Below are 144,179 nucleotides of genomic sequence, written 5' to 3' on the forward strand. Positions count from 1 at the left end.
TACTTATATGACTTTCAGACTGAGAGGACATGCTAAATAATTTTCCCCTGAAACACATAGGGAGTATTCTACCTTTATGGAGGGACAGACTAGTTGGGCTCCCAGACTAGGTGTCAGCTTTAGCTTCAGCCGTGGGTGTTGGGTTCCTTTTGAGCATATGGACCATTATCTCTGGTCTCCTTCAGGGCGCTTAGGGGGACGACTGACAGAGTGAACCTGATTTCATAACCCTGACATAACCAGGAGAGTGTGCACTAAACACTCCGGTATATGCATGAGCTACTCATGACAAGCTGAATGGGAGCGGTGCGGGCTTGTATTCCAGTGTGAAATCAGATCTACAACAAAAACACTCTGGTATATGCATGAGCTACTCATATGACTATCTTAATGGGAGCGGTGCATGCTTGCATTTGTGTGCATTTAGATCTCTAATAACACTCTGGTATATGCATGAGATATTCATATGACTATCCTAATGGCAGCGGTGCATGCCGGTACTTTGGTGTGAATTCAGATATGCCTAATATATTTTTCCTCCGATCTTTCTGCAGGATAGACAAGGGATCAGAGGCACCTGGGCTGGGACATTCTGTTGCAGGTGTTTCCTATGATCCTTCCCTTCCTCCCTCCACGTATTGTATATATATTATCCCCAGATTTAACATACGGGCTATAGTAGGTCTGTCTTGCTTTGTGATCTGTTGGTCCCTGAATCGTCAGATTGCACTACTTCTAAAAGTGACATTAAATCAAAGGGATAATTTCATCTGAGATCGCATATTGACTGTAAACTTTTATTACTGTCTGGTAGGTGGGGGTTCTGTTTGGCACTCAGGCTCTGCCAGACTTACCAACATTACCATAGAGTGTCCAGTTCTGCCCCCAAAAAGCCACAAAGGCCTCTCTACAACATAAGAAGATACCAGTTATAAGATAACACAAGACAAGTGGGGGGCCCCCATTACATATTTTGCATTGGGGGTCTACAAGTGAAATTTGGGCTAGGGTTAGCCAATATTTAATGCAGAGATACACAGCAGATTCGAAACAATGGAGGGGAATAGGCCAGTGCACGGTCAACGTACCCCCATAATTGGTCTCTTTAAGTATTGATTTGCTTAGTTATACCATGACCTTATATTTCTGAGACTCTGTACAACTATCACCTCTCAGCTTAGAGTCCAGACTTCTTGTCTCTCATAAGAGTAAGCAGTGTAAGGAAGTTTATATAGCCATGTGCCAGCTCTATTAAAAGCCTTGAATATTTACAAGTGTCTTGTAAAATTTTCATAATTTACCTAGACTAGTTTACATAGTCAGCTCACGTCGCTAAATGCGGGCTTGACGGTTCACATCGCCCTTGCATTAACTACCACATTGCAAATTCAATAAGGGAACTTTCCACAAGACGCACTTACATCTCAGCCACCATATACCAGAACTTCCATAAATAGATCCATCAAGTCGTGGATAAAAACAGCTCAGAAGATCTCGGGTGAGGAGCTCCAGTCACATGAACCGTCTACTGGAAAATACACGTACTCAATAGTTCCAGGGTCATGCTAAAGAATAACAGGACATGACTGTGGTTTACTAAAGTATGAAACACCATTTGTGGAAGAAGGATGCATTATAAAGAATCAATAACGCCTGGTCACCTTCATGCAGCCATATACCTAATGGCATCCGAGGCGCAGTAATGTGCATATTAAATATGGGTAGAGCCGATCTGTAACAAGAAATATGTTTTAATATCTGTATGAATAAAACATTAGAAATTCAGTCCACCTGACTTATCTGGAAGAGGTAGCTATAAAAGCCATGTTTATGATGAATGCAGGCACAGAAAACTGTGGGCCCCTTTAGTCTGGGATATCTGAAAAATAACATCCTTTCATGGGGACGTTTTACCACCTCCGTCGACTCCAGTCTTGCTCCAGTGATTTTGGTGCTGGTGGAATTTTTTCTCTAGCCCCCATGGTTACCGAACAACAAGCGCTGTTAGTTTTGGTGCCTAATATTAGGCTCTGTACTATCAAGTGGGCAGTGTCTACAGATGGGTGAATCTCATGAGCTTCTACCAATCTCATGAGGTTCACAAATATTCAAATATTAGTAAGGTTCGGTCCTTTGGGCCAAACTTGAAGTGCCATAATAAGTAGAGGCCTTACCTCACGTCTCCAGGGTATCCATGTGGTGTCCTATGGCCACCACATATCCTTTTCTAGTCTCTAGCTAATGTCATACACCTCGAAGTCACCATTGGGGCCTCAGTTGTTACATGGGACACACCAACATCATGACGCTTTGGGATATGTGGTGATCCCAGGACATATGATGTCAATCAAAGGCGAGAATTGGTGTGGGGGAATACTGAAGACTACCAGAATGCCCAGGAGAGGGGAGTATAAATGTTTGTTAGGTTTAGTCACCACCTCTGGGCCTCCACTTATACATATACTCTGGAGTCTGAAGAGATCCCAGGATATCATAGTGTTTTGTGGGTGATGAACCACAAAATTTACAGGTTTGACTCCCTACCTACCTGGGAGTCTCTTGGACATTTTTGCTGGACCATTATGGGTTTAGATCCTGGGGGATCCTCTGGTAGTCCGGTCTAACACTGCATCGGGATCATACATAGTACATATTGGATCTTTTCAGCAACCACACCTAGAAGATTACAGACCATTTAAGACTATTATATGAAATGCGAATCTTGCTAAAGGGCTAGGGCCCTTTACACGGATTCCTGTACACAGACCCTGAGGCCAGAACCCCTGTATTTAGATCTTTAGCTGATCTCAGACCTGACATAAACCACTCACCTCTCCCTGTTCCTGCTCTCCCCTACAGTCATGGGCACCACTGTAGATCGTGACACTATGTTGGCTGCCGCAGAGCCTGGGGTAGATAGAAGTGCAGTAAAGGACAAAAATAGGGCACCTGGGATATTTGCCAGCTCTTCTCGAGTCTTCTGGACTTTCTGGGTAAGTTGGCATACACGATTTAGTGCAGGGCATAGGGCGCGGCGCCTTCTTTTGGTTCTTTAAATTCTTGAGTCGTGCCCCCTTACTGCATTAGACACAACATACTCTACATATTCTCCAGAGTGTTACTTGGAAAGCGAAAAGTACATGATAATTCTAATTTGTGCCTTTTACTACATTTTTGCAGGGGGAATAGATTTTGGCATTTGTTTCATAAATTCTTGCCAGATCCAAAACATGTCTTGAATCTCTGTACATGTCCCGACAACAAGTTTATTGACCGAAACCAGATAAAAGTCTTTACAAAGCGAGATGAAAGGGAATCCGCTAGATACAATCGGCCCCTTTAATGTGTGAGAACACATGCTTTATGCCAGTGCCTGTAAACACTCATTTTGGCCACGTGATACAGGATCGGGTGCATCTCGAAAACTCAGCTTGCAGATGGGAAACTTGTCTTCTGGTCACTCCAGGCTCTGATCCAGCTGCACCGAGATGGTTTTTCAGATCATCATGAAAGTCTTTAGTCTAAGGTCACTTTGGGTCTGGAGCCCTTTGTTTGTGCACAGGATATAGTCACTGTGTTGTGTTCATAGTGGGCCATTGGTCTGATAAATGTCCCAGTAATTCATTTTCAAGATGTTCATCTGTTCTTTGCATTAAGACATGCATCCTCCCACTTCCCATTCTCTAAGACCATGTGTACTGACTACAGTTTAGGAGGAAATCTGAGATCATCTGAGACATTTTTGCTAAGATGAGGTTTCTATTGTAGTGATTCATTAGATTCTCAAGAATATTGTCTTTAATCATTGGGTTTGCTGAGCGTCAACAAAATATACACGGTCCTTTGTCTGGCAAAGGATGTCTACCCTGCATCTCTATATTCTGGTGAAGACCACCGCCGTCATCAAGTATCTACAGGAATTAAGAAGTAAGACCTATTAGACATTGACTTCATGCCATACTGGAGTCAGGACATATAGTGTAATGATTCTCAGGAATACTATACATAGATTTATTATTCTTTCCCATGTTTTACAGGAGACTAATGCATTGTGGTCATCAGAAAGCATTGTAAACCTAAAGGAATGTGCATGAGGGTAGAAACAACGATGACTGTCGGAGCTTCCCCTCATCTCTAACTTACTTTGGCTGTTACTATGGTTCTGTTTGGAGCCCTCCAAAACATGTTGCACACGTTATGTTATGGTCATGTGGACAAACAGACATTGTTCCTCTCTTAACGCTATGTTACTAATGTAATGCCATGTGATGGGTTGTGGTAGTGCATCGTGCAATAGATAAAGAATGGCTCACACAAACTGGCATGCCACCCCGGGGAAAGTTGCACACCAACCATATATCAGACACACTACTAGTAGCCATGAAGCATCAGAGACTGGGAAGAAGAAAAAGTCCAACTGCATGACTATGAGAAGTGTCAAAGAAGGAGACTATGTTGTGCAACAGGTGAACCATGCCCACATTGTAACCTGAAGTATATGATGAACAGTCAGCCTGCCATTATAGAGACACTTCTGAGAGCGATGAACGCCATAACCATGAGTGGATGCTGTACTGAAACTGAAATACTGGATACTGGGTTAAGGCTACCAGACTTGGAATGGCTAGATACTACACTGTCTACCAATAAGTATTTGGACACCTGTGGTAGGATAGAAAAACATTTATTCCTATCCAATAGTTGGTAGCCCCCAGCAGATGCTTCCTTACGGATGGTATTGAGCGACACAATACTCTGGGATGCCTGGTGACTCTCCTGGTTTATGTCAGCCATCGGTTGGGTGGGGTTTCACTGGCCAGCACTACTTGGTCTCTATCTCCCAGTTTCGGGGGTCTGCCGACTCGGGGCACATTCCGACAGTCACCGTTCACCTTCCACTTCGTAATCACATAGGCCACTGTCAATTTTGGGTAATTCAGTTTGCTTGCTATGTCCCTTAAGGATCGACCATTTCTGCGGTCGACCTGTGTCGTACAGGGTTTTCCCCTTGTGAATCACTACATCAACACCCTCATTGCTCCAAAGAGCTCATTTGCATATTGACAAAAAAAGGGCAATGTCTGAGACACTCATTCACAAAGGGGAAGCACTGATTGATTCACATCAACCTAACCTATCTGCAGGTCTGGGTTGATATTCTGGGTTATGGGGACAGACTCCCTTTAGGCCTGGTTTACATCTGCGTTCGGGAAGTCTGCTTGGGGACCCCTGAATGGAAACCTATCCGCATAAAAAAGTTACCTTAGGAAACCGGCAGACCCCATAGACTATAATGGGGTCCGTGTGGCTTCTGCACGAAAAATGTGGAGAGGACAGTGCTGCTTGCAGGACTTTTCTCTCTGCATATTTCATGCGAAGAGGGGAACAGAATGGCCCGAACTTAGATGGCCCTAAGAAATTACATTCATTGTGAAGTTACCCTGCAAAACCACACATCATTCCTACTGCGTTCGGGTGTACGTATACAAAACTAGTGCACTGAAATTGTGGTCCTGAAGTCAGGAATAGCAGCGCTTCCCTAAAGAGTCAAAATCAGCACAAGCATGAGTGATCAAGAAATATCAGAAGACTTCTCATTTTTCAAAAAGGTTATGGATAAAGGTTACGGAACGCAATGTCCAAACTCTGCAGGTGGAAGAGAACCAGGTAAGAGATCTTGAGGGATCTGTAAAAGGAACTTTCTGTAAGCTTAGTTTGTAAGGCTCTGCATCTGTAACTACTGCAAAATAAGAACAAAAACTGCCCCCAAATCCAAAAGACATGATTAAAGCTCCAATTCCTGCAGTGAGAAATGTTGCAGGTCACGTCTAAACGCATCTGTAATAAGAAGACTCTGCACCGCCAATCCCAAAATGCTGACATCCTTCTAAGAGATCATTTTCACGTGACCTCACAACCATTACCTCATCGTGTTCATTTTTTACTGGCGTGCGCGTACAACTTCAGATCAATGATTCCATAACCCGAAAGAGCTTACTCCAGTAACCGTAGAATCCCCGGGGGGATAATCACGCTACTGATGTAAGGCAGACACTAGTAATGAATCACAGACGTGTTATGTATTGAAGGCCGAATACATCCAAAGCAAAACAGCGATCGGCATTACAAGTCACCACAAGAAAATGGCTGAAGGGTAACAATATACCGACTGTCTTCTGCTGGGGCCAACACCAAAACATATGTCTTCAGAGTATATTTAATCCAATTGGACCTATAACAGATGTTAGGATAGACCTTTATTTGTTTATACCTAGGCAAGGGGGCAACCTCTATGGCTTGACCAGTGGTTCTTAACCTTGTTTGTGGTACCAAACCCACCAGTTTCATGTGCACATTCACCGAACCCTTCTTTTTTTTTTTCCAAATTCAAGACATAGGTATATGTTTTTTTACTGGTACACAAAATGAACCGCGCATATGGCCTAGGGTTCGATCAAACCCTGGTTAAGAACCACTGGGCTAGAGGAATGAAGATTTCGCCACCATCGTATCTGAGGATTCAGTAAGAGCGCTGAGACTCTGGAACTCTCTGCCGCAGAATGTTGAGTCGTTACATCATGTTTTCCCTCTGCAGACTTTCTGCTTCCATTATATATATCAAGAAACCGCCGGCATTTCCGTAGGCGCAATTGGCATGCTGCGATTTCCAAAACCGCAACGGTATTGGAACTCAGTGTGTCCAGTATTTTTCTGAAATGTTAATGGGATTTACCACATGAAGACCCAGCCTTAAAGGAGTTTACTGACCGCATTTTTCTACGGATAGGTGATCAGTATGTGATCTGTCAGGGTCCGAATCCTGAACCCCCACACAGATCAGCTGCCTCTGGGTGCTGCTAGTGGACAGGTGGCGCACGCAGCATTGTGTAGGAGTAATAGGAGTGGCAACTTCCGGCACGCTGAATTTGCTAGAACAACTTATCTGTACAGGGTCCAGATGTCTGTCCAAGACAGATGACATACCGATGACCTATCCCACGAGTCCTTAGTTTAAGGCCCCATGTTGCAGAAAAGTTCCTTTTTTGTTGCAGATTTTGATGCGCATTTTTGAGTCAAAGCAAAGAATAGCTACAAAAGGAATGGGAAAGATATAGGAAGTTCTTATACGTCTACCTTCTGCTCAATCCACTCCTGACTTTCAATCAAAAAAACTACTGCGAAATCTGCAACAGAAAAAACTGCTTTTCACAACGTGGGGCCTTAGCCCTATCAATATTACCAGTGCTAGGTTTCTGGATTTTGATTCAGTATTTTATTCTTACTTTAGGAGTCAAAAAGTTATTGTCCCCTGATCAGGAGTATTTGCTATATGTTTTTTGGGAAAAGAAAGATTGGACATACTGAATATCAACATGCCTAATCTATGTTCTCAAAGGATATAAATTGTCGGACAGGATTTCCCTTTTCCAATGGGAACACATGCATGCCTGGTCAAGTGGACATGGGTATGGGTGTAGGATATCCGGACATCAATGAGAATATCCGGACATCCCTCTATGAGTGGGTGACAACTGAATACCTTCAACCTACAACACAAGCTTTCCAAACCTATATAAATTGATAGACGACAGAAGACATTTTCATACATTTCTGGATATCTCCAGGTTTTATTATGCTCACAAACAAATAACCCATAAAGTATGGGAATAAGTCTTTGTATTGGCTTTAATACACTTATCTTTTTGAGCTTGAGCTCACTCCCTATCGTCTACCTTATTACGTCATTATAGTGGCATTTAAACTTTTCTCCTTTAATGCAAACTAAAAATTGCACCAGGTAACAATACGTGCACGTGTATAGGATCAAGTAACGTGTGTTGTCAATGTATTCCAATACGTCCAAAGACACCCAATAAAATAAAGGCAATCTAAGGCAGGATTATAAATTGGACCTCATGGACTTAACTAGGTATCTACATCTTGGTTCCCACTCGGGTGTCTACTTCCAACAGGATCTCCTCCTAGCCCCAGTCTTTGATACAATAATGAGCACCAAAGCTGATTGACAACCTTAGACCTTATTGATAATACATCGCGTGTTTACAGCTTAAATGTCCCCCAACCTAAAAAAATAAGGATCGGGCAGATTTCAACCTGTGCAATACTCGAATTCCCTGGATAATGTTACCTGAAGTGCCCGGCAGCTGGTTAGACCCCCTTTATATAGCAGTAAATATGCTCAACCAAGCTGAGTCTGCAGGTTCTGGGGTATCTAGCTATCAGATATCATGCAGTGTTCTCTTTAAAGCTGATCTCCATATACAATGTCTCACCCAAGGCTACATTTTAGTAGACACATAACTTAAATAGTCAGGTTGTCTCTTCTTTCACCTGAGGATACCAAAGTATTTCTTTATTTCCTGCAGTCAGTATATTATAGAGAAGACATATTCTTCTGTGACCTTGTCTACTCATATGGTGGTCACCAAACAAGTCCGATAATTTCTAAGCAACTTGATTTAACATACACATCTGAATGTATTGAGCGAGATTTGGAAAAGGCAGCCCGTAATCTGGTCCAATGTTCTAGGTGCCATGTTTGGGAAGCTACATGTGTTTGCATTAAAAAAAATAACATCCTGGTCGTAAGTCTATGTAAGTCTCCTTTACCCATGACCGGTGTTGTATTCAGTGTATTATCTGTAATTATGGATGGTATACTGACCCATTCTTTTCTATGACTCCATATACATATCCCTGGTTTTTAAGGATCAATGACTGGAACGTGTAAATTATCAAAATATGAAGCAGGTTGTATTCCTGTCTAAACCTGGGGCCTAAGAATTTGGTTGAAAGGGGGAAGCTGCAAGTGACATCAGGAAGTAAGATCACAGCTTCTTACTGTATTGTCTTGCCCAATACAACCTCCAATAACCCCATTGGGGGAGTAAAGAACGGTTTATTCACGTTATCAATCACACCCCGCTACTCATCTTTATCCAAGTATGGCCTCTAGTGTCCTCAGAATGGGGAAACGGGGCAAAACAGGAATTTTTTCTTGTTGTTAGTGCCCCTTCCCCAATCAGGTGAGCTATGTGTAAACCTCGTAAGAGTCGTCCGCCTGTTTCTTTTTGAATTAGAAGTACTAATATTATAGTCTGGGGTCTCTGCAACCTTCTGGGCTCCCTCGCGGCATCTAGTGTTAACTTACTAGATGCCACAAGGAGAAGGAACAGTCTATCCTTTTTCATCGTCTTCTGGCCTCTTACAACCTCCTATGTGACCACATGGGCTCTGGGGAATGGGACTTAACAGTCATGTGGGGCAGGGCAATGTCAAGATATTTTGACGCAAGTATCACAACATTGGTGACTGAGGCCTAATCACAAACAATGCCCATGATATCCCCCAGGAGGCTGGAAGACATACAAAGAGGACCATGAAGGAGCCCAGAAGAGGTGAGGGAAGGTGGATATCAATGTTAAGTTTTTGCACTTCTTTGGGCCTCCACTTATTATACTCTGGGGTCTGAAGACAATCTGGATCACATAGATTTTAGTTCTAGTAACATTACATTGATATGTCCATGCACTTATAGCTATAAGTAGCAAGTATGAGCTCTACTCCAACTTTTTTGGAGGTGTTGTACAGCTTGAGATCTACTTGTGCCGGCATTTTAACCACCAACATAAGATAGGTGAAGGCACCCAAGACCATAAAGAACTTGCTTTCCCAAAGTCTATGGGTATGGGAACATATCATGATTTATTTACTTTTTGGAGACTTAATAAATTCAGGTTTAATGCTATGAAAATAGGCCTAGCAGTGAATGGGTTAAAGGTATATAAATTTAGTCATTATGATGAATTTATAGTTAAATGCCATTGTAATAACAAAAGGTAAACTAAGGAAGGAGTCGCAAAAAGTAGTATACGATCCTCGAAGTCTCTCAGCAGACAGAGGGTCCACCACCTATGGCTTGGTTGCGCTATAGCGAGCTGTAGACCCTCTGAGAACGCGGAGAAGGAACAGTCTATTGCAAATGGTATTACTTGAAGTCTGTGTTATGATTGTGCTCTAGCAATTTGCCTACCTGAGATCGAAAGCAACTACGTATGTCAAAGAGGAAGAGATAGAGAAGAAGGTGCTAGTCATAGTTTACAAAACCAGTCATTTTGCTTTGGGAAACAAAATCTCTTATCTTACACTATATACAGCAGGTAACATAAGCTTGCCACAGCATTAATGGCGCATACAAGCCTAAGCGAATGGCAGCAGTTACATGTCCGAGAAAACATTCACAAATATGGCTACGGTATTATTAACAACGACAAGTGTTAGAGAGAGAGCAAGAAAATAGGGTTGTATGGTCATTAAATAAAACTATAGGTATCCAATGGAAGCATCTTTGCTCGATACCACATCTTTGTGACAATGAGGTGACCACGACAAAATGGCTGTCCTGAGAACGGAACGTATAAAGAAGACACAATGTATGATTTCCATTATCGTTCCTGCCCAATGACATTGCTTTGGTCCATTAGGCAAGGTTAGCATTGCCCATGAGGGTGGATATGGCTCCATTATAATACATCACATGGAAATATAACTCATATTAGACATTTTAGACATCTATTCACGCGTAATGTCCTGTCATTCAGATGTTTGAGTTCAATATAAAAAGCAAGATACGTTTTATACAAGAAATGCGACAGCATTTGGGGGCAAGTTGCTTTTTTGGCAACACCAACCGCTGGAATGTCCAAAAAAAAAAAGGCATAAGTGGTACTTTATTGGCTTTTAGATTTCCGTGGCTGTGATCTCCTCAAACTGAATCTCAGCACCGTGTAAGTCAAATTCATCGAGTTCCCTTGCCTCCAGTTCTAGAGAGAGCTGTTTAATCTCTCTCTCGAGCTCCCGGTTCTGCTGGTACATTTGGATATAGTTGTGTTGTAACTGCTTTTGATATCGGATCACCTTCTCTTTTTCTTCCTGCCATATGCGACGTTCTTCCTCAAAATTCTCTAAATGTTCCTGGTTTCTTCTGCGCTCACTCACTAAAGACTCTCTTAACCTCTCCATGTATTGCTTTAAGCTCTGCAGGTTGTCTGAATTCTGACGCTGTGCTTTGGCCTCGTCGCTTTCGTAAACCAAGAATGGATCTTCCTTCTCATAGCAATGGCACAGTCCATGCCGAAGGCTGGCTACAGCTGCTTCGCGGAGGCTAGCCACCTCCTGGTCCAGCTTACTAGCCTTCTCCCGGAGAAGCTCGGCCTCGTTCTTTTTCCGCTGCAGTTCATTCTCACACACCTCCAACTCCAACGTCTTGGTATGAGCGGTGTCCTGAAGTTCTTGAACTTGCTCCTCACTAATCTGAAGGTCAGATCGAGTGTCTCTAAGTTGGGAACGAAGAAGCAATATTTCGTTGGATTTCTGAGAGAGCTCAGCCTGGGCGTCTTTCAGTTGCTGTTTCAGTAGAGAAATTTCACCAGATTTCTGACAAACCTAGAACAGAAAACATGACGTGTAAGCTGTGGAGCATTCTATTCTAGTCAGTAGACATCATTTTTGGTAGCACATTTCTCCTTCATTTGATAACATTTTAACATAATTCTAAATACTTCTTCAAGGAACTTAAAGAAGTACTTCAACATACCATACATAAATTATTTGTATGGTTCAACCCAACTGGACCATCACTGATCAGCAGAATGAAGGTCCTGTGTTCCCTGTTTCCACCATGTATGATAAGAAGTGTCAGCTTTTCTTAGACACCCATGAAGACAAGTCCTCCCCTCTCACTTTTACCCAGCCTCAGTCCAGCAATGGGGACAGAGAACCACCATTCTGCTGATCATGGATACCCCACCACTCAGATCCTCCACTGATCAGATATTTATGCTTGTGGACTATTCCTTTAGTAGCTTGCTTGTAGTTTAGACATATGACATACACTTCCACAAGGAACCAAATTTGACATAATTTGCCACCATGAAAGTTCAAAAAATGCAAAAACACAACAGCTCTGGACACCTTTTAGAGAACTTTTTAAATTACGAGAATTTGGGGCAAAAAAAAGTCAATATTTGCTCAAAGATTCTCAGTTTTGAATCATTTGGTATCTCATGCCTGCATTATTCTATACATAGCAGACTTCAGAATGCCACCTATCTAAAAATCTCCCAGGCCACTTCCTCCTCTCCTGAGCTGATCGGAGTTGAACTTTGATTTGTTCATAAACCATCTTAGAAGATCTTCAGGAAAGAAGTGAAATTGGATGGAGCCCTCTGAATGCTAATCTGAATGATATGCTAGTGGATGGCATTCTGCAGCTTGCTATGTATTAGAATACAGGAATCAAAACAGTCTACTTTATTTTTATAAAAACCTTCTTTAGGCTAAGGCCCCACAGTGCAGACGCACAGCTTCTTTTGTTGTAGATTTTGTTGCGGTTTTTTGAGACAAAGCCAAGAATGGCTATAAAAGGAATGAGAAATATATAGGAAATTCTTATACTTCTCCCTTCTGCTCAATCCACTCCTGACTTTGGCTCAAAAAACTGCAATAAAATCTGCAACAAAAGAAGCTGCGTTTCTGCAAACCTAGTTCAAAAAAATTCTTTTAGGACGATGATTTCATTAAAAAAAATTAAATTCAAGGTCCCGTAGGCTTTAAGCCAAATCCCTTACAGAAGCTTTGTATGCCCATAGACCAACCATAAAGCATACCAAAAAGCACATGGAGTATTTTTTCTAAAAACAACACAATCCACACAAGCACCATATGTTCTGTACTGATGTCTTATCATACCTCCCATTTTGTTTCTTCTAATCGTGGCCCAAGCTCTGTTTGTTCTCTCTCGAATGAGGCGCACCGTTTCTCCAGCAGTTCCCTTTCTTGGAGAAGCTGAGAGAAATCTTCCTGAAGTTTTTTCTTTTCTTGTTGTAGCTGGAATATCTGGAGTTGCAGAACCTGCTGCATTCGCTGAGCCTTCTGGGAAGCCTGCTTCATTTTGAGGGCACAGTTTTGACGGAGTTCCTCCATTTCCTGCTCACATCGTTTTTGTTTTTCTTCATAAACCTGTTAAGGAAAAAAAGGTGTAAAAAAAAATTAAATGACTGTCTGAACCATTACCTCACAATTATCCTATAAATACCATAGTGCTTGAAAAACAGGCATAATATGTATATTAACAAGTGTCATTTTTGGCACCATGGTTTAATATAAAACATCTCTTAATTTTTTTTTGTGAAAAATTAGTATGCAGACATAAAAATAAGTCTACGATGTTGTGAAGTTCATGTCAAGAAGAAGTCTATGAAGTTTTTGGCCCTGGAAAGAGGATTTGCCCCTAAATAAATTTGACTCGCAACTATATAGGCTTCAGCAAGTTGCAACACAGTGCGCAAACTTAAATGGGGTTCGACGAGATAGGGGATAAGTTGCAGATCCACAGGCTTGACCACTGGAACCCCACTAACCACAAAAACATGGAAGTTTTGCTCCCCAGACTGAATTGAACAGTGATCAGAAAGGTGCACCCCCACTCCATTCCTTTCAATGGGACCACCTAAGTTGGACTAGTAAGCAAAACCCCCATTCTTATGATTGGTGGGGATACCATCAGTCAGACCCTCTGATCTTAAACTTATCCTTTATCTCACAGATAGTGGATAAATTGTATTGGTTGGACAATCCCTTTAATATAGCCTTAGAAATGAGACTAAGGTCACCCGAACCCTCCAATTTTTTGAGGATTTGCTTATGGAGAATCAGCAATGGAGTACTATGATGTTCTATAGTTTTAGAATTGGAGGTCCACCATTATAAACGCCATTGGTGCACCATTTATTTCCCACTTAAAAGAAGATAAATTTTGTATGGAATTCAACTTTTCCTGGATTTTCAGTTTCTGTATATCTAGTGCCAAGAACAAGATCAGATTCAATACTTGGCACTATATATACAGCTCAAGATTTCAATGGCTACAATGTTCTGATGTCCAACCTGGCAAATGGCTGCCTCGTTTTCATCCAGATTCTCTTTCAGATGCTGTAGTTCCAACTCCCGGTCTTTTAACTTCTCCTCCAGCTCTCTGATAAGGATCTCTTCATTGATGATGGGTGACCGATCACATGAGCCACTATCAGACGACTGGTTTCCTCTTCCACTTAAAGACCCGGTGCTTTTACTGGAAGACGAGCGTCCACTGTCAGAGTTTGAAGGACGTGTCCGTGTTCGTGACACACGTTCTGAAAAACCATTTATGTTACTGTGATTATCTAGGTTAATGTGACCCATGGACATACTGACTGGTTCTATCTGGTGACTGCAACCCGTGCTGTAGGTGGGAAGACTAGACAGAGAGTTTCGGCCAGAGTCTGACATTGTTCCAGAGATGGAACTGTTCCTGCAGCTAAGCGAATTGTGTTTGTCATTTGTCCCCACTGAGTTTCCATTGAAGAGAAGATTTAAGCTGCCTTGGCTGTCAGATAGGCTAGGGCCTCCATTCCTTTGGACAAGATACTGCAAAGAAGAGTTCCGCTTTTTCGGCACCACTGGTTTGAAAGCTGTTGGTTTTATCAAAGTCTTCTCGATGTTCTGTAAGAAAAAGCACAATGCAATATATTTGATACATCAATGAGACATTATAATGGCAAACTCTGTCCAATTTACACAGACCATGGAGGCCAAAATGAAAACGTGCAAGGTAGATGTCCATCACTAGCCAGCAGACATGATTCCCCTAAAACAATCATGTGTTCTTACTGGGCAGAGAGGAGGACATTGTTGCCAGATACCACTGGCAGTGGCTTATCTCCCTTGAAAACAAAGAATTGGGCATTGGCCAAAATTCAGCATGTCCAATCTGTAAAACACATATGAGAGTTGGGTTCGGCCATTTACGGTACATTCGCTAATCACCTATATTGGCAATGGGAACACTATAATAATAGCACATTATAACCCTCATCAACTGAACACTGCAGTGGTAGCAAAAATACATCTGACTACTTGTCGATTGATTCTATTGATCTGGAACACACGGGTCAATGTCATGGTAAACTGTAATTGTTACAAAATGGACTCTGAACAAAATGATGCCTGAGTAATATAGAAATATCTATCTAGTCTAGACTTGGGTGAGTCAATATATAAGAGCAGCTGTAACTAGTGATTATTTATAGGCAATGACCATATCTTTAGAAATTGACAGTGGTTATGATAGGCCATCAGGAGAAGTGGGCACTCGTCTAGGAGGCCACAGTGTGAGAAGGAAGTTAAGAAGTTGAGGTCTAAAGTAACAATTCCTAAATCTGTCCTTTGTAAAGAAATTTTTACGACCTGAGTTATTGAGAATGAAAATACTGTAATATATACCGGATTTGGAAGATCTCACTTATTCTGTTTGTATGGAACCAATAGTACACGGTCTAGATCTTCGGGAGTTCTGTATTTATGGGGAGAATTATCTTAAACATTTTCGGAATGTATAAGTATATTTTTGGATAGATATAGGTCCATCCTAGATGATATTAGGGGGGTGATTTCTGCAGATTGCCAAAGCAGTCCAGCTATTCAAAGAATTGGTTGGGTTCCAGCAACAAGCCCCCGGTGACCCATCACACACCCAATCCTGCCAGATGTATTTGGCATATTTGGCAGATACTTCTTCCCCTCTCTCATTGAAATAAACAAGCATGCTAAGTCGAGCATATCTGATCATGGGAGAGTCATGACAAATAACCATTGTCCGATCATTTCATTTGTATGGGCCCTTTTTTGGCTGATAGTACCTGCAGAAGAGGATTATACTTTATTTACACCAAAATAGGATTATCAGTTTTGTTGGATTAGAGTTTTTGACCAGATTGAGAGAATCTTTAAGTAGAGATTGTAATCTCATACAGGATAATACTAAATTATCGGGGAAGGTCTACAAATACACCATTATGTCTTTGACACGGTCTTCCAGAAATAAACATTACACCACTAGGAAGATAATATCACTTAAGGAGATTAGACCTCTAGCACTTTTTCCTTATCTAGAATGTCTTAAAGCGCTCCTAACCTATATCACGAATTGCCTTGATAAAAAAAAAATTAAATAACGTTATGTTTACACCCGGTTCGAGTCTCCGTACGAGACTCCGTCCCGCATCCCTCTTTTCTCTCAAATGTTTTTGGAAGAAACTCTGTGGCAACCTGGCGGACCCCACTATGGGGTCCGTGGGTTTCCGTGTGTAACTGCTTTTTAAGCAAACAGGGTTTCCATCATTAGGGCCCTCATGCAGACCCGAAGGGCAGAAAACCAGATGTTAACGGGAACTTAACGTTATGCTAGGTCGATGCTTCCTATAGCCTCTGTTCTTCCTGCCCCATAGGTGACATGTGAACATAACATGAGACCAGTGAAGTCACTGGTGTCCACACATTGCTATAGCCAGCGATTGGTTGCAATGATCACATGTCAAGTGGGCACGCCACTGGTGAACATGTTCATAGACTGGTGGGGAAGCAAAAATATCTTGGGCTTGGACAGCCATTTAAGTATCATTCTATGCTATGAGCGACAGAAGCTATATTGTATGTCAGGTATTTTTATAAAACATTAGATTAGATAGGAACATAACAGAGTTTATTTGCGGTAAGTCACCTTGCCAGGTCTTATATATACTCTGAGACAGGTTAGTAATTCTGAAATATAAATAGCATATCCGGTAGATTAATTATTCTGTTTACCGTGGGATCCACCTCCACAGTACAGTTTTTAGACAAGCCCTGTCTTTGGAAAGACTCTCTGTGAAAAGCATAAAACACAAGGACTACACCCTTTAAGACCACAGCAACTTCCTAAAGGAGGTAACTTCTGCATATATAACTTGGCAGAGACCAATCTGGTAGGAACTAAAATAAACTGTATGTCTATGATGGACAACAAGAAACTCTCGTAAAAGTAGTATGCTGCTCTGTGGACCCACGGCCTGTCGGTTTGGAGTTGTACCAGTTTCATTAGTCCCTATGTTTTAGATTGGTCCAGAATAGAGGCTAAAAAAAGAAGGCAAGGAACCCCTATATATGGGTTATCTAAACCAAACCATTGCCAGAAATTTTACAGATTTTCTCTAACCATCTTAGTGGTGATATCTTTTGTCTCGATCGGTGGCAATGGATATGACTGAATTCAGGAAGTTCCTATGGACTGGCACTTATCAGAAACCCAACCATGACTTCCTTAATCTAGGTTCACACCTGCACTTGGGTTTCCGTTCTTTGGGTCCAGTGCTTAGGTTATCTCCTCTTGTAGAAACCCAGGAGCAGACTGGGACAATGCATCACTGGCTGGATTTCTGACAAGTGCCAGACCATAGAAAGTTCCTATATTCATGACCCTGTCGATCGGCAACCAATGAAGACAAAGATTGTCACCATTAAGATGGTTAGAGAAAATTTCTGCAAAATTCCTATTATTTTTGTAAAAATCATTGACAAATGTAAACATGGTTATGTTTATGAGAAAAGCCCTTTAATGGGCATTGAAAAATGATTACCTTCTCTAGTTTGCCAGAAACTGGAATAAGTTTTGGTGGAGGTCCTCTTATATTCCCATTGAGAGCCCGGTCTTCCCGAATATCATCCACATCACTGCAGGGGCTATTAGGAGCCCTGGCTTCATGCCACTCCTCCTTAAAGTCCTCATTGACATAGGTATAATTCCCATTACTCCCAGAAGTAGCAGCACAAGGTTTCTTAGTAGGAAGTCCATTGAAAAGTGGGTCCTGGGAGTTATAATTACTTTTTAGGAGTCCGTCCTGCTGCTTAAAAAAGTTTGGCATGCCGGCGGGTTTTCGGCACTTGTTGCTAAATTCGGAGGCCTTGCATTGCTTATCATGATAAGGTCTTCCAGAGATTAGACTGCTCACACTTCCCATAGTGTTTTCAGAGTCTGGTGACCTTGAGCTTGGCTGGTCTTGGGGAATGTTGCCCTCGGGGTTCTGGTCAATGGACAGGGGAAGAGTCTGCACTGCAGCCATTGTGTTTAGAATTGGTAGATGTAGGTCTACATAAGAAACCTGAAACGAGACAAAAACAAGGAATATTTTATATTTTTTTTCCTACTTCTGTTCTCCTAGACAAGTATTCAGTGTCTCAGAGGAGTCTCCAACAGATAACCACTAAGCTCCGTTTCACATGGCTGGACACCATCTCTCCCTACATTCCTTTGGCTCAGTGTTATTTTTCCACTTTCCAGGACACAGATCAAAGCCCTGAAATGATGTTGCTCTTATTACAGTTAAAGTAGCAAACTGAGTTAACATAGTTGGGTTTTAGAATGGACGGACGTGTCTCAATTCGTTCTAAATTTGTGTTTTGGTGGGAACGCGACTGCAATTTATCAAAAAACAAACAGTAAAAGAGAGACCATTATCTGGAAGACATATTTCCTCTGCTACGTTACCAAAGGAAATGTGAAAGTTCCAAAATTAGCAAGTGTTGGAGATGTCGAAACTGAAGCAAGATAAAGGGATGGTGTAAAATGATACTTGAGTATGGAATACGTAAACATGGTTTGAACATTCTCTAGTTGTTAAAAGTGTCCATTGACCATAGACTAAATCACAATGTTTTACCCTCGTGGTCAACTGTAATTTGTGGGGAAACCTGGCAGTGTTGCATTTCCTTGCAGCACCACCACAGGGGAAATTGGGCATTACATAATGCCTAATACATTGTTGCCCAGGTTTAATTTTTTAGGTCAAAATGCCAGTCCCGTCACCCAATCCCCCAACGACCGATCAGCTGTACCGAGCCGCTTCTGGCATCTGTCAAGTGTATATTACAGGCCTCGAAGCATAAAGCTTTGGACCCAAGGATAATCTTGTCTGAATGCCGCACCTCTTTCAAAAAGTCTTGGTTCTCAGACCCCCAACCAATCTGTATTAGGAGAACGTCATCGATATCATAATTTTGGAAACCCCCTGTATAGGATTTCGTCCATGTACCAATAGACATCTAGAAATATTTAGCAATAGCGGTGGGAAATCGGGTCTCAAATATGTTATCAATCTTCTAAAGGTTGCAATAAAAATACAGGAATGTGAACTGCGTATCAAGAGCGAGCCACTTCCATAAATCTCTTAGCCAAATAGGAAAAATTGGATTTCCAGAAATATCCCATTTACCAGACTATACAGTTGCAACGTGAGCCAAAGTAAATGGAAATAACTGAACAGAAAATTATCTGAAGAGGAAAGATTTATGAAGGGTCTAAAAATGTCCATATGAAAAGAAGCAATAATATATTACATAACTGGTGAATTTCCAGCTGTTGTGCAAGTACCCGATGGGCTAAAAGAAGATGCTGGGATTTGCAGTTCCACATCTTCATGGGAAAGTATACCATACTTAAAGGGTAGACTGTCACCAGAATCCACAATATCAACCCAGCCCTGCAGATAGATAGGTTATAGTCAGCTGAATCATACAGTGTTTGCCACCTTTTTGCCAATATACAAATGAGCTTTTTGGAGCAATGAAGGTTCTGCCAATGCTCCATAGAGGTAAGCAGTAACATCCTTGCTGTTCTAAAGAGATAAAAAGGCAATATTTTGGCATGGTAGGGACCAATACACAAGGGGAAAACACTGTTTAAATTTACACTAGGTTCATATTAGCATTGGTCTCTGTCGTTCAGATCCGCATGTGGTCCAAACAATGGAGAACCCATCCTCTAAAAAAAAGTGGTTACCCGTGGATCTCATAGATTGTAATGGGGTACGCCAGGTGTCTGTCTGGGTTTCTGATGGTGGAGAGAAAAGTCCTCCGTGCTAACCTATCTACCTGCAGGGTTGATATACTGGGTTCTGGTGAGCCTAACCTATCTATTTGCAGGGCTAGAATGATATACTGGGTTCTGGTGAGCCTAACTTATATATCTGCAGGGCTGGGTTGATATTCTGGGTTCTAGTGACAGTAACCTATCTATCTGCAGGGCTGGGTTGATATTCCGGGTTCTGGTGAGCCTAACTTATCTATCTGCAGGGCTGGGTTGATATTCTGGGTTCTGGTGACAGTAACCTATCTGTCTGCAAGGCTGGGTTGATATGCTGAGTTCTGGAAACAGTCTCCCTTTAATTGCAAGCATAGGATACCAAGGCATGTTCAATACTAGACATGACTTTACAGGGTGGAAGCCAATAAGCTAATGTCTATGAGCTGGACCCCTATAAGGACAAAGGTTTAAACTGAAGCCTGATAAGATGGTTTACAACAGCAAGGTGGTAGTTACCAAAATGTTTCCATCAGCTTGCTACATGGCCTTTTTGCCACAGGTTCCAAGAAACTAAATTCAAAGGCACACTAAACCTAAGAATAAATACTAATAGATTATCTTGACTCCTCTCCACTGTAAGTGTTCTATATGGACAGATGATTCTTCTCATTAAAAGTAATAGAGCTAAACTTATTATGGCCAGCCTATTAAGTGCAACGTGCGAAGCCTACGTAAACCTTATAGTGCACTATGTATCTGCATGGTAGAAATAACTTTTGTCCTTTTGTAAAATACTCGTTGCGGCTGCATTTGGTCTCTCATCACCTGACATCTTGGCCAAGGACAAAGCTCAATACATAAACTTACAAGTAGGAACGTGTTATTCATCCCAGGTCACAGAAGTCAAATGTGAACACACCACCATTGTTCTGAGCTCTGCTATGAACACGGGAACTGTACATGTAACATTAAACATAACCTACGGCACCTTCTATTACTTGGATGCATTTACTGACCTCTGACTCTACACAATCTCTTCATAATGGTTGTCCTGGTCACTAAAGCACTGCAAATCCAACAAGATCTGTGGGAATATGGGAAATCTATCTTCTACTTCCTGGAAAGCTGGAACATATCAGGTTGTAACGTTCTACTAAAATCCAGTTCCATCTCGTCTCTTCTTGGCTGTCAACCTTCTCCATAAACATACTGCCCCTAACTTTTCTATCCGATTCCCTGGCTAATCCCCCTCCGACTTCTCCGCTTTCATGTCTACAGATTCCACGGTTCTTCTGACCTCACCGCTGCTTTGAATAGGGATTTCTTTACCTCCTTTTCATTTGTTACTCTCTTTTTGAATGTTGCCAGGAGTTCAAGAAGCCTTGCGTGACTAGCTCGCATTTGTGGAAACACTAGACACCAGGCCTTGCCTTGTGCTAATGAAAACCTTCGCTGCCAATGACAGTGAACTAAGAAATAACACAGCACCCTTGATAGCAAACACCTGCCGAACGCTCCAAGGGCAACCCAGCCATTCTTCTCTTCTGTTCTCACCTCCATGGCAAGGTCAAATAACATAAGCGAGGCGCTGATCCTGGGGCAAAACAAACAAGAGGGCGCATAGTAGTCTTAAATATAGTCTAGGAAGGCAGACTGTCTCTCATCCTGTTACAACAATGCTCCTATTCTACTCTATAAGGTGTATAATTATAAGGAACGCTATACCAAGATGTTTATTTACAAGGAGTATATGACGAAATCCTAGAAGAGAACCTCTGAAGTCCATCTACAATTCTATCCCTTCCCACTTAATACCTCTTTATACCAGGTGATATTCACATGCCATGAAGAAAAACAGAGGGATCGGAACACAACTGGAAATATCCAAATCTTCTCGGGGTTCTACAGATTCCAGGTCCACCTTTGAGTGCCCTCTTTTCCTGTGACGTGGTTGCATAATATGATGACCACATCCCCTTTTCAGATGTGACTAGTACATAAAATGTCCAAGTGATGTATACGAGACTGCTAGGGGGATGCGGGAGTTTTCCGCCAGGCCTAAGAGTCTGCTATTTTGGGAGGCCACCCCTTTTCTTAGGATGCTCCTAGAATTTTTGGAACAGTTCAAATAACATCTCATACAATGTGTATTTATTTCACAAATGACGGTGTTACAGTATATTACTGGTGATGACTATTATATGATTATAAAGGCAGCAATCTTGCCCAGGCGGCAAGGATATGCCTTACAGCAGCCACATGGACCGTAGGAATCTGTAGTTGGCATGTTCTGTTACTTGTGCAGGAAGGGGGTGGAAGTGAGCTGTGATCATCCCATATTGTAAATAATCACAAAAATGTATCTATATACTGTGTATATATATATATATATATATATATATATATATATATATATATATATATATATATCCAATTATTGTACTCCTGCTTCTGTAGAGAAGTGATCTCTACAGAACAAGTGTGACGATGAGAAGTGATTTTTACAGAACAAGTGTGATGATAAGTGATTTTTATAGAACAAGAAGTGTCAATTTATTATTAGGCTCTATGGTTGTTTTGAAAAATTGCAAGATTTCAGGATTATTTTTGAGAAGAGCTAAGGACAGACAATGGATAAAAAGTCACCAAAAATTTACAGATTGGAAAAGACCTACAGATTTACTATATGTGATGTTGCCATTTTAATAAATGTAAATCCATGCATTTGCCTTTCACCTGTCACCATTTGGAGGCTAATCCTAAGTGACGTTATGAGGATGCCTGCGCTGCCCATATGGTGGTACCCTGCTGGCTATATTCCCATAGTACCTTCTGGGAAATATCCCCTCTGGGAGATGGAGGCTAATTTTACAATGCGTAGCTTCTGCTCTAATAACTGCATACTATTCTAATGACTACGTAATACACAGACATATACGTGTGCATTATAGCAGTACTAGTACAGTGTACTAAGTGGTTTTTATTTTCTTTTACTTTTCTCCAGGAGACTATAGACTTTGAATCTCTACTGGAAACTGATGACTATGCAAAAAAGAGGGGGAAATAAAGTATACGAAATCCCTTAATAATATATTCAGATGTCGAAGTAATTGGAGGCAGCTCTAGATCATGTCTAATTTCCATCTATTTTCCTTTCCATCTGTTGTGCAGAACAATGGGCATCATTCACACGTGTTGTTACAGGTGCGCTAAGCGGCCAGGATAACATCTGCACTCCCATTAACTGATTAGTGGCTACAAAGCCTTGGACCTGGCAGGGAAACCATCTATAAATTAATAACATGCTTTGTGATGTTCTAGGCAAAAATAGTCACCGATTCCAAGCGTCATAGGAGGGAGCACATAACTATGTGCTATGGTCACGCTCACCTTGTGCTTCCTGCTTTATCATTTCCTACCACGCTGCCATTCTCCCTGTTCTGCTCACAGTTTCCTTCCTAAACAAGAATTAGGTAACAAGAGACCATCCCCAACACCCAGCTGGATCCAACATTTCCTGTACCCTGCCATTCCTAACTCTCCCTCCTGGATAAACACATAGGAATAACAGGGAGAAATCAGGGATTTTCTTGTTCTCCTTTTTTGGGACTACTTAACCAATAGCTCCTTGTATACTGACAGTCAAACCGTGAATCCTTAAGACATAGGTAAATGGTGGTTTTACCACCTCCAGTTCTTTGTATCCTTTACTGGACGTCACTCCAATGGCCTCTACTGTCAGGTTGGAGGGCTGAGATTGGAGTGGGCAAGGGGGTGTGATTGTGAGCTCTCTGGCACTCTCCAATCAGAGAGAGGCAATGTCAGGCGTTTTTTATTGCCATGGGCATTTAATTTTCTGTTTTTGTCTGTTCGTGGAGTATGTCTTTTTTTGTTTGCTGATACATGTTTTTTTAAAAAACGAACCATTAAAAGTTAATTTTTATTGAAAAAACGAGCCGTGGACGGTGCGGATCAACTTTATTACATTGTTCAGACTGGAAGCCAGACCCCCCTGGACTTGGGATCTATGTGATCGTGCACACCTTGGGACTCGTACACATTGGCGAGTCTACAGCTTTAAATTTTTCTTGTATACAGTTGAAGAATTGCAATACCTAAAGCCGCCACTATACTTTGTCGAGTGAACACCCCTACGGATCGGCCATCAATATTAGAAAGTGGATGACGCCTTTGGGCATTCCCATCATAGCCATTTGCAGGACTCTCACATATATCCAGCACTACTGCTACAGTCACACCAGTGACTCCAGGACCCCCCACTCTCGTAATCACTGGGGTTGCCAGTATTCGGACCCACCATGATTAGACACTTATCCCCTATCTTAGACTGTTCATAGGAAAACCCTTCTGTTCCCAACTAATACAACCGTTTACCTATAAACCACATCCAACTCTTTCCTGATCACAAATGTCTAGTACTGTATGGAAATACCCATGTATGGTCTGAATAGTGATGTAAAACCATGTTTTTGTATGTGGATAAAGTAAACTGACCTTGTAAGGAACCCTTACTTGCCTTGGCAGCAGCTGCCTGGCATTGGTGTCTACATTTCACCAGGTTTTTTTTTTAGTACTTACAACCATAGCAAACCGCTTTTTCCATTTCTGTAGGTTTTTTGTGCGCAGGTCAAAGGTCTCAAAACAGTTTTTGTGGCTCATTTCCGCACAGCTGGTCAGACAAGATAACATCACATAGGTCTTTATACTGTATATAGGTCATAGCCATACAGTCTGCTATAAGGAGTGTATACGAGTTCTGCGGTATGAGGTCACTCAGACCAAATTGGAAAAACCCGTGTATCATATATAATGCCAGAGAGTATATGTGTCCCTTATGGAGCCTGCTCATTGACACCCTCACACTCCTTACCACTGTGCTGTTAACGCACATTCACACAAGGCCGTCACATAGACTTTCGGGAGGAAACAAGTAGCATTTGTGCTAATACCACCATTTGGGTGACACACACCGTAAACCCCAGGCTACTAGAAGTGCCGTAATTGTTGTAACACTTCCCTAAATAACTGTCTAGCTCCAACGTTTATTACCCTTCTCACATAACTAGTCACCAACAATGAGACAGTTTGTGTAGAGTCTTGTGGCGTCAGTACACACTTGTTAAAAATGTTGCAGATCAGCATTCTAAGACCAAACCTCAATTTTTTTCTGTTTTCCATCAATTTTTTTTTTATTTTTTTATTTTTTACCATTGCCTAGGCACTCCCTAATTCCACTGCCCCAATACTCACTGCCTAGTCTGGGGTAAGGGAGAGTCCAAGTGCATTAATGACTATCATAGATAACTCTACTTTCTATGCAGTGTATACCAATGGACGGCATGCCGTACTCTTACAGACCATAGTGCTCTTCAAATTTGGGTGTCTTTGGGCCAATATTGTGATAGAGCCTGTGCCCATCCGTTGGGCCAGTCCGACACTGGGAAGACTTTTGAAGACTGGTGTTTGATACACCAATGTTGATCTCCTTTGCACCAAAATGAGATCCCATTTCCCTCCATGCGTCAAATTAAAATCTAACCCAGATTTGAGCAAAAATTTAGCAAATTTGTAAGACCTTGACTTCTTTTCCAGACAGTGTGAAACGGTAAGAAATTTTTGTAAATTGTTTGCAAAACTGGTGGTGTGGCAATGAAATTTAACACCCCAATAGTAGTTTAACGCTACCTAATGGTTACATTAGTGCACTGCAATAACTACATTTCTTAACATGTGGCAATAGTGGAAAGACAAGAACCACTAGTGGGCGCTAGTGAGAATATAATCTAACGTGATTGTTAAGGGGTATATGGTACACACTTCTGCAAATCAAATTGCGTCTATACTCAAAATTTTCCACTACATATGGTATGATAAAAAAATAATAATAAATTCTCCGTTATATTATGATATTCTCAGCAAATTATTGCTCCAATTTGCATTATTTGTGGCTTACACGAAGCAGCTCTTCTCTAATATTCCTCTGCTTTACATATTTCATCGCACTATGAAAATCTGTACCTAAAATGGGCATGCAAATGTGGCGGTGACCCTCTGTAAAGCAAATAACACTTCTACAAACAAACCTTCTCCAGCCAATTCTCATGGAAAAGGTTCAAAATGTGATGCAAGTCTAATTCACTAAAGGATTACAATGTTATGTGCCAACGTGGAGCTTAAAAATAACAGTACGGTCCGCAGACTAGAAACGTAATATAAAATACACTCATCAAAAAACCAAGATGGGGACCGCACTATGCAAAAAATACAACCTATAACCTTTAGCCTCTGACCTTGATCATGTTTAGGTATGTCTATCCCCTTGCCACTCATTGCATAATCTATTGAGAACAAATGTAGCCATTTCTGTAACAGAATGTTACTTTCAGCCGACGTCAGAGGTGGATACCCTGCGGAAACTTTTTAGGACTTGGGGCCTAATGTACAACCCCATGGCGGGACCTCTATGCTGAACATGGAGACAATATGGATGTTGGAGCCAATATATGGATACAGCATCAGACCATAGGCTTACCTCACCAATATCAAATGGTCTGAAAATATAACTTAACTCGAAGCTTCAACGAAAATCGGTAACATAATCCCAACCCATCATGTATCATTTAGAATATTGGTATTTTCTTATGTGGCACACTCTATGCCCGTACCATCCAGTAATCTGGTAACCATAACTGGGACCAGGGACGTAGCTGTAGACAGTGCACCAAGTCCTGGACCATGAGGGGGTCCCAAAGGTCCCCCTACCACATGAAATATACCACTATTCTAAATGGCTCATGTTTGGTAGTGAATAGTATTCGAAACTGAAGTTTCGAATACCTCGCTCCATAGGAATGAATGGGAGCGGCCGGCGCCGGCTGCCAGCGCTTAACCCCTTGCTGTTCTCCCGCTCCCATTCATTCCTATGGGAGCGAGGTATTCGAAACTATGTTTCCAATGCTATTCGAATCAACTCTAGTAGGGAACCCATTACAGATTTTGCATTGGGGCCCGGAAGCATCAAGCTATACCTCTGTTTGGGTAACTTTTAATAAAAATGTTGGCGTCTACGGAATGGAAGAATAAACTAGATAGGGATACTAACTAACAAAGTGTTCACACTTTCATTGGATATTCCATTTGATAGTAAGAGTAGCATAACGTAATAAAACGATGAGCACCATAGAAGAACCCAACAAACCCCATGGATCAGGGCGTATAGGACTAATACCCCTTACTTGTTGGCTATTGTGCTTGTACAGGGCTACTGAAACAAAGGCGCAACCTCACACCCACCGGATTTAACAAGCATTCATTCTACGTAGCAACATGGCTTCAGAAGGGTCACCGCTTGCAAAAGTTTATTTCCCCATACTATGATGTAGCTACAGACATTTACGGCTGTTTTAACAATTGCGGTGAAACCAAGAGCCAGCTATTTTTTAATGTTATCATCCACCGTTATATACATGGCGCCATACTACAACAGTCATAGTAATAGGGTACGGGGCAAAGTTATGATTCAGCACTATATGGCGGCACACAACCTAGAAGAAGGATGTCAGGGCTCTTTATGCCATTGCACAGGCTTCGCGTTCATGGTGTCAAGGCTGCTGAAATTTAGCTAAATATTTCTGGACGTCAATGGCTTTAAATACCCCGGCTCTCATTTTAGGGCTTAGCAGTCAGCGGGTACTTAAAATGCTAAAGGGAATTTACAAGTCAATTGTAAATGTCAATTTTAGTCACATGAAATGATGTTTGCTGTCAGGTGCTGTAAGAGGGAAGAGCGAGGTCCGGTTGTAAAGTGTCTTTGGAAATTATTTTAAGAAGTTGGCAAGCACGCCATCATTGTGTGTGGCCCCGAATAACTAACGTGGGAGAACAAAATGACCTATGAAAAATCAACTGGATCATTGCGCTGGGTCTGCACATGGCCTATACATGTCTGCGTACATAGGACATAGAGCCACTGCGCCTAAGGCTAGGTTCACATCTGTGCCAGGCTCTCAGTAGTTCGGGTCCCCACTGGTATTTCCATTAACTATACTGGGGTCCGCCGTTGCCATACTAAAAGTGTCAGAGAGAAATGTCCTGAACGGAAGAAGATAGTGTGCATGGGTCCTTAGGCAAGGCCACACAATGCAAGTACCTTGAAGACTGTTCGCAGGGGAATTCTGCAGCATGTTCTCCTGCAAGTCACCACGACCATGCATGCTTCACCCCCATTCATCTCTAGGAGACCACCAAAGAGAAGCCAAGTATAGTTTTTGGCTGTTCTCAGCAGTCCCAATGGCATGAATAGGGTGGCAGGGTACAATCTGAACCAATGCTCTTTTCAAATGGGGTTGTATGTGATTGGTGGGAGTCACCTGCCTAAAACTTTTGCACAACACTGAATATTACAAACTATTAGCCAATGATGTATAAATGCATGTTTTTCTTACTTCTCTATGTATTTTCTGATATTTTCTGCCAGAAAACACACCCATAAGATTTCTCTCTGTCTACCAATACCCACATGACCGCAGCCAAGGATTGTGTTACACAACAAATCACACATCACTGATCACAGATCACATTTCACGGCCTCGGGACAAAGAAGCAAAACAACATCACAAACACCTAAGTGAGAGAAAGTGACCAAGTGGAACATCCTTCCTTCTAATGAGTGTCTACGCCTCTGTGCACACACGCCATTCATCACTGGAGAAACAAGCTGTTTATATGAGGCTGCTCTTCCATATACAGATGTGGGCTCTGTATACTGCTCAGGCCCTTATATAGGTGTCATCTGGTCGGGAGGAACATTGCTGTTTTGTGTGCACTAGTTTTATTGGAACTGAACATAACCAGACTTGGAGAAGTTTCTTGAGTCCCTCATGCGCTTCTAGGGGTCTTATGTAAGGAATTACTGTATTGTCACTCAAGTCTCTATTATAGGCTGAGCTTGAACCTTTCTTTCCTAATATCTCTGTTTGCAATCCGTTTATATATATATATATATATATAATATATATATATATATATGTAAACATATAATTTGCTACAATGTATCCAATCAGAGTTTATAGAATTTAGCAATTGTATCCAGATTCTAGCTATGACCATATTAGAATAAGGACCGGTTCACATCTGTGTTCGGCGTTCCCTTCGGGGAGTCCACTTGGGGACCAATGATGGCTGCCATGATCACAAGAGCCGCTTCACTTCTGGCCCAGCCAGTTTGGGCATAGAACAAAACCCGACACTAAAACAAAGCTGCACGGTTAGGCGAGTGCGGCCTCTTTTTTATTTTAGACCCCCAGCTCGCCCTGGGTTTTCCAGTTTGTTTGGAACATCCCTTTCATATTACTTTTCACCCAGTTTTCCCAACATTACAAGTTCCAGTTTTTGTTGTTGTAGCTGTTATTATTAACTCTTTAGGAATAACGTCAGTATAACCCGGTATGTACGCTAAAATGTCAGTAACACGGGTAGCCCCAGGGCCACTTTAACCATAACTCATATGGGATGGGGCCACTTACGAAAAGTTTGAACAGGGCCTCCTAATGGATTAAAACCGCCCTGGGAAGCCCACGCATCCACTATGGCTATATATCATTGTAAAGCACTGGCTAAAAATAGCATGAAGAGCGAGCTGCAGAAAACAAGCTGGAAATAAAGCCCCTGACTCCATGGCTACTCCATAATAACATTACATACACAGTATTACTTACACATCATTGTATAGTACCAGTGATTAATGGCCAGTCTACCGAAACCTAACACCACGGCCTGGATATGTATAAAGGCTGATAGACAAGCTCAGTGTGGCGAGTCGCGGGCGAATATAAACATGTTCTTATTAAATGAGTCTCTTTAGTATAGGAATATGGCTACAGCAGGAAAAGCTGGGTTTTTACAGGGGGGTTGCAAGTTCACTGAATTCCTTGGGAAACCAAATTATTCCCTTCCTTGGGGATCGCTACTGCCCCTTTGTTCTGCTATCTGGAGGAAGAGTTGGCAAACACTGGGCTCAGCCTTACACAAGGACGCTAAGTGTATAGGGATTTATCCAGCTCCAGTTGACCATAAAGAGGTATTGCCATCATTTTAGGATTCATAGGGGTCTGACCCTTGGTATTTCCACTAGTCCTGAGAATAAAGGACAGCACAAGTACAGCAAATCTGGCTCTGCAGGGAAACCCTACTGTTCCCATTCACTTGCTTGGGGTGATGCTGCCAAGCGGTTGACCAGGGTGATGCCATGCAGAGTAGGGCGCAGCGATACTACCCCATGTGATGCCCCTTCCTCCTTAATACAGGTTTGAGTCTCTAAGGTAAGACCATTCACCAATTATGATACCATACCCCCTGCCGAATGAAATCTATAGTGTGATTGACATAGATAGATAGATAGATAGATAGATAGATAGATAGATAGATAGATATAGATAGAAAGGCAGGCAGATATACAGGATAGATAGATAGATAGATAGATAGATAGATAGATATTTAACAAGACAGACAGATATATAGACAGACAGGCTGACAGACAGATATATAGATAGAAACCAGATATACAAAATTAGCAATACAGACTGATATATAGATAGAAAGACAGACAGGCCAACAGACAGACAGACAAATGTACAAGCAAATACTGCACAGGTGCTGACAAAGGGAGCGCTAACTGGGCACTACACCAAGGAAAAAGGGGCAAAAAAGGGGGAACACAGTGGCTCAATGGTTAGCACTGCAGCTTTAGCACTGGAGTCCTGGGTTCGAATTCCGCCAGGAACAACATCTGCAAGGAGTTTGTATGTTCTCGCTGTGTTTGCGTGGATTTCCTCCCATTCTACAAAGACATACTGATAGGAAAAAATGTACATTGTGTTCCCTATATGGGGCTCGCAATCTACATTAAAAAAGAAAAAAAAAGTCTGGGTACTTTATTTACCCCAAAACCACAGGGACATTTCAGCCCATATACAAGGTAAGTACCTTGTCACCAAGTTTGTTGTTATGGGAAGACAGACAGATGTAAATTTAGAAAGAAGGACCGACAGACAGAAAACAGGTAAAATGACAATATTTGATAGATATCATATCCTATCTATCTAGGCACCTACTGACACACCTACACGAAAGACCGCTATATTGTAAAGGTGTAACTTCTAGCACATTCTTAGAACATAAATGCAGATTCCAGGGCGCACTTTGGATCATGAGACACTTCATTTGTCTCTACAGAGGAGAATAACTGTGGCTGTATATAGAGAATGGATGACGTTTTCTTTCCAGCAGGGCCTGCAGTGAGTCATCCTAACCCCTGGCTCCCATCCTTTCATCCATTATTCAAGCACAGGGTTTTTTTTAAGCGCCCTCATGTTGGGTCTCGGATAGAACAAAGTGGCTACGATCACGTCACGTGGCTACTCGAATACCCCTGAATATTTGCACAACATTGAGCATAACTGCAAAGACGTCAAGTCAGGTCTGAAAAGGTGTCAGGATATGGCCAGGAGAAGAAAGAGAATGGCTTCAGGAACTGCCTGATACGAAGGGAATTCCAGCAATCCCTGAGGTTCAGCTGCAAAACAAATCTGTAGGAATATCATTGAAAAGCCAGCGGGGCTGGGGCGAGAGGAGAGAATCCAGTACATAACAGGAAATGTTCATCAAGACGCGGCAACAGACATGGCTTCGAAATTTAAACATATACAACTTTCACAACACGGTGGAATAGTACTGATGTAGCAGTGCTGAGTCTGTCATTTAGCGCAATGGGGAGGGGGGTATCAAAACCAATCCCAACCAATATGGTGCAGTGTTTGTATGAACTGGACTAAAAAAAAAAAAAACTTGTAAAACTACAACTCCCAGCATGCTCAGTTCACTTGCGCAGGAGTTCGACTTCTATATGATTCTGTTGAAAAGGGATACTATTGTGCAAACATTGAGCTGTGCAAAACTACAACTCCCAGCATGCTCCAGTACTGTCAAATACAGGCTGAAACGCGTTAGCAGAGCTGAGGCTGTCATTTTCCATACATTATTATAATATGACAGTGGGGGTGATTTAGCCAAACTAGTGCAACCAATACCAGTCATCTTGGGGCAGTGTTTGTAGAACTACAAGTCCCCCAGGCTCCATTCACTTCTATGGGAATATAGTTGAACAAGTGTGCTTGCTGGAAATGGAAAGGCAAAAGGTTTCTTAAAGGAGTGCAGAGAATCAGGGCCTATGGAGGGCACAGATTTTGTGCCAAGGACCCTTTTACGACTCTACATTGTATGGTGTCTTTTACTCAAGCTTATGACAATGCAGGAATGGTGCAAATCCCAATACATTAATCAACAAATTCAGCTCTGCTACATCTGCACATATACTCGTCTGTAGTCCGGCATTAATAACACGCATGAAAAGCGTCTCTTATTCTACTTTGACTTTCATTCAATTTCATCGGTGACCTCAATACTGCAATATAATGAATGCAGCGAAGGCTCCATCCCCCGTGGCCATCTCAGACTACAGTAGCCTAATTAAAATCATACATGACCTGAAATATGGGATTTTCGTTACAGGGCAGAGCGAGTGGATGTGAATGAGTGGTATAAAAGGAAAGGCAGGAAATCGCTTTCCCACAAACCTGGACACTGGGTCAGTGCAAAAAAAAAGGGGGTCTGGAGAACATATAAATGTGATCTATTGCTCCAAAACAGCTCCAGGACGTGCTTTGAACTGATCAGCCATTGGCTGCGGCTGGTTTCGTCTGTACGCCATCAAAAATAAAAATATGAAACAGGAGCCGCGGATTATCGATCCCATATGACATCAAATGGACTCGCTGAACAATCAACATCCCAGACTAATCCTATTTAACCAATTGCTTCCATTTTCCTATATACAAGGAGCAGTGCTATGTATTTGGACCATTGACAGGAAGTGTTAACAGAGGGTATTTACAAATATAGGATAATAAGTGGCCAAGATAATAAATACACCAGCAAAACACTCACAAATGACTGCATGCAGAGAAACTTATATACACACACATATATATATATATATATATATATATATATATATATACACACATAAAATGTACAAATGAGAAAATACATGTATATATCTATATACGTGTGTATATGTGTGTGTAGATATATATATCTACACACACGTACGTACGTACGTACGTACATACATATACTATACACACACACACAAATTTACACATTCACATACACACACATTCATACACCAATATACATACATGTACATATATATACCCAATTCTACCCAACAATCAATCATCTGTACAATCCATGGCCAAAGAGCTTACAGTCTAGTTGTACATTATATGATTGACATCTTGTGAACTGACAACTTACAATCTCCTCCGTCAAAGCGAAAAGCTCTACATAAATGATATACATCCTCATTGTGTGATACAATCTTCCACATATGTATCAGAGCCTAGACGTATACCTAGGGGGGTACCAACAAGTCAATCTTCCCTGGCCAAGGTATTTGGATACATGGCTACATTTTTGCCTGGGGTGGAGGAAACCCCGGCCATGGATTGTCAATGTCAGCTCACAAAGTGCAATCATTACTTGCCCCAGGACTGCGGTAATTCAATGGTCAATTGACACATTCAGCTCTGCTACATCTGCTAAAGCTGTGCTAGTAAGTGACACGGGAATGAGCTAAATAATCTCCTCTTCTATAGAAAGAACTGACAGCTTGAACCCTGGTCCAGACTGGAAACTGGAGACCCTAAAGTGCTTTCTTATAAGTAATCTCCATATGTGAACGAGTCACATTTTCCAAGCCCAGCTGTCTGAATGAGACTTTCTTTGTCTCACACTTTTTCTTAAAAGCCGCTAAGTTTGTGTAAAAGTCTCAGTGTCAAAGATTCCAACATAAACATCCGGAGAATCTGGGGATGGACAGGGGAGAAAGCAGAGCTGCAGGACACTACCCCCATTCAGTGCCAATGTGGATGTCTGACTACCTCGCACGGTGCATGCAATGTGCCGCTCTTACCTTTCTTCTTGTCCTCCATGGTCTCTGAGATTTTGCAAATTCTAAATTGCCTCCAGTGAAGGTGGACAGTCTGGCTCGCAGGTCCTCTGCTTCCTCCCCTATAAGCGGACACACTTTCCAGATAGCAAAGTCTTTGGCTCAGGTTCTGGATAAACTGATCAAGTTTGAAAATGTTGCTCTCCTCCCTCCCTGCTGGCTGACTCCCACCCCCATCCTCTTGTCAGGACTACCCCCTCCTCCCAGCACTGACTGTATATCCAACCCACTGCCTGGATCTGTCCCTTTAGTGGCCTCAGAGGAAAGAAAAAACAGAGCGGCTACCAGGACTAGTCAGTGACCACCAACAGTCAGGCGACTGCGGTGCACAAATGCAGCTTTTGTAACATGAAAACCGTACGGTACTGACCTAAAATAACTCCAACGCTGCAGCCGAGCATCCCCCAGAGGTCTACGCAGGGTAATGTCTGGTTGGAAATGGGTATCCAGACATCCAGTAATGTGCGTTATATAATTATACTCTTGTACGGACAGGACCCTCGCCTAAAGTCGCTACAGTTTTGTATAGGATTGCTTTAAAGGGAGTCAGTATATCATGGCAGCCCTGCAGATAGATAGGTTAGGGTCACCTGAAACAAAGTGTTTGCTGCGTCAATTACTTAGATATCACAATAGGCAAAGGAGATCTGTGGAGTGACAAGGACGCAGCCATTTCCGCAATAGAGGCCGTGATTTACAAGGGGAAAGTGGAGTTTAGTTCAGGTGAACATAACCTATCTATCTGCGGGGGCTGTGATCTAGTGAGAGACTCCCTTTAAAGAGGGCCTTATATCCTCAGAGAGGTGCGTTATTATATACCGCTAGGAAGTCAACAGTGCACTGAATAGCTGTCCACTGTCAGAAAGGCAAGGCTTTTGTCATCATGGGCCGAGGGTGCTAGGCTCTATGGTTGGCCTTTCTGACAATGGAGAGATATCAGTGCTGAAACTCTGGCAATATCTCCGGCACCGGGGTGCATACTGGGAAAGCCAAGAGTGCACTGAATTCAGTCACCCCGGTGCTGCAGATATTGGCATGGATATCTCTCCACTGTCAGAAAGGTAAGCCTTTCGTCATCATGGGCTAAGGGTGCTAGGTGCTATGGTTGGCCTTTCGTCATCATGGGCTAGGGGTGCTAGCAGCTATGGTTGGCCTTTCGTCATCATGGGCTGAGGGTGCTAGGCGCTATGGCTGGCCTTTCGTCATCATGGGCTAAGGGTGCTAGGTGCTATGGCTGGCCTTTCGTCATCATGGGCCGAGGGTGCTAGGCGCTATGGCTGGCTTTTTGTTATCAAGGCACATTATTCGGATGGATGGTGGCGCTAAATGAATATTGATGAAGATGATGATCTACTGTCAGTACTGATGCAATGATGAGTCAATGTTATCTATAGAGGTTTTATCTTCTATTGTAATCCTGTCTCTGTAAATGTGGTGACTGCTGCAAAGAATACCCTACAGAACTGGCAAGCGTCAGTCTACTTTTAGGTTTAGTAGCAAAGTGAAAACTGCAGTATCATGTACGTTTAAAAGAAATATAGATAATAATATGGAAAACATTATATATAAACATAATATAATGTTTTTAAATTTATATTTAATAAATTGGTGGCATTTTACAATACCTGCAAAGTGGATGGGATTCTGGCCAATCCCATCCACACATTGCAGAAAAATATCCGCAGCAGACAGGCTGCAATTTCAAAAACCGTCGCATCGCAGGATGTCAATTATGTGTATAGCGGTTTCGCTATAAGCAGAATTGAAGCACAAAGTCTGCAGAGGAAACAACGCGTTTCCGCCACGTTTTTTTTGGCATCACTTTATGCAGCTCGCTATCTGGGGACATGGAGAGATCACTGCGGTGAAAGTCCCCAATTTGTCTGATTTCTAAAGGTTTCCAATCTGTGCTAGGCTCTTCGTCATTCCAGTCCGTTGGGGTGACCAAACAGCAGAGAGCTGGCGTGATTTCTACAAGGTTCACGTCTGCACTGGGTTCTGAATCGTTCAAACCCGCCAAAGGAACTGAACGGTGGTGAGTTAGACCGAAAAAACAGTGGACCTCATTGACTATATTGGGTTCGCCACTTATGGCAGACTCTCTTATAGTTGATGAGGTCCACGTGTAACTCCATGCATGGCGGTTTCTGCAGCGGAGACTCCAGGGCACGTCTCAACTTAGCCTTAGAAATACATCAGAATACGACCCGTCATAAGCGGGTTAAATTGTCTTCTATGAGACTGATAAAACTGGTTTCTAGCGAAATCATATACATCACTCATGAATATTCCCACAAAAACGTCTGTCTTGAATGAACATGACAGGTAGTCTTCAAGACCACAATAGAAAGCCTTGACGTACGCATAATTCCAGACACAGACAATTCTGGATGTCCTCACTACTATACGGTAGATTCTTTCATGTACATTATGAAACCTCATGAGCGCAGCGCTGAAAAGTTAAGTGATAAAAGAAGGTACCGAATGTCTGTTGTCTTCCGAGATACCTCTCCACTTTACAAAATTATCCCTAAAACCATAAATGCAGACTAAATGGCCATCATTACGTATGGCTGTAATTACACATCATGCCAAGATGTGTTATTATCTAATCTTCGCAGTGCGCTGGAGCTGTCACTTAACCACATTGCAAAACATCCATTATTCATGTGGCCTAAAATACAGGAACATATAATATATCCCTGAATGATCTCCATGCAAGCGCACAAATATCTCCTGCAGCTAGTCTCATTTTATTACTTTCAAGTGTCCGTACCATGCTTATGGCTCTACTATTTAAAGTGGTAGCCAACAAAAATGCAACAAAATCTGCCGGAAAAAAAAAAAATCCAAACCAATTATACATTATGTATATATATAGAGACGGGCACCTATGTGTCAGTGTTTGGCTCCTCCTGGTCATTATATACTGTATTTACTGCATTTAGCAATAGTGTGTATTTAATAAAACCGCCACGTTGTGTATGGGTCTTATCAAGGAGCTCCGGCCTCTTAATGATTTTGGTGCACTAGGGCATGTCCTATACACCAGAAATGAAATCCTCACCAGTTTTTGGGGGCAAGGTACTGTAAATAAGATGGGCCAAGGTGTCCCCAATTGATCCCCACTCCCGTTTGGCCACTTTTCACAAAAGTGGGCCATCCTTGGTTCCAATATGGGCGCTGCGTCGCCACCTATATGCCAGTTTACTAGTGTAGATGAAATGGTAAAAATCCTCAAAATTACTTACTAGATTATTTTCTTAAAGGGATGTTTCTATCAAAGCAAGTTATCCCCTATCCATAGAATAGGGGATAATTTACAGATCATTGGGGGTCTGAGCAAGGCACATATGTTCTGAAGGGAGCAGAGGTCAGGCATGGGTTCATTCCAAACAGGAGACCGTCCACCAATCTCCTGATCAGTGGGGGTCTGAGCAGTCGCACCTCCACTGATCTGCAAGTTATTCCCTATCCTATAGATAGGTAATGCATAGATGGGAAAGCGCCTTTAGACAGATCGGTGGGGCAATCCAAGAAAACATTAGACATGTTTCTATGGATTACCTCTTGCAACTTTTCCACATTGGGTTGCGCAGGTCACAGCACATTGAGCGTGCTTCGAAACCTTTTACTTGGTCATGCCCCCATCTAAAGCATTACCTCTTTCGGTGTGTTATGCCCTTTTGGGGGTCGAGATGTCCCCTTTTTGTGACGAGAGCATGAATTCTATGAAGTTACCTCTTTTTCCAGGAACCTTGCAGACATGACGTTTGGCATGTATGGTTTACCTGCACAGTTGTCACATCTTTCATCTCTTTAAAAACAACATGGGGGCAAACTTTAAAACCTGGAACTCCACGACCCGAATATATAAGGGGTTAGACGTCATCTTGAATTAATTAAAGGCAGCTTAAGATGGATCCAGTACACTCTTGCACAAACATTCGGCTCCAACATCCGGGTCCTCTGAACCATCCAATACTAAACTTGTCCTTTATCTGGAATTTTGATAAAAAGCTTACTTGGCATTTAAAGTTATGTGTGGGCTGGAAGGCTGAAAGATTGTAAGGACGGGAGGAGAACAAAACACGGGATTCCTACGAGAAGTAAAAATTAATTAGCGGGACAGAAGTTCATGGACAAGGAGGAGGCGATAAGAAAAATAATGAAAAAATAAGTTTTGCATTAAAAGCAGAAACCGTGCTAAAGGTCTCCAGTACATGTCCTGCTTGTAGAGTCCTGAGGACCCCTGTGACAATGGGGTTAAAGGTCATAGGTTTTTAGGGGATGGGGGACCAAATGCTGTGACTTCAACAAACTACAGGATCTCTCACTGTATGCAATAACCCTCTCCTATGACACCACAAAGTTCATGTGCTGTGACCTCATTATGACTGTTGTCTCTTTAACATCCCCATGCTTATTTGTTGCTTATTCTACACTTAGCATTAGTCTTTTATTATGATGTTGTTTATTATACTCGTATTAAAGCATCACTGTGTGTATTATCCTGTACTGTGACATCACTGTGTGTATTATCCTGTACTGTGACATCACTGTGTGTATTATCTCTGTACTGTGACATCACTGTGTTTATTATCCTGTACTGTGACATCACTGTGTGTATTATCCCTGTACTGTGACATCACTGTGTATTATCCTGTACTGTGACATCACTGTGTGTATTATCTCTGTACTGTGACATCACTGTGTGTATTATCTCTGTACTGTGACATCACTGTGTATTATCCTGTACTGTGACATCACTGTGTATTATCCTGTACTGTGACATCACTGTGTGTATTATCCTGTACTGTGACATCACTGTGTGTATTATCCTGTACTGTGACATCACTGTGTGTATTATCCGTGTACTGTGACATCACTGTGTGTATTATCTCTGTACTGTGACATCACTGTGTATTATCCTGTACTGTGACATCACTGTGTGTATTATCCTGTACTGTGACATCACTGTGTGTATTATCTCTGTACTGTGACATCACTGTGTGTATTATCCCTGTACTGTGACATCACTGTGTGTATTATCCTGTACTGTGACATCACTGTGTGTATTATCCTGTACTGTGACATCACTGTGTATTATCCCTGTACTGTGACATCACTGTGTATATTATCCTGTACTGTGACATCACTGTGTGTATTATCCTGTACTGTGACATCACTGTGTATATTATCCTGTACTGTGACATCACTGTGTGTATTATCCTGTACTGTGACATCACTGTGTATTATCCCTGTACTGTGACATCACTGTGTGTATTATCCCTGTACTGTGACATCACTGTGTGTATTATCTCTGTACTGTGACATCACTGTGTATTATCTCTGTACTGTGACATCACTGTGTGTATTATCTCTGTACTGTGACATCACTGTGTGTATTATCCCTGTACTGTGACATCACTGTGTGTATTATCCCTGTACTGTGACATCACTGTGTATATTATCCCTATGATGGAATACTCTTGGTTACATTATGCAGCTTCTATGACATAATCTTTCAGTATTATTCTTATGCAGGGATTCCTGTGTGTATTTTCAGTCTGTTTCCTTCTGCAATGATAACCACCAAACAGCCACCAATACAACCCCCCTCAGTGCTGCCCCCTAGCTTTCTCACACTCCTGAATAGAAACTTGCTTTAGTTATGCAGCAATAAAACATATGGAAACTAAGCTCAGTTTTGCCATTACGGACTACTGACGATGAAATCTGTAGCAGTGACATTGGTTAGTACCCAGCTTTCCCAGAAACAATGAACTAATTTATATCACTTGTTCCCATGGTTGAGACTGGTGTGATGATCCAACAGACATGGACTGAAGATGGCCATTAGTCGTCTTGTTGGCCTTTCCCGTTCTTTCTCCGTGCTCCCCCATTAGACCCATGGAGCTATAAAGAGTATTTATGTAAAGCCAGTGAATTAGAAAAATGACAGTGTAGCGGACACAAGTGTGCCTGGAAACGCTTTCTCAGGGCTGCGAGCCATTGGTTTTTCTTGCAGATGCAGCAGCAGGAACGCGTTTCATTCATTGGGGAGGCGACTTCAAAGCATGGCAGGGCGGATCGTGTTGTGTTTATTGTTAGCTCCTTGGAGACAATGAAGATTTCCCAGGCTCTGCTGAGCTGAAAGGAAAGATTTCTTTTCCAACCAGCACCAAATAATCGCCGCCATTCTTCTCTCCCCATTTTCAATTTAGAGACTGCTGAGAAATAGAAAGCAGATGAAGGCAGGCAGCCTGGCAGCCGAAAAAACAGGTTTATGTGACCAATCTGGGCATTCATGCTCACAATTTTGGTTCGCACAAAAGATTTGCACACCCTTATCCCACCCCCAGACCCTCTCTGTCCTGTATAATAGACCATTTTATTGCAAGAAGTTACAGCTAATCTGTTCAGGCCACCAAATGAACCCAAACCAGATATTGTAGCATATAATCCAGGCTGCGCCAGGGCCGACAACACCTCCATGGACAAGGATCTGCCATGTTCTCTAAAAAAATAAAAAAAAACACCACTATATAAAGTTACATAGAGATGTCAACAAAACCTGGGTGTGTGAGAGAAAGTAAGTGAACCCTTCCTCTGAATTATAGTGGTGGAGAGAAATAGAATTCACAAGTCAATGGGAAAGGAGAAATCTCTGGTGGCGGTTTATTGCACCCGAGAACAAAGGATCGGTCATGTTGACATTAGCATTGCCCAATCCTTCCAGTCCTTTCTTTTGGGCAGAGTTGCACTTTAATCTAGGAAGACGTACCGAGTAACAAAGCAGCATTACACCAATTGTCAGGTTGCACATTTGAAACAATAGCAACTATGGCTGCAATAAGACAATACACTGTAATCCAAATGTATTGACCGTGGTCTGGGTACGGGCACATTAAAGGGTTATTCCCATCGTAGCCAATTGCTGCCGGTAATAACTGCTGGTAAGTCCCGACCCATAGGCAGGATTTACTCTGGGGTGAATGGAGTTACAGAAACAGTGTAGCACAGTAAGCTATCTTTAGGATTGTCCATAAATATCTATTCAGTGCGGAACCAACTTCATCTCAGCGCTCATGGACTCCAGTGGAAGCTAAACAGTAGTACTGGTCCTTGGCTACTACTGTATATAGGGGATGAAGCCACCTGATTCCAATATATGGATATACTGATTGGTCTCAGCAGTCATGTGCGGCGAGGACTTCCACAAGACCCGGGAGCAGCAGGAGGGGACCATGGTGGGAGATACCCACCGGAGTACCTTCCCCAAAAATGGTTTATCCTGGATGATTTGGACATGAATCGGGAATACATTCGAAGTGCCTCAAGAGTATAGGTTGCCGCTGACATTTCTGTAGGTATAATTGATGTGTTGCGATTTCTAAAACCATGATTATGATTTGGGGTCCCTGTAATGTACACTTACAGTTTAATGGGGATCCCAGCCAGTGAGACCCTCTTAGATTTGTCTCAGATGGACCCAAATTGGACAATCCCTTTAAATAACAACCCATGACATATGAGAAACTCTTAAAGACGACCGTTCTTGTACATGCTAAACATAAACTGATATACAGATTATTGTACAAACGTATAATGCATGAGAGATATATACCGCCTTATGGTACACTGGCACCATTACAGGAACTATACCGTATCCACCAATAAATACTGTATAGCACTTTATATACAATACAGACTCTGAAAGAAACCAGCTCCCAGGACATTGCATCAAAGCAGCCTATTTTGGCAGGCAGACAGTACACGAATGTGCGGTATATGATCCTTTTCCATGGGTTTTGGGACTGTATTAGAACCGCAGAAGTCAGTTTTGTTTTCCTGCGATTAGTGAACACTTTCATCATTCTGTATTCTGCCAAGTCTGCTTTATGGAGGCTCTTTCCACTTACAGGCCGTCATTCATCAAACATAAGTGGTACGGAGTCACTCCAGCGCCGGCTCTATTTATACACCAGCGGCCATAATGCACCATGCGCAGGACACCGGCCAGGGGGTTACTCGCTCAGGTACTTCTCACCTCAATTTCATAGGAAAACTTCCATCCTTTTCTGTCTATTTATGTTATCGGAACTATAAAAAGCGGAATCCTATACAAGTCAAGTAGACACGCTGAAAATAGAAAGTCTATGTAACAGGTAAATGGCTCATAGAGGAGAGATGAGCCGAGAGCAAGGGGCACAACGATGCGCTGAGCTCTTCTGCTCCTTCGTTTTACCCAATAGTGGGGGGATTGGGCATCCAGACCCCTACCCATAAAGATTTCTGACATTATATATATATATATATATATATATATATATATATATATATATATATATATATATATATATATATATTGTGATATGGAAAAATTAATTTAACCTAAAAACTTGCAGTATTTTTCTGGAAACACGTTCAGTGTACTGGGAATGTAGAAATGTGTTAGGCTTAGTGGCCAGAGTGAAAATTTCATGTTTTTTTTTTTTTCATTATTATTAAATAAATAAATAAATCATGGCATACTCTTAAACATATGTTTACTATAAAAACTAGTTTTTTAAAAAATAAAAATAGGTAATTTATTGGTCAATTTCATATGCCTCATCTTTAATCTTGTATTCGGGGTCAAGGTTTTTGTAACAGGTGAAGATGTTCAGAACGTTCCTGGATTTCATACAGATAAGTATTTCACCATTATACATTGTACCCGGTAGGTCAGCCCTATAACATTATGTCAAGAGAACACAGAACGCTCCAGTCTCCTTTGATCACTGAGTACGCTTCGCTGCCTCTCCATATACTTTACTGAAAACACCTAAAAGTTATCAAATAACCATGGGATGAAGAAAAAAGTCATCTAATGAGGCTTGTGTTCGTTCACAGGAACATATCAGTGAATAGCGAGAAGCAAATAATCCCATTGGCATGAACAGGATTATGGGAAGAGATTGGAGTTTAGTTGTTTACGTACAAACCTCAATGTCCATCATGTGTCCGGGGACATATATATAAAAACAGAGCAGACCTCAGAACATTTAGGAGATCGGACAAATACAACTCAGATAACACCCCAGGTTAGGAAACCAAATTTGTTCCTAAGGATTGGTCACCAATAAAAGTCAACACCAGGGACCTCTGCTGATCAGATGATTAAAGGGACCACATGTGAGCACCGTGACCCCTTCACTGTTTATATTGCAGGCTCTCATACATAGCGGCCATGCAATGTAATTATAACGTTTTCACTTTTATGGGATGACACTGTAATGATATTACATGGCCAGACAGACAAGGTGTGATATAAACAGAGAAGGGGTCACGGCACTCACACAAGCACTGATCAGCCAGGGTCCTTGGTATCAGACCCCCACTGATGTTTTAAAGATAGGATTAATAATTATGAGCTGGACAACCCGTTAAAAGGAACTGATTCAATAGAAACGTGGTTAGGAGAGTGATGATAAGCTGGCCTTATATATAAGGTGTATGTCAGTGAAGTCTGCGCATGACCACAACCTATCTGGGTTAATATTAAGACAGCACCTGAAGCAGTCTAACTTCTCTTTGCTATGGGGACTCTCGTCCTATATGTACACCACTGGCTGACCCTATTAGCCATACTCTTACATAACACAAAGAGGTGCATTGTAGGAAAAGCAAATCTTTTTCAGAACTATCAATACTTGGTGACTTATTAACCGTTCTCGTGACTTTCCACCGCCATCTTTCCCATTGGAATGCGTTGTAGTCTTTTACATCTTGTGCTTTTTGTCTCTCAAGAATATAGAATAGTATATCATATTGAAAAGTAACATATAAAAGCATACAAAATTAGTAACGAAGGTGAAAGTTTGTGCCCAAGGAACCCTACAGCTAGGGGCTGGGATCCTTATCCAGAATTTAATTATCTTTTGAGGCCTTTCATAGTCCCAACATTAACAGTCTAACAAAAGCCACAAAGACGACACAATGGCGTTCTCCTGCCAACTGATAATCTGAGGAATCTTTACGTTGACAGAGTTATATAAAATTGCAACGGGAAACAAAGAACAGGACGCCGACTATCCGGTTCTGCAGATTTCAGCCTCTGCCTTGGTGGTCCTTCCAGAAGGTTAGCTACATTATTAGTAAAAGGGGTCCCGGCAGTCATGAATTGACCAATCGAGGTGACCACGAATATGCCAAAATCGACAGATCAAGGACACTTAATGTTGGCGAAAACAAAGATCACACCAACTGAAAATCAATGCAATTCTATTTACCAGTCGTATTGAAGGATTAAGGAAAATTAACCAAAACCAAGCCATTTTTCTATAGTCCACGTGCAGTTTCTTAGGTATGACCCTGTAAATACCCGAACGAACCAATGAGAACCAATAATATAATAGACAACATTGTAACCCTGGAAGGTAAATATTAGCTTGTATATTAGGAGGTTGTCTATATGGAGTCTGGTCAGACACAGATGTTCCTACAGCAGATGACAACAGCCTAGGCTTTGTCTGATAGAACAAAGTGAGCAATGTGTAAGTTTGCTGACAAATACTTGTAGCACATACTAGTTATACTATATAGTATTCATCAATAGTTACAATGAAGCCTAAACAAACAGGCAGTAATCCCGGACACTGCAGCTCAATATGGAGCGAATTCCGAGAGTCAGCTATTTTCTGAGTTTTTAGTAATGATTTGTATTCCTCCAAAGGTCAATGGATGGACAAGTACGCGGCTTCTCAGCTTTGGCGTGACAAAGCAAGATGTCAAGTCGGCTCATTCAGCCAAGAGCCATTGTTCCCAACACCTGCAAGTTTGACTTGCCCATGTATGTGGGAATACGCTGGGACCAGACACCAACGATCAGACATTGGAATCTAAGATGGATGTGACCCCGTTCTTAAATGGGACTGAGCCGCAATCAGATCACGTGACTGATGAACGTACACTTGATTCACGGGGATCCATGGATGATCCTAGAAAACGCCTTTAGGCTAAGGCCCCGCGGGCCGTAATTTCAGCTTTTTTCCTCTGCGAACTTTCTCTTAACATTATATCTACGGGAAAGCCGCCGGCGTTTCCGTAGATATGATTGACATGCTGCGATTTGCAAAGTCACAACGGCTTTGCAAATCGCAGCGTGTCTGCCCTGTTTTTTTTCCGTAAAGTGGGCATGGGATTCGCATGAATCCCATCCCCTTTGCTTGCACTGTAAAACGCCACGATTTTTCACAGGCAAATCACAGCATTTACGTCCTGTGGGGCCTCGGCCTTATAAGGTCACTTCTAAAACATCTTCCCCTTCCTCCAATTCCACTCTGCCCCTGTTTTAAGAGACCAGCCCCCCATCGAACCCTCTCCAGCTCTCTTATATGGAGCTATAAACGGAATCCCCTATTTGACGTGGTCTTACAAGAGGGTCAATATTATATTTGGACCCTGTTACGACTTGCTAACTGTATAATATTAAAATGGTAAACCCAAGAGAGAAACTGCAGATTTTGCAGAACTTCCCTTTCCATGGTAGACGCAGCTGTCGTGGAAACTTTCCCTTATGGCAGAGTGCGGTATTTTCCTTTTAATAGGGGAAAGTGTGTGTGTGGAGCCGAGGACGTCTTTCTGTGGATTACAAGGCGCAGAGTGCAGCACAGGCTCATTACCAAGCACTATTCAGCCCAAACTGCTGGCTTGCAGAGACATAAAAGGCGGACAGGATTGATGTTTGATGCTAATAAAAGCGATTAAATGGAGCAAGATAAAAAGAAGTCGTTTATGTGTATCCATTAACATGCAACTTCTTCTGCCTCTAAAACCCAGGCATTACCAGATAATCCCTGCTGTCACTTACACAGGACTCACCGCACGTTGATATGATAATATCACCCTCACATACCGTATGTGCCGGGTTGCATTAGCACATGAATGGTGGATGGACAAAGAGTATCGGCAGAAAGGATTGTGCAGACCCCCATGATGATCACTGCTTTTAACAAGTCGGCCTATCAATTCTGCGTATCCTTGAAGATGACGTCTATCGATCCGAGTCTTGCATTTTACAAGACTATGAAATGAGTATTCATAGCAGCAGCAGAACACTTATCAATAATATCCTAAATAGGAGGAGAGGGATTTATGGGGCGCCCCAGACACTGATGGGGAGGTATGAAATGCTGACCGATATCATAAAGCTGCAGCCAAGTATTAACCCACAAAAGGCATGTAGGGGAATATTTGGATAGGACTGTATAGATATAACAAGTTCTAACATATTATAGATAAGCAAACTAGTTCCTATCGAGCCGGGTTCATCCAAATTTACCACCCACAAATCAATTCCATACTCTAGGGCAGAGGTCAACAACTGTCGGCTCTCCAGATGCCATGAAACTACAGCTCCCAACATGCTCCATTCACTTCCATGGGATATCAAAGAACAGTAGAGCAAGTATGCATGCTGGAAGTTGTAGTTTTGCAAGAGCTGGAGTGCCGAAGGTTGCCTATTAGAGATGAATCAATAGTATTCGATCGAGTAGGTATTCGATCGAATACTTCGATATTCGAAATATTTGTACTCTGTCGAATACCACGCAGTAAACGCAGTAAAAATTCACACTATAAATATACACTGTATACAGTTTTTTTTCCAATGCCTACGTTGTCCTAGTTCATGTCCCACATAGTTATTGGTGTAAAAAAAAAAAAAAAGCGCCAGGGAAGGTGGGAGGGGAATCAATTTTTTTACTACACACCTCCATGGGTCTCTAAAGAGACCCCAGATTCAGGCCAAAACTGGTAGATGAACCTCACCAACATTCACAAAACTAATCTTTCAAGGTTTGGCCATCTCTGTACATTATGAATACTCGGCAGGCCAGAGCAGGCGAACCATCGACGGCAGCAATTTGCTGAATATAGGCGGATAATCAACGCCAGCAACAAGCAGAAAAAGTCGTGGGCAGAAGCTAGTCGGTAATGGAAGAAATAAATATGGCTACTTTCTTCCTGAAATAGCACCACACCTAATTCCAAGGTTGTATCCGTTATTGCCGCTTAGCTCCACTGAAGTGAATGAAGCTGAAAGCCAATGTTGCACAAAACCTGGGGAAAGATTATTATAAGATAAGATGATATTGTTATCCTGTATATTAATATAACGTGTACAAAGATAGATCTGTGTGTCGTCTCTCCAACAGCCATAAAAACAGCATAGAGTAAAAGCAGCTCTCTCTGCCTCTCTACCAGCAGGAAGTCCCAGCACACAAGTAAATACTGCAGATTTTATGGCTCAATCCTTTTTAATATTTAATTTTTTTGTCTTTTTTTTGGCCATTAATTCTATCATTCTTTTTTTTATGTACCACGAAGTAGAAGAACGTTGCTGGCGAGTAGCACCTGAAAGTTTCAGAGCGGTTCTATTTTTGAGAACATGAAATCCAATATAGGTGAACTACATTTCTCTTTCTTAAATAAAATACAAAGAAAATCAAACAGAGCTCACCGGGTCATGCGGAAGACAAGACTGGAGGTAAGTTAAGACTATAAATCCTGAGTACAAAGTTAGAGGAAACAGAAGGGATAGGTAAATGGGGGTTTATAAATGGAAAACCTGTCAACCGTATTTGCTTTTTCTTCTTGCATGGCTGCCTTCCAATTAGCAATGGATTTAACGTTGTGTTTAGAAGAAGACACAGCGGACAAGAAAAGCCGCCCAAATGCTGAGGAGCCAGTGGAAAAGCAGCAAGCTGCCAGGGACAATAATAAAAGCCGCTCACAGACGGTGCTGTGAATAAAAGCCTGTTAAGGTCCCAGAAGGCCTTAGTTACAAAGTAAGATCCCAAAACCTGGAAAAAAGTCTTTATTAAGATAATTTTATAAGTCCACGTTTACTGGCACCGATGGTCAGTTCCTTGGTTGCAGCTGCCTACCAGCAGAGATAGATCTTGACTTTGAGGAGAAAGTCCATATTGTTCTTAAGACTTAGCGAAGTCCATCCATTTCCTTACAGTCACCGAGGCAACACTTGGCTCCCTTTTTTTTGTAGCGAACGCTGTTCACAGAGGTCTCCGATCAGGAAAGCTTTCTCCCAGAACCATGTCCTTTGTTAGGTTAAGTCAAGTAAGCGGGCCCTGGGCTCCCAATGCTCTGTCCCAGCTATTCACCCCATAATGCTACAACATCGGACAGAAAGAGACAGCTGGCCCCGCGACCTCTACGTCACTCTTCCTTTTCACATCTAGCCTCCATAGGAGATGCACTCGGCTTATATCCAGTTCTCGTCCTAACACACTTAACCACAATGCCGAGGAACTTGGTAAACACCCGGCGCTCAAGTGGATGAAGAGACTTCTTCAATAGGTCTCTTCAATTGAAAAGTTAACAGGATTAGAATGAGAAATTACTAAATTATCACAAATTATCATGGTAATGTGATCAATTACCATGAGAATCAAGTGCCTGTTATTTAGGATTGCCGCCATTGTAATGGGATTTTTTATTTTATTTGTGACCTACAATAAAACATATAAAATACTGTATATAGTCATATTTAGGTCACTTTAAGACTTGGCCAGTTGTACCCAAGTTCATTTACTCCCCTCCCTTTATATAAGGTGAACGTCCATTTATATAGTAACTTTCCATAAATGAATACGTGAACAGAAAAAAACTTTGTAATGTATTTTATTAAAAAAAAGTTTTCTTTGTCACTTATAAGGCTGCTATCCCCATCCTTCACTACCGTACTAGTATTTTGCATCATACAACTTTCAATACTCCAGCCTTTATGTAACCACAACACCCAGCATGCTCCATTGACGTCTATGGGAGTTACAATTACAGCACGGCAAGTTATACATGGGACAGCTGGAGTGCCAAAGGTTACTGACCCCTTCCCTTGATAATGGTTAGTCACTCATTTGGATGACAGCCATTCCTCCTGATCTCCCATACACACGCACATTCGGTTCAGCTGAGCGTGCTTATGTTCTCAAATTCATTGTCTGAGACAAACTGAGGCCCCACATAGTGGAAATGCAGCTTTTTTTTTTGTTGTATATTTTGCTGTGTTTTTTTGAGTCAAAGCCAAGAATGGCTACAAAAGGAATGGGAGATATAAAGGAATCGCTTATACTTCTACCCATTGCTCAATCCACTCCTGACTTTGGCTAAAAAATTTGCAGCAAAATCTGCAATAAAAAAAGCTGCTTTTCTGCAACATGGGGCCTCAATGTAAAGCCCCTTACAGATGACCGAGGCCATGTTCAGTGTGAAATCCATGTATTTCATGAATAACACGCTGACCCATTCTTTTCTATGTGCCTGTACACACGACCGCGAATTTCACAGTCCCATGTGTGGGCCAATAGTCAGGTACTATTCCTGTCCTATTTTGCGGTCCTTGTTTCTGTGGCTCCTATTCATTTAATGAAAGTAGCCACGGAAGCACGGCCTGTGCATGGGCGGCACATGGGACACGTCCTTGTGTCACCCGTGTGCCATCCATGCTTTTAATTCACTGCCAGCCAGGTTGCAGGACGGTCGCCTGCAACCAGCCTAAGAGTTTCCCAAAGCAGAGTTTGCAATAGGAAACTGTCTTTGTACTGACAAAATGTTTAGACCCAATTGAACTGAACCGAAACAGTCACTGTAGCTGACCAGGGTTTGGGCTGGTAAATCTTGCCAATACATAGACTAAGTTTCCTCCCTGAAAACTGTGTGCAACTGGTCTAACGTTACCAAGAACAAGTTTATAAACCTTTAGCAATGATGAAGCGATGGAATCAATACACCAAACCACTGACTACAACTACGACTCCTGCATAAGCGTCTGACAGCCATGGTCAGACATCAGAATTAGATCTCCTTTAATTCACAGTAAAGGCCTGCGACAGAAATCCTATGAACGTAAATGTGTAACAAACTATACATATAACTATACATCTCACATATATAAAAATGAGTTTCTGTCTGTTTCCTATGCGCGACCAAACGACTGGACCGATCTTCACCAAATTTGGCACACAGATACATCATGTGTCTGGGAAGGTTTTAGACTGGGCAATTCATACCAGGCCACTACACAAACAAAAAAATTAAAACCGGGTCCTGCAAAATATAACACAATATAATATTTTTTTTAAAGCCAGAGTCGGTAACTTTTCTCCAACGAGACTCCGACTCTGATTCCACATCTCTGGCATAATACAGACATACACTGCATTAAAAGCACTACTTAGATAACATAAGCCTATCTGGTATAACAAACATCACAATTTTTTTCCCAATTAAATAATCCATCAAAACAATCCAGATAAGTTCCGAGCAAGCTGTGGAAAGTTGCAATGATACGACCTGAAATAATATAATTTATTTATGAAAACATCCACTGCTTCCTTTGCTGGTTACATTCCAACCACAATAAAACCAAATTTATCATGTAGTAAAGAGTTTAACGCCAGACATGGGGCCCATCCGGCTCATTAAGACGTGTATACAGACTGTGCTAGAATCGATTCCAACCAGCGGATTTATAAATAGAACGTTTAGACATGTTTTCAGCCTCGTAACATCTGTATCGTTCTGCCTGTCTGCGTCGAGCGCAGCTTTACTCTCTATGTGCTGGGAAGTGACCCCATTGGGGTTCCACAAGGACTATTGTTTCTCAAAAGGCAATATGGCCATGAAGTGATTTATGAGTTCTGATATTGTTTGGCTGACAGGGGTTACTTGATCTAATTTTATACACACACACAAAAAATGTTTGCATGTTCTGCTATGACTGAAAGAGCTTTCAGCGCTGAGCCCATGTTTGTGTTGCAAACGGAAAAAAAATCTCTGTAGAGAACATAACCCGGGGCGCTGCTGGTCAAGACAGATTTATGCTAACAATACAGCCATTCCTGTAGATTTCGTCAAGTCCAGAGGATACTGCACATTAGCTTGATGGCATTTAAATAGAACAGAGTCAGTAAATGATGTTTATCGCAGTGATACTAATGTTTCAAGGCTTAGGGGGATTCCACGTGGACTCTGTTAAGGGGCCCAGTACACATTAGCCTGTCAATTTCAGCCAACCATCTAAGGTATATAGGGATGCTCCAATTCTCCATCATGGGGTACATTTTAACATGAAGATCCTTTGTTCTCACAGGACATGTGCCAGGTGTCAAGTAGTAGCTTATTCCCCAATGAGAACACATGCATATTAAGCAAGGTTAATGATTCATGTGTATGGGGCCGGCAGGAGGAACTGCTGTCTTGGTCAAAAGCTATCTAAGAAGTTTGGCCACCTTTACACTAAACAGTTGGGTTTATTCGGAGTTTAGCAAGAGGTCATTGGGCGTCTAGAATGTAACTTGGTTGCATCCAGGATGATTAGAGAAGTCTATGCACTTGAAAAAGGGCAAACCATCTTCTTCAGCCTGAGACCTGCTATTGTATAAACATGTATCTTCATCTCACAACACTGAGAAGGTCCTAGTTCAAGACAAGAACCAGTCAGCAGACTACAGACAGGATCCCAGGACAGAAAGGACTAGGCAGCAAACTAACGCTGAAAAAAACATGTTGGCACCGTAACATATACATGGCAGCAATTATATTCTAGATACTAACAAGGAATACACAAAGACTTACAGGTCCTGAGTGAACGTCTTTGGCAGTGCGATGACCCCAGGTAACGTTATTGTCATCAATGCATTGGAAATTAAATCCGACCTATGATGAAAAAAGAAAAGAAAAACATCTGTAACCAAAAGGAAACACCCAAGTGCTTAGGTGATAAATGTTTTTAGCCAAAATATTCCTTTAACCCTGGCAGATTATAGGAGGAGACTAAGTGATAGCCTTTTTTAGCAGCTGTGGACTATCCTTGATCAGGCCTCCTTCACATGGCGCAAGATAGGCGAAAAATCCAGTGTATGATCTGGAGTTCCACCTCAGTTTTGGTTGGTTATTCTGCGCTCAATCATGCCTAGAAGGAGTGATTGACAAGCTTCTTCCAACAGCCGGGCCCCCTTCAATCTCCTGAAATCCCACACATGCGCACCTCTGCATAAAGTCCTCAGGGCTTCTTGTATTTTGTGCGCATGCGCCGCCCTCACAATGCACAAAACTTATGCCAATTGTGTGCACAAAGATACGACTAGCCCCGAGGACTTTAGAAGGGGACTTGGCTGCCACAGGAAACTTGTCAATCACGCCTCGTAAGTGCAGAATAACCATCCAGGACTGTGACTAGGAGCACAGAGTTGTCACACCACTGTGAGTACCTGAGGTAGTCATTTGCATTAGCCAAGATGACTTTTTAAAAAGGTAATAATTTTGGCATCAGTTTTAGGGCTCTAGGACATGATTCTAATCTGTTGGTGTTGGTTGGGGGTCCAAAAAGGACTGTCAGGTTCCCGTTAAAGAATATAACAAGTTATTCTAGTGCAGAACCCCAGAAACTATAAAGGAGTCCTTCAGGTCTGTTGCTTTCTCCGTCACATCATGAAACGAAAAAAGTTGTGCTTGCAGGACTTTTTCATCCACAATTTTAGACAGACTCTGCCACAGGCTACAGTCATATCTGCTTTTGAGGCTCTAACTGGAGATCTGTAGAGGTAGATTCGCTTACTTAACATGCAATCCTACGTAGTCTTGCAGACTTGTCTCCAAGTGACTCAATGACCACAGGGTTCACTCTGCCTCCAAATACTTGCAGGATATATGCATAATCTTGGCAAGACTCTCCTGTCTTTCTATGGGCATATCAAAGAGCCTAATGTGCTGCCAAACTATTACTAAGCTTTGGCCTGTACATGGGTGACTGGTGCAGAAGTCATTAAGGATTTCTCAGAATGTCACAGACCAATTCCAAGGTAGAATTGCTACATTACACCGTATTCCAGCAAGCGACCTGTGCACTACATGCGCCGCTATATGGTGCTCTGTATAATACTGCATAATAGGCTACGTTCACATGAATATTACTCATGCATCTAAATACCAACCTAAAAAACAATATAGATCAAAGAATAGAAAAAACTCATTATAAACAATACAAGGAAAGGAGGAAGACTTGCAACGAAAAACACTACGAGTGCACAATACTGGATAAGAACAAGGCTAAATGACGTTGCAATGCACAAATATGATTGGTGAATTAGCCTTGTTATTATACAGTACAATTGTAGTGTAATATATTGTTGGTATTTATATGAGTATTAGGTTGATATATTACATATAGAACAATATGTAATAAACTTTTATAAAATAATGATGTATAGTTCTGCAGATCATATGAAAGCTATTTAACGATTACAATATAAACACACAGATTGTGACATCATCAAACCACACCGAAAAATCACATGTAAGAGCATTTACAAGGAAACAAGCGCCCTCTAGTGGTTCTGCAAGTTACGACACGATAACAAAAACTACCAGAAAAATAGACATGAGAATATTTTTTTTAAAAAAACTGGTAATGTAGACAATATATGCAATAAAAGTAAAATACTGTAACGTCATTTTCTAGCATAATACCATATAAATAACTATTCAGATTTTTTTTTTGCTACAAAATGAGCCTATTTTGGCAATAATGAGCAATGCTATTAACTAGCCACGATGACGTTTTACCAGTGAGGCCCCACGTTAGGAAAAGTCGCTTTTTGTTGCAGATTTTGCTGCAGTTTTCTGAGCCAAAGCCAAAAATGGCTACAAAAGGAACGGGAAATATATATTTCTCTCTTCTGCTCAATCCAATTCTGGCTTTGTCTTTTCTGCAACGTGCGGCCTTAGCCATAGATTATCCCTTCACTGTGAACTTTCCCGGACTCTCCCATATCTTGGCCTTCCAGTAAAATATAATACATAACTCTACCCATGAACTCATACGCCATTTGATATACCCCACTCCATATATCCTGAAGCATAACTAATCTTATTTTACAGCCTACACGTAGCCATGAACCCAGTCTGAACTGCACCATAACCTCTCCGCACCTGCGCTACATAAACAAGGATCCTCCAATCTGCCTGCGCCCCAAGGTAACGTTCTCAAGCATCTGTAAATTCTTAATCTCCAGCCCTTACCTCGGTACATTGCTATATAAAGGATTGCCTAGGGAATACGTATTTTATCTTGGAGCCACTGCTTGCTCTAAATTTAGAAGAAAAAAAAAAAAAATTTGTGCACAGATGTTCATATACAATCCAACAAAAAATCCAAACACCTCAGATGGCGGCCATCTCTCCTAGCTCCGATAGACACATGTACACTCACTCATTCAACTTTAAGGCTAAGGCTGGTCTTACACGGCCATAATGTAAGTCCGCAAATGGTCTGCAATTGAGGGTCTTCAATTGCGGACCATTTGCGGACACTTTATACTCAATGCGGCCTCTTACACCACCGGATATTTTATCCATGGTGTGGCCGGGCCGCAACCGTGGTCCGCAATTTATAGGTCATGTCCGTAATGGCCGTGAATTGCGGCACTGCACGAACTCGCCCATAGAACTCTATAGGCAAGTGCAGCCGGACACGGACATCTGCGGAGTCTATGTTGCAACTTGCCGACCGTACATTCAATACGGTCATGTAAGACTAGCCCAAGGCTTCTTGGCAACTTTGTAGCAATTCAGATAACAACCTCCTCGTGGTCACAACTGGACTACATTGACTTATATTGGTCAGAGTTGCAGGGCTATGCCACAATCTTTGGTTATGCAATACCATTCGCAGTCAATGTTACTATGTAGTCCTAGTCTAATATTGTGAAAAGTCAGACAAATCTGATGGTATCTCCCAAATCCAGCGGTATCTGCCACAACAAAAAGATTGGGCGTTGAAGTTCAATATGCCCCATCCTTCACTTCCTGACATCTTTTGGTGAAGAGTTGCGAGGCCCCTCATACTCAACGGATGGTCAAATTATTTGGTTTTATGTGCATAATAAAAAAAAAATCAGATCCTTATAAGGACTTAAAATGAGGTAAATACAACCTCAGGTGAACATCACAAATAAAATAACACCACTGTGCAATTTAACAAAAACTAGGCCAAAATGCAGAAGTGGGGTGTGAAAAATTAAGTAGAATTACAGATTCCTTAAAAATTTAGGGCGGAGAGTCAGGTGTTACTAATCGAATGCCCTTGATTAATTGATCATCATGCATGAGCACCTGTATGAAAGCAGAAGTTTTGGCAGTTTGCTGGTCTGCAGCATTGAAGTCTGTGCCAATGAGGAAAGATATCAGCAATGATCTTAGAGAAGCAATTTTGCTATCATTCTAGGATAGGTTATAAGGCCGCTTCCAAAGAATTTGAGGTCCTTTATTCTACAGTGAGTAAGATTATCCAGACAGCTGACAATCTTATCTTACTTATATATTTTTTTATTCAACTGTTCTCTGGATCAACCCGTGCAGCGGAGTCCGACAAGCAAGCGGTGTTTGTTGCAGGACTATACAAGCCTGTGGCCATCAATTATGATGTCAACCATATCTAGTAGCTTGGTAGGAAAACAGTTTGTTGTATGTAACCGTATTCAGACACAGACAAATGTCTTTCTAAATAGCAGCCAAAGTATCATCCATTAGACTGATGCAGTCCAGATGGTTCCTGTTACCAGGCACAGGGTTACTGATTGTATAATATAATTCTACGCCGAGATCTGAAGTCATCTGGTCGCCATAATGAAGAGGAATCAAACACTGCTCATTCTGTTTCCAGCCACTCTGAGTAACTACTCTTGGGGGAATAGGACCCTCTCCTTCAAAAGGCTTCGAGACGTTCACTAGAGATGGAGATGAACATTAAGTAAGACTCGCAAGAAACATCTGTTATTAATAAGACAGTCTAATAGTCTACAGAGACGGGATCTTCATTTATTACATGGACCCTTCAGCAGGAAAGTAAAATAATTAAATAGGAAAATAAGCAGGACACAAACACGTTCCAGGTTACGGCTGGACTGGAAAATACAGTCCCGGGATCATTCACCAGCTCATTACCACCAGGGTGTATAATATTAATTGGTTACCGATGACCATGTCAATCAGCAAAGTAGTTAAAGAATACTATGGGTTAATTTGTTTGACCCCTGAGTTTACACTGTTGCAAGTGGAATAGACCTGTCAGGGCACCATAGATGAACCACACATACATGTACCACGCAGCAAATACTACACATGGTATAGCGTGCATTGGCATTTTTCAACCTTATGGCAAAAAATCCCCAAAAAATGCCCCCAATAGTTGTCTGACAGCTGGTGTGGAAGCAGGTCAAACCTGTGTGTCTCTCTCCATACACTTCTATGGGGGTTCAAGAAATAGGCAAACAGGCATGCATGGCTGTTTTTGAAACCAATGGACATAGGTGTACGTACTGTCAACTCTCGCACCTATCGGACATTATATACAGTATATCCTGAGGATGTATATTCTCGCTGTATTTTCATGGGCTTCCTCTTGGTAATCCCATTTCCTTCCATAAGCCAAAAATATACTGATAGGTAAATTGGCTCCCTGTAAAAACACCTGACCCTGGGGGTTGGAAGTAAGCAATCTGTATGGCTTCCACTAACTTGCCTATTCCACAACACTGCTCTTGTCCCCCTGAGAAGAGAGGAGACCAGTAAGGGGAGCATTATATTGTGTGGGGAGACAGTAAGGGGAGCGTTATATTGTGTGGGGAGACCAGTAAGGGGAGCGTTATATTGTGTGGGGAGACCAGTAAGGGGAGCGTTATATTGTGTGGGGAGACCAGTAAGGGGAGCGTTATATTGTGTGGGGAGACCAGTAAGGGGAGCGTTATATTGTGTGGGGAGACCAGTAAGGGAAGCATTATACTGTGTGGGGAGACCAGTAAGGGGAGCGTTATATTGTGTGGGGAGACCAGTAAGGGGAGCATTATACTGTGTGGGGAGACCAGTAAAGGGAGCATTACATTGTGTGGGGAGACCAGTAAGGGAAGCATTATATTGTGTGGGGAGAACAGTAAGGGGAGCATTATATTGTGTGGGGAGACCAGTAAAGGGAGCATTACATTGTGTGGGGAGACCAGTAAGGGGAGCATTATATTGTGTGGGGAGAACAGTAAGGGGAGCATTATATTGTGTGGGGAGACCAGTAAGGGGAGCATTATACTGTGTGATGGCCAGTAAAGGGAGCATTATAAAAAAAAAATTGACATACAAATTGGGAGCAGCACCTGTAAACAAAAGGAGCAGCCTGAATTTTATGTAGCATGTTTTCATTCTTGAAATTTAGAAACCCCAACCACTGCAGTCCACAACCCTACGGAAACCGCCCCTATAAACCCTTTTCAAATATTGGCAACTCGCACATAGGAAACTTGGGAGATCTTTATAACAAAAAGAGATGTGCAAAGTGAAAGGATTAAAAAAGGATTAAAGAATTTATATTTAATCTGATTAATCTGATCATATTCTGAAAAATTAAAGAGAATCTTTCAACACCTCCAACTAGTCCATCTCTTTACAACATTTAGTAGGTGCTGCCCATCCAATGATTCTGGCACAGTTGGAATTTTTTTTCTAGCCCCCGCCATTTCTGAGCTATCAGTGCTGTTAGTTTTGGTGCCTGATATGCTACTTAGGCTCTGTACTGTCAGGCAGGAGCGGACAAGGGGTGAAATTCTGAGCTCAGACACTGGCTGCCACTGATTGGAGCTCTGAATCACACCCCCTGCCTGACCACGCCCTCCTGACATTACAGAGCTTAAATAGCACATCAGGCACCAAAACTAACTGCACTTGTTGCTCATGAATGATGGGGGCTAGAGAGAAAATTCCAACTGTGCTGGAATCAAAGGAGTGGCATCGATTAACAGATGCTAAGAACATGTATTGGTGGAGATAAGAGATTAGTAGTCAGTTTGTTTTACTTCCAAAAGTGATTTATACATGTTGGTTTTGTTACATTACACATTTTCAGTTTTGCCTGCAAAAGTGACAACAAGAAGTGCAACCATATTGGTCCAACTTTTAAATTTGTACGTTCTCCCCATGTTTGTGTGGGTTTCCTATGGGTACTCAAACTTCAAAGACATACCGATAGGGAATGTAGATTGTGAGCCCTATATAGGACAGTGACTCATATCTATAAAGTGCTGCAAAATAGGAGGCATTTCTACTCACTACCCAAGAAACAGAGTTTCACCTTGAGACAATCTCAATTCATGAGATCAAGTAACTAAAGAAACAGACGTATTGACCCTTCCTATAATCTCACTGAGGACTTTCAACCCGAGTAGCCGACTTGGAAGCCAGAAATAAAATCCTTCTAAACTTACTCAAAATTTCAGGAAAAAAAAAAAAAAGTGTGCCTGTTTTCAAATAGGAACCAGACTTCAGGGAGAGGCTGCGGAGGAGGGGGAAGTAATTGAACCCTCAAGTGCCCACCCTTCCTGCAAGTATCCAGATGTTTCTGCTACAATCTTCACCGAATTCTTTCCATTGAATTATTCGCGTAAACCAAGGACTCTTAATTAAATGTGGCCGAGTGTAGTAAATCTCCTTTCCATCAAAATATGACAACTACAAAGTGTTAAAAACATTCCGACAAGACAGGAGGGATCAGAAGAAGCCAAAACCAGGCATCTGGGCAGGTCAATGGAAGGTCTTCTCCAATGTCTGGGCCACAAAATCTAGACAGTTTAGGACTGTCTGAGTAAGAAGCTCTATTGAATTGCCAAGTAGTTGTAAGACTGTGTGTGTCAGGTATATCCAGGAACGGAATGGGCACACTAATGGATAGGATAGCAGGGTTCTGCCACACACAGGGGGAGAGTTATCAAGGTTGGCATTTTGCATACCAGTCTTGAACCCCTCGTACGTAAAATATTAAGGCTTATTTCACATGACCAATTTCGGGTTGTGAAACTGGGTCTGAACACTAACCAAGGAGACAAACTCCTACTATTATGGTGATCTATGATGCTCGGAGTCTCTGCCTCCCTATGAAATACTGTCCTGTAGAGTGCTTCAAAAATTGACATGGGCATGCACCATTTAAAAAAAAAAGTAGGAGAAGGCCCTTGTGGGTTCTAGGCATATTAGTACATAGCAAGACAAACTAGGCCCGGTTCACATCTGCGTATGGGCTTCTGTTTGGGCTGCCCCAATTGGAGACCTATTCCGCATATAAAAGTGGTTACCTTAGGATACCTATAGACTATAATGGGGTCCATGTGGTTTCCACATGAAAAATGTGGAGAGGAAAGTGCTGCTTCCACGGAATGGCCTGAACGCAGATGTGACCCAGGCCTTACCCATTTACTCCAAAATTCTTGAGAGGTAACTTAAAAAAATTTAGAACCAATGATAACATCTACTCATTTAGAATGGTATTGTGAAACTCCACAACAGTAGACGTTTACTTAATAAAAGCAGCTCAGCCAAGGTATATATTCAAAGAATTATCAATGGGTGAGTTATCAATATGGGGCAGAGTTACCTTTTAATTCATAAGGCTAGGGCCACACAGCACCTCTGGCCGTGACTCCCATCGTGCAACCAACAACCTCTGTCTCTTTCACTAATGTTATTGAATGGAGTCACATTGAGACTCCCCCTAGAGTGTCACGACCGCGACTTCAAGTTGAACTCTTAATTCCATTGACTAACAGAAGTGAAGGAGTCAAAAGGTGACCCATTGATCTTTGGTTGTGGACATAGTCGGCATCCAGCCTTAGCCTAAAGGTTCTTTGCATTGGACAACTCTTACTGATCAGAAGAATCCATTGACAATTAGCTGATCATGAAGTGTCTCACATTAACTGGGAAAACAAAGTAATCAGTTTCCCTACAGCACCACCACAGGGGATATTAGGTATTACAACATGTCCATAAAATGAATGTTGTTTCTGGGCAGTGCAAAACAGAAGAGATCTTCCAACGGCTCAACACGTCAAGAAATGAGGAACCTAAAGTGGAGTCCCAGCTCAGATTCCTTAATAGATTAAATTAAAATGGGTTTTCCAAACAGGTCTATCCTTTATCCTGAGATACAAAGTTCTGTACTCTATGGGAGGTCATGACCATTCCTCATTTAAAGCAGATAACAGGTTCCATATGTTCTTCCTTCACTCAGGTCTACGTGGAATCCATCTTTAATCTCAGCTTGGCCATGCACGTTTACAGCATTGGCTCGTAACTCTCTGAATAACATTCATCCCTCCCTCCTCGCCTCTTATATAATATCGCTTATGCCTAAAGCCATAACATTGTGGTCAACCAACTTCGCATGCTGTAATATTCCGTGAGCCGAGTGAGTTTAAATGAGGGTTGTAATACGTTGTATGAAAATGCCTTAGATTCAAGAAAGTATTCAATTCCTACAAGATAAGAAATGCTCCGTTTTAGCGAAGCGTCAACTAACAGTAATGGTTATAGGAATCCTACAGGTCGTATCACTGCATTGTTCTCAGGAATTGTACTGCTCATCTCAAACTGCTCATAAACAATAGATAAAGTAGAAAAAGTTATCTGTTTCCAAGGTGGGGTGCGTGAGTACACAAAGGGGAGGAGGAGGACCAGGACCTAGTACATGGGAAACCCCATCCGAGCAGTTCCGGACACAATAGTAATAGGGATTTCCCTGCATACTAACTTACTAATGTGTAAAAAACGTGCTATATAAATTCCTATGCAGCGAGTGTCCCCTAGTGGCAGCTACACGCAGACATAATTTTGGTAACACATCCCTAGAAAGATGGTGCCTGATCTGCAGTCAGTACGCTAAAGAACAGGAGATGCCGACATAATTATATGGGGAAGTATTCAGTATAACTTGTATTTTATTCCCTTAAAAGAAGAACCATTCACCACTTCCACTTAGTAGCCTTCAATAGGCACTGATTCCAGCACAGTTGTATTTTTTTTCTCTAGCCCTCACGGTTCCTGAGCAATTGGTGCTGTTCGTTAGGATAGTTAGGTTCCCTACTGTGAGATAGGTGATACTGGGCAGCAGCAGGCACCGGACAGTACAGAACCCAATATATAAAGTGGATGCTGAAATTAACAGCACCGATTGGTCAGAAGCAGTGGGGGTAAGATCCCAACTGGATTCCTCTTTCCAAAAGTTCCAAAAATTTAGAACCAGAGTCTGACTGGTGCTGCCAAGCCCAGATAATAGTGCATTTTTTACAGTGGCTTGTAAGTGGATACAAGGCATAGTTTTGCAGCGTTGGAATCCTGGGTTTGAATCCAGTCAAGGACGACATCTGCAAGGAGTTTGTATATTCTTCCTGTGCTTGTGACTTTTCTCCCAGAAAAGATTGGGTGAGCCCTAGATTGTGGGCCCTACTTGAAACTGTGTAAAGCGCTGCGGAATATGATGGTGCTATATAATTAAGATTAGATTCACATCTGTGCTTGCACTCGTTTGGGGATTCCGTCCTCCATGCCGCCTTGCAGAGAAACCGGGTGGACCCCATTATAGCTTATGGGGTCCACAGATTTCCACAGGTAACCGCTTTTTTCCAATTTTCAGGTCCCTAAGTGGACCCAAAGAACAGAGACCTGAGCGTAGTGGTGAACCTAGCTAAGCAAAATAAAAAGGACACCAATATGTTCATGTCTTGGGATATACCATCACATTCATCAAATAACAGATTTTTTCAGGGACGACTTCTATGTGTTGTATTCCCTTGCTGCCAGTATCACATCTGAAGGCGGTTTATTTGGAGCCGTGAGAAATGTCACTTGGTACAAGGCTGCGTCTGATATACTCCATGCACTCAACAAACAGATATCCAGGCTACATACACATATCACGTGGACTGGGTTCCAGCTATTTGTTTGCAAAGTGGCAGATCAGAAGAGACATAAAAGGGATTGAGAATTATATATTTAGCTACACAAGAACATTTGCAGCTGTAGATAGAACATTAGAGGATACTAATAAAGGGAAATATGTCGTATTCTACTTTACAGAAGGAAGTGGCTATGGGCAGCATGTGGCTAGGTGGTTAGCACTGTGGCCTTGCAATGCTGGATTCCCGGGATTGAATCCAAGCGAAGACAACATTTGCAAGGAGTTTCTATGTTCTCCCCATGTTTGTGTGGGTTTCCTCCCACGTTCCCAAAGACACTGATAGGGAATGTAGACATATCTTTTACTGCACAGCTCAGTAACATGTAGCATCCTATACAGGGGCATAGCTATAGGGGGTGCAGGGGTAGCCGTTACTGCCAGGCCCTGGAAACTGAGGGGCCCCAAAGGTCTCATGCCCATATAAAATATACCATAACACCAGGGACTCCATTACAGATTTTGCATCAGGGCCCAGGAGATTCAAGTTATGCTTTACCTATGGCCGTAGCAAGGACATATTCGATATCGCTGTACAACCTGATAGATTCCCTTTAAGAGTTCTTTTGGTGGCTAACTTCATATCTGCAGGGGAGTCTCAGTTAGAGACCGCCAGAAATCAGTCGTGAGAAAAGACCTGCACGGAAGACTTTCTTCACCCCATTATTGTCCATGGGGTCCACCAGTGTCTACAGGTAACCGCTCTTTTAGTGGTCCTACTCTTTGTCACGCAGACCCCAGCGCAGATGTGAACCCAACCGAATACATTCCCGCAGAGAGAACATTCTGTACATGGACGGGCTTTACTGTAAAGCTTTATCAATAGATCACCCTTAGCTAGGAGGTGTCATGGCTTGAGACTGTACACTCTCCAAGCCACACACCATTGTTTGTTCTAGCTAAAGTTTGTTTGACCTAGAACATAAGCCATAAAGTCCTGGTAGCCTGGCAGGAATAGCACAATCCTAGTAAACAGGTCCATCATTCTACCTTTCCCCAGCCGGTGGGATTTACAGACTCCGGTTCTTACTTCACGAGGATTCCAAAGCATTGAGGCAATGTTTAATCTATGGAACACCCGGTAAGAATGCACAGGGAATGCAGTGTGTAAACCGAGGCGGCTTAGGGTATGGGACATAGTGGACGCACTATGGCTCCCGTACAGTCCGCAGCAGATTTCCCTACTTGGTCATGAATGGCGCTTTTTAGCCGTCAATCAGACCTCACAACGTTAAACAGTTTCCCCTCTAGTAAACCAGCATAGCCAGCACGGTATTTTCTGGCGACGTAGAGCATATTTTCCAAAACTCACCCAGCATTTTATCAGAGGGATGGGATAAAACATCACGGACAGTGGAGAGACGCAGGTTCACATCTGCGTTGGAGTCTAAAACTGGCCATACTGCTTAGATTAATAAGGTTGCCCAGAATGATGAAAAACATAGCTACAGTTGCCTAAAAACAGCGCCACACCTGTCTATGGGTGGAATCTGGTACTGCAGCTCAGGTCTATTAAAGTGAACAGGGCTAAACTGCAAAACCACACGCAACCCATAGAAAGAAATTGTTGTGAAGTTTTAGGAGTAAAATAATGACCCGATTACATTATACATGCACAACGCTGCCAGGTCTCATCTCTGCAGAGGGGGCATCAGCTGGCATTGGAACGCCATGACTCCAGAGATTCTGATTGTAGAAGCATAAAGCAAACGTAATGTGTGAATATATCTAATAATGCTCAGCAGGACAGCCCGAGTAACATATGTCTCTGCTTCACATCCATCACGCGGTATTATACGACGCAGCAAGTCAGCAACGTCTGTTCTGCAGCCAATAAAGCAGCTCTCCCCCCAAAACAACAAAGATCAGTCATCGAGGAGGAATCAATAACGATGTCTGAAAAGTAATTGTATAAATGGGAGATTTAATACCAAGGATGACAACATCAATGTTTTACCTAATCTCTTTATGTAGTTCACTGCTAAATCCGTACAACCATACTGTGAACTGCTATCCTCTAGCTGGTATGGCGCGTAGGTACGTGTGCAGTCAGGCCTGATTCCCATCTGCATTCGATCGTTCGGGGGAACCCCAAGCCCCAAATATTGAACGCATTAAAAAGCTGAGAAGTCCTGCTTGAACTACTTTTCTTTCCACATGATTCGTGCAGATACCGCACAGAAAACACACAGACCCCATTATAGTCTATGGGGGCCATGTGCTTGCATTGCTCACCGCTTTTTAATGCATTCAGTATTCCGTTCCGTTCCCAAGCGGACTCCCTTAACGGAATACCGAACGCACATGTGAACTAGGACTGAGTTTGGAGAAAGAATAGAGACGCTTTAGGACATCATCGTTGAATCATAAGGGCATAGATGGAAAATTATAAGGTAAGCAAAGAAAGGCTAAGTTCACGTCTACGCCAAAGACTCCGCTGCAGATACCATCAGAAATCAGCAAGAGAAAAGGCCTGCGTGGAAGACTTCATTCTCCACTTCTTTCAGCATCAAATTGTATCGGTATCAGATCGTTTCAGGGTCGTAGTCAACACCCTAATGCATGTTTCTTACTGATGATCTATCCAAATGACAACCAACCAAGTGTTGTCCAAGGAGGCTCCCCATGCTCTGTTCTGTTATAAAACTGGTCCTACCAATGCTCTCAAAAAAGTCACCGCCAGATGTTTTGTTACCAGTTTACCTACGGAGAACACATGCACACTTGGCTGAGCAGAAGCTACGTGTGTTCAGAAGGAATAACTGTTGTCCGAGTGCCCATTTGACCAAGAGGTATCCAAATTTAGAAAACCTCAGACTCCCCCTCGGCCATCTACGCTAAGGAGTTAATAATTAGTTTCTCCTTCCCCAGGGTAAAGCCTACATATCTATGGAGATAGAGGAGTCAACAACTGGAGACTGAAATGGGTGGCCGCAGGTATTATATGCATGGCTGCAGCCTTTACTCACAAGATTGCCATACAAAAGCTGTAACTTCAAAGAGAGGAAGAGATGCAGGTGTTTAATATACAAACGAGACCTAATGTAACATGGAGTGTCAGCTTATTTCCCGGCCAAGGGGGAAACAATCAGCAGGGATCGTCTTTGTTTATTTTTTTTTAAAGAGAGCAGAACACTTTGCATAGCACAGCATGGTCGTCCTGAGGAGGGGGCTCGCACAGGACAAAGGTCTGTTATGTTGTATTAAGCCATAAGCAGGCACACCCTGTCCCTTACCCTCTACCCTCATCTAAAACAACGTCAACTGACCTTGGTCTGAAATACAAGAAGAAATAATCTGTCTAAAAAAGCAAAGCACATAGAAAGATTATGTGAAGTTCATAGTGAAGAGGCAAATAATGCAAGGGACGATTGATAACCTTATTAGAAAACTGAAATGGTTAATATTTATATGTTCTAATTTATAAGAAGAAACAGTGCCACTGTTGTATACTGGTGGCGCCTGGTATTGCATCTCATCCTTATTTAAATAAAAGCTTTGTGCCGAGCATGCATATGTTTAAAAAAATGGGCTGATGGGAGTAAGCAACTGCTTGACAGCACAAGCGGCAGCAAATCTTCCTGAGAAAAGAGGATCATCCAATAGCTTGATTCTTATCCACCCCAATATACATGGAGGTAGACTAATGAACATATAAGATATGTTGACCCATCCTGCTAAAACCAACATGGTAAGCTGCCAATGGTCTCTTGTATCGAAGACGATTTTCATATGTAAATTGAAGGCCATCTGTGGCTGAAATCTATGACGTCTGCAAGAAAACAGATCCCTGTAAGCCCTGAACCTTAGGCGATCTCACTGTTTGCTGCCTTGGTACTTGGTAACCTGGTCATTGAATTGAAAACAAGCTGCAGGGCTATACGGCCTCCAAATCCACCGTGCTCACATTACACGCCGCTCGCAACTGGCTCCTGATGTTGCTGATTTTCTGTTTTCCTAAAAACCTGTAACCCATTACTGGGAGTGAGGTGCCGCGCTACAAAGTCTCCTTTGTATTAAACTATACAGAAATAGAAAGCGGGATTTCCATGGTGTTCCAGGTTTAAGGCCCTGCACACACGTCAGAGGTGCAAAGCAACAGAAAAGAAGCAGGTGTTGGAAAATGTAGAAGGGGCCAAGCTATGGACGCATCTCCTCCAAGGCTGGAAAAGTCAATAGGATCCTCAGTTTCAACCTGGGGTATATCTAACATATGCACATATTGTATAATCTCAATGCTGAAAGTTTATATAGCATAGGCAGTGAAGCCGCGGGCAAACAGGGCCATATTACTATGATGCAAGGAGTCTAAACTCGTATCTATGTTTGGACCAGGATTAGGGTCTGCATTGTCCTATGTGCATTAGAGTGCAGTATACCTAGGCCTCATGCACGTGACCGAGATATAGAAAATTAGATATAGATAGATTTAGTCTAAGTTCACATCTACTTGGGAGTGTGCCGCAGAAACCGCCAAAATAGGTACGGTGGACTTTTCTTTCCACCGATTTCTCTATAAAAATGGTGGACTCCATTATAGTCAATTGAAAGGTATCCGAGTACCTTCGCTCTGAGCATCGAAACTCCATCGGAAGAGCCGTCAAACTAGCCCACTACAGTATCCAGCCTAGAAATAGCTAAATAAATCATGTCAGCAAAGCTTTTTACTTAGGAACGAGTTTTCCATGACTAGAACATTGATGAATTATCCTTAAAACAGGTTATCAATATCAGATTGATGGCAGTCCAGCGGTGACATCATGTTTACTGGTCACATGGGCTTACCGCAGCTATGTTTCATTAAAATGAATGGGACTGAGCTGCAATCCCAGTCATTGCCACTATACAATGTACAGCGCTGTGCTTGGCAGCATTCAAATGCCACTGCGGTGTGAAACAGCTGATGAGTGGCGGTCCTGGAGGGCAGACTCAGACCGACCGGATACTGATTACCTATCCTAAAGATAGGTCGCCAGTATAACAGTCCCAGAAAACTCCTTTAATATCAGTTAACAATTAATAATTATCAATAACAGTAATTAAAAAAGCTCTACTTCAACCCAATTAATGAGCATGAAGCCCAAGTACGGAGGCTATTCTACTAAGTGTATCAAAATAAAAGTCAGATACTAGTAGACACAAATCTAACGTCCTTTCACTCGAATGGGACTGAGCTGCAATCAATGACGTAAATCCCAGCGAGTGCAATTACGGTAGTTCCTTGCACCACCATGTGAATGCAGTGACCTTCCCACAGGGCTAAATTTGGAGCAGTTTCTGTTTGTCTGGTCTAGTTTTATGCTTAATAAATATCCCACAGCACTGGCATCCTGAATTCTTATAATACATACAGACTCCTGCTGTATAAGGATCGGTGCACTGTATACTGAGAACGACGGGATCAGGTGCACTGAGAAGCCCAATGACTTCAATGTAAATGAACCTCCTGTAGGACTGGTCCTGCCAGACTGGCCGGATCTGTACAGGGCTAATAATCTACTATTGTCATCTGCTACAAGGTGGAACCTCCCAGTTTATTCACCGATACATAAATATGAGGCTCCTATGAACAAACACATTCCTCAGACCAGGTTCACATGGAGCAGGAAAAGCTAAAGTACATATCCATCATTTATATTATCTCCAAGATTGCAAACAGTCTTGTATATTGGGTTGCGAAGGTGGACATCGCCTTTATATCAGGGACACACAGGCACCATATGCGGCCATAATTCCATTCTATATGGCCCTAACCATCAGGATATAGAAACCCTTGTCCAGGTCTCTTAGTCTAAAGGATATGCTATATAGGTCTAGGAGTCCCTTACGCTACAACGGGACTTTGTGTTCACCAGGTCACTGGCATGTGCTGCTCCTTTCCTCTAACGCAGGGCAGGTGGCTATTTCCTATGGCTGTGGTGCAGGATCATTATGCTGACTGTGGGTCATAACTGAGCATGTGCGTCCACCAAAGCTTGACTCATTAGGTGGATGTGCACACTGCTACACGCTATAAGCACCAAATGGCGCCATAATATGTACATAAATATCCTAACTATTCACTGGAAATGGCAAATATAGCATTTTTATGATTTATCCAATAACTAGGATACTCAACCCCTCACCAGATGATGGAAACTAAACGGTATATTTTATTTCACGCTGGCATAGCGTTATATATATTCTTCTGATCACTTCTCTGTATGTGACATTTTTGAGTGACTGACAGAAATGTGATATCAGATTAGTCAGGCATTAAATGCAGAGTAAGCAGTTCCCGCGCTGCCAGCTGTCACTTGCTCATGAGCATCATGAATGTGAGAGTCGCTGATCATCACAGCTCAACGCGCTCATTGCTCGATCTGCATTAAAGCTACACAGCCGGGTGAAGGAGCATTAAGAGGTTAATTTAGTAAGCGTAGAGCTGGACAAGATAACCAGAATGACCTACCCTACGGGGAAGAAAACCAACAAGGATGGAACTGGCTGTCTGGGGATACTTTAAGGTCCCCTGCACTTAGATACACAGTGTTGGACCCAAATCTGGTAGGGGGACCTCTTATCAAAGACAGACGTGGCAGGTGTCTACTATAAAGCATCAGATTATTAAAAGAGGGAATCAAGAAAAACAGGAACTTCTAAGTTTTCCCATTTGGCTTCCAGTGAAGACAACGCTTGTGCGTGTTGGGGATGAGCACCTGTATGGCAGCCACTAACGCCCCTACTCCCAATCCCAATGGCATACTTCATCTGATCAGCGCCATTACCCTGAGCATTTTGGTGCTTTGTTCATCCAAGTCTGTTCAGCCATTCCAAAGATATAAACCTTGATAGTGTCGATACATTAGGATATACCAGCCAAGTGGGCGGTAACACTGCATGTGACATACAGAACACTGAGATAAGTGTTACCGCCCACTTGGCTAGAAGACCCAAACTGCATTAACCCTGAAAGGGCTTATAGATTTGGAATGGCTGAACAGTCAAAAAGTACCAAGTTGCTCAGGGTGACAGCACCGATCAGATGATGTATGTCATTGGATTTTCAGACCTGGTGACAGGTTCTATTTAAAGGCTTCCGTACAGGTGACTTTATGTCAAACAAGTCGGTAATTGAATATAATTGTGCCATTTTTATGGGATATATTATTGTACGCTCACATTAAGTCTCACACAATGATCATTCCGTAGTGCTGTCAAATAAAGGTTTACAGAGTCACAATGTGACAGACTCACCTCTACAAGGCGACACTCACACCATTTGACTCATTCATAGGCTTTAACCTTGATCCATAAGACATATAGGAAAACAAATAGCTGCGACCAGGATGTATAATGCAGAGGGAGTTCCGCCCAAGACAGATTTACCACACTATTAGCACAGCCCAGCTTCCTTATACAGAGGTCTTTAGACCTACTCTTCTATAAGGTGGACTCTATACATCACATACTTATTAGCCAAGTGTACATTCGCTATCACTCCTGATCCCCCATTAGTGTGGCCGAGCCTGCAGGTATTCTGAGAAACCCATTGCCAGACTCCTCTGATCCCAGCTTCTCTCTCCAAGAACTAAAGGATTCAAGGGTTAAAATCCGACTGCGAGATCCTTATCTACTCGACCTCTCAGAAATCGGGAGGCCCCCATAGGCATTAGTTGGTCAGCCTCTTCCATGGATTCAAAATATGAGAACGCTCACCACTTTAGACCAGACTTGCTTCCCAAGGTGCTCGCAATACAAAACAAAGATTTGGTAGTAATTGAAACAAACAAACTTTATTGATACAAGTACAACAAATGTAACGGAACGTGAACCTGTTTTAAGGTTTAAAGTGGAGAGTTCCGATAACGTGACTTTAGTTTCCGGAACAGCTATGAGTAAGGGATCTTAAAATCCCGAAACGCGTCAGCTACTGCGGTTTTTAATCACGTTTTTTTTCTTTCTTCCTCACGATGTTCTGTTTCCATTTTGTTTTGTTTGCCTCCTGTGGCGGTTTTTAACGTCTGATGAATTAAAAGTTAAATTTTAAGCACACCCAAGTGCTGCGGATCCTTATATCTTCACTGGAAACGTATCTTGAATCTATGGGTTTGGTAGTCAATCATGTGTATGGCCAATCGATATATTCAGACATTGCGGTTCAGATAAGTCTGCCTTGGTTGGCTTCTAGGAAGCTACTTGGTCATCTTCTTTACTGTTGGTATAACAACTGCTGTGCTTGAAATATCTTTGGTGACTCCCCTCCAGTCATTATGGGCCCTAAGGCATATAATGACGCAAGCCAGGCCTGCGTGATGTCACCAAGTAGGCCCGAAGCCTTCCGGAGCCCAGGAGAGGTGAATAACAGTGTTTATGTTCCCTCACCTCCCCTGGGCCTCCGATTATTGTACTTGGGAATCTGAAAAGACCTCCGAGTATAATGATAGCGGTGTTTGTGGGGTTCGCGGCCCGCAGCCTTACTTACCCAGCCCGACTCCTGACCACAGCTGCCTCTGCAAAAGGGGAAGCGCCGGCAGTTGCGAGCAGAAGCCAGGATCGGTAAGCAAATAGCCCGTTACCTGCAGCGGTAGCAGCTGCCACCAGGCCCCCTAATGTCCTGGGCCATTTGGCAGCCCCGGTAGTTGCACCCCTATATGTCTCCCTGCAATCCTCTAATAGATGGAAAGATGAGACGTGAACAGATCCTTGCACTTATCTCTTCGCATACAGTGGCATACGTCACCCACTGACTCCCATGTGGTTTTGCAGCAGCGGGAGACACACGGAGGATGTTCTGATCCTTGAGATCCCATTGAAGTGCCTTTCAATAGTTAAGTACAAAGTACTTTGCATAGAGCAGCGCACACCTGTATCTACAGCCTTGTATATAACTTGGCATGGGGCGGTAGGTTACATAATCGCTATGTAAAGGCTGTGCTCATTGACTATATTTTATAGTCACACCCTGAGCTGTAACACTAGGGATCTGTAGTCAGGCCGAACCTTCCCAATAAAAAAAAATACATTCCTTATTATCCATTTATGGCTAGTACACTCATGTCCTTTACACGTCCTTCAGGATATCCATTCATTACAGGCATGGATCGCTCACGCCAACAGGTTAATGCCGTATATTAGACGAAATGGCTGTTCCAGATGTTAACATGTAAAATGACCTTTGCTGAACTATTCTAATATCTTAGGAAATTTATTACATAGAAATAAAATTATTTTTGGAATTGTTTCCTTTACAAGAGCGAGCGTGGCAAGAACAAGCTTGGAAGACGGTAGAGAATGCAAATTCCAGACTCAATTCTTAGCAACATAACTGCCGGATTTAGAAACGGGAAGGGATTTTTTTCCACGACATGGGGCAATTGGCATCGGCCTAATGGGTCGGGGGTTTTTTGCCTTCCTCTAGATCAACGCTGTAGGGTTATAGGTTGGACCAGTTGCTCAATGCAAAATCTGTCATGGGGGCCCTACCTACCTTGTGCCATTTAGAATAGTGGGATATGTGATGTGGCAGAGAGACCTTCAGGCCCCCTCAGGGTCTAAGGCCCAGTAGTGACTGCTACCACTGTACCCCCAAAATCTCTATGGGTACAGCGTTTGCACCACTCAGGGTAAAATCAGCTGCAAAGGTATGTGATAAATCTGCAATATCTAAATGTGGCTTAATGTGCCAAATCTGTTCCAGGACCAGACCCTGTTCCCAAAGAAAATGGCTGTATTGCACCCCTATGTGGGAGAGAGATCTTTGGCCCACTAGGTTCACTACATTTACTTGGTGCAAACTATGGATATTGAGGGGAGGGTCCAGCCAGTCCCAGAAAAAAAATATAATATAGACATATAATATGCACATATCATATACATGTAATATATATTTTCCGTATGACTTTGATCTAACACATTGGTGGCATATTGTCACAAGTATGGAGTAGCCAAATGGACTAGCAAAACACTTAACCAATGCCAGCAATGGAAAATAATGCCAGCCTGAAAGCATCTATATACATCAACATGGGACACGCCATTCTACGTTCATTGACGGACACATCACTCAGCTCTCCAATCTTAGAAAATATCCAATTTGCAAGGAAGCCAATTAAAGGACATTGCACGGACGTCTCCTGTATAAGGGCATAGTCGCCGAATAACCATAAAGTTCAGTGAACTCCATTCATCCCCTCTGTTCCATATAACATAGTGTAGAGAATACAGACATCTGTGCCAAGAAGCCGAAATCTACAGACAAAAAGACTGAACCTAGTGTACCATAATGCAGGAGTGTCAGCCAGTGCTCACCCAAGACCTATGACCTTTCCAAGGTCAGCAAAGAAAGGAAAATCCATATCATTAGGTCAGTAATGTTGAGTCAAGGATCAAAGAGAAGTAGCGCCATTCAGTCCGGTGTGAACCTACCTGATAGTCTATCAGCTACAGCCAAAATACCGTCTACAATGATCCAGAAAATGCAAGTGAAGATGTCAATACTGTGAAGATGGACACAATGTTCTCATGTCACAAGGCCATCTTATTCACGGTGATGGCAACCACCCTAAGGGGTTATCCAGACTGGTCCATGTTAATCACAGACTGTATACAAACCCATTGGGGCAAATTTACGTTTGCGACAAAATTTACAACACATTGATGATAGACTCCCCTTACCCTGAGGTTATTATAGCGAATAACAATAGCCTCAGGGTATAGCAAGTGACTAACAATTCAGTTGATGGATTTCTTTTATCTTTAGCCAGACCTACACCTTTCTCTCAAGGGATCAGCAAGTACCAGACTCTATTGCACATGATGATGAGATGTGATAGTGTGAACTAGCACCAAGGAGGTGACTATATAGTACACAAGTATACAGTGTGTATTTGAGGATACTAATACTCTACGGAGCATCACAAATCTAAAGACTCAGCAACGAATAAAGAGAGATAGGAAACCATCTCGTAGCCCGGCCCCGGGCAATGGCCTCTCCTAATGGCTTTATTACGGACCTTAAAAGCATTTCAAATAGGAGTTGCCAATAGCAGTGAAGTTGCATTTCCAGCTAAGAATACGCTTCAGTCAGATAACAAGCCAGGGGACATTCGGGGACAAAGTGGATTATACAGACCCTCGGGTTATAGGGCTGCAATAAAATAAATCTATATGGATCTTGGTAAGTGCTGAATTAAAGAGAACCGTTCACCACCTCCATCAACTGGAGCTTAGACACTAGGGGCTCCGAAAGACGGCCAAATGAGTTACCCTCTGCCGGTCATTTAACCCTTAAGTACCATCATGGTGTCTATCATAATGATATGTGTATGATAGTGGTGTATGATAGACACCATGATAGTACTTAAGGCACAACATGGGACCACCAAAGGATCCTCTGGCTACAACCAATGCCCTTTTGTCCGAACGTCAATACAGCCTTAGCCTAAAACTCCATGGATGGATTTAGCATGGCAACATGGTTCTCTATTATGCATCCCTAGGTGCTGTATATGTTGTCTGTAATATGGCAAACCTTAGAGGATACTATATTTTTTCTTCTTCCATTTAGAATACGAGGCACACCGAGGTATAGTAAGGTCACATAGCATGACATATAACAGATCCATAATGTAGCTAGAGACTTCATAGCAATAAATCACAGTCACATGATGGAGATTACACAAATATCTTCCTCCTCCTCTTCCCGTTATAAACTACAAGCAGCTGCAGGTAAACAAAATCCAGGACTCTGCAAATGTTACCAGTGCTTATGGCCATGTACCCCTAATAGGCAAAAATGCAAGACTAACAGATGAATATAATTCTACTATGCCTAGGCCCACATTACATACATGTAGTGACAATGTTACAATGTAGTTAGTGTGATACGTTATTGTATCAGTCCTCAGCCACTATTTTTATTTGCCCTGTACCCTGGGACAGCATTCATCAAACCTATCTATAACCCTTCCCCTGATACAGATCAGAGTCTTTTGATCCCTATAGACCTGCAGATATAAGTCTGTATACTTTTTCTTTTTGCATTTGATGTTTTGTTCTTTTCTTTTTGTACTTGATGGACTCACAAAGACAAAAACTTGATACGTATCCTGCACGGAGATAGATGAAGTGAAACCTCACTGATTGCATGAATTAAAATTCATGGGGTACAATGGAAGACCACTTATGTCTATCAAGGCAAGCTGGTCCTTTATAGTACTACGGCTAAACCCACATTCAGACGACTTGGTCCGGATTTAGCAATGATCATCATTCCGGGATAGGACTCCTAGCAGTATAGTTATCTATGATAATCCCGTCCTCCCAGCAATTTACTGTCCTGTACCATAACACTATGGGGCAGTATGTTGCACGGAGGCAGGGACTCCTAATATCATAGGCCCGGTTCACATCTGCGTTCGGAATTCCGTTCGGGGAGTCCACATGGGGAACCCCCCTGAATGGAATACAGACTGCATTAAAAAGCGGTGAGCAATGAAAGCACACGGACTCCATAGACTATAATGGGGATTGTGTATTTTCCGCAAGAATCACCCGGAAAGAAAAATGCTGCTTGCAGGACTTTTCTCTCTGCATGATTTGTGCGGACACCATGCAGAAAACACACGGACCCCATAATAGTCTATGGGGTCAGTGTGGTTTCTTAGCTAACTTCTTTTTAATGTATTCGGTATTCCATTGGGATCCCCAAGCAGACTACCCGAATGGAATACCGAACGCAGATGTGAACCAGGCCATAGATAACTACAATTGCTAGTCGTTCCTCTCCCAGTAAGGTGTTCAAGACGGTAAATCCGGCCAACACACGGACCATAAACAGTCTGAAGCGACAGAGGATATTTACCATGTCCAAAACTGTGCAGAATACATTGGCACTACATAATGAAGGATATTATTATTACACAGACTGGCCATGTTACTTTGTATACATTTCTATCCTTTGTTCCTCCCTTAAGTTCCATAAATAGTATCTAAGTAATAAACATTGGTTCACATTGAGGAACCCAACCAGCTTCATAGACACAGCCTACTCTGCAGAACACGGCCATGAGCCTGTAGGTGACAGCAGACCTTTACCATGTACACAGTAAAGGGCACACACTACAGATGTAACGACACTAGTGTCACGTTGTCATTGCACACATTATGGTCACCTATTCAAGTGGCTGAAATTTTCCGATGGAGGAAACACTGATTCAAAGAAAAATCCTAATGACTGACTCCGCATTGATCTGCATGAAACATTTATGGCTTATTGCAGGGGTCAGCAGACTGAAACCACAATCCCCAGCATGCATACTCGCTCTGCGGTTCTGGGAACTCCCAAACAAGTGAATGAAGCATGCTAAGAGTTGTAGTCACAGCAGCCGGACGGCCAAAGGTTGCTGACCCCTGGTTTATTGCTAAGGAAGACTTTTTTACATGCTTCTTATTGAGGGTTTTACATAACGTACCCAGGGGTTCTGGATTGGTTCCGACCCCAGGTCATCTGATCAGAACTAGCACCCCTAAGTTGTATTGCTTAGGCGCCATCTTTAGTTTACCTACCAGTGTAGAAGATTAAGCATCCCATGCATAATAATAGGTATAGGCACTTGAGAAAGGGCTTTTTGCGTGTGCCCGAAACGCGTTGTGATTTTTACAATAAAAAGTTACGGGTATTGCGTCCACCTGTTCTTCATCCTTTGACCAGAGAGTACAGTCCACCCTCTCCCTGTGTTGGGTATAACACTTCAAGGGACAAGGAGGGAGGAGGGACAGCGTCCCAGGGGCCGATCACATCACCTGGGGTCTGAACCAGTTGCTGGATCCCTAGGTGCAGCATCTTAGGCTGAGGCCCCACATTGCAGAAACGCAGCTTCTTTTGTTGCAGATTTTGTTGAGTTTTTTTTTTTAGTAAAAGCCAGAAATGGATTGAGCAAAAGATAGAAATATAAAAGCTTCCTATATATTTCGCATTCCTTTTGTAGCCATTCTTGGCTTTGGCTGAACAACAAAAAAAAGCTGCGTTTCCGCAATGTGGGGTCCTAGCCTTAAAAAACATATGCATAAGTACTTAAAGAAGAACTCCCTGGCAACCCCTTTAAGAAAAGGTCACATTGAACATGAAGTCTGATCTGCAGGCAGCCTATTACAGAGCAGGAGCAGCAGATGATACAGGTTTATGGTAAAATATTCAGTATAACTTAATGACTATGCTTAGGAGTCCAGTGGGCGGACCTTCTCAGTGATTGACTGATATGGTTGCATGCATGCTTATAAAGGAACGGCTACCAATTACTGTGTAGGACCGCCCCCTGGACTCCTAAGGGATTTCAATCAATACAACGTACATAGTTTATGGGAAAAGATTCGGTAGATCAATATACTCCGCTTCAGCTCTATAGGGTTTGTCATGGCTAGAACTGACCCATTGTACTCCATGACCCCATACACATTCAGCGTAAGGGTCGTGAGCCTGGGGCAAAACTGACAACAGGTCCTATTCCTGTCCTAGCTCATAATTGAAATGTGGAAGTCACGGATATGATCCCTACATGTACAAGATGCCAGTAGGCGGATAACGTTTTTAGGACGCCATCTTCCCTTCTTAAACCCCAAGATCACAGCGAAAAATACCAATATATCATTTTTGGATAGTCAAAGCAGATTTGTGTTAGATCTTCCCAATAAATCCCCCAATTATTGTTCCGACTACAAAATTGTCGCCAATTCTGCGGGCGTTCTCGGCCACTTCCATACACATCACGTATTCCTATCATTCTGCACACTCAGCACTAAACTCTCAAGGCTCCCAGACACACACAGATCCCAAACTTTGTAAATTACAGGCTCCGGGACTCGTCTCAGGCCACAACACGCTGTCCTACACTATACAGGAATTACAAGCGGTTTCTGCAATTTGCAACATCATTACATTTCACACCAGGGGGGGGGGGGTTAGAATTAGGAAAAAAGTATCATAAGACATAGGATAGTCTAATGCAATAGGTATCCTATACGCAGCTGCTGCAGAATCTCTTGCCAAACAAAGATGATCCAATTCTAAACAGATTCAATGATTCTAATTGTAATAGGTACAGCTGCTGCAGAACCTCTTCCAAGGCAAAGATCATCCAAACTAAGCTCTGTTGTGTTTCAGAAGAGGAACAGGGCACTTTAAATATAACCCCCCTCCCCCTGCCTGTGTCCAGCTGCAGCTCATATGCAATTCATTAGAGAGTCCAGGAAGAAAGTACTACAAGACCCAGCATGGTATGGAGTAAAAGGCTTACTGTATAGGAGGGCACGGCCGTATAGTCCGGGATAATCCAGTAATCTCCAGCACAGAGCCCCAGGAGCTGACACTCTATCCCGGTCTGCTGGATGTTAGTACTGCTGGGACAGTCACATCCCCCTGACTCCTCCCCTAGGCCACGCCTCTCCCCAATAGCTGGAGCTTAAGCCACGCCCCCTCCACGAACTACTCCGGACTGGCAGAGCGAAGGGGCCGCGGCAGGGCGGGAGCGACGGCCGACTACAAGTGTCTGCACCTCACCTCAGACTAGTCATTACAGCGACTGACCTGAGGGGGCGCTACGGTGTATTCCTGGCCATGACTGCTAACCCAACAATGTAACTAGCTAGACTTTCTTCATGCATTTTTTTGTTTAAAAACCGAGTGTTTTGCAGGTGTTTTGCAATTTTTCAACAAATATTATACAGACTGGGTTGTGTGAAGGGAAAACATGTAGTCTATGTATGTAAAAGTGAAGAAAATGGCAATAAGGTTGGTGCTTCACGTTGCGAAAATGCACCATTTTGGCAGAAACATTGCAGCAAAAACGCTGCTGTATACATTACCTGCAAAGTGGATGGGATTCCTGCTAAGGCTATCTATGGCAGAAAAAAATCCACCGCGGAAAAGCCGCACTGCGTTCACACCGAGTTTTTTGGTCAGGAATCCGCCTCAAAATCCTCCTCCCAAAAAACGCCTCACCATACAGTCCTATGGAATCCGCTCCCCCGAAGCGACGTGTCCGTTCTTCAGGTGTTTTTCGCTTGAAAAATTCAATGCAAATCAATGGGAGGCTGAAAAACAGCTACCGCTTTTTTCTGAGGCGTTTCCTGAGGCGTTTTTGACTTGCATTGATTTTTTCAGGTGGAAAACGCTTCAGGAAACGCCTAAAACGCCTCAGGAATTTTCCTGACAAAAAACTCTGTGTGAACACAGCCTTAGGGCCCGTGTCAGAGTCAGCGCTTCAAAACAGAATCCCATTGACTTCAATGGGTTCCGTCTTACGCGTGCTACACATTGAACTCAATAGGAGGCTTTTTAACCCATTGATTTCAATGTGTTAGCGCGTTAAACAGAACCCATTGCAGTCAACCCCGCACTAAAGCGCTGCTGGAACGCATCGCATTTCTTCCCGCAGCGCTTTGAAGAGAAAGTTCACAGAGGTTTCCTCCGCTGACTTTGTTACCATTATATTTACAGGAAAGCCACCGGCGTTTCCGTAGATATAATGAACATGCTGCGATTTCCAAAACCAGCGCAGTTTGCTATAACTCGCTACGTGTGGCCTTAGCCTCAATATACAAAATGCGACAAATTCATCAGTCACAAATTCTTAATGAATTGTTGAATTTAGCCAATTTCTCAGCGCTGCGCCCACTATAACGTGTGACCTCAACGATCACTGGTCAGTGGTTGTACGACTGCTGCAATCCTAAAAAATCCCCATAGTGGGGTTGCCTGATCCGTTTTATTTAACCCTGTATGCCTAGGGTATATGGCAGATATCTGTGTCTGTAAGGGCTCGTTCACATCTGCGTTGCCCTCTCCATACTTGAGGTTTCCGTTTCCTGCCTAAAACAGAGGCAGGAGACGGAAACCTGCAGGAGACTTTCTCACCCATTCATTTGAATGGGTGAGAAAGCTGTGCGGCGGTGAGCGTTTTGCGCTCTCCGCCGCGAAACCGGGTTTTATAATCCGGACACAGAGTCGGACATGCAGTACTCTGTGTCCGGATAAAAAAATCCGGTTTCGCGGCGGAGAGCCTAAAACGCTCACCGTTCTGCCATGCAGAAGACGGAAACCACAGAATGGAAAGAAGAACGCAGGTGTGAACCTAGCGTAAAATCCATCCCATACAGCAGAATAGAGATGTTTCTGCGGATGAATCAGACAAATGCTGACGTGTGTGAATATAAGCTTAGTCTCCCACCATTAAACAGTCACCTTTAGTCCAGGAACAGGTAAGTGGGCGCAGGGGTCGTGTGTGATAGCGCTCACTAAAATTACAGATTACCTGAAGCGATCTGTACATAAATGTGACACATAGGGGGTGCCATACAATACATTGGGATAAATTGTTGGGTTTATTTATTTATTTATTTTTTTAACACTTAAGTTTTTACAGTAGTTGTAGGAGTTCATTAGACCATTGTGCATGTGATAAAACTGGCCTAATGCTGGGGCCCCACGTGCCAGAAACGGTGCGATTTGCCGCCGTGGGAAAAATCAGCGGTATACAGTACCGGCACAGCAAATGGGATTCATGTGAATCCCATGCCCACTTTGCAGTTAAAACCGCAGGATGGACACGCTGCGATTTCCAAAACTGGTGCGGTTTCGGAGATCGCAGCATGTCAATTATATCTATGGAAACGCCGGCGGCTTCCCCATAGATATAATTGCAACAGAATGTCCAGGGAGGAAAACTCTGCGAACTCTCTGTTTAAAGTGCTGTGGTAAGAATCGCAATGCGTTCCCGCTGTGGTTTTTCCTGCAGCGCTTTATTGCTGCAGATCGTCCTGTGGGACTTTAGCCTAAAGGTGTTTTTCCACAAAGTAAGTGATCCCCTATTGTTAGGGGTACAGAGGATGTAAGTCCCTGGTCCTGATCACTGGGGATCTGTGACTAAAAGGCCGGGTTCACACGGAGTATTGTGGCTCGTCATTTGGTACGTACACGCCGCGGGATCTTTTGCGGGCCGTATACACTCCCATTGTTTTCAATGGGAGCCGGTACCGTATACGTGGCGCTATTTTGCGGCCGCCGCAAAATCACGGCCGCAAAATAGCGTCGCGTGTACGGTACCGGCTCCCATTGAAAACAATGGGAGCGTATACGGCCCGCAAAAGATCCCGCGGTGTGTACGTACCAAATGACAAGCCACAATACTCCGTGTGAACCCGGCCTAAGGCCCCACCTTGCAGAACCGCAGCATTTTCAGCAAAACCCCACTTTTTTACAGTACTAGCAAAGTGAATGAGATTCTGACTAATTCCATCCACATACACGCTGGCCTTTTTCCTATTGATTTAATAAGTGAAGAAAAACTGGAGAGAAAAACGCTGTGGAAAAAATGTGTTTTCTTAGCCCGAGGTAGTAAAGGTATTGCATAAAAATCAGTTTTTTTCTGCACAATAATATAGATATATGAATGCGCACATAAAATTCAAACTGTCTATGGACAGAAATCACTGACGTGACTGAGGCTGACATTAGTTTCTGACCTGGACTTTATGGTTTACAGATTTGTCGCTTGACTTGCAGTCCATCTAATCGTTGTCAAACTGAAAACCTCCAACGCCGCAGATCGCCTTTTCGACAGGTAAATTTTCCTTTTTGACTGTCTACCATCTTTAGTGAATGGCCGGCTTGATGTTTTGAACAATTCTGGACAGAAAACTTCATTTTTAGTTCAAATATCAAACCCAAACTATCTTCCATTGATCTGTCCTAAGGATTGGTCATCAATTAATAAGCCTGGAAACCCCCTTTAAGTGAAAATGGTTGGAAATTTAGGTTAATTTGCAAATGTCTCATTTAATGTTAGTAAATACAATTGCACCAAAATTCAGCAGGGTTGATGGTATCGCTGGTCACAATGCAGCCCTGTTCACTAGGGTGGCCTCAAGTATCCTCTATTTTTTGTCTTGTTAGTTTTGTCACATGACGTATCTGACATGTCGATGGTGAGATAGGACAAACCCTTAACAACATTAGTTGGCCGTCAGCTCTATCATTGACCCACATTTTGCAATCCAACATCCCTGCCAAAAAAGCGTCTCAGCAAATAATTTGGTAACCGTGCCAGATTGACATAATATACTGGTACATTTCATCCTGTGCCCCGCTGAACAAGGAAAATCCAGCGTAATATTCGTCACCTGCATACCCTGGCGAAACCTCCATCTAGTGCCAAAGAGTTTCAGGAACATTAGGCTCAAGCCAGTGGTGACGGTATGTTTGCGTGCTTCTAGTTTGGGACCTTTAGGTAGTAAATATCTATTTTATAGCACACAGTAGCTACCTCTCCTTTTTCCCCCCCAAAAAAAATTCATCTCATTCCCCCCTGGGGCTAGGGGTGCTGTATACACAGTCTCTACATGTACGAGGTGAAATATAACAGTCTAAAAATCCCTTATAAAATAACAGCCCTCACATTTCTGGATGACGTCCTCCCCGCCATTATACAAGCCCTGCTATTCAGGTCCAGCTGTAATTTTATACAAGGATCTGCTCATCTTATATAAAACGTTCTGGCCTTTTTATAGGAGTGGATTCATCATAAGTCAGCGTATAAAAAAATGCAGCAATACATTAAATGGGACACAGAGCTGATGTCCAAAGCATCTTACAGGCAGCATTACGTAACCAGCAAGAGGCAGACAGCCTGCATGAGCGAGAGATACAGGCGGCTGGATTATCTGCTATTACATTACTAAAGATTAAATGGTCTCTGGATGGCAGGACGAGTGCAGAGAATTCTAGAAATAACCCAGGCCATAGAAACTATTACAGTTCTGTCTATCTAAGATCTATCAATGCATCAGTATCAGAGATATTGTCAATTGTTAGCTTGGCACTGAAAGGAGTAAAAGGCTTATTTTACTGGACTAGGGATGATATCAGACATGGCTACAAACAAAACTTAAAGGGATTGTCTGGCGCCATGTAAAATTTTCATTCTGATACCCCATCCACACAATAGGTTATCAGTATGTGATGTGTTGAAGTCTGACGCCCGGAGTCTGCACAGATCAGCTGTTGTTGCAGCCTGCAGTTGCCAGTAACTGCTAGTGGATAGGCTTGCAACACTGCTCCTGTCCAAGTAACAAGCAAGGCGCAGCAACCCTGTCCACTGCAAAGCACTGGTTCCAGAGAAATGCAGCGATGCAGATATTACTAGCAGCTTTTGGCACTCAGAGGCTGCTACAACAGCTGATCTGTGCAGGATCCGAATATCAGACCCCCACAGATCACATACTAATAACCTATCCTGTGGTCTTATGATGGGACGATTGTTATAGAAACCGGCTCCTGGCGAACCCACTTTGTGTTTTCAAACGCATTGAACATTGTATATACACTATGTGATCAAAAGTATCCAGACACCCCCAAAAACATACATTTTTCATATTTGGTGCATTGTGCTGCCACCTACTGCCAGGTACTCCATATCAACGACCTCAGTAGACATTAGACATCGTAAGAGAGCAGAATGGGGCACTCCGCAAAACTCACGGACTTCGAACGTGGTCAGGTGATTGGGTCCCACACATCACGCAGGTCAATGCCAAAACGACGCCTTGCTTGGTGTAAGGAGCGTAAACATTGGACGATTGAACGGTGAAAAAACGTTGTGTGGAGTGACGAGTCACGGTACACAATGTGGCAATCCGATGGCAGGGTGTGGGTATGGCGAATGCCCAGTGAACGTCATCTGTCAGCGTGTGTAGTGCCAACAGTAAAATTCGGAGGCAGTGGTGTTATGGTGTGGTTGTGTTTTTCATGGAGGGGGCTTGCACCCCTTGTTGTTTTGTGTGGCACTATCACAGCACAGGCCTACATTGATGTTTTTAAACACCTTCTTGCTTCCCACTATTGAAGAGCAATTCGGGGATAGCGATTGCATTTCAACACGATGGAGCACCTGTTCATACTGCGCGGCCTGTGGCGGAGTGGTTACACCACAATAACATCTCTGTAATGGACTGGCCTGCACAGAGTCCTGACTTGAATCCTATAGAACACCTTTGTGATGTTTTGGAACGTCGACTTTGTGCCAGGCCTCACCGACCTACATCCATACCTCTCCTCAGTGCAGCACTTCGGGAAGAATGGGCTGCCATTCCCCAAGAAACCTTCCAGCACCTGATTGAACGTCTGCCTGCGAGAGTGGAAGCTGTCATCAAGGCTAAGGGTGGGCCAACACCATATTGTATCCAGCATTACCCATGGAGGGCGCCACCAACTTGTAAGTCATTTTCAGCCAGGTGTCCGGATACTTTTGATCACATAGTGTATCTCTGAAGCCCCCAGGTCATCCTCCTGAATAGGGGAGACCGATGTTTTTTTGCTACAAATTCTGTGTCTAGAGCACTGACACTAAACAACTTTCTTGTGATACCTGCAACATATGGGTATTATAGCATTTGGTTGACCAGGAACAAATTCTGCAGTAGTGGAACTGCAGATGCACGGGATCTTATCTGCCAGGGGTTTATCACGACTCAGTAATTGATGACCTACCTCCTCTATTCCCTTGCCTGGGACTGAAGCCTGGTTCACATCTGCGTTTGGGGATTGCGCTTCACTTGCGGAGAGAAAACCGCTACAAGCAGCACTATTCTCTCTTTATTTTTCACTCAAAAACTGAGCATAGAACACCCAGACCCCGTTATAGTCAAATTTTGTGACAGGACTCTCCATGCAAAATCTGCTGCAAAAATGTTTTGCTCCCATCCACTTTAATGGTAGGTTTGGGTGGAATCCATCTAAACATGGAGCAGGATACTTATTATTTCCACCAGCTGGAGGAGAGGGAGCATCTGCCATCATCTCATTGACGTGAACCATAGACATTGTGCGTCAGATTCTGGATGAACCTAGCCATACAGTGTCTATTATTTGGCCCTTATGTACCAGATCCCAGAGGACACCTCTACTATTTGATTCATGTTTCTATATTGTTTGTTTTATATCTTTATGTTTTGTTTCTTTAAAATAATATTATTGCTTGTTACCTTGTAATATTTAGTCAGTGACAGGATGTGGATAGTTACAAGTCAGTGTAGTAATAGGGAAGGACTATCGATGTAGGATGAGGTACACTGTAAAAGTAATAGATCACCGCTGTTACATTCCTCCACCTAGATGAGTCAATTTTATGTTTTTGGGTTTTTTGTATATACTCGAGTATAAGCCGAATTTTTAAGCACAGTTTTTGTGCTGAAAAAGCCCCCCTCGGCTTATACTTGAGTCAGGCAAAAGAAAAAAAAAATTTTTATTTTTTTTTTGGAGGGGGGGGGGGGGGTCTATGACCAGCCACAATAGTAATGTATAGAATCTCCCATACTATAGTGAAAAAAAAGCTTTAAAAAAATATAATAAAAAAATAAAGTTCTAAATCCCTCTTTTCCCTAGAATACATATAAAAGTAGAAAATGACTGTGAAACACTTACACATTAGGTATCCCTGTGTCTGAGAGTGCCCGGTCTACTGAATATAGGGGATCTGCCGTGCTCCTCTTCCGTCGGGAAGGGGTTAATAGGAGCACTGCAGATACCCTATATACAGCCAGGCTGAATTCCAAGTGGGGGAAAAAAATCCCAGTCCTCAAGCTCAGGGAAGGGGCAGACAGACAACCAAAACACCCCCTCCCCTTTCCCAGCACCCAGCAACTACTGCACCCAAAAACTCCGACCATTTTAATTTTTGAAAAATTACCAGTAGCTGCTGCATTCCCCCCCCCCCCCCCCCCCTAGGCTTATACTTGAGTCAATAAGTTTTCCCAGTTTTTTGTGGCAAAATTAGGGGCCTCGGCTTATATTCGGGTCGGCTTATACTCGAATATATACGGTATTATTCCTTTATTTGCTTTTTGTTGTGCTTTCAACGGGAATATGAGATAACCCAGTCATTTCTAAAGCTATGTTACTCAAGGTTCACACCTGGATTCGTATTTCTGTTCAGGGCGTCCACTTTGGGGACCATCCCCTCTGATGGAAACCTAATCTGCTTAAAAAAGCGGTTACAGGCAGAAATTGTGCACCCCATAGACTATAATGAAGTTCGCCGGGTTTCCTCCTGTTTCCAGTTCCAAGTAAGATGAGTTGTACTAGACGAAGACTGTGGCATGTCGCTGGAAGCCTGTGGTGCTGCACAGGTCCTGAGTCTGACTCCCCCTTGGATCCCCCCACCATTAATTACACTAGCCTCACACAGACAAACACTATGCACATGTCACATACACTATGCCTGCCTCTTTGGGTCCTCTGTCCCTTTTGTGCCACCCATATGTTTTCGTTCCCTTGTCTCCAGTCTCCCCCTGTTTTGTAAAGTTGCGTCTTTGCTGCTGGACGCTAAGGGTACTCCACACATCCGGTAAATCTGCAGTGTACTACAATACCAGCAAAGTAGATAAATCTATAAGAAATCTCATACACGTTATAGAAAAATAATCTGCAATGTGGGTTTTAAACCAGCTCCGTGTCAATTTATACCGTGGGTTTTTGCCATGGACTGCATCCTTTGCAAAGAATGACATTGGAGGAAAATAAGCATCAATTACTTTAGGAATATTACGGCGGTCTTTATAACCCCTGAGCTGGCGGAGCATGCACCTCAGTCATGACAAGGCGCACATCTCCACTTAAGTAAGACAAACCACTGCCAGGTTGTTCACCTGAAGGGAAATTCTCATAGCGGACATCCACGTCCCACATCATTTACATCAGCTTTCCAGCATACAAGGCTTTATAAATCTGTACCTGTGTTTGGTATAGACTTATACATACTTTGTATCACTATACTCATACTGACCATAGAACATAGATAACGTTGTGTGACAAAAATTATAATGCGAACAAACGATTCTGGAATGAGTTAGTAAAAGAATTTTTTTACACACCACAATATGGAGCTGCTGAAAATTGCAACTTAGTCTGCAAAAAATGAGCTCTCAACAGGAAAAATGAAGTTATAACTCTTAGAAAAATGATGAGAATATTTCTTAGACATTGTTTAGCACTATATGGTCGGAAAATGTTTGCTCTTAGTCTAAATGTTCTGTATAGGGGCCATTATTTACTTAGACATACTAGGCCGGTCTAATATATGAGATTTTAAGGGGGGGAGATGGAATAAGTAGATGGACTAGGAATTGCACAGAACTGAGGAAATACTCAGCAGATGTTTGTAGGCTCAGGCTACCAGAGGCCTTGGTGCAAAATGTGGATGGGATTGGCTGTGTATAGTGGTCCAAGGTATTATTCCCAGCAATTTTGATGCTTGATACAGTTTAAGTGGTCGTCTAATAGAATATGGATGCACAACATGGTAAATAGAAATCAGCTCTATGTATTTTAGATCACTTAAAGGTAGCCTTAATGCCCTTCTTATAAATTATTCAAGAAATTGAGCTTAACTTTTTATTTCCAGCGACGTGCAGTTTTCATTCTCCACAGAAGAGAACACCATAGGCGAAATTGATATCTGTAGGCAGGGCAGTTTTAACACATTGGTGGGCCCAGTGCAAAGGTTTCATAAATGGGACCCCCATCACCACCTCTTAGGGTCCATTCACACGGAGGAAAATGATGAGGAATTTAGTGTGGAATTCCAGCTAGCAGAAAAAGGAACCCATTGAAATCAATTGAATTGGTATTCGATCGAATATCAGGCTGTTCGAGGTATTTGATTCCAATCGAATACCACGCAGCAAAAGCACTAAAAATTCGTATCCCCTCCCACCTTCCCTGGCGCTTTTTTTTGCACCAATAACTGTGCAAGGGAGGTGGGATAGGAAGTAGGAAAACGTAGGCATAAAAAAAAAATCGGAAAAAGTAATTGGTTGGCTAAATCAGGTGACCTCCACTTTATACGAATGGTGGATTTCAGATTCGGTTCATATGAGACTGTGAACTAGACAGGGATAGATGTACTGGCAGGGTTAGCTAGGAATTAGCTTTATTTAGGTAGGAATCTTACTCAAACTGCTCTTTGGGGCTCTATATACCCTCCTTGCCAGCCCGAGATACATGCAAGAGTACGGTAAATGCATTCCTATGGGAAAAAGTCAGCTCCCACATACCGCAAGCTGCCAGCGATCCCGACTAGCATATGGTGTGCTGCCATGATGTGCTTGCATTGAACTTACTCTCGCATTTTGCTCTGGCTGGCAAGGTCTCATCACTTTCAAACTTCACCTGCAAGCACATCTCGTGGCAGCCCATTATATGCTAGTCGGGATCCCTGGAAGCTTGCGTTATGCAGGAGCTGCCTTTTTCTCATAGGAATGCATTGACCAGCGTTGATTGGCCAAATGCCATACAGTGTACAGCATTGGCCAATCAACGCTGGTTCTGCCGGAGGCTTGTCTGTGAGGAGGTGAAGTCTAAGATCAGTCAACAGCAGTCTCCATTGTGGTCCGATCTCAGGTGTAGCCGAGTTGAGCGCACAGCTCTACTACATCTCAGATGTAGCAGAGTTGAGCGCATAGCTCTACTACATCTCAGGCGTAGCAGAGCTGGGCGCTCAACTCTGCTACATCTGAGATGTAGTAAAGCTGTGCGCTCAACTCTGCTAAACCTGAGATGTAGCAGAGCTGTGCGCTGAACTCTGCTACATCTGAAATGTAGTAGAGCTGTGCACTCAACTCTGCTATACCTGAGATCAGACCACAATGGAGACTGCTGTGGACCAATCTTAGACTCCGCCTCCTCCGGCAGAACCAGCGTTGATTGGCCGAATGCTGTACACTGTATAGCATTTGGCCATTCAACCCTGGTCAATGCATTCCTATGGGAAAAAGTCAGCTCCTACTGTGCGCTCAACTCTGCTATACCTGAGATATAGCATAGCTGTGCGCTGAACTCTGCTACATCTGAGATCGGATCACAATGGAGACTGCTGTGGACCGATCTTAGACTCCGCCTCCTCTGGCAGAACCAGCGTTGATTGACCGAATGCTGTACACTGTATGGCATTCGGTCAATCAACACTGGTCAATACATTCCTATGGGAAAAAGTCAGCTCCCGCATTATTAGTGGCGTAATACTATGACTTGGGCACCCCCAGGCATGCTTCCCCTGCTGTCCCTGTTGCATTCCAGAGGTGTCATTTCCTGAGATGTCATAGTGGACTTGGTGACTCTCCTGAGTCGACTAGTGGTTTCCCCTGAAACAAAGCTTTTTTCCCCATAGACTATAATGGGATTTGATATTCGTTTGAATAGTCGAATATTGAGGGGCTATTCGAAACGAATATCGAATATTTCACTGTTCGCTCATCTCTACGCCTCAGTGGTCCATCACACTATAAAATACCCCTGTAGAGGCATCAGACATTAACAGGCACCTCCCTCGTGGTCCCTAATACATTAAGCTGTCCCTAACCTGGCCCTTAAGACTATATATTTTAATGTCCTCCTCCACAGGTTGCCCCCATAGCTTGTATCATGTCAAGTAAAAAAACAAAAGTCTGATGCTCTCCTTTCACCATTCCCCTGTTGTCTTCTGTCTTTGCTGCATGCAGCTTCAGAGAGCAACAGAGGCGATGTAAGTGATGTCACCAAATTGCGCCTTCTGCTCCTGAGCAATATATTGGGGTCAGAGACAGTAAAGCGTCCGAATGGTGATGCAGGGAATGGATGGCTCACTGCATCACCATTGTACTCCACTCACATGAGTGGGACCTGTGACATAGTGGGGCGGCCTGGAACAGCCAGAGAGCACTCTAAATGCAGGACTGTCCTGCTGTCCCAAAGGGGCTTCCACTACCATAGGGCCCGGTGCAAGTACAACATTGGCCCTATGGTTAAAGCAACCCTGTCTGTATGTGAACTTTCTATTCACAATGTGCTAGGCATATGCAATATGTCTGCTTCTTTCCAAGATTCCTAAATTGGACTATTATCTAAAGGACTTCTGGCATCAGTACTTTCCCATAATCCAAGGTATTTTTCTTGTATCTAGCTGGACACATGCTCTTCTAATACACAAGCAATTTGAAATCTGGGACTAGGAAGTATGCAATAGTCTCTAAGGGTGCGTTCACACGGAGTAACGTGCCGCGTGATGTGGCATGTATACGGCGTGTGAGACTTTGCGTGCCGTAAAAGCTCCCATTGATTTCAATGGGAGCCTGGATCATATACGCCTCAAGATCATGGCCGCAAAATAACGCGGCGTATACAATTCAGGCTCCCATTGAAATCAATGGGAGCTTTTACGGCGCACAAAGTCTCACACGCTGTATACGTGCCACATCACGCGGCACGTTACTCCGTGTGAATGCACCCTAAGTGTAAGGTAGGTGACGAGATGTGCAGACTGGATGCAGACACTCCCTGCACTTTGAGTCCCTTCGTGGGAAAAGTGTATTAGAAATGATTGTCATTGTCTCCTCATACACTGAGAAGTAAGATCCCAGAATATTCCATAAATAGGTGGTCTCCCATCGATAAGACCCCACTGAATTCTGTGGAGTTACCAAAAGTGAATAAGCAGCAGTCAGTTAATGTGGTGGTATATATATATATCTCATGTACAATATATCAGGGATCTTGTGGATTGAAGGATAGTCCTCTAATCGAGGTGTTCATAGGGGCCTGGGATATATAGACTAGTCCAGTCCTCTCATAGAATGTTGTAGGAATATATTGATGGGAGAATCTCTCTGGGCTGCATAATGTTATAGTCCTCAGTGTGTGAAATATTCTCATACACGCCAAGGACTACACAAGCATATTGCACATGCACAGGATTTGGCAAAAGGGGTGTGAACAGGGGGATGTTTTCAACAGATACAGCAGTGTTTGAGGATTGAAGGTAACGCTCCAAGTAACTAATTTGCATGTGGACTAAAATTTAAACATCCATGGGGATGTGAAACATAGCAAAGGCATGATTTTTACTAATGCAACAGTATCTACACCACAGGGGGCAGTATAAATTGGCTGGGGGAGGTGATAGACTCCATTTTAAAGTTATTCAGTTCAGTTCAGTTATAAAGTTCAGTTATTGCAACGTATAACACATAGAGACACCCATTCAGTAGTGCCCTACTGGGGCACTAAAGATACCAGTCTGGGTGCACAACTGGGCAGCAGTCCTAAATCCTCACTTTTCCCTTGTGCAGCCTTTGTTTGGTGTTATTTTACTTGCTGCTCCTTGTATCAATGTTATTTACATGCAGAGAATCGGTGGGGCAACTACATTTCCCATGATTCATCTGCCTGCTTTCACTCTATTTGCCACCCTCCCTTTTCCACTCTCCCTTGCAATGAAAAACAGGTAATAAACCACATGCTGCTGTGATGTTTCATTTGCTGGTTGGACTGCTCACAGGAAAGGGTAGTGAGCTTGCAAACAGAATAGCACACCTGAGATCAATGACCTGAAAATAAATTGGATAAACAGTGCTGAATTGAGCCAGGATATATATATATATATATATATATATATATATATATATATATATATATATATATATATATATATATTAGAATGTGTTTTGTATTGATGCATCCAGCCCTTTATCCCCTGTAAATATTTGCGATGAGGTAGAATATTGTCAGGCTTGAGGCACATTCCAGCGCCAAGTGTCAGCTTTCATATGCTACCAATATTGCAGCTCTAGTTGACACGGAGAAATCCCTGTTAAAAACTAATCCGTGATTGTGATCTTTATATACAATAGCCTATCATCTCCAGTGCTCCAGGAATCATTGATTTACTGGATAGCGGGTACTGATGATATTCATTAGCTGGCGGTATAATGAAATGGAATTGATGCGTCTACAGGAATCCTTAAGGTTTGGGGGATTATAATAGATGCTTTAGTGCAGAGATAGGTCTCACATATGTTGCTTTATAGAATATTTGCCAACTTTCCTGAAATATCTGGGAAATCTCCTGGAAAAGTTGGCAAGTCTCCTGGGCACTGTAGACGCTTAAACCAATGCACTGAGCTGAAAGTTTTCTGTGCAGGAGGCCATACCTTAAGCCTCTACCCCATCATGGCAGTGGGATTGCTCTGTTGGCCTAACCTGTTTCCTCTGCTGTTGCGTCCAAATTTGCAATTTGTTTTCTGCCTTCTTTTTGCCCAAAGTTCCCGTTTCCACTCGCCCCCTGTCCAGGTGACCCATGCTCCAGCTCTTTACCACTTTACAGCCTGTACAGGGGCCCTGTGTTATAGTCCAATAGTTTTCACAACGCCCTATGACTTTAGGGTATTGGTTTCCAAATTCTAGACACTGTCGTATTGTTCTTCCTAGAATGCTTGTTTTTTATCATTATTGTATTTCTTTCTTTGAAGGAACAGCATGCCCTATTCCTTGTATTTGCTTGGCTTTTGCCCCAAATTGGGAAGAATTTCTTGAGAAAACCGCAAATCATAAATATCACATTTCCTAAAAATGGTTATTGGAAAAATACTTGACTATGAAACCACAGATATTAACATGCATTTTTTTTGTGTGTGTGGAAATGTTAGCTTTAGTGATGCAGTTTTGTGTTTTTTGGCAATGGAATCGGAAGTTATAATCAACCTGACCAATATCCCCCACAAATAGATGGCTGGGGGCAGCTGGCAACCCCTGTGTACAGTCTGATCAGTTTCAGAACATAACAAGTATATACGACTATAGCTAAAAGGTCCTTTGCTACATTACTTTTCTTTGGCTCTCTGTGGTATTATATTGTGTTCTATTTGATTTACCAGAACCCGAGATGTATCTTTAAAGAAATCCTCCTGTTCGTGAAAAAATTCACTATAACTGTAACTGGCTAAAATACCTTATACCGAACCAAATTGACCAACATGCAGAAAATCACTTTGGATCGCCAGATTGACAGTCCATTTGGGTTATTTTTTCGATTAATTGCTCAGTCCTACTCCTAACGATAGGCCATTAACATTAGATTTGACACCTGGGACCCCGCTGCTTACTCACCATACAATATGTAGCAGCGAGTATAAACTTGAATGGGACAGCACCTATACTCACTGCTACAGTATGTATGGCAAGTAACCAGCTCCCCAACACTCTCTGTACTGGTGATCTGCGGGGCCCAGGGTGTCTGATCCCTGCAGATCTAATGTTACTGCCCTATCCTAAGGATAGGCCATCAATCATAGAAAGCAGATAACCCCTTTAAAAGAGAAGGGGGACATCAGTTACTACTGACAAAATCCTTGAAAACCTATCTTTAGGATGATCAACAAATAAAAATCATTAGTTTTGATATCTGATACCCAGGTCTCTGGGCAGTCAGTTGTTTGAAGAGACCCACCCAAGCCAAGAAAACCAATTTAGGATAAGGCCCTATGTTCCAGAAATGCGTTTTTGACTGCTATGGAAGTGCAGTTAAAGGGATTCTACCATTAAAATCAAATATTTTGTAGATCACACATAAGAATAGCCTTAAGAAAGGCTATTCTTCTCCTACCTTTAGATGTCTCCTCCACTCCGCCGTTCGGTAGAAATCCTGGTTTTCATCTGTATGCAAATGAGTTCTCTAGCAGTACTGGGGGCGTCTGCAAGAGAACTCTCCAGCGCCGCCTCCATCTTCTTCAGGAACGGCCTCTCTGCGTGTCTTCTTCCGGCGCTGGGTTCAAACTTCTAGTGCCAACTGCGCATGCCCGCGGCCATAAGAAAAATGGCTGCTTACACAGTAAGTAAGCGGCCATTTTCTTGTGGCCTGTGGGCATGCACAGTGAGCACTGCTCAAGGCCCAAGGCCTAGAAGTTTGAACCCAGCTCCGGAAGAAGACACGCAGAGAGGACGTTCCTGAAGAAGATGGAGGCGGCGCTGTAGAGTTCTCTCGCAGCATTGGGGACGCCCCCAGTGCTGCGAGAGAACTCATTTGCGTATAGATGAAAACCGGGATTTCTACCGAACGGCGGCACAGAGAAGACATCTAAAGGTAGGAGAAGGCTATTCCTACGTGTGATTTACAAAAAAATTTGATATTAATCCCTTTAAAGAAAAATGCAGCATTTTCCGGTATCAGCAAAGTGAATGAGATTTCTTTTGATCTCAGCTATTTCAACGTAACGTTTTCTCTATAGATTTAATAGGGGACTAAATAATAAAGGGAAAAACTCTGGAAAAACATGTAACGCATTTTAGTTGCATTTTTTTCTATAGCCTCTAAGGGGTTTTCCAGTTTCTAACATCGATGACCTATGTTCAGGATAAGTCATCAATATTAGATTTTCAGGGGTCCCCATAGGTTTCAATGGGACAGCTACAGTTTGTACAGCGAGTGAGCAGCGCACCTTGCGGTATGTGAACAATACCGAGAGCCGCGCTGTTTGGTTACCGGTGATCTGCAGGGATCCTGCGTGTCGGACCCCACAGATCTAATATTGATGGCTTATCCTAAGCATAGTCCATCAATGTTAGAAAGTCATGGATCCCAATGCAAAATGAATAACAGGACCATTGTTAATACTAGTGTCTTCTCCATCCCCATGGCCTCTGCACGCACTATTTCTTCCTGTGACCTAGACTTTTTCTGTTTCTGAGCTATTTCATTTGGAGCCAGCTTTATAATGACCGAAAAATTATTCCTAAGCATTAGAAAAAAAACAAGGTTACTGAGCCAAAGGTCTGTCTCCAGTAAGTGCCTGTCAGCACCCAGGACTACTACAGGGCCCCAAACAACATTTACTGTATTCAAGACATCTTGAGGACTCGGCGATAATTGCCAGTGCCAGGCGGTTATAGCTGTAATGGGAACAGGTCCCAATTGTCCTGCTTGTCAGGGGAACATAATACGTCTTCATTGATTAACTGCAACATTGTGGGGCTGCCCCGCTGACAAACATGCGGGAAATGCTAAGGAGACATTGTATGGAATCACCAGTATAACAGAGGGTGTCTGTCAATGGGCTAAGTATGCAAAAGAGGATCGCTCTGTGTGCATCTTATTAAGGATATTATAAACCTGAGGCAAAACAGTAACACGAAACAACAAAATCATGTAAGGTCAACCTAAGAACAATTGTTCGTTCACCTGAATATTCGATATTAGATATTTATATACATATTAGATATGTATATAAAAGGTCACGACTGTCTTTTACATCCTGATTCTGCATCTGCTCTCTAATGATCTTTGTATTGTAAGAAAGCACATAATAAACATCTCTTACAAGAAGTGTCCACTTGTACACGGGAGCAAATCCGCCATGACAAGTGATACACGATTGCCTGCTCTTTCTCAGCTCACCACTTTTCGCAGCTTCACTCCTTCCCACAAACTTTCATCAAGATGAAGAGCAGACGCTTCTCAATTCCAGCATTTTGGGTGTTAAGCTGCTTTCCTGAACTTTTACTGAGGACTGAATGTGTCTAAGAGGTTGGAGTCTGGAGCATCAGAGATGGCTATGAACAATCACATGAGCTCAGAGCATTAGTTAGGGATATGTTCACACTGGCGTAATTTGGCACTGTGAATTCCTCTTCGTTTTCCCACGTCTGAATGTGGTCTTAAAGAAGTTCCCCCAAGATCATAACCAGGACTGTGGACTCAGTAGACCAGAATCCGACTCCTCTATTTTTTTTTTTTTACAGTCACACTCCTATTACCATCTTGGACTGCAGCAACCTGTCAGAAGCTCAGCCATGATGTCCTTACTGTGGACAGGTTATCAGACATGGACACTACTGTATGAGATGATAATCCGACCACAATAAGGACATCATGGCTGAAAAAGTGCCAGGTCATAGATAGTTCCTACATTGGAAAATGACCAAGACTACAGATATCACCACTAAGTTGGAGAGAGGAAATCTTAAGTCTACAGAACTTTTAATTGGATTTTTAAAAACGTTTAACTTTTAATTCTTTCTAAGGGCTCGTTCTCATCTGCGTTCATCTGTCCTTATTGCAGGTTTCCGTTTCCTGCATAAAACAGATGCAGGAGACGGAAGCCTGTAGGACACTTTCTCACCCATTCATTTGAATGGGTGAGAAAGCTGTCCGGCCGTGAGCGGCGGTGAGCGTTTTGCACTCTCCGCCGCGAAACCGGGTTTTATAATCCGGACACAGAGTCGGACATGCAGTACTCTGTGTCCGGATTAAAAAATCCGGTTTCGCGGCGGAGAGCCTAAAACGCTCACCACCACTCGCGGCCGGACCCGGTCTATGGTTTCCGTCTTCTGCCATGCAGAAGACGGAAACCATAGAACGGAGACATGAACGCAGGTGTGAACCTAGCGTCAAGTTACATCTGGTTATGCTTATGGGAAAATCCCTTAAATCAGTTCTCCGCAAATAAACAAAGACCTTATGTTTGTAAATTCTAAAGAAACCGCAATGAATATTTATGAGCTGACACTTTAACTAAGAGACATATACAGTCCTATGAAAAAGTTTGGGCACCCCTATTAATCTTAATCATTTTTTGTTCTAAATATTTTGGTGTTTGCAACAGCCATTTCAGTTTGATATATCTAATAACTGATGGACACAGTAATATTTCAGGATTGAAATGAGGTTTATTGTACTAACAGAAAATGTGCAATATGCATTAAACCAAAATTTGACAGGTGCAAAAGTATGGACACCCTTATCATTTTATTGATTTGAATTCCCCTAACTACTTTTTACTGACTTACTGAAGCACAAAATTGGTTTTGTAACCTCAGTGAGCTTTGAACTTCATAGCCAGATGTATCCAATCATAAGAAAAGGTATTTAAGGTGGCCAATTGCAAGTTGATCTCCTATTTGAATCTCCTCTGAAGAGTGGCATCATGGGCTACTCAAAACAACTCTCAAATGATCTGAAAACAAAGATTGTTCAACATAGTTGTTCAGGGGAAGGATACAAAACGTTGTCTCAGAGATTTAACCTGTCAGTTTCCACTGTGAGGAACATAGTAAGGAAATGGAAGACCACAGGGACAGTTCTTGTTAAGCCCAGAAGTGGCAGGCCAAGAAAAATATCAGAAAGGCAGAGAAGAAGAATGGTGAGAACAGTCAAGGACAATCCACAGACCACCTCCAAAGAGCTGCAGCATCATCTTGCTGCAGATGGTGTCACTGTGCATCGGTCAACTATACAGCGCACTTTGCACAAATAGAAGCTGTATGGGAGAGTGATGAGAAAGAAGCCGTTTCTGCACGTACGCCACAAATAGAGTTGCCTGAGGTATGAATAAGCACATTTGGACAAGGCAGCTTCATTTTGGAAACAAAAATTGAGTTGTTTGGTTATAAAAAAAGGCGTTATGCATGGCGTCCAAAAAGAAACAGCATTCCAAGAAAAACACATGCTACCCACTGTAAAATTTGGTGGAGGTTCCATCATGCTTTGGGGCTGTGTGGCCAATGCCGGCATCGGGAATCTTGTTAAAGTTGAGGGTCGCATGGATTCCACTCAGTATCAGCAGATTCTTGAGAATAATGTTCAAGAATCAGTGACGAAGTTGAAGTTACGCCGGGGATGGATATTTCAGCAATACAATGTCCAAACACCGCTCCAAATCAACTCAGGCATTCATGCAGAGGAACAATTACAATGTTCTGGAATGGCCATCCCAGTCCCCAGACCTGAATATCATTGAACATCTGTGGGATGATTTGAAGCGGGCTGTCCATGCTCGGCGACCATCTAACTTAACTGAACTTGAATTGTTTGTCCAAAATACCTTTATCCAGGATCCAGGAACTGATTAAAAGCTACAGGAAGCGACTAGAGGCTGTTATCTTTGCAAAAGGAGGATGTACTAAATATTAATGTCACTTTTCTGTTGAGGTGCCCATACTTTTGCACCGGTCAAATTTTGGTTTAATGCATATTGCACATTTTCTGTTAGTACAATAAACCTCATTTCAATCCTGAAATATTACTGTGTCCATCAGTTATTAGATATATCAAACTGAAATGGCTGTTGCAAACACCAAAATATTTAGAACAAAAAATGATTAAGATTAATAGGGGTGCCCAAACTTTTTCATAGGACTGTAATAATAGAATACAGGAGGATCCCCGTGTCATATGTCTTACACATTGGATAAGTGTTAGCTCCTTGCAGAAGACGGAAACCTGAAAACGGAGTCCAGACGCTGTTGTGAACCCAGTGTAACTAAACAGAAATGATAACTGTACCTGTGGCTTACTACCAGTCACACGAACAAACACAAGCACAATAGCTCACCGGACTCAGGGTTACAGGACAGACCCGGACGCCTCCTCTCACTCCATAGATCTGTACTGCAGTGCAGGATCTGCAGCATTTTATGGCCCAGTAATAAGCCAAGGACTCACAACTGGAGCTGAGGCCTACTCAAGACCCAAAGTGGACCACTCATATGTTAAAAACCTAGGGGAGATGGGGGGGGGGGCACACGGTGGCTCAGTGGTTAGCCTTGCAGAGCTGGAGTCCTGGTGTTCAAATCCCGCCAAGTGCAAAAAAACATCTGCAAGGAGTTTGTATGTTCTCCCCGTGTTTGCATGGATTTCCATCCCATATTCCAAAGACATACTGATAGGGAAAAAAATGTACATTGTGAGCTCTATGTGGGGCTCACTATTTACATTAAAAAAACAACAACCTGGGGGAGATCTAGGGAGATTCCAGCACCCTGCCTGTCACCGTCTCACAATATACCTGTATATGCCCTGAACTATATTATTAATATTGTGTATTTATATAGCACCATTAATTCCATGGTGCTGTACATGAGGCTTTACATACAGTACAGAAATTATACAAAACAAACATAATACTAATAATGACTGACAGGCAAAGTGGGATAGAGGGCCCTGACCGCAAGTGCTCACAGTCTATGAGCAAGGGCTTACAGTCTACACATTACAACTCTTTTTTTTTTTCATCGCTCCTCGAGTATCCTAATTCTATGATTTTCTGAATTCATCACTGCTGCCCTTTTGCCAGGCTGCTTTTATGTACAGTATACCCCGACAGCAGGAGATATACATTGAATAGCATATGTTCTGTGCTAAGGAGCTCAATACGTAACAAGGGATGTAATTAAATCCTTCACAAGAGACCCTCGGTCTATTATACCTCATTGTTGTAGCGGCTGGATTGTTCAGCAATTAACAGATTACCAGGCCGGATCTCCTTGTATTATCCATGTATTCTAATCATGAGCTGCGCTTATGTTCATTGTAATCAGACTGCTCATAGTGATGGCCCTAGTGAAATAATACAAAGAAATTGTCCAATTACAGATAATGTCCTTTAATCAGGATGAAGAAATATGAAATGACAGCGTAGACCTATAATAAGCACGGATAGCTAGCATGGTCTGATACCACTGCTTCATCAGCTCGGAGACAGATATTTTACTTGATACGGTGGCTTTAGGTGACCATTTACATTAGATCAACGCTGGCCGCATCCTCCTTTTTGGCAGGACCAGCTGATCATCTAATGTGAATGACTAGTCTCCCCTTATAGGCGAATGAAGGGTTGGCTAGTTGGACTTCAATTATTTCCCAAGGGAAAACCTGAAGTGTCTGCTGGTGACTTACCGTACTTTTCCCTCCCTATTGAGAACACACAAGTATAAATATCACTTTGATTTTTTTGTTCAAGGCTATTAAGGCTATTCCGACATGTACTTAGTTAAAAAAGGGATTCTAATGATAGAATCCTTTTAAATAATAGAGATTTTCATGGAAGTTTCTTAGTCTGTACAGTTGTATTCTCTCTGCAACAGTGTGGTAGACCTTATACACCTGAAATGAGCAGCATAGTGGTGAATCCTGCATTTGGGGTGAGGTACAACCCTCACTAGAAGCTGCTGCCGCATCTGTGTCACCTTATCTCTCCTCTCCTGCAGCTCATCCCTTCTCCTTCTCCCCTGTAGATCTTTATGGGCAGCAAGTAACATGTTGACATTTGTCTTGTCTCTCAAGACAGCTTTAGCAATGCATTCAGGGTGAATGAACAGTGTATGAAGGCAGGACAGGAACCTGATAAGTGGAAAAGGAGGACCATTTTATGTTCTGAGGCTGCAGTCACACTAGTGTTCAGGGACTCCATTCCCCATCCCACTTTAAATATATGGAGAGAGAAGTCGGTAGAAACCCGGTGGACCCCATTATAGCTTCCGCATGTAACCGCTTTTTAAGTAGAAAGGTTTTCCATTTTTGGGACCCCAAAGAACGGAAATCAAAAACCTAGCGTAAGATATATTACACTATTTCTTCTGCTCACTTACTGTTATAAATCACAATTACCATCAACCGCTGCTTCTAAATGCATCATAGGTCCCCTAAGACATGCAGTAAAAATAGCTGTCCGCATGGCTTCTAAATAAAGCTTGTTGTTTTGTTTTTGTTTTTTGTTTTTTACAAGACATAATGGCAAAATGGAACATGTAAATGCAGTTATCAGCGTCAGACATGTTACATACTCGTTACCACTTTCTTATCATTACTAACTGAGATTCTCAGAGATCACACAAGGAGTTTATTTCTTTTTTTTTTTTTTTGCTGTTTTAATCTAAGATTGTCTAATTCATTTGTTTTCATAGGGAAAGCCGCTATTCAGTCCCAAGGCACAAAGATATAAAGACAATGTAGTGAGACTGAAGTTTTATCAAAGGCTTCCTGCAGGCAAACGGTAAGATTACTGCTAAAAAGCATTTATACAATTTAATAATAATAATTAGAGATGAGCGAGTACTATTCGAAACGGCCGTTTCAAATAGCACGCACCCATAGGAATGAATGGAAGAGGCCAGCACGCAGACGGGGCGGGCGTCCTGCCGCTTAACCCCCTGCATGACGGCTACGTCCATTCATTGCTATGGCTGCGTGCTATTTGAAACGGCTGTTTCGAATAGTACTCGCTCATCTCTAATAATAATAATAATAAAATATATATTTATATAACTGAACGCTGTCTGATCGATCGATTGACTGCCATCAATTTTTGTATAAAATTCAGATTATATGGCTGCTTTCATCCAAAAATAATGTCGCCGTTTTTTATAGGTTGTATTTGGTATTGTACTTCACCCCTCGTTCACATCAGCGTAATGGGGTCCGTGTGCTTAACACCAGATCTCTGCAGGGATCTTGCAGACAGGAAAGTAGTTGACCATCTACTTTCCTGCCCGCATGATTCATGCGGGCAGTGCGCCAGAAGCACACGGACCCCATTATAGTCTAATGGGGTCAATGTGTTTTAACAGCACAGCGCTTGCAACTGCATTTGTATTCCATTCAGTTGGGTCCCCATGTGGACTCCCCCGGACGGAATCCAAACACTGATGTGAACGAGGGCTAAGCCGCCTGGTTTCTTCCATCCTACTGCAACCCAGACCCAAACCATGAACCAGACCCATATGCAATTCCTTCCAGTACAAATGGTACTACATGGTGCCCCTGGACCAGTTAAAGGGGGTTTTCAGACCACAAATTCAGTATGCCTTGGCTTATCGGTGTGGGGTTGTGGTTTCAGACGCTGGCAGATTACATACTGATCTATCCTGTGACTAGGTCATCAATATTAAAATTGGATTTGGGGCTTGGAAACCCCTTTAATCCTGTAGGTGCCATTGTTGGCATGGATAGGGCTACTTTCCAGCAGGTGCTATATAGCACCCACTAAATTACAATACAGTGTGCAGATAGGTGCCCTTTCTAAAGTGACCAATGATGTAAATACCATAAGATTGACTATGCAGCTGCTATGGATGTCTTAGAGTCAGGGGACGCAACGTTGGTTACTCCATTCACATTGTGCAGGACTCCGCACACTAGAAAAACATCACTGTTAGTCAAGCATGGGGTTGGGAATTGGGTCAAAGATCGTGAAAGAGGAAACCCAAACCAGGCTCTTCTGTCCTTCCATTATAATGGCAGGAGGGATCTGTTAGGTCCCCTTTCTCTGTGTATACCACAGGTGACGACAGTCACAGGTACATCACGCCATGAACTTGTAGATCTTGTTATCTGACCTGACATTTTCCAAGTCTAAATCCATTAGAGGATGACTTATTTCTTTAATGTAAACAATGCAGCCGTTCATGGCAGAAGGGATAGGATGACTTTTGTAAGATTGGGTCATTTCTATATCTGTTACAAGTATCACTTGGATACAGGTTTTTCTGGCTCTTCTAGGTTTGTGTGTAGACTACAAACACTTGAAGGTTTTATTAAACATTGGACTTCAGGCGTGCTAATCTGAACAAGACTCGGACATCTTTCCATGTTAAGGTCATTGTTTACATGTCCCCTCACAAAGAGCCTTGTCGTACAAGGGAAAAAAGCAGAACGTTTCCATTTCCTTGCAAACTAAATTTTAAGATGACTTTATATGAATTGGCTTTTGTGGAAAGAAATATATATGGAAAAAAGTTCCAGATTTCCCAAATATCTGTAACTGTTGCAACTGTGCAATACATAAAACAAGAGTAATCTCCTCTATTACTATAATATCACTAATTCATTGTTGTTAGTTCAAGTGTATGGATTTTTGCCATGCTATGTAATCGAAAGACCATCCATGAATAGCCCTGTGGTCCCTCCATTGTGGGCATCATAAAGGGTAATGGGTAGTGTGTGTGTGTGTGTGTGTGGGGGGGGTCCTGTTTCAGCTGAATTGTCTGTTCAGCCATTTTACTGTGCCAAGTGTACTGTTCCTATATGTGGCCACACCAAAATGGACGAGCAGACAAGCGCAGTTGGCTGTGCCTGAAGCCCAATGGCAGAGCCTAATGCGCATGCGTTGGATTTACATGTCAAAGACAGGATCGCTGGAAGAAGACGACGGAGAGGACTCGGCGGAGAGGCAAGGTTGCAGAAGATGGAGGCAGTGCTGGAGAGTTCTCAAGCAACACAGGAAGCCCCCTGTGCTGTCTGGAGACTCATTAGGATACCTAGAAAAAAACGGATATCTACGCAACGGCAGCACAGAAAAAAATTCTAAATGTAGGGGAAGAACAAATTTTCTTAAGGCTATTTCTATGTGGTAAAAAAAATAAAGGGATTCTAATGATAGAAGATATGCAGACACCTCCATCTATTGTCTGTCTGCATTCACCCACATGTAAAAACATGGCGGGAGTTTTCTTTCATCATCATGTTTTTTACTTTTCTGAGGGAAAAAAACGCGTGCATGTAGGAGTTTCTCTTCCGTTATAGAACAAAACATATATGACATAAGAAAGTGTCCACCATGGTTTCTACATTCTAGTCAATGGGAATGGACACAGAGGGTTCCCCACCCCTGTCTGTTACTCCATTACAGTTAGTATCCGTTGCCCTGTTCCTAGGACAGATGACAGCAATGGACTGCAATAACTGTAGTGTGAATATAGATTTAGGTGTTTCGCCTATGTACATCCAAGCAATGACACCAGGATTTTAACCCTTTCATTGGCAAAATAAACCTGAACTCTATCCCTTTAAGCCAGACACAGGAGATGCAAGTCACACCAAATCTATACTGTAGGAGTAAATGACCGTCTTACTTTGTTTACTTCATGCAATCTTATAGGTCCTGCCCTAAATGCAGCGTGAAGGAATACGGGTTTAGCACAAAAACAAAATCTATTCACTGTACTTCTCAAGACAGAGCAGAATGACACCTAATCCAGCACAATACAGATCTACAAAGATCTAAAACGTAATCCAAACATGACTCATCTGACAATAGGACAATTACATGATTGAAGTGATTTGCAGATGTGCTGTCATAACACATAAAACCGAGCCTTACAACCATCATTATCCCCTGTCATGTTCCAGGGCCTGACATTGATGGCACACTTAGTGACCTACTTATTGTAAGATCGCTGCTTTTATGGCACTTACACTGCATGGTGTCAATGTTGTCTGTGTGAATTTATGTCTTAATGTCACTTACCTGTCCCATTGCCATATCCATCATAGGCCCGTTGTTTTCCCCAGGGCATGTACTGATCCAACCTATAAACCCATGGTCCTCTTTCTGCCACCTTGTAATGCAGGAACTATATAAAACGGACCTGTCCCTTCTCCTGACGACTATCTTTTTAGGAAAAAAAAAACATCAATTTTTGTGCCTCTTTTATTAGAATTCTACATTTTTATTGCAGCCACTGCATTTCTCAAGCAGTCCAAGTAAAGGTGAAGGATTCCATTGGGAGATCAGATTCACTATGGCTTCCCAGCATACTGTAAATGTAGCCTATATTTTGTAGATAGATTCGCAGCCAGCAGTTCTCTTAATGGTGGCCATACATAGTCAAGATTGGCTTAGACTTCTGATTTTGGTGGGATTGGCCATTAACCTAATGTTAATGGGAGTGTCTGGGCTCCAGAAGACAGAACCAGCTTGATTCTTTGCTCTTATAGAAGATACACTGCTTCTATAGGTGTCTGACATTGGCTAAATCACTTCTTCCTATTGAGAACATATGGACACTTGGCCGAGAGTGCATGTGTGTGGAGAAGCCAGAAAGGATTGCTGTCTGCTGTAAAAGTGTTTACCCGACAGCCATCTATATGACCACGAGAACTTGCCAAATATCTGAAGTCATTTCATCTTTCTTATTTCTACAGTCTAGTCTACAGTAACATCATTTTCATGAATCTCAGGGAAAAACGGGACTGCGCCCACATCACTCTAGATGCATGATGGATTTGTGTAATGTGTCGCTAGAACACTACTCCATTGTAAAGCAAGCTTACTGGGAGACATGTAACAATGGAGTCAGTATTGCAATGAATGGGCCATATTGACAGCTCTAACAAAAGTCTTCTTCAGCGCTGTCAAGTATGGCATGGTATAAGAATAAAATGCAAAATGGGGCAGAAAAGAATTATTACGTCTGTCAGTGACCGCAATGTATTGTAGTGTATTACTGATCCCTAATTATTAGAGTTGTTCATAGGGAATTCAGAATTACATGAAAAATGTTCTGGCGTAATAGCAGTTTATCATCCAAATGCTATAATGATGATCCAGGTATAGCCGGATAAACAGCCCTTTGTGTCAGTCCTCAGGATTTGCTGAACCGTAAGTGGCTACAATCCGCCTATACGAATGTGTTACATACAGTACTGTATCTATGTGTATATGTGTGTGTGTTACTTATATCCTTACTTTTAGGTAGCCATACACCTGAGATACCTGTCGGATCATTTGTCCGATAGCGATCTATCCCAGTCTCTCCCCCTCCTCATACATGGCCGAATACGCATTTGTTTTCTGTGGGTACAGAGGGACTAGGTGGCTTATCTCTCAAAGAATAACAGAAGATGCAACATGTCCGACCCTTCTCTGCCTTTACATCTGCAGCCAGGCCCTGCCAGTGGAGTTAGTCACTGCCAGACACCGCGAATAGAAGGAGGGGGCATAATAAACTCCTACAGCCAAATCTTCTATCTCTTAACATCTGCTTAGATGGTGGGCCAATCCTGCCAAAATTGGCATGTCTGTCCATCCTTAAAGTGTATGGCTCTCTTTACACAGTGATCCTTTTGGAGTCCCCTACGGAATATCAGGTTCTAATCATATAGAAGGTAAAATGCTGGATGGTAATGTCCCAAAAAACAGTGTTATTGGGGTAATCCCATTTTTACTGGATATGTCATAAATACCTATAGGTGCTGCTTGGCTTTCTATAACTGCCATAGACTTCAATGGCTCCCACGCCTATCAGACCTTTAAGGCATACACTGGGATATTTCAGGCACTGCATCCTCCATATGGATAAAGTCCTATGATTGGAAATGTCCAATACAGACATAAATGAGTATCACTACCCTCACAAGGAAAAGCCAAAGATTTTTCTGCAATTCAAGCTTCGAGCCTGCAGAAAGGACAACAATGAGGAGAAGATTTGCTAAGCTAAAGGCATCAGAATTCTGGTTCATTTCATGGCAAAATATTGGCATAGGCCGATTTATTTGGTGTTTTAGGTCCCAGTCAGGACAACAGGATTCCTTACATCACAGTGATCGATGATGCTTGGAGTCCGTCTCTCTGAAGTTTTACTATCCATCCTATATAGAGTATTGGACCAATGGTGCTGCGGGCAGGACAGGACTATTAACATTATGATGCAAGGAGTCCTATTCTCATGACATGGTCTGGGGTGTGAAATCCGGCTGATATACCGACTGGATTTTCTAGACTAGATTTTCACTTCATTAGACAAGGGGTATGGATTTGATGGGAAAAAAAAGTATGACTTGGGTGCAAATAATTGGTCTATAGCCAGACAACCAAGTGGTGTAAAGTTTGAAAAGGTGAAAATACAAAAAATACAAAATTTAGCATAAAATTTGTGCCACTGCAAATAATTAGGATATCTGTGCCCACCATTGGGCCCCATCTGGGCAGAGCTTCATTATTGAGTCACAATTTGGATTCTACCTTTTTCTTTTTTCCAGTTCTCAAGACACCACCTTCAGATATGGGATTTTCTGTCCACCTGTTCATTGTGCAGAAAGGTCCCATCAGGTAGTTTCGATAGTTCCACGGCCTTCCCAAAAGTCCTCAAAAAAAAAACCCCACATAAATCTGAAGCTGGCCCTTCAAACTTCAGAGCCTTTCACCCATTTATTTCTGAGCATTGTAAAACTCACACGAAAACAACATTAAGAGAATCTTCATGAAAAATTTAGCAGATAAAACCTATTTTCATGCAGCATTGCTCAATTCCTACCACTCAGCAATTTAGTCCATTCGTGATATTCGGCAAGTTAACCCTCCACTGCCCAAAGTTTTCAGTAATACGTATTGTATCCTTGACTGACCTGTCGGGCTTGGCCATTGTTCATGCTCCTTATTATACAATCAATTAATATCTAAAGCAAACCCTTCCCCAAAAAAAACATGCACGTGTTCAGTATGGATATAGAGGCATTCATGCGTTGTGTGAAAGTATTAGGGCAGACCTCATCTTCCTTCTGCAGCCATCTTGGAGTCTATGGAGTGGTCACAGATCAGTCAGTCACAGACGTTACATAAACATAGACAACATCTGTAGGTGTCAAAATCATGAATGTCCATTATATTTGCTGTCAATGGGTTTGGATTACTGTTTTCCGCACAGATGGTGACCTAGTGAAACACTATGCAGGGAAATACTTAGGCAATAGGATTCATATAACCATCCAGTCGGAATGGACTACGAACATGAGAAGAGAACATCATGCGACAAAACATCGTTGTGTTAGGGTGCATTCACACTGAGTAAACGCTAGCTTATTCTGAACGTAAAACACGTTCAGAATAAGCGGCGTCTAAAGCAGCTCCATTCATTTCTATGGGAGCGGGGATACGAGCGCTCCCCATAGAAATGAATGGGCTGCTTCTTTCACTGTGAGCAGTCCCATTGAAGTGAATGGGGAGTGCCGGCGTGTACGCTCCAGCATGAGCAGAGCTAGCCGTATACGCCGGCACTCCCCATTCACTTCAATGGGACTGCACGGAGTGAAAGAAGCAGCCCATTCATTTCTATGGGGAGCGCTCGTATCCCCGCCTCCCATAGAAATGAATGGAGCTGCTTTAGACGCCGCTTATTCTGAACGTGTTTTACGTTCAGAATAAGCTAGCGTTTACTCAGTGTGAATTCACCCTTACCCTACGAATCTTTCACTAATGCAAGTGAATAGAGAAGCGTTGCAACTCGATGGATTTTCCAACTGCAACTTCTACTTGCAGAAAGATGGAGTACTGTTGGATTCTTTCACGACTCGAAATCGCATCACTGTCAGAGTCACACTGTTACTCTGTTCACTTAGATTAGCTCACAAATATAGCCAACTGTAAGGAGATTGCCATCGCTATCCCTTTCTGATGGACCATAGAATAAAAAATATGGTGAGAGTTTTACTTTAAATGGGGCTGTATTGCGGTCCGCTGCAGAGTGGATGGCTGGGCCACTTCTGTGCCGACAAAAACCATAGAGGGGCCTCAGCCTTAAACTAGGCCTTTCAGTATGTGAAACAGGGGAGGTCTAAGAGATGAACCCCCACCACTCAGACAGTGATGACACATCCTTCATATTGCCATCACTTTATACATTGTAAATAACCCCTAATTTACCCATTGTTTTCGTTTGTTTGTAGGACACGGAGTAAGATACATTACTTGGACTTCTTAATAAATTTCCTTTACTTTGCTTCCAAAGCTGAAATGTTTACTGGGCATTACAAAGGCATTTGGATGGAGCAGCACAACCGCAGATCCGCTGGCAGAGCAGTTTTGCTTTATATTGGAATGTTGGCTCCGCTTGCGCCCAATGAAGTGTTATTCCTGCCGGTATTATTAAATGCTCAGAGATTACAACCAGCCTAACATGTCAAAGCTAAAAAGTTATGTTTACGTAAATGTAAAGGTTCTGTGGAATAGACATCATCACTATGGGGGAAAGGGTGAATGCAAAAAGATCCAGTCGTATTATTGTAAAAATAATCAACCTATATGTAATTTTTTTTTTTTTTATTTCATTTTTTAGGAAAAGAGCCAAGATTCTCCAAACTAGCTGTAGCCAGGAAGTGCAAGGAGTAAAAGCAGAAGGTAAGAAGGAGAGAGAAATTCCTCGAGATAATGATCACGTCACCTTAGGGCGGGTTCACACCCTTGCCTGGTCTTCGCTTTCGGGTTTCTGTCTTGTGCCAAGAGAAACTGGACAGGAGACGGAAACCCTGCAGTCAGTTTTCAAACCCATTCACACAAAATCCTGCATGTCTGACTTTGGTGCCCCCAGGTGAGGCTTCCCCATGGCCATTACTAAGGAAGGAAACCGGGTAAAGGAACAAGTTTGCAGCCTGGGAGAGAGTGCGCACCCCTAGAACGGTTTGTACAGTTTTGCTGCTACATTTGGTGACATGTTTGTTTGACCTGCTCTAGGTTAGTAAGGTATGCTGGAGTATAGTTAGACCCGGACAGGCTTAGGTTTTCTTTTGTTTTGTTTGCATGGTGTTTTATGCAGAAGCAACTGAATAAAGCGCCCCTTGGAGTTGAAATCTACTGCCTGTGTAAACTGTGTCATTGCCGTCTCCCACCATGTGAACTGGACCCCCTTACAATAAATGTGTGTGTGTGTGTGTGTGTGTGTGTATATTATATAGTGAAAATGGAACAACCCTTTAAATAAATGAAAATCAAAGCTGATTCCGGCCATAGGAGTTTTCCAGGGTCGTGAGGTAACCTATATATAAGCAAGATCTGAGGCTTTCAGATTCCTCACCCTGAACAGATCCATAGATGTGAGACAGCTGCTGAGAGTATTAGGAGAGAATGTATAAAGTCTGTTTCATGGCTTCTCCTCCACTTCATCAGGCCGTCTTCCGCTTCTGGGGATAATGTGATGCTGACTTCTCTGCCAATTTTCTGTGGGAAAGTTCACTGTAGTTAAGGTTCTCCAGAGCCCATATGTTTTGACTAAGACAGCAGAGACTTCTGGCACGTCTCTTATTTATTTTACCCTCTCTACTCTATGGCTTTTGAAACTTTTAAGTATTCAGAATGAAACTCCAGTCTTCACCCTCTATTGTGTATCTGTGGTAAGAAGAAAAAAAGACGCCCATTAAGGTTGAGATCTGCTGCTGTTTTTAATAATAAAAAAGCTATGAAGCCTGAAAGACGAGGCCGTTCTATATGCTATAGCTTTACAAAAAATGCGGTCTAGCACTGACCTGCTGGGAAGCATTGCCGGGGTACACCTTAGTGGGCCCCCCAAACCTGTGTAGGGTCTGGAAAGCAGTCTCGTCCAGTATCGGGGGCTTTCATCTGGTGTAGGTTCTGACATATGTTAGGGTCTGGGGGTCTACAAATCCCATAAATGAGGCAGCAGCTGACCTCAACCCTTGTGAAGGATGCAGGAGGGCGGAAAGTCTCCGAAAAATCCAAATGGCATCCTTATTCAATTCTTCTTTTTATTGTGGAAATTCCAGTATATGATAAATTAGCAAAATTGCAATTTATGTAGTGGGTCTCTGTCAAGTTCTGGGGTTTAACTTTTATCCATTAAAAAAAAAAAAAACTGCAGTAAATGTGTTTAGAATAATACATGTGTATATACTGTATACTCACCATTGCAAACCTTGGTGGACCATAGGTCTTTGTTTTGCTGCAACAGTAACATGCTGCCCCTAGTAAATGTAGGATCTCCATTGGTGATTGACTCTGGTCTGGGTGTAAAAGCACTATTAATATTGTATTATGGGGGCATAACAGGGGCAGCAGGATGGGAGTGTTAAAAGATGGGGAGCGCTGTGTTTCTGGTATAGATACAGAATGGGGGGGGAGATGTCTAGGTAAACTCTCCGTAGTCAGTAGGAGTAGTCATGGCAGTCTGGGCCAGATGAAGAGGAAAAAGAAAGTGAATAACTTTACTCAGAGATGATATTACCTCTTAGACACCTGATTTAATAGCAATGTATTCTTCATAGAACTGCTTATATTCAGTACGATATTCTCTTATAGTCTGCAGAGTGATGTCGCTCTACTAAACGTGTGTAAATCTTGCGTCAATCCCATATAACATAGTTGTAATGACTGGTTAAGTAGTAGTTAAAGGCAGGGGTGAACCTGGGCTTTCTGCCGCCTGAAGCGGCGTCAGAAAGCCACCCCCCCCCCCCCCCGAGGAAGGGCGGAGTTGAGGGGCAGGGTCACAAGAAAGGGGCGGGGCCGAGCGGAAGGGGCAGGCCGGGCGGAAAGGAGGCATGGCTGAGCGGAGCGAGCGGCGTTCGCAGGCAGGGAGAGGACCTGCTCTCTGCCTGAGTGTGAGGGGCGGCCGCTGAAGCAGCGCTGCGTCCAGCAGTACCGCCCCAATACACCGCTCGCATCCCGTCTCGGGCTGCAGACACGGTGACGCTAAGCCAGTCCAGGACAGCTTGTCCTGGACTGGCTTAGGTCAGCAAAAATGCTGCCCTCCCGAGGCCCTGGCATAGCGCCGCCTGAAGCGCTCGCTTCAGGTTGCCTCATGGGAGGTGCGGCGCTGGTTAAAGGGGAGCTAAGGCTGGAAAAGAAAAAGGTAATGTTTCCATAAAGCCTTAGCTTGTACACCCGAAATAAATTCCACTAGTACGGTTATTATTAGAGATGAGCGAACACTGTTCGGATCAGCCGATCCGAACAGCACGCTCCCATAAAAATGAATGGAAGCACAGCGACCGGCCGCCGGCAAAGTGTACGTGCCAGGTGCTTCCATTCATTTCTATGGGAGCGTGCTGTTCGGATCGGCTGATCCAAACAGTGTTCGCTCATCTCTAGTTATTATATGTTAATCTGATAACCCATCACGTTCAATTTTTTTCACATGGCTCTCTGTATTGTAATAAACCTGGTGCCCGGAAAGTGTTTCAGCCCATATATTGTATATTCTGGCACTCATTAATGCTTGATGTCGGTTTTATTTCCACACAATCTGGTTGACCCAGCAGTGCTGCTCTTGCACATGGCAACACGCTCCACATCACTCTGTACGCTCCACATCTCTTTATCTTTCTTGCTTAGTCTTCTCTATGGTTATACTGAAGTATATGTGCCAAATACCATGGAGATCAAAAGAGTGGAACTCTATGAACATGTTTAGCAGTTTTCCCAGCATACACGTTAAATATTGGACAATGTGGACCAGGCATTAACCAACAGTTTGAGCTTTTTTGACATATTCACTGCTAGTTTACATACTTCAGACAGACTTTGTCCCTGACAGTCCGCGAGCTCTTTAAAGTTGAAAAGGTCAAGTTTTTTGGAAATATTTTATATATTTCTTTGTGAAGAAACCAAGAGAGTAAGGATCCATTCACACGGATAAAAATGGTGCTGAATTTTCCATGCTGAAAAAAGCCTCCCATTGACTTCAATGGGTTTTTTCCCGCTAGCAGAACCCACTGAAATCAATGGGAGGCTTTTTTTTTTTTCAGCGTGGAAAATCAGCGCCACATAAAGCGCCGTTTTCCTCCGTGTGAATGGACCCTAACAGAACAAAACAGAGGGCTAAAAACAGATCCGATCCATGCACCCATCCTTGGGGTGCTGATTGGCCTAAGTGGTCACGTGACTATGGAAGCCAATCAGTGGCGCCGGCGGAAGGAACCCAGGATGTCGCAGCCAGTTAAGACTTCTGCAAAAGGTGAGTATGGGTGTTTTGTTTGGTTTTTTTTACTTTCACCTCCCTGGCCTAATTTAAAAAAAATAAAAAATAATTAACCTGGACAACCCCTTTAAGTACATAGTTTATGTGCCGACTTATTATAGAACTTCAGATAATATAAGAGATTTTATAGCAATTTATTGCAGACCCCATGACCTATACCTGGGAAATTAATTTTAACCCTAAAATATGGTGCTCAAATTTGACCAATCAGGTTCATAGAAAAGTTTCTCCAGGTTTCTATTAGATACTTGAGAAGACTGAACGGAGAAGTCTCCGAGCACGAGAAGTCTTAATTGTAAGAGACACTAAAAGGCAAACAGATGAATTATTTACCTTGTATTGATTTCCCCATCGCACCTTCGCACAGAATATTCCAGCAGCATCATCTGAGACCTCCATGTTACCTATCATTTATTTATTACCATCAACACAACCTTACAAACCTGCAACTCAAACAAAATGTTAGAAGGCAAGTGATCGGCAAACAAAGCTTTCTTGTGAAGGCTCAGACGTAGAAATATTTTTTTTCTTTTCTGATCCAGCCCTATTATAATATTTCTGACTAGTATTTCAGGAGACCTCAGGGCTCTTTCCATGCAGATATACAATTGTACCTTTAAGAAATGACGTGGGTCACATTTACTAAACCTGTCTATTAGTTAGACCATGTAAACTTAGACTAGACAGTCAGGTATATCACAAATGGCCGATGTTGGATGATAAATCTGGTGCATCTTCAGAATAAGGATCTAGAATGTCCATGATGACCTGTTTCTGGAAACGAGGCCTCAGCGACCTATGTAAAGGAAATGGGACGTGTATCAGTGATGTCCCAGTTCCTATACAAAGGCCACAGATTGGCCTCATTGGTCACGTACAATGGGGACTTGCGCCAAAACAAGACCCAGTAGCAACGGGACTGGATCGCATTGGGAGACACTGGAGTACTGGGGATGGGTGAGTATGCTGGGGATGAGTGAGTATGCTGGGGATGGGTGAGTATGCTGGGGATGGGTGAGTATGCTGGGGATGGGTGAGTATGCTGGGGATGGGTGAGTATGGGTTTTTGTTTGTTTTTTTTCACATTCCCCAGCTTCCTTGCCCAAAACAGGATATCTTGGACGACCCCCTTTAATAAATATAGGGCAAGGCACATACACCTGGTTGTTGATTTAAATTGAACCTTTATTACAGTATATTTTGGTTATAAATCTACCCCTTGGTGTTTTTTATGTATAGGATCAGAGTTGTGACTATTGTGGGTTGAGACCACAACCAAGCCCAGAGGGGTAAGGGGCCCACAGCCAACTGGAGATGACCAGGACCTGCAGAAAGCAGCATCATGACAGCAGTCGGGGAAAGACGGACAATGCAGCCGCTTATACCATTATGATGACAGATGTTGGCAGAGCTCAGTGCTCCTGTCTGCTGCCTGTACATACTTGTGAATGGTCTGTATACCCTCTGATCTGTACGCAGGAGTGCTGTTCTGTGTTGCTGTGTAGACAGTGGTCAGGTTAGTCTTTCGCCGACCACTGTCATGACTCATGAGGAGAGAAAGTCCTCCTGCTGGCTGCGGTCCCCTTACTCACCAGCTCCCTGAACCATCAAAGTCAGATCAGTTGGCACTAGTAATAAAGGGGTTGTCCAGTTCATTTTTGTTGATGACCTATCCTCAGCATAAGTTATCTGGAAACGATCAGTGGGAGTCTGACACTCGGGGCCCCCACTGATCAGCTGGGCCACAGCCTACTTTGTTTATTTCAAACACTTGCTGCTTTATAGCGGCTATACAATATAACTAAAGCTTCATCCCATGAAAGAGAATGAGACAACATTGTAACACTATGAAACAGTGTGTGAATGGATCACCATACTTACTTGAGCCCTACAACCTCATCAAACAGCTGATCAGTAGAGGCCCTAGATGTTGGACCCTCGCTGGCCTCCTTTTGATGCAGTGCACCGGCATCCAGTCGCACACTCCGCTTTGGATTAGGCCCAAATGAATGGGCCTAGTCGGGAGGAGGGAGTGTGTTCGGGCAATGTTGCGAGGCAAATCCACCTGAAAGAACGAGCATGTTGCTTCTTTTTTTCGGGAGCCGGAACAAACGTCTCCCGGGATAAAGAACTGACCGGCTCCCATTGATTTCAATGGGAGCCGTCTTTCTGGTCAGGATTTTGAGACGGATACGGCCTCAAAATCCTGACCAAAAATCCCTGTGTGAACTCACCCTAAGAGTATAGGCAGCTGTTAAAGGACTCTAGCGGTACGTCATTTCAGGGAACAAAGGATCACCTTAGACTAGAGAACTCAGGGGTGTAGATTTAGGGAGTGCAGAGGTCTCAGTTGACACTGCGCCCTGGAGCCCAATAGCTCTACAACATAAGAAGACCTGGGAAAAATCACACTGGGATCTATGAGCTTTATGTATGTAAAATATAAGGGGATTTAGATGGCTCTACACAGTAGATGATGATCATGTGATTCTCCGGATTATTCTGGCCACCGGCGACCTCATGGTTGACTACTTAGGATACAATACTGAGTACAGATCACAAGTGGGGACTATACATATATAGTAGAGAAAAACATGTTTATCGGCAAGGTCAAGAACTGGTTATCCATATACATTAGCAAAGCTCAAAATAGATGATGTCTGTAAGTTCTTGTCTTTCCTGGGGTGAATGACCAGGGTCACATGAAAACTATTATCTGTAACAAATTTCTGGAAAACCTCGACTATCTTGTCCTGCCGTGGAAATGTAAAAGCCATGTGGTGATGACTGTGTTGGGATAATTTTTAGAAGAAAAAAATTGAAAAATAAATCTATAGTGAAGCGTGCAAATCTCTGGAAAGCAGATCTTAGTCTTAGATTAATGACATATAAGGTCACATAGGGTCAGTATTGTTTTACATTAGGCTGAGGTCTCGAACTATAAAAAGCATTTGAGAAAACATGGTTTTGGAATGGGATGAGTTATCGGCATAGACTGTAGTTGCATTGATAGTGACGGAGCTGACCGAGTTGCTGTGATGGAGACCGTCCAAGACTGAGAACAGAAAATGTCAGCACAGCGTTGCTATTGTCGGTAAAGTAATACAAGTTCAAGCCAACTGTTTGTCTCTTCTAAGACTGTTCTAAAACCACTATGTGTTAGTTATCACATTTGATAGCTCTGTAACCGCCAAGCTTGTTGCTGCCTTGGGCATTCAGATCTCTAGTTACATCTGTGTCCATAGGAATCTATTGATGAATGAGAAGTTACTCTGTCACCTAGGCTATACGATTGTGTGCTGGAAACCATTTTCAGCCATGTTGAAGGCTCCATAGTGATCCCAATAATTGTAAGCTTGTACTATACTCAATGACTGTCAGAAATCTTTGACCAACCACCCACTCGCTGACTATATATATCTAGGTGGCAACTGCTTAACTCTGCACGTAGGTACCTGTACATCCTCGCAAAATCAACAGCTCCACGACAACAAGTGATGTGCGTATAGCGCTATGGGAGCTGCCATGATACGGTTTCCTCCTGGCTCAGAGGACATGTTATCCTTCACAGTATAAGGCAGTGATGGCGAATCTTTTAGAGACCGAGTGCCCAAACTGCAACCCACTAATTTATCATAAAGTACCAACACGGCGATTTAACCTTAATACTATGCCGATCTACAATTGTGGACCCACAAAATACGGTCGTGTGAATAGGGGTATGCAGAGCTTTCTATTATACTATCAAATTTTTACTGAAAGGTAATAGTTTGTATTTGGTATCATTTTGAACAATTAATGTTCACTATTCACATATCTTTTTAAAGTGACCGTGCAATGTTATTGCGGCCCGGAATAATATCGTGTCTGCTATAAAACAGATACTGGTGATATATATAGCGAAGGGCCCCCACTCAGTTCAATCTATTTCACAGTGACCCTCATGCAGTATAATTTGTTTCACAGTGGTCTCCACACAAAACAATCTGCTACACAGTGGCCCCCACATAGTATAGTCTGCTGCACCGTGACCCCCATACAGTATAATCTGCTGCACAGTGGCCTCCACACAGTACAGTTTGCTCCACAGTAGCCCCTACAGAGTATAATCTGCTGCACAGTACCCCCCATACAGTATAATCTGCTGCAAATTGCCCCCAATACAGTATAATCTGCTGCACAGTGCCTCCCATACAGTATAATCTGCTGCACAGTGCCCCCCATACAGTATAATCTGCTGCACAGTGCCCCCCATACAGTATAATCTGCTGCACAGTGCCCCCATACAGTATAATCTGCTGCACAGTGCCCCCAATACAGTATAATCTGCTGCACAGTGCCCCCATACAGTATAATCTGCTGCACAGTGCCCCCCATACAGTATAATCTGCTGCACAGTGCCCCCCATACAGTATAATCTGCGGCACAGTGCCCCCATACAGTATAATCTGCTGCACAGTGCCCCCCATACAGTATAATCTGCTGCACAGTGCCCCCCATACAGTATAATCTGCTGCACAGTGCCCCCCATACAGTATAATCTGCTGCACAGTGCCCCCCATACAGTATAATCTGCTGCACAGTGCCCCCCATACAGTATAATCTGCTGCACAGTGCCCCCATACAGTATAATCTGCTGCACAGTGCCCCCATACAGTATAATCTGCTGCACAGTGCCCCCAATACAGTATAATCTGCTGCACAGTTCCCCCCATACAGTATAATCTGCTGCACAGTGCCCCCATACAGTATAATCTGCTGCACAGTGCCCCCATACAGTATAATCTACTGCACAATGCCCCCCATACAGTATAATCTGCTGCACAGTGCCCCCCATACAGTATAATCTGCTGCACAGTGCCCCCCATACAGTATAATCTGCTGCACAGTGCCCCCATACAGTATAATCTGCTGCACAGTGCCCCCATACAGTATAATCTGCTGCACAGTGCCCCCCATACAGTATAATCTGCTGCACAGTGCCCCCATACAGTATAATCTGCTGCACAGTGCCCCCATACAGTATAATCTGCTGCACAGTGCCCCCATACAGTATAATCTGCTGCACAGTGCCCCCAATACCGTATAATCTGCGGCACAGTGCCCCCATACAGTATAATCTGCTGCACAGTGCCCCCCATACAGTATAATCTGCTGCACAGTGCCCCTCATACAGTATAATCTGCTGCACAATGCCCCCCATACAGTATAATCTGCTGCACAGTGGCATCCATACAGTACAATCAGCTCCACAGCAGCCCCTACAGAGTATAATGTGTTCCACAGATGGGTGCCCACACAGAGGGTTCTGAGTGCCACCTCTGGTACCCGTGCCATAGGTTCGCCATCACCGCACGGGTGATGAAGGAAAGGTATCATTCAATGATCCATGGACACACTTTGGCAGAAGTAATTGAGGACCCATAATCGTGCTGGTCCCATCTACTGTAAGATTTGCTGGTGTTTATGTCGTACATAGTGACATTAAGCCTAATGTGCATGGGTCATCCTCTCTGTTCTGGGGCATGGAGGGACAGAAGTAATTGGTTCATGACCATATAGGATTCAACGTATGCACTTCTATGTCTACGGCGACATTTCTCATAGACCAGAAGAGGTTAAAAAATGGCTGCGGAGAAAAGTTCTGAAACGTTGAGTAAAACAGTTGGCGTTAATTATACACAGGAAACCAGATACAGCTAGACGGACTGAGCCGGAGCTGAACTCCATTACATAATGTTTGTGAGAGACGTTTCTTGCTGAGCTGGATTTACCATCAGTGGGAACGTGACTAAGATCAGCCGCAGAGGAACGGAAAGGAGGAAAGGAGGATCTCTCCTGGTATGTGTAAGACATCTCTGATATGATAAACCGATATCATATAGAAGACTCGTCCGCCATAGGGGTGGAACATAACCAGTATGTATAATATGTAGAGGAAATGGGAACAGGGGTGATCCTAGCCTGTCTGTTGCCTGAGGAGGGGACTCCTAATTAGGACATTCCCCCCATTGGCAGATCAAAAAATCCCATTATTTGCCCCCCTTCCCCCATAATATAACGCCCCCTTTTTTTTGGCCCTCATACAGGATACAACCCCCTTTGTTTTGGCCCATCACGCGGTATATGACCTCTTTTTCTGGCTCCCAATGTGGTATAGGACCCCTTTTTTATGCCACCCTATCCTGTAAATGCCAGAGACGGTAAATTGGCGGCCACCGCTACGTCACCAGCCCGAAAGGGAAATGGAGTCTGAAAATGGAAATACATTCCTCTCTACAATCTAAAAATTCCCCAGTCCTTGAGGTATTTTCTGCTTTGAAGTTGTCACCAACTCTGTTATACCTGTTCCTAGAAAAGCTGGGTGACAATATGGTAATCATAGCAATCGCTGGAATTTTATACAGCTTTCTTAGAGTCCTGAATGGTACAAATTACACCCAGTTCACCCAACTTTTCTAGAGTATTGAATGGAAAATCTACAATTTTGTCATTTAGGATTCTAGAAAAGCTTGGAGGGAGTAGTTACTGAGCACGTACTGGTTGTCACCCAGCTTTTCTGGAGTCCTGAACAGCATAAATAAATGCTTCATCACTGTATGGCAAGACTTTTTTTGTGCAGACCCCAGTGGCAGCCAAGACATTTCTCAGCTTTTCTTGAGTCCTGAATGGTAAAGCACCGAGTTAAACAGTGATAGGGGATGTATATATTTATAACAAAGTCAGACATACCATTCAGGACACTAGAAAAGTTGAATAACAACCAATTTGGTTACAGTAAAGCTCCTGCAGAGGTTTTCACTCAGCTTTCTACAGTATTGAATGGCAGAAAGGTCCACTTATCCAGTGTGAATGGATGTATTGATAGAAAACAAGCTATATATGTTGTTCAGGGTACTAGGAAAGCTGGGTGAGCTGTGATGGACACCATATTGGTTTTTAACTAGCTTTTCCAGAGTCTTCAATGAAAGTTGTGTCTAGTTTATTGAGCAAATAACAGGACAGATTTATCATTCAAGATTCTAGAAAAGTTGGATGACACTCATGGTGCGCTGTTTAGGATTTGCCCATGCCATTCAGAAGTCTTGGAAAGTTGAATGACAATAACTATAACAGGAATAAATCTTTACAATAGTTTCCCTTTACGTTGTGACTATATTATAATAGGGGGCGCTATTGTATTGTGTTCATGATAACAATGCAATGTTGTCAGTGTGGAGAGCGGTACTGCAAGTGAAAGCCATACAGAGTATTACAAGAAGATCTCATCAAATTGTCTCCACAATAAAAGTATGACTCCTTATTTACTTATTTAGGTGTCGCCGCTTCTGAACAACCTGCAAAAATAAAAATTTTGAAGATTTGTCCATTGTAAAACTGTGTCTGCTTTCTTCCAGAAACAGAGACCTCCCTGTCATGTCTGGTATTGTAGCTGTGTTATAATAAATGAAAACGAGCTGCAATATCAGGCACAACCAATGGACAAGAGTGGCAATGTTTTTAGAAGTACTGTATGCAGCCTTCACCTGGGGCACCTTCACTGATAGCTCTTCAACTGGGGCACAGATCGTGAAAGCAGACAGTGCGCTGAATTCAGCGCACTGTCGGAATTCCAGCGGTATATAATAGCGCAAGTGCCCCAACTCATGAACGGTCCTATTTAAATGATCTCAGTGATGTGTGCTACTATATTATAATTTTACTACTGAGGAGGGGCCTCACATAAGTCCTCCCAGGTCGTCTCACCACTTATAGTGCACCATGGAGCAAGGACCAATGACTCCATCAGCCTTCTTGTGCTTAAGTTCCTTAACTTTGCTCCTGTCCATGTTCAGGCAAATCTCAAACATTTTCACAATTCTTGTAATAGATGGAATGGAGCTGCAATATCAGGCACAAGCCATGGACAGGAGTGGCACTGTTTTTTGAAGTATGCAACCATGTTTCTCTAAACCTAAACAACCCTTTAAAGATCTGTCAATGCTCAGACTAAGCTCTGCCAAAGGTGTCCCTTTAAGTGATCTCAGTGATGTGTGCTACCATTACCATATGATGGCCAGCAAGGGGCAGCCTGTGCATCACTGAAGACCATGCTTCTGGAGGTTGCCTTCCGACTTATAAGAGCCTACCTGGCAGCCATTTTGAAAAATTGACCAATAGGAACTTAAGGAATTTGCATAATTTCCCAGAATCCTTTGCCGGAACTCTCTCTCTAAGCTTATTGAATGGTGGAAAGAATAACACGTTTTCACGACGGTTGCAATGATGGAAACTGAGCTGCTGTACTAAGTACCACCCATAGACCGGAGTGGTGCTGTGTGTTTGCAGCCATGTTTCTCTAAACCTAAACAACCACCTTAAAGATCTCTTTAAAGATCTGTAGGTGATCTGTGCTACCATTACCAGCCGAGAGCTAAGTGGTGGCCAGCCAGCATTGATCCTGGCAGTTGGTGATCTCTGCTACCGTTACCAGCTGAGTGAGGGCCAGCTAGAATCATATTACATCGTGCCTCTTCAGCCTACCTTCTAACATAGACCGCCTACTTTGCAGCCATTTTGAAAAATTGACCAATAGGAAGGTGAGAATTTGCATAATTACCCAGAATCCTTTGCTGGAACTCTCCCTAAGCTTAATGAACATTGAAAATAATAAATTAAATTAAGCAAAATCCAAGACGGCTAAAAATCTGGTCTGTGTAGTTGATGGGCGGAGCCTCCTGATTCGGTCTTCTACCGGCAGGGTCTCCCGGGTTTATGATTTCAGCAGCTGAAATTTTGAGCAAAAAAAAATATTTGAGATAAATTTGATTAACACGTAGCTTGTTTTCATGGTCTTTGTTCTTTACTATAATATTCTGAGGAACAGCTGAGACGGTGTAGACTGGCAGGTGCCACTGCCCACACTCAGTCACCACACTTAGCAGCAGCCCAAGGCCACTACTAGCAGGCAGACATGAAGCGGTCCGCGCTGACCCCAAGAGTGCACAACGCACTCTAAATGTAAAGGGGGGACTGCAACCTCACAGGGACAACCTCAGAGCAACATTCATTGAACTTAAGGAGAGTGAAGTTAACTCAAGCAGTGCATTATGGGAATTTATGTAAATCTAAAGGGCTTCTATTATAATTTTACTTCTGAGGAGGAGCCTCACATAAGTCCTCCCAGGTCGTCTCACCACTTATAGTGCACCATGGAGCAAGGCCCAATGACTCCATCAGCCTTCTTGTGCTTAAGTTCCTTAACTTTGCTCCTGTCCATGTTCAGGCAAATCTCAAACATTTTCACAATTCTTGTAATAGATGGAATGGAGCTGCAATATCAGGCACAAGCCATGGACAGGAGTGGCACTGTTTTTTGAAGTATGCAACCATGTTTCTCTAAACCTAAACAACCCTTTAAAGATCTATCAATGCTCAGACTAAGCTCTGCCAAAGGTGTCCCTTTAAGTGATCTCAGTGATGTGTGCCGCCATTACCATATGATGGCCAGCATGGGGCAGCCTGTGCAACACTGAAGACCATGCTTCTGGAGGTTGCCTTCCGACTTATAAGAGCCTACCTGGCAGCCATTTTGAAAAATTGACCAATAGGAACTTAAGGAATTTGCATAATTTCCCAGAAGCCTTTGCCGGAACTCTCTCTCTAAGCTTATTGAATGGTGGAAAGAATAACACGTTTTCACGATGGTTGCAATGATGGAAACTGAGCTGCTGTACTAAGTACCACACCCATAGACCGGAGTGGTGCTGTGTGTTTGCAGCCATGTTTCTCTAAACCTAAACAACCACCTTAAAGATCTCTTTAAAGATCTGTAGGTGATCTGTGCTACCATTACCAGCCGAGAGCTAAGTGATGGCCAGCCAGCATTGATCCCGGCAGTCGGTGATCTCTGCTACCGTTACCAGCTGAGTGAGGGCCAGCTAGAATCATAGGGCATCGTGCCTCTTCAGCTTACCTTCTAACATGGACCGCCTACCTTGCAGCCATTTTGAAAAACTGACCAATAGGAAGGTGAGAATTTGCATAATTACCCAGAATCCTTTGCTGGAACTCTCCCTAAGCTTAATGAACATTGAAAATAATAAATCAAATGAAGCAAAATCCAAGAAAACGGCTAAAAAAATCTGGTCTGTGCAGTTGATGGGCGCTTCCTCCTGATTCGGTCTTCTACCGGCAGGGTCGCCGGGTTTAGGATTTCAGCAGCTGAAATTTTGAGCAAAAAAAAAAAAAATGCTTGAGATACACATTTGAATAACACATAGTTTGTTTTCATGGTCTTTGTTCTTTACTATAGTATTCTGAGGAACAGCCGAGACGGTGTAGACCGGCAGGTGCCACTGCCCACACTCAGTCACCACACTTAGCAGCAGCCCAAGGCCACTACTAGCAGGCAGACATGGAGCGGTCCGCGCTGACCCCAACGCTGAGTGCACAACGCACTCTAAATGTAAAGGGGGGACCGCAACCTCACAGGGACAACCTCAGAGCAACATTCATTGAACTTAAGGAGAGTGAACTTAACCCAAGCAGTGCATTATGGGAATTTATGTAAATCTAAAGGGCTTCTATTATAATTTTACTACTGAGGAGGAGCCTCACATAAGTCCTCCCAGGTCGTCTCACCACTTATAGTGCACCATGGAGCAAGGCCCAATGACTCCATCAGCCTTCTTGTGCTTAAGTTCCTTAACTTTGCTCCTGTCCATGTTCAGGCAAATCTCAAACATTTTCACAATTCTTGTAATAGATGGAATGGAGCTGCAATATCAGGCACAAGCCATGGACAGGAGTGGCACTGTTTTTTGAAGTATGCAACCATGTTTCTCTAAACCTAAACAACCCTTTAAAGATCTATCAATGCTCAGACTAAGCTCTGCCAAAGGTGTCCCTTTAAGTGATCTCAGTGATGTGTGCCGCCATTACCATATGATGGCCAGCATGGGGCAGCCTGTGCAACACTGAAGACCATGCTTCTGGAGGTTGCCTTCCGACTTATAAGAGCCTACCTGGCAGCCATTTTGAAAAATTGACCAATAGGAACTTAAGAAATTTGCATAATTTCCCAGAAGCCTTTGCCGGAACTCTCTCTCTAAGCTTATTGAATGGTGGAAAGAATAACACGTTTTCACGATGGTTGCAATGATGGAAACTGAGCTGCTGTACTAAGTACCACACCCATAGACCGGAGTGGTGCTGTGTGTTTGCAGCCATGTTTCTCTAAACCTAAACAACCACCTTAAAGATCTCTTTAAAGATCTGTAGGTGATCTGTGCTACCATTACCAGCCGAGAGCTAAGTGATGGCCAGCCAGCATTGATCCCGGCAGTCGGTGATCTCTGCTACCGTTACCAGCTGAGTGAGGGCCAGCTAGAATCATAGGGCATCGTGCCTCTTCAGCTTACCTTCTAACATGGACCGCCTACCTTGCAGACATTTTGAAAAACTGACCAATAGGAAGGTGAGAATTTGCATAATTACCCAGAATCCTTTGCTGGAACTCTCCCTAAGCTTAATGAACATTGAAAATAATAAATCAAATGAAGCAAAATCCAAGAAAACGGCTAAAAAAATCTGGTCTGTGCAGTTGATGGGCGCATCCTCCTGATTCGGTCTTCTACCGGCAGGGTCGCCGGGTTTAGGATTTCAGCAGCTGAAATTTTGAGCAAAAAAAAAAAAAATGCTTGAGATACACATTTGAATAACACATAGTTTGTTTTCATGGTCTTTGTTCTTTACTATAGTATTCTGAGGAACAGCCGAGACGGTGTAGACCGGCAGGTGCCACTGCCCACACTCAGTCACCACACTTAGCAGCAGCCCAAGGCCACTACTAGCAGGCAGACATGGAGCGGTCCGCGCTGACCCCAACGCTGAGTGCACAACGCACTCTAAATGTAAAGGGGGGACCGCAACCTCACAGGGACAACCTCAGAGCAACATTCATTGAACTTAAGGAGAGTGAACTTAACCCAAGCAGTGCATTATGGGAATTTATGTAAATCTAAAGGGCTTCTATTATAATTTTACTACTGAGGAGGAGCCTCACATAAGTCCTCCCAGGTCGTCTCACCACTTATAGTGCACCATGGAGCAAGGCCCAATGACTCCATCAGCCTTCTTGTGCTTAAGTTCCTTAACTTTGCTCCTGTCCATGTTCAGGCAAATCTCAAACATTTTCACAATTCTTGTAATAGATGGTATGGAGCTGCAATATCAGGCACAAGCCATGGACAGGAGTGGCACTGTTTTTTGAAGTATGCAACCATGTTTCTCTAAACCTAAACAACCCTTTAAAGATCTATCAATGCTCAGACTAAGCTCTGCCAAAGGTGTCCCTTTAAGTGATCTCAGTGATGTGTGCCGCCATTACCATATGATGGCCAGCATGGGGCAGCCTGTGCAACACTGAAGACCATGCTTCTGGAGGTTGCCTTCCGACTTATAAGAGCCTACCTGGCAGCCATTTTGAAAAATTGACCAATAGGAACTTAAGGAATTTGCATAATTTCCCAGAAGCCTTTGCCGGAACTCTCTCTCTAAGCTTATTGAATGGTGGAAAGAATAACACGTTTTCACGATGGTTGCAATGATGGAAACCGAGCTGCTGACTAAGTACCACACCCATAGACCGGAGTGGTGCTGTGTGTTTGCAGCCATGTTTCTCTAAACCTAAACAACCACCTTAAAGATCACTTTAAAGATCTGTCGGTGCTCTGGCAAACGGTGATCTGTGCTACCATTACCAGCTGAGTGAGGGCCAGCTAGAATCATAGGGCATCGTGCCTCTTCAGCTTACCTTCTAACATGGACCGCCTACCTTGCAGCCATTTTGAAAAATTGACTAATAGGAAGGTGAGAATTTGCATAATTACCCAGAATCCTTTGCTGGAACTCTCCCTAAGCTTAATGAACATTGAAAATAATAAATCAAATGAAGCAAAATCCAAGAAAACGGCTAAAAATCTGCTCTGTGTAGTTGATGGGCGGAGCCTCCTGATTCGGTCTTCTACCGGCAGGGTCGCCGGGGTTTAGGATTTCAGCAGCTGAAATTTTGAGCAAAAAAAATATTTGAGATAAATTTGATTAACACATAGCTTGTTTTCATGGTCTTTGTTCTTTACTATAATATTCTGAGGAACAGCCGAGACGGTGTAGACCGGCAGGTGCCACTGCCCACACTCAGTCACCACACTTAGCAGCAGCCCAAGGCCACTACTAGCAGGCAGACATGGAGCGGTCCGCGCTGACCCCAAGAGTGCACAACGCACTCTAAATGTAAAGGGGGGACCGCAACCTCACAGGGACAACCTCAGAGCAACATTCATTGAACTTAAGGAGAGTGAACTTAACTCAAGCAGTGCATTATGGGAATTTATGTAAATCTAAAGGGCTTCTATTATAATTTTACTACTGAGGAGGAGCCTCACATAAGTCCTCCCAGGTCGTCTCACCACTTATAGTGCACCATGGAGCAAGGCCCAATGACTCCATCAGCCTTCTTGTGCTTAAGTTCCTTAACTTTGCTCCTGTCCATGTTCAGACAAATCTCAAACATTTTCACAACTCTTGTAATAGATGGAATGGAGCTGCAATTTCAGGCACAAGCCATGGACAGGAGTGGCACTGTTTTTTGAAGTATGCAACCATGTTTCTCTAAACCTAAACAACCCTTTAAAGATCTATCAATGCTCAGACTAAGCTCTGCCAAAGGTGTCCCTTTAAGTGATCTCAGTGATGTGTGCCGCCATTACCATATGATGGCCAGCATGGGGCAGCCTGTGCAACACTGAAGACCATGCTTCTGGAGGTTGCCTTCCGACTTATAAGAGCCTACCTGGCAGCCATTTTGAAAAATTGACCAATAGGAACTTAAGGAATTTGCATAATTTCCCAGAAGCCTTTACCGGAACTCTCTCTCTAAGCTTATTGAATGGTGGAAAGAATAACACGTTTTCACGACGGTTGCAATAAGTGAAACCGAGCTGCTGTACCAAGTACCACACCCATAGACCGGAGTGGTGCTGTGTGTTTGCAGCCATGTTTCTCTAAACCTAAACAACCACCTTAAAGATCACTTTAAAGATCTGTAGGTGATCTGTGCTACCATTACCAGCCGAGAGCTAAGTGGTGGCCAGCCAGCATTGATCCCAGCAGTCGGTGATCTCTGCTACCGTTACCAGCTGAGTGAGGGCCAGCTAGAATCATAGGGCATCATGCCTCTTCAGCCTACCTTCTAAGATGGAACGCCTACCTTGCAGCCATTTTGAAAAATTGACCAATAGGAAGGTGAGAATTTGCATAATTACCCAGAATCCTTTGCTGGAACTCTCCCTAAGCTTAATGAACATTGAAAATAATAAATCAAATGAAGCAAAATCCAAGAAAAGTTCTAGAAATCTGGTCTGTGTAGTTGATGGGCGGAGCCTCCTGATTCGGTCTTCTACCGGCAGGGTCGCCGGGTTTAGTATTTCAGCAGCTGAAGTTTTGAGCAAAAAAAATATTTGATATACATTTGATTAACACGTAGCTTGTTTTCATGGTCTTTGTTCGTTACTATAATATTCTGAGGAACAGCCGAGACGGTGTAGACCGGCAGGTGCCACTGCCCACACTCAGTCACCACACTTAGCAGCAGCCCAAGGCCACTACTAGCAGGCAGACATGGTGCGGTCCGTGCTGACCCCAACGCTGAGTGCACAACGCACTCTAAATGTAAAGGGGGGACCACAACCTCACAGGGACAACCTCAGAGCAACATTCATTGAACTTAAGGAGAGTGAACTTAACTCACGCAGTGCATTATGGGATTTTATGTAAATCTAAAGGGCTTCTATTATAATCTTATCACATAAATCCTCTCAGGTCGTCTCACTACTTATAATGCACATGGAGCACTGTCGGCTTTCCCGATCTGTGCCCCAGCTGAAGAGCTATCGGTGCCGGTACTGTAGCTCTTCACCGTCAGAAGGGCGTTCCTGACAGTCAGTCAGTCAGTCACAGATAGGAACCTGCTGCTAGCGCCCCCCTTCTTATGATTGACAATGCCTTTATTAACACTCAATCATCCATCAAATATACAATGTACAGCGACGCAGCGCAGACTGAATTACAGTATACAGTACATAATGCATTCACCATACATAGCATACAGTGACATATACAGCAAGGGCAAAACCCTACAACACATGCTACACTATCATACATGTAACTACCCCCACATTAATGTGCAGTCAACAAGGACATCAGACATGTAATTGGGAGGGGGGGATCACAGGCCCGAAGCTTTATTGAAGGACAACACACAAGAGGAGAGAGGAGGGGACGGAAATGGGTTTCAGTCCTCGTCTTCCTCTTTGCCATTCAGGCTACCCATGATAGAATAGTCCCGTTGCCCATGGTGGCTCAGTGGATAGCACTGCAGCCTTCCATTGCTGGAGTCCTGGGTTTGAGTCCTGCCAGGAACAATATCTGCAAGGAGTTAGTATGTTCTCCCTGTGTTTTCGTGGATTTCCTTCTCTTCTACAAAGCCATACTTAAATGAAGAGGAAAAAAAAGTACATAGTGATCCCTATATTGGGCACACAATCTACATTAAAAGAAACAAAAAAATATAGTCCCGTTGCGGACCGGTCTTAATAGAGTTCCCTGTGAGACCTGGATCAGACTCCAACAAATCCTTAGCTCGGATGAGCTTGTGTATTGTCTTTGGCTTCCAGAGATCGGGTTTGAGACTCTCCAGTTGGTGTTCCCCCACAAACTTGGGCATGTGACAAAATCTTTCGGACACTAGTTGTGTCTGTTACATTTTGCATTATTTTAAATGGGACACCATTTACTGTCCTTGTCTGTCCTTAAGTGTCCGTTCACAAAGATGTCCGATTTTTCAAGCGGACAGCTAAATTCTACATGACGTCCCATTTAAAATAATGCAAAATGTAACGGACACAGCAAATCCGCGCAAGATTTTGTGCAGACATTAGCATCGGACACTAGCTGTAGGACACCGACTCTAGTGCTGCCTGAGGCAGACTATAAGAAGGTGTCCCCTGCAAAAAAAATAAATAAAAAAATTGAGTTTCCATGCTACAAGCTGCACACGCTGCTATCTATATACACTATATACACAAGTCATATAACACTTCTTAAGAATTCTTCTTCCTGTATTCCTTCAGTATCAAAGATCAACACCACAGCATTAACAATGAAAATAACTTCACACATCTTCTGCTTGGTGGATGGACGAGCCCACGTGGCCCCCATACTCTTTAATAGGAGCGCTGCAGATAACGGAGTACGGAGTGAATGGAATATTTCGGGTGCACTAAGTCTTTCCTGGCCGTTCCCTTATAGTCAGTGCTAAGCAGCCTCAGAGTAGAGTTGTACATATCAGACATATTATAGTCCCAGGTTATGCCAGGTCCCGTACGTGTAGTCAGAGCAGATCTCTACCAGTCCTCCACTAGTATCTCCACTAGACTTAACTCTCAATAGTGTCATAAAATCCAGAGTCAGCTCTATAAACACCTTCCCCCTCTCGCCATACTTTTCCAGCTGTTCTCTAAACATTGCAGCATGACTTTTGCCAAGTAAACATCATGGAGCGCTAAACTCCCCCAAAATGTGTTAATCCCGATCACGCAGGAATCCTCAGAATATGAATGCTGTTTTTCCACTAGTCTGCAAAGAAACATAAAACCTGCCATGATATGTAAAAATTATGTCTTTCCCAATGCTTACATCTATATACCGCCACCTAGTGCTCAAACAGTAAATGTCTCCGTGAAGGCTCCCTGGAACAAATGTTTCTTCTGCACCCCCTATAGCTATGCTGCCGCTAAAACGGAATATTCTTAAGTCCTATGAATGACAGGAGACTATGATGTGAGGTTTATTGAGTCTATTGCACCACTTTATAGGCAGCAGTCTGTATGATTCTGGCTATAAGAATACTGGTATATGACATTATACAGAATATATAGGACTTTATAATTTCACGCAATACAACCTGACTGCTCTAGTCATCAGGAATGACAGACATGGGCACGAGGTGTGTACAGTGACCGATCCTTTATGGATGATGTGATTCATGTATTATACCGTAAGTCGGCTCAATAAATTGACATGAATTGTCTCGCTGGGTTACTTGTCATCCTTGTCATCCTGTCTGACACTGCAATGGCTATGGAATATGTCACTAACTGTACGCTATCACATATCAGGGCAGCGATTCTGATTCTATGGCATATAGTAAGTGACCCTGATGCAATGGCCGCTTACACTATAACACTATGGCGGCACAGTATGGGAGCAGTGATGAATAATAAATGGCTGCATTACAATGTGTAACAATCACCGGCCTGTATATAATACCCACTGTGCTCTTGTATATCTGCTAGGTTCGCACCAGCAGGGTGCCTAATGTAATTTTTACCGGCGCATATATTTTACCATATAGTATATGGGGGGGGGTCAGAGTATGATCAACATATTCCATGTATTTGTGGCCTTCTATGCTGATACATGTTGTTCCCGAGTACTGTGATGGCACCAGGAGGGGCCACCAGGAGAGGGACATAATACTGTGAGGGCGCATAGCGGCAACATTAGCTTCGCCCACTTTTATGTTGACTCCGCCCATTCTCATTCATTTTTCATGTGCCTCTACACAGTATAACCCTTCTAGTCACCCATAAATTATATGTCCCCCCTCCATCTCTCCCCCAGTTTCATATACCCCCTTCATCTGCCCCAGTTTCATGTCCCCCCTCCATCTCTCCCCCAGTTTCATATACCCCCTTCATCTGCCCCAGTTTCATGTTCACCCTCCATCTCTGCCCCCAGTTTCATGTTCCCCATCCATTTCTGCCCCCAGTTAAATGTCCCTCCCCATTCATCTCTGTCCCCAGTTTCATGTCCCCCCTCTATCTCTGCCCCTAGCTTCATGTCCCTTCCCCCTTCATCTCTAACCCAGTTTCATGTTCCTCCCACCTCCATCTCTGCCCCAGTTTCATAGCATTCTTCCCCCTCCTTCATCTGCCCCTAGTTTCATGGGTCCTCTTCATTGTGTTCCCCCTCAATGTTTAACACAAAACAACACTGATACTCACTTTCCTTCTATCCCCCGCCGCTCTCTCCGCAGTCTCACTCACAGCGTTTTAGGCATAATGTGAGTGACGTCATCACATCAAGGAACTGGAGTGCAGCTGTAAAACAGGAGCTGAGCTGTGACAGCCCCTACTTCACTCGCCTATGTATTCAATTCAGGAGTTGAAACCGGGACATACCTCCTGATGATCGGAACTGCGGGACATAACCCCGATTCCAGGAATGTCCGCAGAATCCGGGACTGTTGGGAGGTATGTAGTGTCTAACTCGGTGTAAGGGGAGGAGGAAAGGGAAGAAATGAGGGCTGATGACAAGCTCTGATGCAGGAGAGTCAAAATAACCATTTGCAGGTCAAATAAGTCCAATAACTGTCAATAGGAAAAAACAGGAACGTCAATAAAAAGAAACATGAACAGGGACTGTGAAAAAGCTGGAGAGGAAAGTACACGAAGGAACGGAGAAGCAGACATTAAAGGGGTACTGAGGGCAAGAGGGTGCGGAAATCCAGTGGCGGATCCAGGGTTTGCGGGGCCCTGGGCAATTGACTTTGGCGGGGCCCTACGCGCAGCAACAAATTAGGCCCCGCCCACTTTTATGTTGACTCCACCCATTCGCATTCAATTTTCATGTGATTCCACACAGTATAATCCTCCTACAGTCACCCATAAATTATATCTCCCCCCATTTTCATATACACCCTTCATCTACCCCTAGTTTCATGTCCCCCCCTCTATCTCTGTCCCCAGTTTCATGCCATTCTCCCCCTTTATGTGCCCACAGTTTCATTCCCCCCCCCCGTCTCTGCCCCAGTGTCATGCCATTCTCCCCCCTTCATCTGCCCCAATGTCATGCCATCCCCCCCCTTCATCTGCCCCAGTGTCATGCCGTTCTCCCCCTCCATCTGCCCCAGTGCCATGCCGTTCTCCCTCCTCCATCTGCCCCAGTGTCATGCCGTTCTCCCCCCTCCATCTGCCCCAGTGTCATGCCGTTCTCCCCCCTCCATCTGCCCCAGTGTCATGCCGTTCTCTCCCCCTCCATCTGCCCCAGTGTCATGCCGTTCTCCCCCCTCCATCTGCCCCAGTGTCATGCCGTTCTCTCCTCCTCCATCTGCCCCAGTGTCATGCCGTTCTCCCCCCTCCATCTGCCCCAGTGTCATGCCGTTCTCCCCCCTCCATCTGCCCCAGTGTCATGCCGTTCTCCCCCCTCCATCTGCCCCAGTGTCATGCCGTTCTCTCCCCCTCCATCTGCCCCAGTGTCATGCCGTTCTCTCCCCCTCCATCTGCCCCAGTGTCATGCCGTTCTCCCCCCTCCATCTGCCCCAGTGTCATGCCGTTCTCACCCCTCCATCTGCCCCAGTGTCATGCCGTTCTCACCCCTCCATCTGCCCCAGTGTCATGCCGTTCTTCCCCCCCTTCATCTGCCCCAGTGCCATGCCATTCTCCCCCCTCCATCTGCCCCAGTGCCATGCCGTTCTCCCCCCTCCACCTGCCCCAGTGTCATGCCGTTCTCCCCCCTCCATCTGCCCCAGTGTCATGCCGTTCTCCCCCTCTTCATCTGCCCCAGTGTCATGCTGTTCTCCCCCTTCATCTGCCCCAGTGTCATGCCGTTCTCCCCCTCCATCTGCCCCAGTGCCATGCCGTTCTCCCTCCTCCATCTGCCCCAGTGCCATGCCGTTCTCCCCCCTCCACCTGCCCCAGTGTCATGCCGTTCTCCCCCCTCCATCTGCCCCAGTGTCATGCCGTTCTCCCCCTCTTCATCTGCCCCAGTGTCATGCTGTTCTCCCCCTTCATCTGCCCCAGTGTCATGCCGTTCTCCCCCTCCATCTGCCCCAGTGCCATGCCGTTCTCCCTCCTCCATCTGCCCCAGTGCCATGCCGTTCTCCCTCCTCCATCTGCCCCAGTGTCATGCCGTTCTCCCCCTCCATCTGCCCCAGTGTCATGCCGTTCTCCCCCTTCATCTGCCCCAGTGTCATGCCGTTCTCCCCCTCCATCTGCCCCAGTGCCATGCCGTTCTCCCTCCTCCATCTGCCCCAGTGTCATGCCGTTCTCACTCACACGCACGCACGCACGCACGCGCACACACACACTCACCATTCCTCGTTCCCTCGCAGCTCTCTCCCTCATACACATATTGTAGCCGCGATGTGATGACGTCATCACATCGCGGCTACAAATGCCGGAGCTCAGCGTTAAAGCAGGAGCTGAGCTGTGACAGCTCCGGCTTTAAACGCCTATGCATTCAGCTCATCGGCGTCCTATTGCCGATGAGCTGAAATACATAGGCGTTTAAAGCAGGAGCTGTCAAATCCTGCTTTAACGCTGAGCTCAGTTGGAGTCGGGACATGCCGACCGGGACCATTTTGTTAGGTCCCGGCCGCGCCGCGGGGCCCCGCTAAGCGCGGGGCCCCGGGCGGTTGCCCGACTCGCCCGACTCGCCCGGCCCTGGATCCGCCCCTGCGAAGCGCAGCCAGCATTTCTTCCATTGCGCGAATGTGGAGGAACTCCTTCAGCCAGGAAAGGAGTGGGGGGTCTGGGATTTCCATAATCCCGGGATAACCGATCGTGCCGCCACTAACATAAATCCCAGGAGTTAACGGATAGGCTTCCGAAACTTGCGGGAAAAAAGGGAAAGTAACAAAGGAGCTGGATCGTCCTCCAGTACCACGCCCGGGACTTGTGTGATAGCTGTTTATCCTCGTACATGCCTGGATCCTTGTTCATGACATGATTTTAATTGTTTTTAGTAAAAGTTACATTTTATACAATTTGTCATGCTGGAGGACATTTTTCTTTTTTTAATACAAACCCCTTTAGTGGGCCCAGCAGGGTATAATGCCCCCTAATTGACCCTATATGGTATAATGTCTCTGTATTTTACCACTTGTGGCCTCCACACTATAATGTCATCTCCGCACATTACCCTCAATCTGAACACTCCTGCTGAATCTGGGGTAAATGGGAGATATGTATATGCACTGCAGCAGGGCCAACACTAGCCCCTTGTAATATTAAGGAAACATAACAGTTCAGTGCTGACCAGCGGGGTCCATATTGGCCCTCAATTTGTTACAGGGAGGCAGAAACATATATTACCCTCTTACAGGTGAGTTCACACCAAATGAGAGCTTTTTCTGGGGCTCCGCTCTGCACTAGTGGCTGCGAGTTGGTCGCACATCACATGACGGAGCAGCTATTTTTGGGTTCATTTATGGCATTGCTATATGAGAATGGTAGCACAGAATTAGGACTTTCTGATGTTTGTGACTTTGCTAGAATGGATTGTTTTCCATCATGGAAATGAAGTGTCAGAATGTCTGTATCTGGATTGTCGGGGACACATTACAGGGTGTCATTGTACTGACAACACCATCATTCATCTGGGGCTGCACATGCATTATCAAAGTTTGCCACTAGGGGGAAGCCTCATACCACTACAGTAATTGTAGTCCTGCCACTTGTTTGTGCTGGGGCAGATTTTGTTTCCATACATTTACACATTAAATAACAAATAGATTATCTAAATAATAAACACATACATTTACACAAGAATTCAATCTTTATTAGGTAAATATTTTTCTGCCCAGAGTTCATGGATAGTAAATTTGCACACAACCAGAAATCTGTCCTGAGGGATTGGAATCCTTGATCTGTTTTCATTGATTGATTTGTCCATTAATTGTTCAGGCCCCAACATACAGTGTACCTCCCCTTTCCAGACTATACACCTCTAAAGCCGTTTCCAGTTCATTTACATATTTATGAAAAGAGCGGCGCTCCCTGCAAGGTTCTGCCTCCATCTTTCTATGCAATTTTATGCTGACAGACTCCCTTTTAAGGCCGGGGCCCCACGGGACGTAAACGCCGCGATTTGCTCGCAGAAGAGACGCTGCAGGAAAAATCACGGCGTTGTACAGTGCAGGCAAAGTGGATGGGATTCATGCAAATCCCATGCCCACTTTGCGGAAGACATCACAGCACGGACACGCTGCGATTTGCAAAGCCGTTGCAGCTTTGGATGTTTAACTTAGATTACAATTGTCAATTTATCCCGGACAATCGCATACCAATTTATATTTATAATACCAACTGTAGCTGTGTTAAGCGCCAGTAGGTGGCACTGCACCCTTAAATATATAAGATATAACCAAGGGCAAGCAGCGAAGCTATAGGTATGTAAATACAGGTCAGGTCTTTTATTATACGGTGTGTTATACAGGGTCGGACTGGGGTGTCTAGGACCCACCAGCGGAATTGTTTCTAGGGGCCCACCGCCAGGACCCTGCAGATCAGCTGTACCAAGACATGACGGCTAAAGGTAATAACATATCGGGAGCCATGCTGCTCACCCACTATATACCAGGGGTAGGGAACCTTTGGCTCTCCAGCTAATGTGAAACTACAACTCCCAGCATGCTCCATTCACTTCCATGGGAGTTCCCAGAACAGCAGAGCCAGTATGCATGCTGGGAGTTGTAGTTTTGCAACAGCTGGAGAGCCGTACGTTCCCTACCCCTGCACTATACCATGTGCACTACCTAAATGTACTGCTACACCTTGTATGGCAAGTGAACAGCATGGCTCCTATAAATGCTATTACCTGTAGCTGCTCGGTCCTGGAAAAGGCCGATCTGCAGAGGTCCTGGCTGTTGTATCATGGTTGTAAATGGCTGTTTAGGAAAAGTCTTATATCCACATAAACTAGCAGTATAGATAGGATTCTTGTTATGGGACAACCCCTTTAAGCCCTGTAATATCATGGGGGCGGTGTCAGGCAGGGGTCGTGATTCAGAGCAGAGGCAGCCAGTGTCAGTGCTCAGGATCACACCCCTTGTCTGCTCCTGCCTGACACTGCCCCCTGACTGTACAGAGTCTAAATAGCATATCAGCCACCAAAACTAACAGCACTGATAGCTCAGTAATGGTGGGGGCTAGAGAAAAACTGTGCCAGAATAAGTGAAGCAACAGCTATTAAATGATGTAAAGAATTGGACTCATTGGAGGTGGTGAAAGGTCCTTTTTAAAGCATAATAAACCTTCTACCAGCTTCTGACTTCTGATAGCATTTGTGACATTAAGAAATATTGTCGTATACTTTATTTACAGATTTTGGTTCCTTTCTGAGAAATTCTGCGTGGAAATCATATAAAGTACAATGGTCCGTATTTTCCCTTTTCGGATAGAATCTCACTTGTTGCCAAACTGTCCCTGAACAATCCCCAGTGCTGTAAGTACGTTGTAAAGGTTCATTAAAATTCGGCAACACCTATAGAAGTCAGAGGAAATTTATTCTACTGTAACAATTTTAGGCTTGTTTTTTTTTTCTTGTTTATTAATTTCTTATTTTCCATAAATTGAGATTGACATTTGCTGAGATAATCTGTTTCTGAGTCATCTAAATCCATCCAATACATTGTTTACCAATATAATGAAACCCAGAAAGTGCTGCGGTGTAGAAAATAAGCCGCATGAATATTCAGTAGCCCGTCATTGGAGTAGTATACAAGCGATGTGCGAGCCGATGGTCTGAGTGTCTGCCAATAGTGTCACTGGGAATTATCCCCTACGGGAACTATATGATACATCTGCATATACCGCCTGATACACGGGGGTTGTAGCTTAGGTGAGGTTGGGGCCACATTGACTACTTACTGTAAAGTTACTGTATTGCTATGTAAAGATATGGCTGATCTGCGGAGGTTATGTCGTGGTGTCAGCACTATAACCACATTTCTTATGTCACCTCTGTGCAGACGCCTACTCAGTATCATTCCGTGTCCATGTCTGGTTTGTTTGCACAAAAAAACTCCTAAGCCAGCAGGAGATTGTTAAACATTACATGTAGGCAGGAGGTCACATGCTAGATAACCGTGCAAATCTAATAGGGTGACACTTACACAGTATGGAAACCTCTACAGATTGAGTCGTAGTTCATTGGAAATATAATAAAGCCAAAAACCTTGATGCATTGTGGGTAAGGCTAGTCTAAGCCCTCGTTCACATCTGCGTTGGTATTCCGTCCGGGGAAGTCGACATAGGGACCCCCCGAACGGAATGCAAATGCAAGGGCTGGTGCAGTAAAAGGGCACACAGTGCAGTAACAAGCACATGGACCCCATAGACTATAATGGGGTCTGTGTGCTTGCCGCGCCCTGCCCACACGAATCATCCGGACAGGAAAGTAGATGGTGAACTACTTTCCTGACTGCATGTTCCCTGCGGAGATCTCGCTGTAAGCACATGGACCCCATTATAGTCTGTGGGGTCCATGTACTTTTACTGCACCAGCGCTTGCACTTGCGTTTGGTATTCCGTTTGGGGGTCTCCATGCGGACTCCCCTGGATGAAATACCAACGCAGATGTGAACGAGGGGTAAGACATCTGGTCAACCAAGGCTTCTGCTAAACCTAACATGTTCACATAGATCCCTATAGAGATCTCAGTAGTTCAGTACAGAGTGGTCCAGATCTTGTAGCTGTAATATGGATGTTCATTGTAAAACGCCGCGTTTTTTTCTTCTGCCTTTCTGCAATGTTGGCTTTTAGCCTTTGGCGCAGCCCCATGTGGCATAAACGCCGCGATCCGCCTGTGACGGAAAAGCCATGGAAAGAAAACGTGGCGTTTTATAATCACTGCAAAGTGGATGGGATTCTAGTGTATTCCATCCCCACTTTGTGTTAAAATACACAGTGCGGACAGGTGGCGATTTCCAAAATTGTTGTGGTTTTGGAAATCACAGCATGTCAGTTATATCTACGGAAACGCCAGCGGTTTCCCCATAGGTATAATTGACGCAGAAAGTCCACAAAGGAAACCTGTGTGAACTTTCTGTCAAAAGTGCTGAGGGAAGAACAATGTCAATGGGAGTCGTTTTATCAGTGCTGATTCTGCCACGAGTTATCATGGCAGTATCAGCACCACTTTACTCCATGTGAATGCCCCCTTACATTGGAGTATGTGTATAGGCAGGTGAAAGGTAGGGGAATTAGATGTATGGATGTGGTGTACAAGGGACACTAGCTACACACCTGTGATCGGGTTTCCGTTCTTCGGGTCCACTTGCGGACTTGAAAACCAGAAACCCAATCCACTTAAAAAACGGAATGGGGAGAAATGAAGAGGGGAGATGTAACTGGGGCAGATGGAGGGGGGGACCTGTAATGGGGCAGATGAAGGGGGATATGAGACTGAGGGAGAAATGGAGGGGGGGGGGAAGATATGAAATTGGGGGTAGATGAATGGGGCCCTTAAACTGGAGCGACAATAAATTGGGGACAACTGGAGGGGGGCATTAAATCGTGAAGGTAGCTGAACATGTCTGCCACTAGTTGCCCCCAGATTAATGTCCCACTTCATCTGCCATTAATTTATTGCCCCCACAACTACCCTCACTGTTTAATGTCTCCCTCCAGTTGCCCCCAGTTTAATGTCCCGCTCAAGCTGCTATTTATTGTCCCCCTCCAACTACCCCCAGTGTTTAATGTCTCCCTCCAGCTGCCCCAGTTTCATGTCCCCTCTATTTTCTGCCAGTTTAAACTGGGGCACCAGGAGAGGGACTTAATACTGTGGGGCAGATGGAGGGGATATTACAATGTGGGGACATATAATGTTTGGGTGACGTAGGAGGATTATACTGTGTGGGGTCACATGAAAAATGAATAAAAGTGGGTAGAGCTAAATTTGCCACAGTGGGCTATGCATGCAGCACATTTTGTCCCTCTTTCTGTTCTTCAAAAGTTGGGAGGTTTATTTACAGGTGAAAATGGAAATAGAAGTGATTTAGGCGAGGTTCACATTTGTCTGTCACAGCTTTACAGTCTATGGGTTCCTCGGGGTCCGCGGGTAACCGCTTTTTTAGCGGATGGGCTATCTGTTTTAAAGGTTCCCATGAGGAGCCGAACGATAGTGTAAACCTAAGGCCCCGTTCACACGGGGCACGGGACCATGTATTTTGGTCCTGATTCTGATGCGGGAAGCTGCGTGAGAATACGACCAAAATGTGACTGTTGCGGCCTCCGACAGTCACGGCTTCCCGCTCCGGAGTAGTCCCAAATGAATGGGCCTATTCCGGAGGATGCTGTCGCGAGACGGACGCTGGGGCTGACTCAGCCGCGGAATCCGCCTGAAGAAAGCATTACCTTCTGTAATACAGGATACATTACAGTATCATGTGTATCTTTTGGTTCCCCCACAGTATTATGTCGCTCTTCGTGTGGCACCACAGTATTGAACAATCACACCAAAAAACCAATACCTCTCCCAGATCCCCCTGTGTTCGCTCCTGTCTCTGCTCCTGGAGACTTCAGTGACATCACTACATCGCACCGACTGCTCACAAGACTCCGGGAGCAGAGACGGACCAAATGGTGAAGCAGAGTGGACTCGCCCTTCTTGGAGCAGAGGAGATGTCACCACATAACTGGACACATTTACTGTTCACGAGTTTGTAGGAGTTTGGTGAGGAATCGTTCACACCAGCGCCCGATCTCCGCTATGCAGATTTCCATTTCCTGGGCACTGCAGGCATTTTTCAAGCCCATTCATTTGAATGTGTTTAAAAAGTGTCCGGCTGTGAACACCCATGAGCGTTTTATGCTCTCCGCGGCAAAAACATTTTTTTTTTTTTTAACTGGACACAAAGTCGGACATGCAGGACTTTGTGTCCGGTTTAAAAAAAAACAAACGCCGTGGAGAGCATAAAACACTCACCGGCGCTCACAGCCGGACACAGTCTGACAGGTTTCAGTCTTCTGCTGGCAGAAGACAGAAACCTGAGTACGGAGACCGGACGCTGGTGTGAACCCAGCGTGACATCTAGGTTTATACGCTGTAACAAACCCTCACTGTTTATGATATAACCAATAAAGTTACTGTCTCTCTTAGAAAACCCATTTTCATACTGCCCCAGGGAATTCTGAGGTAATAGAGGGGGGTCCTCCAGCCAGGACCCCCAACTATTACCCAGAATGGGAAAAGACTAAAAGCAGAGCCTCTTGTTCTAGAAGACCCAACACGTCCATGGACAACCCAGTGATGTTAGTGCGAAGTGTGTTATACTTCATTACCTCTAGAGGCGCTGTAGGGAATGTGAACGCCTGCAGTCAGGTCCGACCACAGGTTACAGGAAGGGATGGCAAAGAGCTGACAACCCTTTGGGGCTCTGTTCACACCACCTATAGACATCTATAGGTAAAATGACTTAAGTGAGATTGGAAACCCCTGAAGATCCCGAGTGCTGGAGAAAGGACATTGAGGCCTGTACAAGATTTACTACAAGGACATCCAATGAGAATAAAGACAAGGACAAAGATGTAAGAGGTAAAGGGCAGAATTTTATTTATAGATGGGGGCGGGGTCATATTATATTATTATATTACTATTATATATACTATGTCTATATGTATATGTATGATACTGATCTTATTTATAGATGGGGGATGGGTCATATTATATTACTATTATATTATGTGTATGTTACTAATCTTATTTATAGAGGGGGGGAGGGGTCATATTATATTACTATAGTGCTATTATATTATGTCTATATGTATGTGTATGATATTATATTTTACTATTTATTACTATGCAGTAAAACAATATATTATGCTATTTTTTTACTTACTGAGCCACTATATATGTGTGTGTGTGTGTTCTAACATATTTTATTTTAATTTTTCTATATTTCCCTCCAATCTATAATCTTAAAACTATGTATTCAGTTTTATTTTTAGCTATGTCTACTAACCTAGTGTATATGTGTATGAGATCTATAAATTATATTTTATTTAAAATTTTTTCCATTTTTTTTAATTTTTTTTTTATACTATAATATTAAAACTACCGGTACATATTATCCTATTTTTCTATACTAAGCTATCATATATATATATATATATATATATATATATATATATATATATATGTGTGTGTGTGTGTGTGTGTGTGTGTGTGTGTGTGTGTGTGTGTGAACTATAACCTACTGTATAATTTTTATTTTTTTATACTATAATATTAAAACTACATATTATCCTATTTTTTATACTAAGCTAGTGTATATATGTATATATTCTATATGTGTGTGTGCGTGTTTATGTCTGAACTATAAGCTATATCTTATTTTTTTTAGTTTTTTTTTTAGTTTTTTTCCTAGATTTCTATTCTATTTATGTTTCTTATACATTTATCTAATCTTTATAGTTTTGTAACTACATTTTTTTCCTATTAATTCCTATTTTTAGCTTAGGGAGCGTTCACACTACCGTCGGTGTCCGACATGTAGTGTCCGCTCAAAATCTGTCACGGACACTAGGAGCGGACACTAGATGTGTCCGTGACACCTGTCATTCACTTGAATGGGCATCGGGTGCGTTCTTTTGCACTCAGTGCCCGTCCTTCCCTGCCCGCAAGAGAAGATGTCCGACTTCTCAAGCGGACAGAGGAACCCTGCATGCAGGGTTTTTCTGTCCACTTGAGAAGTCGGACATCTTCTCTTGCGGACAGGGAAGGACGGGCACGGAGTGCAAAAGAACGCACCCGATGCCCATTCAAGTGAATGACAGGTGTCACGGACACATCTAGTGTCCGCTCCTAGTGTCCGTGACAGATTTTGAGCGGACACTACCTATCGGACACCGACGGTAGTGTGAACGCCCCCTTACTATTACTACTACTTACTTCTCATCTAATCCTATTTAAGGCCGTGTTTTGATCCTAAGGAAGGCGAAAACCCTGTGAGGAATGGGCCAATTATCCTCAGCATAGGGGAAAATTCCTTCCTGACCCCAAATCTGGCAATCGGAATAAATCCCAGGATCAATGGCCGCTATCTCTATGTGTCTACGTGTGGTGCCTATACCTATCATGTAGTGTGTGTGGTGCCTATACCTATCATGTAGTGTATGTGATGTGTGTTGTGCGTCATACTTACCAGGCCTGTGCTCGGCTGAGCACAGGCCGCTCTTGGTGACGTAGACGATCTTCACGCTGGCCTGGCAAGTGTGGCATGATGGAGGAGAGAGTCGGTGTTTCATTGCAGCCGTGGTCGTACAGAGCAGCAGAGACATGGAGGAGACAAGTTCTGGGCTGTGGGCGCCGGTGTGTTCTGCAAGTCATCCCAGCTTGGTGATGTATAGTCCTGATGTTCCGCTGGGTGAAGGGCGCTCCAATCCTCAGGCCACTGTAGATGTTCCTTCTCCAGAACTGGCTGAAATGGTGTAAAAGGTGGCCGTGCTCTCCTCTGCTCCAGTTCCTCCCAGCTGATGGTAGAGAAGAATGGATGTTCCTTGATGTTCCTGCACAAACCCATGCGCTGCCTCGGATTCTTGCATAGCAGGTTTAAGATGAGTTGTTTCAAGTCCGCATCGATGTCAGGTGGAAATTCGGGCTGTCTGGTGAGCTTGGCTATGAAGCCTTCCCGTCGGATGGAACCTTCATACAACGGGTGGCGTCCTGTTGACATCTGGGACACCACGATGCCTAAGCTCCACCAGTCCACTGCTATGCCGTATCCTTGCTTGAAATGCACCTCTGGGGCCATATAATTGAAGGTGCCCGTCATGCCACAGATTTTGGTGGTGGCGGTGATTCCATCTCGGGCCAGCCCCAGGTCGATGATTCGGGTGTGCCCTTCTGCATCCAACATAATGTTCGCTGGTTTGATGTCACTGTAATGAAATAAAAGAAGAAAATGAGGATCTGCCCAGTGACAATGGAGAAGGGGGATGGGAAAATACAAGACCAGGCAGAATAGCCAGGCAGGACCCTAGGAAAGCTGGGTGCATGAAATCCAGAATGTAAAGGAGAGACATAGAAGGAAAAAAGTTCTTACCGATGGACGATGCCGTGTCCATGGAGGAACTGAAGTCCGCAAATGATCTCTGCCGTGTAGAATCTCATGGAAAGAACAAAGAGAAATCTCAGTGTTAGCAAAGCCCTGACTACAACCCTCCACCTCAGCTTTTACCTTCTCCCCCTTCCCCCTCCCCCCCCCGGTATTTACCCCTTTTTCTTACCTTACGTTGCCGATGTTCAGGCTGCCGCACATCTTTATCAAATCCGCCAGGCTGCCTCCAGACAGATACTCGGTGATGATGTATGCCCGCTGCTCAGAGTGGTGTGCGGCATAGAGGTGGCAGATGAAGGGGCATTCTCTGGCAGCGGCGAGTATCTGCTGCTCTCTCAGGATGGTCTCCATGTCGTCCTCTCCTTTCTCGATGGTCTTGATGGCCATGAAGGTCTTTCGGCCAGGGACTGATGCCAGGAAAACCTGAAAGAGACAAATAGAAAATGGTTGTTACATCGAAAAGGGGCTCATACGCATCATGTAGTGTCAGCAGTGCCGCACCTCCCATGAGGCAACCTGAAGCGAGCGCTTCAGGCGGCACTATGCCAGGGCCTCAGGGAGGGCGGCATTTTTGCTAACCTAAGCCAGTCCAGGACAAGCTGTCCTGGACTGGCTTAGCACGGAGCGGTGGTTTGGGGAGGCCACTGGAGCAGCGCTGCTCCAGCAGCCTCCCCTCACGCTCAGGCAGAGCGCAGGCAGTCTCCGGGCCTGCTCTCTGCCGGCGAACGGCGCTAAGCCCGGCCCCCTTTCGAGGCGCCACGCCCCCTCCGCTAAGCCATGCCCCCGCTCCGCCCCCTCCTCCCGGCAAGGGGGGGGGCGGCTTTCTGTACTTCGCTCGGGCGGTGAAAGGAGCAGGTTCACCCCTGAGTGTCAGCTCTGGGATTGTGTATGGAAAGGCCATAAAGGGGGTCTCTACTATTACCATATGGGGATGAACAGAATAGGCACAAGATGGCGGGATGGATCGGTTTGGGATCAGCATTCGGCTCAATTTAGTTCATGTTTTTTTGTTTTTTTCATCTGTTTTTCTGATCCGTTTAATGAATGCCAACAGATGGTCGTCCGTATACATAGAGGTCAATGTTCAAAACAAAATGGATCCATTTTCTACACAGAAAGGTAATCTACCATACTTATGTCTCTGGGTGTATTAACACTAAACCTAACTATGGTGATACACAGAGCAGATGAGATATGGGGCCTACAACAGTGGTCATGGGGGCAGGAAAGTCTCTGGGTGTCCTTACAGTCGCCCCATAGACCTAGAATACAATTAACCCCTTTGTAACCTTTGACGTAGTATTACGTCATGGGTCACATGGAGTTGTATGGAGAGAGCTCACGAGCTGAGCTCTCTCCATATACAGCAGATGCCAGCTGTATAATACAGCCAGGACATGCCACTAACAGCAGCGGTCGGTGCTGTTAACCCTTTACAAACTGCGGTCAAACGCGACCCCAGTGTGTAAAACTGTGCAGGTGGCATGGATGCCCGAACTATTAAAATATTAACACATTTATCCCAAACTACAAACAGCGTAGTGGCAAAAAAAAAAAATAGCCAAATAGCGCTTTTTTTTCAACACTTTGCCTCCTATAAAAAATTGAATAAAAAGTGATCAAACCATCAGATCTTTCCCCAAATGGTATCAATAAAAACGTCATCTTGTCCTGCATAAAAAGACACCGCACCCAGCTCCATATATGTAAATATGAAAAAGTTACAGGTGTCAGAACATGACGACACAATTTTTATTTACTATTTTGCAAAGTTCTTCATTTTTTAAAAAGTATTAAAACATTAAATATACTATATAAATTTGGTATCGCCGTGTTCATACTGACACGTAGAACACAGGTAACATGTCATTTGTACCAAACAGTGAACCCTGTAAAAATTAAACCCATATGAAAATGGCGCAAATGCATTTTTTCTCCAATTGCACCTCATTCTGAATTTTTTTCCAGCTTCCCAGTACATTGCACAGCATATTGAATGGTGCCATTACAAAGTACAATTTGTCCCGCAAACAATAAGCCATCATGTGACTCTGTAAACTGAAAAATGAAAAAATTATGGCTCTTGAAATGTGAGGAGGGAAAAACGAAAATGTGAAACCAAAAAAATGGTCTGGTCTTTAACCCCTTAATGCTCTGGTCAGTAATAGTACGTCCTTACAAGTAGCACGTTCGCGCTCAGGTCAGTACTATTACTGACCAGTAATGGCGCGGGCACAGACATTACACCCGGCACTTGGCTGCATTACACAGCCGAGAGCCAGGACGAGCTGCCCCGGTGAATTGCCAGTCAGAGCTCTTCTCCGATTGGCGGTAGAGATGAGCGAGTACTGTACGGATCAGCCGATCTGAACAGCACGCTCCATAGAAATGAATGGATGCACCTGGTACTTCCGCTTTGACGGCGGCCGGCCGCTTAACCCCCCGCGTGCCGGCTATGTCTATTCATTTCTATGCGAGCGTGCTGTTCGGATCGGCTGATCCGAACAGTACTCGCTCATCTCTAATCGGCGGTATTAACCCTCTCGATGCCGCGGACACATATCTGCGACATCAAGACAGTTTTGCGAAGTCTGTCCCCCTCCCACCCCCCCTGGGGGAGTATCAGAGTATTACTGGTCCAAGTATAGTTATTAAACAAATAAAAAAAAATGTAAAAAAAAAAGTGTAAAAAAAAAATAGTGTGTGAAATATATACATCAATATCAATATTCCCTTTTTCTATATCAGATGAGTTATTTAACCCCTTCCTGACATGCGCCGTAATAGTACGGCGCATGTCGGGTCTGTAACTATGGCGACAGTTCGGGAGCTTTAAGCAGTAGACAACCGGCTCTAATGCCTCCGATCGGTCCCCGGACTGATCGGAGGCATTAACCCCTCCGGCGCCACGGTCAAAGGCGCCGGAGGCGCCATTTTCCCGGCGGCGCATGGGCGCCGCCATTTTGGCCGGGATCGCCGGCTCCTGGAGCATGCTCCAGGGCTGACGTCCCGTTGCCATGACAGCCGGGAGCCTGGTACAGGCTCCCAGGCTTGTCTGCAAAGCCTCTCTTTTGCAGGCTGGTCTATGCAGTCTGCAAAAGAAAGGATGCTTTTTTGCAATGCATTGCAATGCATTAGCATTGTAATGCATTGCATTAGTGATCAGACCCCCTGGGGTTCAACACCCCTAGGGGGTCTAATAAATGCAAAAAAAAATTAAAAAAAAAGTTAAAAAAAAAATAAAAAAATATAAAAAGAATTAAAAGTTCAAATCACCCCCTTTCCCTAGAACACATATAAAAGTAGTTAAAAACTGTGAAACATATACATGTTAGGTATCTCCGCGTCCGAAATCGCCCGCTTTACAAATCTATACAAATATTTTTCCTGTTCGGTAAACGCTGTAGCTGGAAAAATAGTCGAAAGTGCCAAACCGCCGTTTTTTCACTGTTTTGATTCTGATAAGAATTTGAATAAAAA

General features: G+C 43.3%; 1 protein-coding gene across 2 annotated transcripts; it reads right to left on the reverse strand.

The window, feature by feature from the left end:
* Positions 1-7,626: 7,626 nt before the first annotated feature.
* On the reverse strand, positions 7,627-77,013 carry LZTS2 (leucine zipper tumor suppressor 2). 2 transcript variants are annotated; one of them, XM_075257510.1, is made up of 6 exons: positions 76,935-77,013; positions 51,468-51,548; positions 17,514-18,035; positions 13,969-14,562; positions 12,772-13,041; positions 7,627-11,466 (listed from the first exon to the last, which is right to left on the reverse strand). In XM_075257510.1, the coding sequence occupies exons 3-6, from the start codon at positions 17,994-17,996 to the stop codon at positions 10,762-10,764; spliced, it is 2,052 nt and encodes a 683-aa protein (XP_075113611.1). In that variant the 5' UTR covers positions 17,997-18,035; positions 51,468-51,548; positions 76,935-77,013; the 3' UTR covers positions 7,627-10,761. The 2 variants fall into 2 exon arrangements, with proteins under 2 accessions (XP_075113611.1, XP_075113613.1); XM_075257512.1 differs by lacking the exons at positions 51,468-51,548; positions 76,935-77,013 and adding an exon at positions 33,789-33,922.
* Between the last annotated feature and the right edge of the window lie 67,166 nt (positions 77,014-144,179).

The sequence above is a fragment of the Leptodactylus fuscus genome, chromosome 10, assembly GCF_031893055.1.
Source record: "Leptodactylus fuscus isolate aLepFus1 chromosome 10, aLepFus1.hap2, whole genome shotgun sequence".
NCBI classification, from domain to species: domain Eukaryota; kingdom Metazoa; phylum Chordata; class Amphibia; order Anura; family Leptodactylidae; genus Leptodactylus; species Leptodactylus fuscus.

Excerpts from the sequence above, each read along its gene's own strand:
- LZTS2 (XM_075257510.1), bottom strand. The coding sequence starts at position 17,996 with ATGGCTGCAGTGCAGACTCTTCCCCTGTCCATTGACCAGAACCCCGAG. Across the intron at positions 14,563-17,513 it reads TTTCTGGCAAACTAGAGAAG|AACATCGAGAAGACTTTGAT; the intron begins GTAATCATTTTT and ends TTTTTCTTACAG. Across the intron at positions 11,467-12,771 it reads TAGAAGAAACAAAATGGGAG|GTTTGTCAGAAATCTGGTGA; the intron begins GTATGATAAGAC and ends TTTCTGTTCTAG.